This window comes from Haliotis cracherodii, unplaced genomic scaffold, assembly GCF_022045235.1.
Source record: "Haliotis cracherodii isolate W230 unplaced genomic scaffold, xgHalCrac1.p SCAF_1, whole genome shotgun sequence".
Taxonomy (NCBI): domain Eukaryota; kingdom Metazoa; phylum Mollusca; class Gastropoda; order Lepetellida; family Haliotidae; genus Haliotis; species Haliotis cracherodii.
Genome location: NW_027266264.1, coordinates 29,047,704 through 29,153,272, shown reverse-complemented (window position 1 = coordinate 29,153,272; position 105,569 = coordinate 29,047,704). Strand labels below are relative to the sequence as shown.

Genomic DNA, 105,569 nt, shown 5'->3' with positions numbered 1-105,569 from the left:
TCGCAGATTATTTCCATTAAACGAAGTACTCTTGTATTATACGCGGAAGATAAAGGTGCATATTGAGCAGACAACGCGCACAAAGTAACGTCAGTCTATACTCTTTATGCGAAGTATGACGCGATGTTCCCCTTCCGCCCAGCCATGATACGTAGCACTGTAATACTGGTCATCCTGTTCCAGTCATCCACAGGTAATTATTATTATGATGATGATGATGATGATGATGATGATGTATCCAGACTTTTGCTGGAGACAAGAAAAAGATAATTCTGTCTATACCTGCCTGGATATGGTTTTTAGGGTCCACTGACACACATGATATTTATCTGACATGATCGAAATGTTGTCCAAAACGGCGTTAAACTCAACTCACCTACTAATGTATCACCCATTCCTGTTCCTGTGCTATCCTTGAGCATGAATCATATGTGTTTGTGTGTGAGGGGGGTGGGGGGGGGGGGGGGGGGGGGTGTTTAACGCCGCTCTCATCAATCTTCCACTTATATAACGGAAGTCTTTAGATGGCCGATTTTGGACCAGACAATCCTGTGGTTGACATTATGAGCAACGATCCATGTCGTCGGGGTTACCAAATCAACCCAGTCACTGAGCCTGACCACCCGATTTATTAAGTCGTACGAGCAGCATACATGTACGTTCTTGGTGACCTACTCAAACCAGAATCCCCACGGGGAGGCAGTGTAACTAATTTACTTGTAATATACTATATTACATAAATGGTCTACGTCTCATCATAAACAATGTCTACATACTAGCAACGTAATACCATCTTAGTACAATGTCGCCACTTGAATACAAAGTTTGCACTGTCAGACACTGCATCATCTCATAGGCTTCATCTGGATCTGACGAATCAATAGACAAGGAAGTGAATACAAATAAGACCGACATACACAAAATATACATGTACACATGTACGTCCATGTTCAGTCACAAACTGCATTAACAGCATCAAGGTGACGTAGTATTGTAACTGGGGCGGTCGGGTAGCCTACTGGTTACAGCGTTCGCTCGTCATGCCGAAGACCCGGGTGCAATGTGTGAAGCCCATTTCTGGTGTCCTCCGCCGTGATATTGCTGAAATATTGCTAAAGCGGCCTAACACCATACTCACTCACTTGTATTGTAACTGTAAATAAACACGATAAAGATTGTGGCGTATAAAGAAGGTATTTGTCTGGATTTACAAATACAAACCCTTGCCTTAAGTTAATGCTTGGTTATACTGATGATGGTCAGAAGTAAATGGCCTGTTCTGGGCGTTTCACTACTTAGTCGTTGCCTATGTAAAATGTGACTCTTCTCGAATGAATATTCTTACTTTGACACCATGGAGTTGTGCTGACTAACCCGCCATAAAATTTGAAAGCATATCAAGTCTAAACCGATTAATATGATTTATAGATTATAAAAGTTTTCTTAACACGAAGTACACCTTAGAACGATGAGGTCTGCCTCAGAAGATTTAAGAATTATACACATACAAAACATTACCTCATTTGGCGCAATAGGTAAAATAGCGATGAAACCACATGAAGGACCACTGAACATCAATGATGGTACCAGGGGCCCGCGAAAAAGGTGAGCATGTCCTGCGTCAACGACAGCACCCGCCATTCCCAAACTTATAATAATGAACCAGACAATCAAGTGATGAACCAGGAATCCTGCCACAAAAACTAAATGACGAACCCCGTTTTTTATGTATTAGTGTAAATAAACCCACATTTAGGATAACATTAATCAACTGTGCCTTACATTCATATTAATAAAACATACAATTTATTTCTGTTCGGCTTCACTGATCCAATGTTAACATCAACATTTAACAACTGAGCAGTTATACAAGTATACTGTAACATACATACTTGATCATTATACTTATATGAACTGAAAGGGACTACTAATTGTAGTTCGTTTTAACCGTAGTTCGTTATAAGTACATATACAGCATGACTACAGCAAGTAGTCGGAACCAAAAAGTCAGTTCGTTATAAGCGTGTTCGTTATAACCGTAGTTTACTGTATTTTTCTTCACGCTTGTCTGAGCGGAAGGCAAAATGCGGACTCAATGTTGGCATATGAGAGATAATAGGACCTTCATCCTTCGCATGAACTGTAAATAATAGAGTGAAAGAAAGAGCAGAATGCTTTAAATGTATAAGGAAATAAATACATATTTGAGAAAAAAATAAGTTTTTACTAATTTGGAAATGATAGTTCCTGATTTTGAAATATACTGGTCGATTGGATGACTATTTGGATGTTTTGTTTTGGATATGTTGTTAATTCAGTTTTAAGCCATCACTCATACATTACACTTGGACACCACGTTCTAATCCTGAGAACGTCCTAATCCCAAACAAACACATGCAAACTTTAAGAACATGAAAGGTTTGCTTACTGAGTATAGTTAAAATCCAACAGGTCTACTTCGTGTGCAGACACCTTATGAAAGTTAATAATGAAAAATGATACCCCGTGCCCTAGGAGTCTTTCATAAGAAATAAAAATAGACATAACAACGTTTGATTGACATATATGGAATTCGTTTTTGTGGATACTATTTCATCAGCAATTATGACGAAAATTGTAATAACGCGGTAAACTGTAATAAACTGCAGTAAATTGTAGCATTTTATTAACATTAGAACACGGATTATGTGCATGATCGATAAACTATTCATGAGGCGTGTCGAATTTTCGAACGAATAAGTCGAATACTTATTTATATTTGTTTGCCCTTCATGTTTGAGATAACTGTGATGGATTGCAGTGTGGAACTTACTCTATTTACAGGAGCACCTACCAGTCCTTCATGCATCACAGGGGTCCACTGCGACTTTGACAACATCATGGTGAAACCATTTTGTGGGTTTAACCCTGGTCACACTCATGATTGGCAGCGTACCAAATCTTTGCCACTTACACATAACGACAGTCTGAGAGATGCTTCAAACACAGGTGCGTAGTTTTCCTCGAAACAGTCAGATATGTCATAGATATCTTTGTGTAAATATCAAAGCCATTCCCTATCATTTCGAGGACACGATTACACCATTGACGTGTTCAGTGAAGATTGTGTATACCTGTACCAGTCGGGTCTTACAAATACAGCCTATCAGAACAGCGCAATTGATGCAGACAACTACATATATTTAAGAAATAAACGACGAGTGGGAGTTGTTTATCGTACAACAAAACTCTGCTGAGAAAATAAACCATGAGGGGCGCAGCAGCGAGTGGTTTGTTCATCCTGCAATGTTTTATTGTACGAGAAACTAAGATCACGAGTCGCTTATTTCTTATATGAGATGTCAATATTTTGTATAGCCCTTTTGAGGATGTCAATAAATTGTACACGCTTTAAATCTATTTACACATATTTAAATAATGAGGCTCCCCGAATACAATCCGACCTCGGCAATGTCGGACAACTCCATATTACAGGGGGATTAAGTTTGGTATTCTCACAATTTTCACATCGATAATCTGCACCTATTTTCCCAATACCGATTGTCTTATCTCTCCAACTTTTGGATGAGACCGTGCGGGCATTGCGTTAATCTGCGTTGCCGAGCTACATCAATGGGGAACAACTCACGGAAAACCTCCCTCTAGAAAATAATGTCGTCCAATATACGACGTCATCACGAATCTCGAATCTCCAGACATGACGTCATGATAGAACAATATTTTACGGTGAAATAAACCAGGCTTCGTTCCTCATTGTTCTTTGCGATTTATCGTGCAGCTATATATATGTTATAGTTGTTATATATATTTACAGCAATAAACACCATATGAAGTAAAATAGATGCATCATGCTTATTACAATGTTGTATGGCTATTTAACAGGTCATTTTCTACACGTGGCTGGACATCAACAGGACCAAATGGTCACACTGACTTCTCCACAATTCTGCACAAACCAGACCGTGTGTGTGTCGATAATGTACTGGCAGAAAGGGAATAGTCAGAATTCCCTATCCATACACGTAAATAATGCCACGGTGATGAATGTACCAACAACAACCCAAAACGCTTGGACAGGAATTAACATGACATTCCATGTTAAACGCCATGAAAAGGTACGAGGCGCCATCGCGAACAACTGCTATCCAATGCCACGTTTCAAAATTATCAAGTTTAATTGCTACTTTTTAAACAATTCTCCCTTGCGATGTGCGTTTTTCAAGTTAGCTATAAGTTTTGTGTTATATATTTACGGGTTTCTCAAGTGACGGTTTTATCCCCTCTTCAGATATCATTTCACGCCAAGATTGTATCCAGCGATGTCATACTTGCGTTAGATGACATCAACATCACGAACGGAAGTTGTGAGTACATTTATATCTCTCTCTCTCTTGTGAGACCCTTTAATGTCATTCTGCAATTGACGCATCAGTGACGTGAACAACGTCAGATGCAACAGTTACTCCTTATTATGACGTGTAGTATATGTTCCCGTGTCTTTTTGCAGGTGGCAAACTTGCCTTTGCATGTATTTGTGACCGGTGCCAACGGTTGGGCAGGATACGCTCTTCTTATCGCGAAAACCTGGTTAACACATGTTTATGATATAGTCAGAATCGTGAAATCGACTATGATTATTGAAAGCATGTGGTCGCTTGTATTTGTCATTATTGTGTTTTTTAATCAAATATCAATATAATAATCAAGTATATCTTAAAATCAATACCGCGCATCACTGCGCAAGAAAAAAACCGACATGCAGTTTTAAATTTGACTCCGGCCTTACCTATACCTATACCTATGTATGGAAGAAGGAAACTTTAATGAAGATATACAGTAAACTACGGTTATAGCGTTCTCAAAGTGACCCCAAATTCTCGTTCGATATAACCGTAATTCGTTATAAGCATATATACAGCATATATACTGCAAAAGGCAGGGACCTAAAAGACAGTTCGTTATATCCACCAGTTCGTTATAAGCGTGTTCTTTATAACCGTAGTTTACTGTAACCGTAATGTTGCACTGTGCGAGGTGCACTCAGAACACCAAGCTGAACGACATGGGTTTCTCTTGTACAAGATGTTAATTGGTCGAGAATTACACTCGTCCAAAATACTCGTCAGCGTGTAGAAGTGTAGAAGTTGCGAGTTTCCTTCATGACAGCACGTATATGAAACTTTTACAAGTCTATACTGATTATTCTCTTGCATTGACAGTTTATGTCACAAACCCACATTCCCCAGAGCAAAAAGGTCATACAAAACCTGTTTTGACCAACTATTCAACACACGTTACACTTTGTTATGTCAAATATATGAATATCCCATCAGAACAAAACGTCCGGTTTTTGTTTGAGACAGAAAATGCTTTAGTCATCTCTCCAGCGAGACAGTTTGTTTTGGACCCACAACATACTAACTTTTAGAACATTCAACGTGTCCAGTGAAGAATCCTTTTACTTTGTTGAGCAAATAAATGAAACAAAAATCTTAAGTTTCCAAAGCCATATTAAATTTCTACTAAGAGCATCCTACAATTCCGACGATATCATGAGCATGTGTTTATCTATCACTATGAAATAGTAATGATAGCTGGTGTTCGCGGAAAGGTGAGTGTATCCTGCCCCTCCGGTGGCACCGGTCACAAACACATGCAAAGGCTAGTCAATTGTACAAGTACAAAATAAGGATTTGCATCGGGCATCATTATTGTCAGAGATGCGTCAAATTTGGAAATGACTTACACATGTCAACTACAAATCGTAGAGCCGCGTGACGCTCTTTGAAATCTTCGTAGAAAGAGCTTGTTCGATTGTATCAAATTGTGAAAAGTAGGCACCAAAGTTCCTTTGTCCCTCTTAGTAATTATGCATAGATTTTAATATGAAACACAAAGGGCGGTTTCATTTGTCTCTTTATTTCTAGCTCACGTTGGTAAATGAGTAGAAGAGAATTGGCTAATTGTTCTTTATGGAACGATATCTATTCGGTGTTAGTTCCACTTGTATCAAATACTTTCTGTGAATATAAAAGAAAGTTATTCCTTGATTCCATTAATCAATACGGTTAATCTTTGAGGCAATGATTTGGTGGTACCGTTACTGGAACCAGCAATATATATGTATCTCTCTTTGTGCGAATATTTATGGAGCTTTGTAGTCCAGCAAAAGAGAAGAATAGAGTCCAGCCAAACGTTAAAGATAAGTTATTTGATGCCAGCATTATCGGGGAGGGATTATTTTTGTCACATCCCTAGCTGGTGCCGCCCCCCCGTCCACACCTCCATATTAAGAAACGGTAGACTCTTAATTTTACATGTATAAGCTCGAGTTTTATGTATAACGCAATCTGTGGTAAACAGCAAATGTCTAGACATTATAACTGACCCCCACTGTGTTGCAAAAGCAAAATGTTTCTAAAACGTTTTTCTCTACCTATAAGCAGCAGAATTTCAGCACTTGTACATATAGCAGGCGTAATTATAAATTAACATTATCGTTTTTATTAGTTTCAACAAAATCTGTAAGTGCACTGGCGTGCCACTTGATTGTCTGGTTTGTTTAAAGGTCGCTGTCGCATGGCAAAAGTAGTGCGGTGCGGCGTAAGACTTTTCTGATGCAAATTGTGTGAATGGCGGGTGCTATCGGTAGGGCAGGACATGCTTACCCTTTTTGCGAACACCTGATGTCATCACTGATTTTAATGGTCCATTCATATAGGTTACACAGCTTTTGAATCTGTTTCGGTGGATAAACAAGTGGTTCTTTCTTTGACAATATATATTTAAGGGTCATTTCAACAATAATTATCCATTATCTCACAAGACAAAGTAGACATGAAGGCATTTCCCAAAATAAAGCTTATTCAAGCAGAGGCTATTAATTTACACAAATGGGTATGATCAATTTTACCCATGTCACGCTTTATTTCCGTCACCGCTCGGTAATCTCCGGCGGTCGCTCTCTGACGGAGTCAGATCATTTTGGTGTCAGGGAATTAGTGGCTCAACTCTTTTTCTCACTTGTTATCTAATGACACTCTCAAACGATGCCCTCATATAATCACTACTTTATACTTGTATTGAAAATGTTTTCGTATTTATGATTTGCAAACATTAGGGGAATTTATAAATTATCTACATTCAGATATTTCTCTTGTATTTAGGGTCATTTTTGCCTCTTCAAAATTGTACATAGCTTGTTGTGTATCTCTAATGATACCGTCGGATTGCTTATGTTCAGCGCTTTATTTTGATACTTACATCCCCAGTGTAGATATAGTAGTTAGTTTGCTATCCGTGTCTTCCATGTGTTCTACAAAAATAGTACCTTGTCGCCTCCGTCAGTTGTATTCCTCGGCGGTCCAGGATGTCTCCTCCGACGTCCGCGTGCGCTGTATATAGACTTTCTAGATCTCGTATCTTCACCCTCCAGAGGGGCGGTCGGGTAGCCTAGTGGTTAAAGCGTTCGCTCGTCACGCCGAAGACCCGGGTTCGAGTCCCGACATGGGTACAATGTGTGAAGCCCATTTCTGATGACCCCCGCCGTGATATTGCTGGAATATTGCTAAAAGCGGCGTAAAACCATACTCACTCACTCACCCTCCAGACTTCGTTAAATCGTTCACGATTGTTTCGCTACTGGAGAGGTCACGTTCGAAACTCAAGCTTTGTGAGTATGTGGGTGCGGGGCTTTATCTATCTAGATTCTGATTTAGTCTGGTTGTACTGAACTAAACGTAGTTACTAGGGTTTGTAATACTGAGGTTTGTTAGTAATCCGTGGATAACCAACTTTCCCGTGATTTCTAAACTCTTAGTGACTAATGTTTCTTATACTCAGTTTTTCTAGCAATACGTTGATAACCAACCTTCCCGTGTTTAACCAAGCGCTTAGTGACTTGAGTTTCCAATACTCTGTTTTTATCAGAAATCCGTGGATAATCAACCTTCCCGTGATTAACTATTTATGAACTTTAGTATTTCCTTGTTCGGACAAAGTGACAGAACACTTGTCAAAGTGTTGTTTCAGCAATGTAAGACTTTAAATAAACAAATATCTCTAAATGACTTAATCAGTAAGTTCCAATATATAGAAGTTGAAATGTTTCAGGCTCAACGTCGTCAACGGCAACAACGAAACACAAACCAACTACACCTAAACCAACTACGCACAAACCCACTACACCTAAACCATCTACACACAAACCAACTACACCTAAACCAACTACACACAAACCCACTACACCTAAACCAAATACGCACAAACCCACTACACCTAAACCAACTACGCAAAAACCCATTACACCTAAACCAACTACGCACAAACCCACTACACCTAAACCAAATACGCACAAACCCACTACACCTAAACCATCTACACACAAACCCACTACACCTAAACCAACTACGCACAAACCCACTACACCTAAACCAACTACGCACAAACCCACTACACCTAAACCAAATACGCACAAACCCACTACACCTAAACCATCTACACACAAACCAACTACACCTAAAACAACTACACACAAACCCACTACACCTAAACAAACTACGCACAAACCCACTACACCTAAACCAAATACGCACAAACCCACTACACCTAAACAAACTACACACAAACCCACTACACCCAAACCAAATACGCACAAACCCACTACACCTAAACCAACTACGCAAAAACCCACTACACCTAAACCAACAACACACAAACCCACTACACCTAAACCAAATACGCACAAACCCACTACACCTAAACCAACTACGCAAAAACCCACTACACCTAAACCAAATACGCACAAACCCACTACACCTAAACCATCTACACACAAACCCACTACACCTAAAACAACTACACACAAACCCACTACACCTAAACAAACTACACACAAACCCACTACACCCAAACCAAATACGCACAAACCCACTACACCTAAACCAACTACGCAAAAACCCACTACACCTAAACAAACTACACACAAACTCACTACACCTAAACCAAATACGCACAAACCCACTACACCTAAACCAACTACGCAAAAACCCACTACACCTAAACCAACTACACACAAACCCACTACACCTAAACAAACTACGCAAAAACCCATTACACCTAAACAAACTACACACAAACTCACTACACCTAAACAAACTACGCACAAACCCACTACACCTAAACAAACTAAAAACAAACTCACTACACCTAAACCATCTACACACAAACCCACTACACCTAAACCAACTACACACAAACCCACTACACCTAAACCAACTACACACAAACCCACTACACCTAAACCAAATACGCACAAACCCACTACACCTAAACAAACTACGCACAAACCCACTACACCTAAACCAACTACACACAAACCATCTACACACAAACCCATTACACCTAAACAAACTACACACAAACTCACTACACCTAAACAAACTACGCAAAAACCCACTACACCTAAACAAACTAAAAACAAACTCACTACACCTAAACCAACTACACACAAACCCACTACACCTAAACAAACTAAAAACAAACTCACTACACCTAAACCAACTACACACAAACCAACTACGCACAAACCCACTACACCTAAACCATCTACACACAAACCCACTACACCTAAAACAACTACGCACAAACCCACTACACGTAAACTAACTACACATAAACCCACTACACCTAAATCAACTACACACAAACCCACAACACCTCAACTAACTACACACAAACCCACTACACCTAAACAAACTAAAAACAAACTCACTACACCTAAACCAACGACACATAAACCAACTACACCCAAACCAACTACACACAAACCCACTACACCTAAACTAACTACGCACAAACCCACTACACACAAACCAACTACGCGCAAACCCACTACACCTAAACCAACTACGCACAAACCCACTACACCTAAACCAACTACACACAAATCCACTACACCTAAACCAACTACACACAAACCCACAACACTTAAACCAACTACACACAAACCAACTACACCTAAACCAACTACGCACAAAATAACTACACCCAAACCAACTACTCACAAAACAACTACACCTAAACCAACTACTCACAAAACGACGACACCCAAACCAACCACTCACAAAGCAACTACATCTAAACCAACTACTCACAAACTAACTACACCCAAACCAACTACTCACAAAGCAACCACATCTAAACCAACTACTCAAAAACTAACTACACCTAAATCAACTACTCACAAAACAACGACACCCAAACCAACTACTCACAAAACAACTACATCTAAACCAACTACTCACAAACCAACTACACCCAAACCAACTACTCACAAAACAGCTACACCTAAACCAACTACTCACAAAACAACTACATCTAAACCAACTACTCACAAACCAACTACACCCAAACCAACTACTCACAAAACAGCTACACCTAAACCAACTACTCACAAAACAACGACACCAAAACCAACTACTCACAAAACAACTACACCTAAACCAACTACTCACAAACTCACTACACCTAAACCAAATACGCACAAACCCACTACACCTAAACCAACTACACACAAACCCACAACACCTAAAACAACTATACACAAACCCACTACACCCAAACCAAATACACACAAACCCACTACACCTAAACCAACTATACACAAACCCACTACACCCAAACCAAATACACACAAACCCACTACACCTAAACCAAATACGCACAAACCCACTACACCTAAACCATCTACACACAAACCCACTACACCTAAACCAACTACGCACAAACTCACTACACCTAAACCAACTATACACAAACCCACTACACCTAAACCAACTACACACAAACCCACAACACCTAAACCAACTATACACAAACCCACAACACCTAAACCAACTATACACAAACCCACTACACCTAAACCAACTACACACAAACCCACAACACCTAAACCAACTACACACAAACCCACAACACCTAAACCAACTATACACAAACCCACTACACCTAAACCAACTACGCACAAACCAACTGAAATTCAAAATGCTTCTCGATCCACGATTGAAGTGAGCACAATCGATCAAGGAGGAACCAGTAACGAAATCCATGCAACACCTACCAGATCCTCAGTCAACAGGCCGCAAACATCTGAGAATGGAAGTGGCCTAACCCCAACACACACTTCAGATCGCGGGGGCGGCATTAGCAGTACCTCTGCAACCTCCACCACCACAGCCCATACCACACAGTCGTCGGGTCTAGGTAACAACGAATTCTTTTCTAAGAAAAGGAAAGTGATTATTCTTGCTACTATAATACCTGCAGCTGCTGTTGTGATCCTGATCTTGAATTTATTCTTATGGAAGAGGAGAAAGTCAACGAAGAACACACCGGCCGATCTGGAGGATAACATCCATAACGACGCGACGACCATGGGTGGTTCTGTCCCGTTTAAAGACATTTCTTTAAACAGCAGGGAGGAGGATAACACTAGATTGTAAACCAGTGCCGATGAATATTCTAATGGAATAATTATGCCATTGAGTGCAATTGTATATGCTCATAGTGAAATAATGCGAGGGAATTATTCAGATGTATTTCGTGCGTTACTGACACACAGAATGTTATGAACGAATTTGATTGTTGATAGTGACATAACATGTTTGTTTTGAACCGTTGTATTGTAGTTTTACTTACTTAAGCCTGTTGGCGCGATACCGTAGACATGGCCATCAGCATGGTTCACCGTACAAGGTCTCAGTAACTTTCAAACACTTTGTGGTAGACATGTCGAGGACATTTCCAAATTTGACGCATTAGTGATAAAAATTATGTCCGACGCAATTCCCCATTTTGACATGTACCATATATGTTCCCGTGTGTTATTCAGATAAACATTTGACCTGCTTTTGCATGTGTTTGTGACGGGTGCTATCCGTACGGCAGCATACGTTCACCTTTTGCGAACACCTGGTGTCATCACTATTTGATAGTGATTCATAAGCACATGCCCAAGATACAGTCTGAATCGTACATCTGAGATTTCTTATGTATGTGGAAAGGATTCTGCACTCATATTTCAACATATTACCTTTGTACCATTGACATTACAACGCTCTGCCGTGTTGACATAGTAGCATAGCATCTGTGACATCACATTACACAGTTCATATTCATTTCGGGGGCACGGGTGGCCCAGTCGTCTAAGGCGCCGCAATTCGCTGTGCACAGTTGCGTCCCTTGGACACGCCAGAAACCTATGATTGTGGGTTCGAATCCCAGTTCGCCCCGATCAAGTTTCTAGGTTTGTCAGCACCACACCCGTGCTCGAGGGTTTCACCGAAGTGGTAAACGTCTTAGACCTGCATCACTTCGGGCTTTCCTCCCGCATTAAGCTGACACGCCGCGATATAACTGGAATATTGTTAAAAGCGGCGTTAAACCCAACTCACTCACTCACTCATATACATTTCTATTTCAATACCAACCAACATGCAATTCAACTATATTAATATATGAATTGTATTTAACAGGCATGTAAATATACAAATCGTGCGTTTAATAGTAATTACACCCTCTTTTCGTTTATACAAAATATAATCGAAAACCACGATACAAGCTAAAAACATTGTACCGCATTTCAATACATCTAATAAAACATTCCCAAGAGTTGAAAGAAGAAATCTATATAACTAAACCTATCCGTTGCATCAATTTGCATCAATAATCATTTTATTTTCAAGGGGCATGTGAATGTTTAAAATACATTTCAGATTTCCCCCGTAAAATCTTGGAATATTCACTTGCAAGATTATCCCTTGTCGGCGTGTTAGAAAGCGGGAATGACGTTGGTGGTCACTAAACCACTGTCCTGACGTTACAAATGCCATGAAATTGACCATAATCCATTCAACTTCCCATCTGAAAGTCACTCATGTGTGTTAGTATTCCATATCAATGAGATGCCAGTGTGTCGGATTTCTGTAATACATAGTTGATCATAGTTGACTTTGTGTCAGATAGAAACAACATACTTTGTTCATGGAATCATATCACCATTTATCGCTGTACATGTACATGACCCATCGAATTATCATTATGACTAATAAAATGAATCGTGCTCTATTGTGTACGTCACACGGATTTAACGAACTTCATATATGATTGATTTTACCATGCATACCCCTGGAGTAAAGTATGTGATCATTAATATGTGTTACATTACAAAGTTACATCAGTTTATATTGTGATCTGTTGTATGTTGATTGTATGTCGCTATGCATTAAAACTTGCTCTTCCCAAAGCGTTAAAATGTTATTGAACTATATATAACATAAGCATTAAGCATAGACTTAAAACTGGATTGTTGTTTCTGGTGTCAACGAATTCCAGCATATCTGATCTATTGAGTATCCATTTAGCTTTAACTAGTGTGTTTAATGCTTTGTATATTGTGTTCTTTGAGAAACACTGGAATGGAATTTTGTACTGATGTATTGATCCACAATCAGAATCACAATCACCAAATGGATACATTGTAAGGACGATTACTTACGGCTCAGTATGTTCCCCTTTCAGGCAAGGAATTCACGAGCATTCATGAGATGTCCACAGTCAGAGGTGTGCCTGATCAAACATCGGTACTCACAACTACACATGATACAGCAACACCTCTAAACACGACATACACAACAACACTCCAACGAAAGACGTATACAACATCTTCATCTTATCCTCAATCAACAACTGGGACATTAAAATTATTAGTAGAACAAATCTTAGACTCCACGATTAAACTTACAGATCAAAACGAAGCATGCATTCACTTCAACAAACATGAAGGTGAGTCACTTCTTATGGAAAACGATATAGTTCTCAACATCAGACGTATAGTCCATATTTACCCTTCAGATCTTCAAACCAAACAATTAAATTTACACGCCATACAGACCCTCACAAACACCGACCAGGCCTTGCTGCTGAATGAACAGAACATGATGGTAGCCACAGCAAAGCAGCTGATCACGAATACCGGGGATACAAGACTCAATTTACTCCAACGCCAACTGGACTTCATTGAAGACCAGATGATTCTCCTGCAGGACCTCCAGAATCAACTGGTGAAGAACAACGCCGAGAGTTCACTTCGACTTCAAGAGAGGACCCTCCTCCACAGAGAACCGGAACTGTTCAGGGTGGACGACACCTCCTTGAGCCCGGGGGAGCAGCTCCAGCACCAGGCAGCCGTGCTACAGCTCCAGGCCACACTGCTGCACAATGATGCTATACTCACACAGATCAACCACAACATGACAACATGCCTGGACCAAGAGATGATCATTGTCTTGTCTCTCAGGGAATCCGTGTTGCGCTACAAACTTAATCTTTCATTATTTCCTTGAAATACAAGCACACGTGATAAGGAAACAGTGAATTGTTAAATAGAAATTTTATTCATAAATGAAAAATTACATTTGAAATAACAACTTTTGTTCGAGGTAGCGAATAATTACAAATTTTTAATATCATACATACAATAATATCTTTGGATATTGAACGGATGTAGATAGTGTTTGTCAATAGTGATACAAATAAATGTACCTTGTGTTTACATGAGCGCTCAGTGTTATCGATTGCACATACACATATCTGCTGGTGCGGCATTTAACTAAATGAGTCAAACAAATCTAAGTATATCATGGAAATCAGACACTGGAAACTGTCTTGACGTTCCAGTAAAACGAAGTGTTATCGTGAATAGTGAGAGAGTATGATTGACGCCGTATTTAGCAATATTCCAGCAATAGCACGTCGGGTACGTGAGAAATGGGCTTCACACATTGTACCCATAAAGACACGCATACACTTTAACCACAAGGTTTCCCCACCTCCTTTCTTGTAAAGAAGCGACACACAAATGTATGTGTAATTGTAATTCTATGAAATATGCATAGGGGGGTCTAGTTTTGTCAAAGTCCATGGGGGGAGGGGGGGGGGGGGGGGGGGGGGGGGGAGGCACGGGTGGCCCAGTCATCTAAGGCGCCACGATTCGCTGTGCAGAGTTGCGTCCCTTGGGCACGCCAGAAACCTATGATTGTGGGTTCGAATCCCGGTTCGCCCCGATTATGTTTCCAGGTTTGTCAGCACCACACCCGTGCTCGTGGGTTTCAGCGAAGTGGTAAACGTCTGAGACCTGCTTCACTTCGGGCTTTCCTCCCACATTAAGCTGACACGCCGCTATATAACAGTAATACTGTTAAAAGCGGCGTTAAACCCAACTCACTCACTCACTCACTCACACAGTCCATGGATTTAGGAGATCAATTTATGACCATCACTTCACTGAAGTTTGAGGTTACATGTTAGTATGTATAATATAATGACGGAAAGTAAAGAAGTTAATATTGCAACATTACAACTATTACAATATTTCATATTAACGTAAAATGTTATATTTGGGATAACTCTTTCTTTAAGTTATTTAAGTACAGATTCTAGTACTTTCTTGGGTTGAGTCCCATTCGGGATTCGAATCAACACTGCCAGAGTGAGGCACCTCATTGCCAGCACACAAAGTCAGCGATCTATTTCACTCATCCATCGAGGGTTCCACAAAATGAAAGTCTACTAAAGACAAAAGACAACTGGTAGTCTACACCACATACTGTGTGTACCCCTTTGACAAGTGTAAATTGGTACGGCTCCTATAACAATAACAGGTATATAAATGTACATCTATTCTAAGGCATGGGACATTTATAAGTCTTAGGAAGAGAATTTCGCACTCACGATTGAGAGACATCATATGTATACTGTTTTTGCCACTTTTATCAAATGTTTTTGGACAATACGTAAAGAAAAAGGCCCTTCGTTTTGAAAGAGACAACATATGTTTCCTTTGGCATTAACTTTGACTTAACGAGATAACTTCTTGTCACGTATATAGAACTACAATGGAGTATTCTCTTCTTTGTTATAAAGCAGATACATATACTCACGTGATGTGCTTTTGACCAAATAATGACATGGAGGAAAGCGATATTGTTGTATGATAGGTTCCGACGTCCCCATAAGGAATATTGAATATTCTACCATGAATTTGGAATTTACTCGATTCTAATTGGTCAATGAGAGGCTATTAAATCACAATAAACCCCCTCTGATTGAAACAGACGCTAAACTTAACATTTGAAACCTCACGCTGCGCGTTCGGTTCCAAATTCAATTTAGTCGGGGTTAAATCTACCGGTAACCTAGCTCTACATTGAAAACACAGTATGTTTATCTCCTAATTCAACATCATCTCATCATATAAATTGTTTTTAGTTCTTTGTATTTTACAAAATTCAGATCAGTAGCGTTCAGAAAACACATGTTAAAACGCTTTATGTGTGTTATTAGGAAACAAACACGAGTTCAATGAAATGTGTGCGAGTGGCGGGTGCTACGTGGACAGCGGGACATGCTGACCCATTTTAGCGAACACCTGGTGTCATCATTGACTTGCAGTGATTCATTCATATAAATTGCATTACCGTGTTGCCTGCCACGCCCTCTTGAATATTTTCAGACTGATGTTTTTTTGGCGATGACGTCTTGGACGTATACATTGTCCTTAATTTGGACTGTTACATTCCACACAAGGTTTGCCACAATCTGTAATCAGCCAACATAACAAGTAGATTAATGTAGCACAATGGTCTGAGGCCCTGCTCAGCTGATCGTGGGTTCGAATCCCAGCACCCACCTGATTATGATCCTTGGTTTGTCACCGTATCCGTGCTCTTGAGGAAACGTGCCCGCAATCACTCCACAACCTGTTATCTCAACGAGGGGTGGAGACTGTACGTAGCTTAGGCATGCGTAGAGTGATAATCATTGCAGTCCTTCCTGATAGCCACCGAGATAACGTGCTTCAAATCTGATACATGACAACCTAGATATTGATATACAAATGGCTGTCTACAAGCATAATGTCCTTGTGACGATGTCCATTCTTGCGTGCGGTGAGTGTACTTTGTCTTACATCACGAGTTTTGTTAGTATATTTTCATAGATGAAATTATATAAAAACCGGACTTACCTAAGGAGATATATCACCGATATAGCAAATATTTTAATAATACATGAGGTGATATGGTTGTGTTTCAGCTGACCTATTTAAACAAAACAGTAATTATATACACATAAGTTTGTTCAGCTCTTAAACAAATGCCTGTTAATTAGTAACCCGACCAGCTTTTAAGTGTATGTCAAATGTACAACCTCTGCCAAAGCGGACATTTCTGCATTCGCATTTCAAGCTCAAACTACCGGGTACCCATTGGTGGTTGGATGAACAGAGACAAATTTATTTCTTGCTTGCAGAGAAATTGCGTTATTGAGATTGAAATTATGTCTCTCGTTGGTCATTACTTGACTTTCCTGGTGTAAATCGATATCATGAATTATCACGTATCGTCTTCTTCAGTGCCAACGTTTGTTACAAGCTTTTTGATGCCATCTACCTCAGTGTCTGTCGAGAATGAAACAATGTTCCAAGAAATATCCACAAAAATTCAGACGACACGAATCACTTCACCGATCTCATCTAAGCATCCAGGGACAAACCATGCCAAAAGAGAGACGACACCGACTTCAGTACAGTACATTAACATGACTAATGTACAGACACCCTCTTCAAGTCCGTTACCACAAACATATACAGATACAGATGGGTTACACAGTACAGAGGAAACAACCAGGTCACTTGAGACCAGTGATACAGAAAATCCAAGCCTGCATACAGAGAATCCAAGCCTGCATACAGAGAATCCAAGCCTGCATACAGAAAATCCAAGCCTGCATACAGAGGATGCCCAATTGCATACAGAAGATTCACAATCGCATTCAGAAGGTCTACAGAATCAGACACAGGATCCACACCTATCTACAGGTATATGTGTGTATTCATCTTAAGCGTTTAAATTTACATGTGAAAATTAATCAGAAACGCATGAAACATCATTGGAAGCATCTTAGATAGCATGAAAAGAACCGGTAGTATGAATTAAATAATAACACAATGTGATAATGTTTCACTTAATTATGCCATTATGTCAAGATAACCTGTAAAACTAATTTCCTCATAAATACATGTGTGTTGTGCAGTGTGTCGATGAACGCTGTTCAAACGGGACTCGCTTGTTGTCTGTAACCGGATCCGCCCTTATTCATCTTCCCGAGGCAAGAGAGTTAACTGACTATGAAACTTCAGTTTCCACTGGACTATTGAAGTGTCAGTTAACTCTCTTGCCTCGGGAGGATGACCCTTTTTATGCTTCTTAAGTTGGTTAAACAACGCCATACATGTTCTGGTGGATACACCAAACAGTTAACATGCCTTCATATATCTAAAGGTACATTAACCAATGCAATAAACCCCGCTCAATCATATATTATTTAGAAAAACAATGTCCACATGTATATGATTGCCTTTCAATTCCACTTTGAACTGCATTTCTAGATATCGAAATATCAAATACAGAACAGCCGGAAGTGACATCAAGAACACATCCGGGCCTGGACAAAATGACCATCAAGTACATTGCTCTCGGTGCATCATGGGGCTTTATTGCGGTGGTGTTTGTTATTATTTCCATCGTGGTGCGCCGTCGGCGGACAACCAAGCGGAGGAGGATGGTCGTGTATCACGATGACTCAGAGACTCTTGCCGCCGACTCTGCAATGATCAACGCTGAATCATTCGTCATACCAACGGCTTATAGAAGTACAGATATAGATAGTGTCATACAAAATCGCGCGTTTTCGGAATATGAACATACTGTGAATGACTCATGATTTTACTGGTTTGAATTACAATGCTTAAGTTTTACTGTTTTATCTGATATTTTATTAATTCGAGAAAAACAATATTATTGTATTGCAAGGTTGCATATCATCATGGCATTTATTAGAAACAAAATGATATGATAAAATATCTTCAGTTGAAAAAACAAATAAGTCTCTTCTCGATTTTAAAAACTACCCTGGGTGGATGGTTCGAATATGTCATCTGTACCAATGTTTGTCTTAGGATCGGACTGAGATTAAGTGATCATGGTATGTGAAAACTCCATCCATTTGATTTTCGCAATAAAATATGTTTAAATCAAATGGTATGTGACTTGTGTGTCATCGTGTCCCGATGGCGTCGATCATTGTTCATGGTAAATCTATTTCTAACACGTTTTTCTTCACTTATTATCAGCACTTGTGCACACCAGGCGTAATTCAAACTTAACCTTTCGGGTTTTTTTTCAGTTTCAAGAAAATCAGTATCGTGCCACTGGATTTTCTGGGTCATCGATCACTTGATTGTCTGGTTTGTTAAAAGGCAGCTGTCGCATGGCAGAAGTACTGTTGTGCGGCATCAGGCAATGAGTGCTTAGTTTTTTTATGAAATTGTGTGAATGACGGGTGCTACCGGTAGGGCCGGGCAGGCTTACCCTTTTCGCGAACACCTATCGTCATCAATGGTGTCATCACTGATCACTGGTCTATTCCTATACTTTTCACATGCAGGAATATGGTGTGTTTTTCGGATTATCTAAGCTGGTTATTCTCTTGCATTGACAATTTATATTCAGTCACTGATTTGTCTCCATCATATTCAAGCAGACGTGTTTTAGCTGACTATCATTAACTGCATCGATCATGGACATGTTGGTCATAATTTAAATCGAAAGTTTTTGTTTCTTTATGTTGCAAATGAGTTATTACATTGCCTATATGTTGTTTGTTTTTTGCTGTACGCCGCACTCGGCAATTTCTAATCAATATGACGGCGGTCTGTAAACAATCGTGTCAGGGCGAGACATTCAATTCTTGGTATCATGAGCATCGATCTACGTAATTAGGATACAATGACATTCATCAACCAAATCTAACATTCCGATCTCGTTAGTTGCCTCTTACAAACACAGGTTGCTGTATATTTAGTGTCAACTATGTATCTCACGACACGGTCAGATAACGCACAGTGAAACTTCGCATGATCAAAGGAAGACAACTCTGGCTGGTTTATGGCCAATGCGCGAGGAGAATGTTTTTTCATGAACACATTATTTTAGCCTCAATTGGACATAGTTGCCCTTAATGTCAACAGTAACTGCTAATATTACTACTATACACTATAATGGCATTGGAACAACATCATTCAACCATATAAATGATTTCATTGTATACGGGCCTATTCCAAATAATTTTGTATTTATCATTTTACATGACGCCCTCAACATATTCCGGGTCGTACCATGGGTAGACCTCTGTGTCAAAACCACAGACTTAGTGCATAGAGCGTTTGCCCGTAAAGCGGAAGGTCGGTGGTTCAATCCCCGGCCGCGTCTTTCTAAAAGACGTTAAAAGATGGCGCTTAGCATTGGCATTATAGGGATAAAACAATGAAAAGTGGGTTCGAATTCAGTACACTGTGTCTATCTGAGTGGTGTTGAATGTTAAACTGTGGCATTGTATATCAGCATTACAAGCAGCCACACACACACACACACACACACACACACACACACACACACACACGCGCAACGTTAAATCCCGTTTCACCTCACCTCATCTCACCTCACCTCACCTCACCTCACCCCATTTCACCACATTTCACCACAATCACCATAAGTTGAGAATCACGTCGTTCCACGTTTTACAGGATGTACCTTACAGATCACCGCGTTAGTTGTCTCCCTTTATACAATCAGCGACTACATGCACGTACCGATGTAGATTGCCGTTGATCGTAAAGCATTGCATGGTTTGTATGGCTGAAGGCGGAATGTACAGACACATGCGTAGCAAAACTTTAATTCTAACAACATTCCACAGCTTTGTTTCGGAAACAGCATCATTTTCGGCACGCGATAAGGTTTCATATGCAGAGAGACATGATGTATTAAACCTGAGATCAGAAACAGACCCCTCCATTCGCCAACAGTGTCTCAACGTATGGCCGTGAGCTCAGAGCAATGTGTAATACACAACCGATGACCTACGTGGAGTACAGGCCCCGTAAGGACAGTGAATGTTTCGTTATGCCGCAATCATCGTATTCAAGTTTTAACACGATGATCAATCAGTATTTTATAGCATGAGTCAAAGATCCAGGACACACGTGAAGCTAGATGACCATCCAAACCTCATTTATGTCGACTCGAACTCAGACATGGGTGCTTGATCATGAGATATGACCTACAGTACACGAGGAGTGCTACTGTAAAGATCCTATCGGGTGTCACGTCAGATTGTTTTGTTGTGAGCGTTCCATGTTACATCTCAGTATGAATGGTTTTGGTTTTTTGCAGTCGGCAAAGTTATGCTGTGCCATATGTAACTATGATCTACAAATAATGCAGTCTGGACCACACAAACATGTGGTTGATAGCAAGAACACCATTCCATGCCGTCAAGGTAAAATGGCACACAGTCAGACAGGTTGGACATTGTGACCACGTAATACCCTTTAGGGTACATTGAATCCCGAGGGTTTCTTTCTTCCTCACAATACCCAAATAAATCCTTACAAGAAGTATGTGCATTTTCCCGAACACCTGGTGTCATCACTATTGGATATTGCTTCATACACATGTGCTCACGATGTAATCGGAAGCGCTCAGTTGACTCTGCTTTTGCAGATATTTCTTGTAATGAAGAGGGCTTTGTTGATTCCATCTATGGATTTGTTATTATCGATACCTTATACTATTGCTCCCAAAATTCCGACATGAGCATGTGTTTATGAATTACAGTCAAAATGATGACGTCATGTATTGGCGAAAAGGTGTGCGTATCCTGCACCACCGGTTGCATCCGTCACAAACACATGCAAAGGCAAGTCATTTGTTCAAATAAATGTTGTGAAGATCAAACGACCTGTAAGCAAGAGATGTATGACGCTCTTTGAAATTTTGGTAGACAGAGCATGATCGATTGTACATCCAAAGTTGTGAAATGTATACACTGAGGGCTGGAGCTGCAGGAATATTGCTGGACATAAAGGGAAAACTGACTGTTGAAAAATTGACAGTTGTCGTTGGATAATGTCCAAAGGGATAACGACGTTCCACTAAAACCCGATGCTTTGACATTCAAGGATCAAAAGTGACACCCAGTGAATATTTTACTGTGTTTAACTTCTCAGTAATCTCGCAAATGTCTCCGAACTAAATGCTTCAACAGTATGACCCTATCCTATCGCTAAAGCTAACAAAACGTTGACCAGCTGAACAAAGCAACTTGTTATCGTTGACACTGTGATTTATTTCAGAACAATACCTCGCGGAGAAACCAGGGTGGGGAAACGTACGTGTACGTCTAACAGGCATTCACGGGGGTTTATGTGTATATAATAGTACAGTTATATGCCTGACATCGACACCTGTTGTGGAATACAAGAGGCAATACAGGTTAGTGTAACTATATTAACTATGATACAGAATATGATCAACAATTATTAAATGAGTCCAGTTGATCTGACTGTAGTTAATTTTTTCGAATAGTTTCAAATATCATTATTGTACAATAAATGTGCTTGTATCATGTAATCCAATAATCTATTCATAAATCCCAAATGTATTTAAATTTTTACTTAAATATTTATTATGATTAAAATATTTTTAAATGTAGTTTTTACAATGGCAATAAGGTAAACTTCCAAACTATCCTTATGAAAGAAATGTGTCCTTTTTTCATATATTCGTACATGTACATTGAATTAAATATAAAACAGCATCAAAACGAAAGGATACATAATATACTCCTGTGCTAAGGTTAACTGGTATGCCAGGCCAAGTGAGATGTGATCTGACAAGTAACCCTGCATGATTATGTATTAGGTCCGGTGTACCATTGTGAAGAAAGGGGTAACTGGTGGTCCGCGACAAGTAGTACGATAGACATGTGTCCTGTCTCAGCTAACAGCGCGTTCAAGTGGCGAGTTCAATAGCACATAATAGTATCTGTTGATGTGTGTCCTAGGGGAGCGTAGTCAATTTCATCGTCATGACCTGCACGTGCATAACAGGCAGAGGACAACTGCCACTAGGACAATTGCCACCCAGACAATTCCCATCGGTCAATTACCACCCGGACAATTACCACCTGGGACAACTGCCACCCAGACAATTCCCATCGGTCAATTACCACCCGGACAATTGCCACCTTGGACAATTACCAACTGGGACAACTGCCACCCAGTGCATATACTTCTACCACTAGTAGACTATTCCCAACCCATTTTTTTATATAAAACGAAAGGTGTCTTACTATTGTTCACAGTGACACAAACAAACACGTATTCTTGAAAGTAAGATGTAAGCAGTTTTCATGGTTCTGTAAAACCCTTTTGAAGTGAGAGGAGAGGATGACTTTTGGGAGCAGAGTTACTTAAAATAACATTTGTCAGGAACTAACTATTGTTTGATGACATGATGGCATATATGTTGTGGTAGTGTTACTGAGAGGATACTGAATGTACATATATCGGAAACTGTTTGATCCTTTGATAGTAGATTGAAGCCAAACTGGAGGAGAATTGTTCAATTCGTCCCAGCGAAAGGAAGATACGTAAATATTAGGTGTGTGTGTGCATGATGAACGTATATAAACAGAGCAGCCAAAGATATGAAATCCTATCAATATACGAATACAGTAAACTACGGTTATAACAAACAAAAAGGGACCACTGCTTTTAGTTCGTTATAACCTTAGTTCTTTATATGCACATATACAGCCTATAAGCAGAAATGGACGGAACCCCAAAACAGTTCGTTTTATCCGTCAGTTCGGTATAAGCGTGTTCATTATAAACATAGTTTACTGTATATAGAAGTCTTATCAATTCAAGAACAGAACTTACATGTATATCAATACCAAAAGTAACAAAAATATTTGTACCCTACTCACACACTAGTCCCAAAGAGGGGTAGGTCAGCCGAAATTGCTAAGGCAGAAGGCGACCACTTAAACACTCTAAGCAGGAACAACATGATGGACATGCATTGTTCACATGCTTGGATAACCACGTAGAGTTTGTAAAGTCAGACAAGGGTGTAATCAAAGCCCACTTTCAGGGATATCGCTGTGTAAAACACAAATGATGTTTGAAGTTATCACTGTGAAGTTTCAGAACTTGTGTGTGTGTGTTATATGTATGTGCTTGTGACAGTTGAAGGTTTACTTGAACTTTTGACAGTGACTTTTTTGTGTACTTAACTGAACAGATGGTTGGTAATTGACCCAGGATGCAATTGTCCGGGTGGCAATTGTCCCGGGTGGCAATTGTCTGGGTGGCAATTGTCCCGGGTGGGAATTGTCTGGATGGCAATTGTCCTAGGTGGCAACTGTCTTTGGTGGCAATTGTCCCGGGTGGGAATTGTCCCTGAGTGGCAATTGTCCTAGGTGGCAATTGTCCCTGGTGGCAATTGGCCTAGGTGGCAATTGTCCCGGGTGGCAACTATCTTAGGTGGCAAATATCCGGGTGGCAAATGTCCGGGTGGTAATTCTCCGGGTGGAAATTGTCTGGGGGACAATTGTCCTGGTGGCAAGTAACCTATAACAACCCAAATATGTTTGCCAAAATTCTGTGCACCGCCTCCTTATCTCAAACGTTTTTTTGTGACTTGGTTCAACTTATACCGGGTTACCAGCAGTTCTTAATATACACGGGCACCACACAGCCTTTGTCACTACTCACCATACAGAAGCTGCCATTGAGAGTCATGATGTGATACGACTTTCTGACCAAGCATTATGCATCCCTAAACTTGACTTTCACGAATGAAACATAATGTCACTATCCCATGTTACAGAATACCTCATGGGATTGATAATACAGGGTTGGATGTCCACGGAAACTCAGCGCGATAGGACGACCATGATATAGTCTAGAGTGACAATGGGGTGTGGTGCATCAAGTAACGAGGTAATGATATTGTTGAATATACGCCCAATATATAAATAACATGTCCTCGCGGAATGGCGTCATTGTCATTATTATTATTATTATTATTATTATTATTATTATTATTTTTATTTTTTTTATTATTATTTTTTTTTATTTTTTTTTTTTTATATTATTATCAATAGCATAAGTGAAAGGAGAGAACTAAATTTAAGTCCTTCGTCATAGCAATGGCGTTAGCATACCAATTTATTGGTGAATTGGCGAATTCATTTTTTCAAACGCTTTGAAAAAACATTTGAAATCATTAGTTATCAAACATGGTCAAGATCATGGTCCATACGATAACATTCAAAAAGATATCTCATTTTGCAGAAAGTTAAAACTTAGTCTGGACACCGAACGTCTCACGCCGCGATTCGCTGTGCAGAGTTGCGTCCCTTGGGCACGCCAGAAACCTATGATTGTGGGTTCGAGTCCCGGTTGGCCCCGATTATGTTTCTAGGTTTGTCAACACCATACCCGTGCTCGTGGGTTAACCCGAAATGGTAAACATCTGAAACCTGCATCACTTCGGGCTTTCCTCCCACATTAAACTGACACGCCGTGATATAACTTGAATACTGTTAAAATCGGCGTTAAACCCAAATCACTCACTCCAAACGTCACAGATTAATACAGTTCAACACTCTTGTTCAGAAGGAGTTTTCGAACAACTCGTATACACTCTTTTCCAGGATTTCATCCTGGTGGATGGCATCCCATCTTCTCGTAGCACATGGAGCTACCAGTACTACCGGCCGGGGCGCTCCCACTTTGACAACAAGAGGGGACTCGGGGTAAGATACAAGACTATGCCAACTAAACAAACGAACCATTAAACAGCTCAATAATTGCTGGGGTAATACTGTGGTTCTTATAGCTATGTTGATGAAGTTTGTAAAACAATGTGAATTATGGAATTATGAACTTATTTCCTTTGTCCACAGTGGCATGAGGAAACTGTCACACATAATCGAAACTTTCCCAACGGAGAAATAAACCAAAATGGACTACAGGTAAAACGTGTGATTATTTATTCAACACCACTTAATCAGAAACCTTGGGGTAATGAAAAACAATATACAAAGGAGGCCGTGTTGTTAGTTTGCATAAAACGATATTGATTGTCAATTAAAGTAATGTAAAATAATATTATTACATTTTATGCAAAATCAACCTCTCTCTCTCTCTCTCTCTCTCTCTCTCTCTCTCTCTCTCTCTCTCTCTCTCTCTCTCTCTCTCTCTCTCTCTCTCTCTCTCTCTCTCTCTCTCTCTCTCTTCAATGCTCCGGTGCACTGAAAATTGATTGCACTGCTTTGTTTAACCGTCTGTGACGTTCATATTGCAAGATTCGCCTTAGACGCCACCTGTCTGCCTGTTGCCAAGGTAAAAATGTGGGGAAACTGGAAGAAGCACTTGGGTTATATCAGAAGTTTATCAAGACTCCCGATGATACGTATTATACAGCCGTTCGAAAACTCGAGTTCCTTAAACTAAGAGAAGGTTTGTACGTCTTATAATTAAGTTATGAACAAAAGCCATTTTTGCGCGTATTTTTTCGCCACAGTATTTCTATATGATATCCTGACAAGAATGGATTTTTATCTGAAGTGTCACATTCACTGCCTGGCAAAATAAAGTACATACTTTAAAATTTGATTTGGCCAAATTATTAAACACGTCATTAAGTCGTTACAAGGCTGAAAACAGTCGCTGAACCCCTGTAACATAAGGTTCACAGTACAACCATGATAACCATATCAAATACATCCCCATCGAATAACCATGACTTCATGTTTGTTTTATTTTCAGACATCATTAAACATTGGAGCGTACTTTCTTTTCCCGGTAGTTTATATTGTTTCCGTAAAAATATTATTGCAATAAATGTCGGCGAAATAAATCAATGAGGTGGTTGTATTGATCTGATTATCGATAACAGGCATCATTGCTGATGCTTTGACGTGCATATGATGAGGTAGCACTTACAGTATTCAGAATAGGATGGTGGTTGGCAGATACCATGATCGACATCATCCGCCTTAAGGTGAACTTCAGGAAATAGATACTTTTAGAATTCATTAACTTACACGTGTGTTGCAACTCATTCTGCAAAACAAATTGAGCAAAGAAAAGGATATGGGTAACTTTAAAGATTAAATGATTCACAGAAAATGCGAACCGTTAGATTGTTGAATAATAAAGTGACATGGTATTACAGACTGGGTCACATGTGTTGCAGGATTAAGAGAAGGGCTACGCAGACGCCATGCAGGCGTGTTGGACAAAGCTATTAAAGACGCTTTGAAATCTCCACATGCTGAACGTCTCCGGAGCCAAGTCAAAGTCGCCGAGAAATTACGAGATCATCTGCGAGAACTTACATTAGTGAAACATGAAGTGAGAATGGAGATTGATCTGAAAACTATTTCGGAGGTGCGGAGCTATCAGAGACCCCCGAACAGTGTTTCCAAGGTGACGGCAGCTGCTTGTATGTTGCTAGGCTACTCAGACAGATTGACCAGGGTAAGACATGCAGCAGACAATATGCCCTTGACCTTCTTCGGGGAATAATAATTATTATCTAGCGTTAATATGTTGTATTGTTGGGCCAGCGTATATACACTGTTCTGGAGCAGTCATTGCAGAATACTATCGACGTTACTAGACATTGACAAAGTCAAAACAAGCTAATTTAGCCAAGAAGCTTCAGCCATATCGATGATCTCATTCCGTTAAAAAAACAATCAAATAGCCAATCCCCGTCCACTGATTTACCCGCCTGAATTAGAAATAAAGGAGACCAGTGAGACCCCTTCATCACATTCATATTTAGATCTATGCATAAGTTCAGAGTGGCAAAACAGTTTCCACAATAGTGTCTGACAAGAGGGATGACTTCAACTTTCCATTAGTCAACTTTTCCTTCATGTCGAGCAATATTCCAGCAGCTCCAGCCCTTTGTGTCCACATTTCACAACTTTTGAGATACAATGGAGCATGCCCTCTCTACCAAGAATATAAAAGAGCGTCTTACTCTTGCTCAGAAATTGTTTGATCAAGGCATCAGTAAAGCTATCGTAAAGTTTTAGGGTAGAATGTTGGAGGACATTTCCAAATTTGACTCATCAATGACCAAAATTATTCGATGCAATTCCCTATTTTGACTTGTACAATATGTTCCCGTGTTGTTTTCAAGTGAACAATTGACTCGCCTTTGCATGTGTTTGTGACGGATGCCACCGATTGGACGGGATACGTTCACCGTTTTGCGATCACCTTGTATCATTACTATTTGATAGTGATTCATAAACACATGCTCATGATATAGTCGGAATCGTAGAATCGACTCTGCTCTATGCAGATACTTCTGTTGGATATGGAAAGGGTTTTGTCGCTTTATTTGATTTATAAATTATCATTCAACTGTACTAATGCGAAATATTTTCTTCGTTGGAAAGCGAAGGGTTATCAGGCTTTGGTTTCCTTTACCGAATACCTTTCAGATGTAAAACATATATTCAAAATCATTAGGCACATTCTATTATTCCAGAGCAATGCATTTTCAAGGTCAAGGAAGTAGGGTTCCTGGTTAGAATTGCGTCCACAGCAACGAATGCTTGAATGACGTAACGAAATGGTGACTGTGGCCGACGGCGTTGTATGTTGCTCAAAATATCACTTATTGGTTTGTCTGGTCCCGATTGGATCTAACGCTAAATAAAGGACGTTAACGTATAATCCTTTCGCTTACTTTCTGTCCGTGGTATGACAAATGAGATCGTTGCCTTAATAAATATACGATTTACAATGACGAAGCGTCCTTAATCAAATGCTTCATGTACTATTACAAAAGGCAAGGGGTATGCAAGAACACACCTGGCCTCACGTGCACAAAGCCATCTTCGTCTGACGACGATCACATCTCCCATACGTTAACATGGGCTTATGATAGTCATAGTGCTAAGATCGATTTGTGCAAGTGGGCCCTGGGCCATATGCTGATTTATTTAAAGTAGGTAATGGGAAGATCGTATCTGTGAAAGATTTGACAAATCATGATTATCTCATGTCCTCGAGAGAAACTGAGGATAATCTATTCATCAAAGTACACAGCGAGCACTGAAATGCACGTTATGTTTCCATTATTAATGGGAAACCGCCTACTATTCAACAGACATGGACTGCACCTGTTTAACTCGCAATGATTCTTTTGTCCTGTACCACGCTCTGGATGCTTAAGGCACCGTTCATAGGTTCATCCACACCTGCTCAATGGGGGAAGATAGAGACTCAATGGGGGAAGATAGAGACTCAATGGGGGAAGATAGAGGCTCAATGGGGGAAGATAGAGGCTCAATGGGGAGATAGAGGCTCAATGGGGAAGATAGAGGCTCAATGGGGGAATATAGAGGTTCAATGGGGGAATATAGAGGTTCAATGGGGAAGATAGAGGCTCAATGGGGAAGATAGAGGCTCAATGGGGGAAGATAGAGCCTCAACTGGGCGATAAAGGCTCAATGGGGAAAATAGAGACTCAATGGGGGAAGATAGAGGCTCAATGGGGAGATAGAGGCTCAATGGGGGAGATATAGGCTCAATGGGGGAGATAGAAGCTCAATGGGGGAGATATAGGCTCAATGGGGAGATAGAGGCTCAATGGGGGAGATATAGGCTCAATGGGCGAGATATAGGCTCAATGGGGAGATATAGGCTCAATGGTGGAGATAGAGGCTCAATGGGGAGATAGAGGCTCAATGGGGAAGATAGAGGCTCAATGGGGGAATATAGAGGTTCAATGGGGGAATATAGAGGTTCAATGGGGAAGATAGAGGCTCAATGGGGAAGATAGAGGCTCAATGGGGGAAGATAGAGCCTCAACTGGGCGATAAAGGCTCAATGGGGAAAATAGAGACTCAATGGGGGAAGATAGAGGCTCAATGGGGAGATAGAGGCTCAATGGGGGAGATATAGGCTCAATGGGGGAGATAGAAGCTCAATGGTGGAGATATAGGCTCAATGGGGAGATAGAGGCTCAATGGGGGAGATATAGGCTCAATGGGCGAGATATAGGCTCAATGGGGAGATATAGGCTCAATGGTGGAGATAGAGGCTCAATGGGGAGATAGAGGCTCAATGGGGGAGATAGAGGCTCAATGGGGGAGAAAGAGGCTCAATGGGGAAGATAGCGGCTCAATGGGGGAATATAGAGGTTCAATGGGGGAGATAGAGGCTCAATGGGGAAGATAGAGGCTTAATGGGGGAGATAGAGGTTCAATGGGGAAGATAGAGGCTCAATGGGTGAAGATAGAGGCTCAATGGGTGAAGATAGAGGCTCACTGGGGGGAGACAGATGCTCAATGGGAATCTATACATGCTCTGGTGGTGCACGTACGCACTGAAATTCCGACTACGGATTCGTGGTCGTGGAAGAATAAACGTCGACCAGCGGTGCATGAACAGCATAGCACAATAGGCGTCAGTAGGTTGTCAAGGTGACGAGTAAAGGATGACTTGTGGCGGCCTCCGGTCAGTAATGGTGACCCCATTCCATACCACCACTGAGTTTCCCACGAACATGCTGTGCTTGCGGACACTGACGTCGATGTTACGTTCAGCAGCACGTATCCAGATACGACCACGCCTATCGAGGATGAAGACTGATTCGTCTGAAATCATATCACATGACAATATTTGTTTTTCCCCTGGTGCCTAAATACAATGTTTGTTGTATGGCTTCCCGCTATGGCTATCGGTCAAGCGTGGGATTATACTTGGACCTTAAGCTCGAAAATGATCTGCATGAAGTCGTTTTCTAATGGTCCGGAACTCTAACATCCAGAAGCCATGTGTAGGTGGTTGTTATTTGATTGTCTGTTTCTCCTCGACTCCGTACAATCTGGTCCTCATGAGACCCAAGCAGCGCTTTCTGGTCAGGGTCGATCGTCAACGTCATGTGTTTGGTGGAACCGTTTACTCAATTTGCTGGTCACAGGCTGTGACACAGTAAGTGTATTGGCTACGATACGCTGACTGGTACCAATCTGAAGCACGTTGCATACGCTAACATGTAGAATTGTTACCTGGACACCAAGCCCTGATCAGATCGCACACTTTTAAACAGGTGTCTGATTCACTAAAGGCGACTATTCAGGACAATGAAATTGTAAAATTCCAAAAGGCACCCCTACTCGCGCAGTGGTCCATGATTGAAAATCTGTGGGAGTTTTGTTGTCACCAAATGACCATAAATGCAATCAGTCGTATTGTTTCCAGACCGCAATGTCGGTCGTTTCTGTAGAAAGTGACTAAGTTGGCTTTGACACCGATTTGAACTGTTACACATTTTACAGTATTTCAGTTTAATCTTGGTGCGTCTACTAAGTATGAAATAAAACCAAACGTGGGGCAGATTGAAGACGTTTTACATTTGGTGAACATGGTTCCATCAAACCAAGTGTCATCATAAGAGTGAATCCGGGATTCGAACTTCCGATATTGGCACAGGTCGCACGGTTTCGACTCCACGATGTCATACCGTTGTCCTTGTTGGACATGAAGAACATACATTGTAATATAACTGCAATGAATTGAAGTATGTCATAAATTGTGATATCCGTGGAAAGTCAAACATCTATTGTTGTTTAGGCTTATGGTGAAAGCAGTTTTATTAGTGACACATGATCCATATTGGAAAAACACACTCGCTTCTTTATGCATTACCATTAATGTTTAATGACTAAATCAATGTTGCTTTTATTGGGTCGGTTGCAAGAATATGGGAACTAATTACTAGTGTTCAGAGACAAACAGAAAATGATTGCAGTTTGACACGTTTCGCCTTCTCTATTGTGACAAGGATATAGTTGATAGTGACATCCGTTTCCTATCACTATCGATTTCTCGCAGCTTGCAGAGTTACAGCATGTTTTATTTACTGACGATGTCAAAATTAGAGACCTCCTTTGAACATCAACAGCCAAATCAATATGACAGCATTATCTAGACTTGATTGAATGAGCCCTTGTTTTTCATCAAAATAACCATCGATTTCCTATAAATGATTCTCCATGTTTCTCACCAAGATACAGGTTGTCCTGGTAAAGCTTCCGCAAATTATATAAAAGATTTTAGTATTACTATTTCCTGTGTTTATGAAGACTATTTTGTGTGTTTCATATGACTATTTGGTGAGTGTAATGACTATTTGTGTGTTTGACATGACTATTTTGCTGTGAATTTCTCATAATAACGAGCATGTTTGCAGGAGACAAAATAGTATGTATAAAATTCATTTTCGGTGTATTCCAGATTGAAACATCTTCGAAATGTCCGTAAAACTTTAAGGCTGGTCTGAATCTGAATGTCTGAACTGGCTAATCTGAACTACCAAAGTAAACTGACTTAAAGAATGGAACGAATGTGCCTGGTACTTCTAGTGTCCATAGTTTCAACTTAATTGGTTATAATTATTCAGCTTCCACGACATGCAACCCTTTATGACGGTATGATCTGGATCTTGTGTGAATGAGAGTTTATTAATACTGAGATTACCATCAAGCAAAATAATCGTATATGTAGTCAGACGGTTGCATGTTATTGAACCATGGTTATTTATTATTCATCTTGCATTTTCATTTTCCATAGACAAGGCAGCATACTATACTAATAAAAGCGACATATACAATTCAACAATCTTAAAACTATCTACAATTCGGATACTATCTCAAGTGTTTATGAATCACTATCGAATGGTGTTGATACCAGTGTTCGTGAATCGTTAAGCGTATGCTGTGATGATTCAACAGAAAGGCCACACTCAGAAATGTCTTACAATTCTAGGCGGGTTGAGGAACGACGTTGTTTGTTGAGAGATGAATAAAATCTCCTGTTGATAGACGGACGTTGTCGTTTCAGTGTTGGGCAGATGTGCAGACAGTGCTTAGCCGGACAGGTCGGGACAATCCACTTCAGCTCATGCACGAGTTTGATCCCAGTGTGGTACCACAGCACATTGCCGACAGAGTGGACAGTATACTGTGTCGTTACAGACTTGATGAAGTGCGGATAGCCAGTCATGGGGCTGCAAGTCTCTATGTGTGGGTCAGTTGAACATTGGTTTTCTGGAAGAGCTTACGTAATACATACCCTTGTGGGAATACGTGGAATACGCCAGAGGGAATGAATGAGAATTCCCAAATGGGAAAAATAGGGAATACCCGGGTTGGAATTGCAACTGGTTCCCAACCATCTGTGCATTTCTCACGAAGCGACTTAGTATATTGGTGATCAGGTGGTTGATTGCGTGTCATTCACTGGTTTGTCTTGTCCAGTCATTTAGTTACAGACAGCCATAAAATAAAGGGTGCCTGAGCAAGCAAGGTTTTTTTGTTTAGGTAACGATGGTAATCGTGTTATTGTTGAATTATAAAAAGGCGTCATATTTCTTGGGGTAAATTAATTATATCGACCTCATATGTCATAGCATTTCCCTCCGACTGGAGAGGTCAAAATTGTTGCAATTTTGCAGACATAACTTGGCAGATATTATTAGCAGGTTATAGTTGTACGTTCGTCATCAGAATGCTACATCCCTAATAACTATAACATATGTTTTTTCAAACGATGAAGTTTCATTAGATGTCACCTAATTGTGTTACTTCTTTTTTCAGGCAGATGAAAAGTTGGATCAGGTGTATGCCTTAAATGGCTGGAGAAGAAGACAAAAATAATGACAATACATGTTGAAAAAAACATGTCCAAATAGTGCTTTGGGTTATTATCACAATACATGTACATGTCTCCGTACCACAGACTGGTGATGGACATGGGATGGGAGAGCAACAAATGAAGACATGGTTGAGGCTACCAACTGCTTATTGGCATGCCACTAAAAACATCTTTATACCAGCAAAGTGTCGGCAGTGTTAATGACAATACACTGATATGTTATTCAGTGCCATGAACTTCAAGGCATGCGTCTAAGTATGAGGGTCTTATATTTATCAAAAGAGTGATATGAGGTTAGCATTACCAGATTGCCAAGGTCATATCTTGCAAAGTATTGGACAACATTTATGAGAAGTGTAGTTATCCCCTATACACAAATGAAGCCAGTTATGGAGAGTCGGTGTGTTTCTACGAGGAAATAAGGATGAACAACAGAAACCTGTGCCCATGAGTGAGTGAGTGAGTGTGGGAGTTATTTAACGCCACTTTGAACAGTATATCGCTTATATCACAGCATTTTAGCTTGTTGGGGGTAAAGCCTGAAGTAATGAAGGTCTTTCGTTTCACTATAGAGCACCAAGACACATAATGGTGAGGTGAGGTGAAATGGGGTTAAACGTCGCGTCCAAGAATATTGCACTTATATAGCGACGTGCATGTACGTGTGTTTGTGGCTGCTTGTACTAGTCCGGACTGGTGCCGATTTATTGTGCTAGCTCACTGAGATACCATGCCGCAGTTTAACATGAATACCCCACTCAGACACAGTATACTGACTCCGAGCCGACCAGTCCTTCTGTTAGCCCCTTAATGCCGTGCGCCAGAAAGGGTAATAACAAATACCATCTTTTAACGTATTTTGGTATGACACGGCCGGGGATCGAATCCCGGACCTTCCGCGGACCCGGCCGGCCGTTCTACCACAAAACCACAGAGGCAGTCAAGACACATAATGACGACGATTGGATGATAGGTTCATGATACGCCTCAGGGTCTCAACGCAGAATTGCAACCCCAAAACCCAAAAGAGTTATTTAGTACCAATGGTAGGTAGTTTCAAAAACACGAATATCCGGTCTACTCCTCTGGTATATGTGGTCATACTACTGTCCCGTAAACAAGGCTTACATTGGTTTTGTTCTTGTCTTAAGATTTAAACCTGAACCTGGGCATATCGGATGTGATCCGTTGGAAATTAAGCGACAAAACCCTATCCATGTCCAATAGAAATCTCTTCATAAAGCAGTCTTTTGTACGATTCCGACTTTATCATGAGCATATGTTTATGAATCACTATCAAATAGTAATGATACCAGGTGTTCGCGAAAAGGTGAGCGTATCCTGTACAACTGGTGGCACCCGCCAAAAACACATGCAAAGGCAAGTCAACTGTTCACAGAAAAAAAACACCAGAACATATGGCACAAGGAATATGTTAATAGTATACGTGTGCTTTAAGGACGACATTAATTAGTTGTTAGGAATAAAGTGGAGCAACTAATCATTAAGTATTTATCATGCATCCAATTATGTTTTTAGAAAATGATTATTTTGCTCTTCAGCCCTCAAGAGCTGATTGACTGTCAATAATGTATTGGATTCCCCCAGTCATTACTGAGTATATGCCTGCCCTCGCCTAGGTGATAGTGTCACTAGAATACAAGTTTCGCTTGAAAATATCCAATGTTTGTGGATCTATACGCCCTGTGATACAGTCGTCTATTGTTGTTTGAACGTCCATTTGAAACAATGGAACAGTGCTCAATACACGGACGTCAATCCTGTATACAGCATTATCGACGGGAACATTATTTTTTGTAATAAATATTGACACGAAGTTGGGTTTTCTAAAATAAAAATATTTGTGTACGTGACTGAATCACAAAATAATAATCACACATTGATTTCATGAAACGTTATTGTTCACATTCTTTTGATAAAAAATGACTCAGAGAAGTGTTTATTTTTTTCATGACAGATATTCATTACGGAACAAAAAAACATTGGCTGTATTATCATCAATAATTTATATTATTCTGATTTACATATAATAAAGCTTCCTTTATGGGACCAACTTGGAGCATCGGGTTTCTGTCCACGCGTACGTAATTTCAACACATCTATTTTGCAGACGTGCGTAATCGACACGGGGTGTCAGGATTGTAAAAGATCCCATGAGAATATATTCTTACGTTCAACTTCCCTTTTATGAAGAGAGATTATTATTATATTATGAGGTTAATGATTGAGATAGGGAGACACAATAATACACTAAGAAATAAGAGATGGTGTACGCATTGTAAATCAAATTCAGTGGAAGATGAATATCACTTTTTATTGGTATGTACTAGATATATTAACTTGAGACAGATATACCTAAACGGTTCTATTTGGGTCATCCAAATGTAAATAAATTTATTTCTTTGATGAAATCAGTAAACTACGTTTATAACGAACACGCTTATAACGAAATGGCGGATAAAACGATTAGTTTTAGCCCCGCTCATATGTTGTGTATATGCAGTATATGTGCTTGTAACGAAATACGGTTAAAACGAACTGAAACTAGTGGTCCCTTTCAGTTATAACCGTAATTTATTGAACAAATATTGTTCGTAACTTATCAATGTATATATAATTATCATGCCATGCCAATTAGAAAGTAATGTGTTTAAACAGCCCCTCTGACGGTGTCCTCCCAAAACTTCTACATGCCAAAACTTCTACATGCCAAAACTTCTACATGCCAAAACTTCTACATACCAAAACTTCTACATGCCAAAACTTCTACAGCTTAAAAGTTAAAAGTTTATGGTCCACTGCACCACTAATCTTCTGGCTATTACCTGTTGGGCATTGATTGGAACAGTCCAATTAATTAAGTGTACAACATACAACAAAACAAAACAATTTGAAGACAATTTACTCATATAGCACTGGTACAAATAAATAGTACACACACTTTTTGCACTAGACTACTTACTAATTTAATGTAAGCACTGGTATAAATAAATAGTGCACACACTAATTTATTGTCACAACTGGCCTCACTCTGACACATACAGCACTAAAATTACTATATTTCAAGTCTCTTTACCAAGTTTGAGAAGATGACCAACAGCATCAAGGAACTCGATAGCGGTTTTCTGTCCTTGAGTCAACATGTCCTGCTGGGTGGGGCGGCACCAAAGTCTAACTTTGCGATTTGTGTCCTGTCTGCACACTCAATCTTACATTGTAATACATGTACCATGGACCTGTGGTCTTTCAGCATTGGACCCGTGAAGATCCGGGGTAGAATAGGTCTTCAGCAACCCATGCTTGCCATAAAAAGCGACTATACTTGTCGTAAAAGGCGACTAACGGGATCGGGTGGTCAGGCTCGCTGACTTGGTTGATGCAGGTCATCGATCCCAGTTGCGTGGATCGATGCTCATGATATCAATCACTGGATTGTCTGGTCCAGGCTCAATTATTTACAGACCGCCGTCATATAGCTGGAATGTTGCTGAGTGCGGCGTAAAACAAGAAACCAACCAACCAACCTTTCAGTATTGAAAATAAAAATGATTGAATGATAGTCAGTTACCTCCCTTGCCTCGGGAAGATAAAGATATGTTATCTGTTATAATTCATGGCCCTAAATTTGGAACGGAACGCGGATCATGAGGGACGTCTAGGGCAGTTACGTATACAAGTAACATAGCTCTACTTGAAAACGCAACATGTATACCACTATTCCAGAATGAAGAAAGGAAACACGAACTATTCTGTGGTGGCGAATATAACGAGAGTCATGGTATGGCGTCCAGTGTTGTGGTTTCCGATTCGAAACTAAGCAACCGCCACTCATCGCTGTGATGCCCTTGTTTGCACTCAAACATTGTTTTGTTACATCAATAGACTCAGGGTCACTTCTCCGTTATCCCTTAAACAATACAATCTCGGTGTTCATTTTTCTTGTTTTCTGCCCGATATGTTTTTCATTTGTTTTGCCATCGACAATAGTTGACATTCCTAATGGACCATGCCATTTTGTTTCTTTTTGTCACATTTGATGACATTGCACTTATAAATGCGTCATCGATAGCAGCAGGTCGGTGCATAGACCATTATTTCTGTTTTATTCCCTGCATGTCAGCTTTATAGGGGAAAACAGCCTGCAGTGATGCAGGTCTCTGATGTTTTCCCATTTGGTGACACCATTGAGCACCGGTATGGTGCGGACAAACGCTGAAAAACAGTCAGGACGAATCTGAGATTCGAGTGAGTGAGTTGGGTTTAACGCCGCTTTTAACAGTATCCAAGTTATATCGCGGCGTGTCAGCTTATTGTGGGAGGAAAGCCCGAAGTGATGCAGGTCTCAGACGTTTACCACTTCGCTGAAACCCACGAGCACGGGTATGGTGCTGAGAAACCTAGAAACATGATCGGGGCGAACCGGGATTCGAACCCACAATCATAGGTTTCTGGCGTGCCCAAGGGACGCAACTCTGCACAGCAAATCGCGGCGCCCTAGACGAATGGGCCACCCGTGGCCCTATCATTGATAAAAAGGAATAAAGACCGTTATCACATTGCTGATTTCTTCTCATTAACAAGCAGAAGATTGGTAAAATATGTTCACGTGCGATTCATTTTCTGTAAATAATCATATTAAGAAATCCGCTAAAGATAAGTCCATTGTACTATTCTAACTATATCATGAGCATTTGTTTATGAATCTTTATCAATTAGTGATGATACCAGGTGTTCGTGAAAAGGTGAACGTATCCTGACCCACTGGTGGCACCGGTCACAAACACATGCAAAGGCAAGTCACTTCACATCATTCTTTGTCACTGATGCGTCAAATATGGAAATGGTCTCCCTATATCTACTATAAAAGAGTTTGAAAGCTTTACTGAGGTCATGAATGGTGTAACTTTGATAAAAACAACCTTTGAGCAAGAGATGTATGATGCTCTTTGAAATCGTGCTATTGGTACGCATGTATGTCAAGTAAGCGAAGTCATCTGCAGGCTTTGTTATCTGGTTTGTTTACAGGCCGCCGTCGCATGGCAGGAGTACTGCCTCGCAGAGTCAAGATGTAAATAGTTACATTCTTTATGTAAATTGTGTGAATGGCGGATACTACCGGTAGGGCAGGACAGGCTGACCCTTATCGCGAACACCTGGGTCCACTTGCACAAAGCGATCTTAGCGCTAAGACTATTGTAAGCCTATGTTAAAGTATGGGAGTTACGATCATCTTAGCGCTAAGATCGCTTTGTGCAAGTGTGCCCTGGTGTCATCAATGAATTTCAGAGGTCATTCATATAGCTTTCACCGCCATTTTGCCTTTAACGCCAAGCGTAATGTTTCGGCGGATAATCTATACTGTTAATTCTCTTGCACCACTGATAATTTGTATTTGTATGTTTCACACAAAGAAAAACATTATTTCAGGTAGTAGGTTTCAACTAACGAATGGGAAAATAGAACTTGTGTTTAAAATTTCGCATGTTGCGCGAGTACTCCTCTTTTAGAAAATGTCCGGCAATATCACACCAGATAGACTTCACCATGTACCTATTTGGGAAATCGAACCTAAGTCTCAAGCGCGTTAAACAATAAGCTACCTTCCTCTGCACGTAGACTTAATCCGGCCATATGAAAGCGCAAAGCATAATAAAATGACTTCAAAACACAAACTGGTTACTCATCATCACCAAGTTTATGCACAATATTGTTTAGTTTGTAGAGGGTCTGACCTCTTCCTACTGGTAATTTATTTCTTTGTTGTATTCCAGTTGTATCCCGGCTTATTTACGTGTAGCATATCATCCTGACCCAGTATGGTAATAGTTATCATTGTACACGTTGAACGACCACCACACGACACAGGGCCAACAGGAGTCCATAGCCAAACAATCCAAGTATCGCCCAACATTATATACCCACATCACAGGTGGGGTTTTAGCACTAAACAACATTGGGTGGCAAACGTGTTCTACACAATGCCATGCCCGGTCCACCGAATGAGATGTATGCGAACGCATGGAAATGGCTGAATTGACAAGGTAGAAACCACAATGTGTCTTTATTACCCTGCATACACCTAGAAGTTAATGCTCAGCCAGAGTGATTGTGAGGACCCTTTGCCTTTGGTAAACACTCTCAGTTAAAGGAAACGCGCCCACCGCCTGATAAGTAATGTTGCTTATCGTCGACGTTGCGAGGGACGCGACAGTATCCAAGGGCAGACCACGGGAAGAATGTGATCATATTGACCGAATCGGAATGAATAATGAAAAGTTTTAAGTCAGTGAGCTTTACGCTCTATGAAAACAACTGCACCGGCAGTTAGTGCACAGGCGTCTGGCCAACTGTTGTTTTTTTGTGCTTGTGGATAAATGTTCTTTTTCATTTAATATCTGGATTGTCTTTCGCCGGTAAGTGTTCTTTTACATTTAATATCTGGATTGTCGTTCGCCTGTAAGTGTTCTTTTACATTTAATACCTGGATTGTCTTTCGCCGGTAAGTGTTCTTTTACATTTAATATTTGGATTGTATTTCGCAGGTAAGTGTTCTTTTACATAAGAAAATGTTTAATGTCGAGGTTGTATTTGGCAGGTAAGTGTTCTTTTACATTTACTATCTGGATTGTATTTCGCAGGTAAGTGTTCTTTTACATAAGAAAATGTTTAATGTCGGGGTTGTATTTGGCAGGTAAGTGGGTGTTGTTTACATTTAATACCTGGATTGTAATTGCGGGTATGTGTTCCAGTCCATTTCATCTCTGTATTTCTGTTTCGAATGTAAGTATTTTGTATACTTTGTTTTCGGTTTCGGATTTCTATTTTAGTGTAAGGATTCGTTTATGTGTTATACATTGCCATAAAAGGCAAATAAATTATTGTAGGTATCTTTGAATGAAATGTAACCATATTAATTAATTATAAGCGTTTACAAGTCTATTTGAATAACCCTTTCAAAATGGAATTGGTTGGATAGACATATATATCTCTCTATCATTTTAAGGCACTGACATCTCATAAACTCTCTCGTTCCACTCTGCCCCAGTATTAAATACAATTGGATAATAAAAATGAAGGATGGGCTATAACAATATTTTTTGTCGTGTACAACATGAATAGACAATAAACCTAAAAATATTGAGTCAATGTAGAACATTCACTCTTGTAATAGTCAAATGAAATGTGAACGAAGAGGACTGTAGCCCTATATAACAAGTATGCGTTTATGATCTCCTGTTCAATACGCCTGGTTTCGGTCCGTCTATGAAGGTGCGAGGCTTATGTTACTCCTATAGTGTTGTCCTACAACCTGACATACATAAGACTCGGAAGGCCAGTCGGTCAGGTTGTGGCTTCCATGCCAGGTGGCCTCCTTGTCGGCCTCCTACCTGTACCAGACAAGCTGATGAAAAGCAATCACATCTTTGCAATATCGGCCTGGACTGACGAGGTTACTTCATAGAGGAATGTGCCGCTTCCGTGATCTTGTGGAAGGAGCGTTTGCCCGGAGAGTGGGAGGTTGGTGGTTCGATCCCCGGCCGCATCATACATAAATACGGTAAAAGATGATGCTTGTTGCTTCCCTGGCTGGTGCTCGGCATTAAGGGGCTAAAACAAGGACTTGTCGACTGGGAGTCAGTATACTGGGTTTGAGTAGGGTGTCCTTGCTAAACTGCGGTATGGTATCTCAGTGGGCTTAAAAAACCGGCATTTGTCTGTCCGGACTTGTACAACCACACACAGACACACACCACACACACACACGCAGAGAGACACACACACACACACACACACACACACACACACACACACACACACACACACACACACACACATGTATGTACGTCGCCATATAAGTGCAATAATCTTGAACGCGAACCTCATTGGGGATATATGTGTAACTGTATGCGTGTGCAGGGGATGATCTAAGTGTGAGAAACAAGTACAGATGACGTAATGATTTTGATAGGCACGTGAGAAGATTAGGGCTGGACTACGAACCTTCTATGTGCCCGAACGTCATATTGGAGCATTAAGAATATCCTCCTTAAGTCAAATTGACAGGCATTTAGACTATTATGCACACAAAAAAGTGTTGTGTCAACTTCTCTTTGTTGCCAGACACACGACGTTGCACAACATGTTCTTACCCCTTTGGAAAAAGTACACGTGAGGACCCGGGGTAGAACAGGTCTTCAGCAACCCATGTTTGCTGTAAAAGGCGACTAACGGGATCGGGTGGTCAGGCTCGCTGACTTGGTTGATGCATGTCACCGTATCCCAATTGCTCATGGTGTCAATCACTGGATTGTCTGGTCAAGACTCGATTATTTACAGACCGCCGTCATATAACTGGAATATTTTTGAGTGCGGCGTTAAACAACAAACAAACAAACAAACCTTAGAAAAAAGAACGAATTCTCATACAATTACCCGTTTCTACGAATTGGGGACTGGATACGAGAAAGGTTTCCGTGATAACACGTATTCGTTCCGTGAAATAGGATCACGATAACACCATCTTGAAATATCCAGCTGTAATACATAAGTAAGTCTATATCAAAAATGTCTACATGTAACTGCTACCTGATACAATATTTCACATACCATGTCTTGTGACAAAACCTAGGACGGGAGGAATGGTTACGACCTTCTTGTCTCGTAGGTGAATTGTAAAGTAACGCTCTGTTGACACAAGAATCAATATTGATCTTAGTGCATTTTGCCTGTTTAAGAAAAGAAACTGCTTCCTATACAAATAGCATAATGATTACAAAGTGTGTTCATAGTCACCCCCGGCTTTCTTGCGTACACTTATAGAATCAAACCAAACCTTTATCAAATAGGAGCGCTTATTCAATCGTATGTGACTGGTGTGCTGCTTAACGCTGACATATCACGAAAGAGAGCGGTTAAATGCCCTACGGATGCATATATTAAAGGCAGCTAGTTGCATGTAATAGAATTATGGCATATATCTGGTTATGGCATTATCAAGAAAGATTAATTAAAGTTCATTTCGAAATGATATTGTAATATATATTGTAGATACGATTCTGGAAAGAAATGCAATATAAATTCTGAAAATATTGCCAAGTTGAGTCAAATTTGCATTTTTGTATTATGATTATGGTTATTCAAGAACGACATTTTAGATAGCTTAAAACCTTTACATTGATAAATATAATATTATGTTTTTTGAAAAAAGATTACAATATCTTAGTCATATTTTGGCATATAAAGAGGAAACCTCAGGCAATCGCCAATCTCCGTTTTGACCTGCCTGGTGTGCGGAAACATTCCAACCATATGTTTTCTCATTTTACTTTAACACACGATGATAACTACCCTAACTCATTAGGTTACAAGTTTCTTCAAATGGAGATTGTACTATTGTTAAGGTCACAATGACCACGCCACACTTGACCCTCCCCATGCACCCATTCCCTCCACTGAATCCTCATCTTGAATTATAGATTCCCGTGACTGATAGTGCAGCTCCCCATGCCCCAAGCTGTCATAACACAGCGTGACTTCACCCCTCCAAGTAATTACGTACTTAATTATGCAGATGACGGGATCACCAACTCAAGCGTAGTAACCACACCAACAGCTCCGATACACAATAATAAACTCCTGTCTTTGAATATGAAGGGACGATGATGTCTAGTCTCCTAAGAAGCAGCAATTCGCTGTGCGCAGTTGCTTCCCTTGGTCATGCCAGGACCCTATTGCCGTTGGTTCGAATCCCGGATTCGCCCTGACTATGATCCTTGGTTTGTCGGCACCATACCCGTGCTCGTGGATTTCACTAAGACGAAAGCATCTACATCACACCGGGCTTTCGCGAACAGCTGGTGTCCTCACTATTTGGTAGTTATGTCTAGTGGATAGATATGTGGATAGATATGTGTGAAATGGGGTTTAACGTCGCGTCCAAGATCATTGCACTTATATAGCGACGTGCATGTGTATGTGTCTGCTTGTACTAGTCCGGACTGATGCCGATTTATAGTGCTAGCACACTGAGATACCATGCCACAGTGTAACATGAATACCCCACTCAGACACAGTATACTGACTCCGAGCCGACCAGTCCTTGTTTTAGCCCCTTAATGCCGAGCGCCAGACAGGGTTACAACAAGTACCATCTTTTAACGTATTTTGGTATTACGCGGCTGGGGATCGAACCTCGGACCTTCCGCTCTCCAGGCGGACGCTCTACCACTAGACCACGGAGGTGGTCCCACGGTTTGGGAGCTTGATTTCGTCGGAAATGTTCTTGCCACGTACATCACTTCCCGATATCGATGTCTTTTCCCGTGTTTCAACTCAAAACAAAATATCTCCTACTTTTGTTTTTGCGTAGTATATTTTGGATGCTTAAATAGAAATAAAGTATTATACAATTTCCGAACATATACTATTAAAAGCTGACTGCGCACACGTATGAAGGATACATAATTTTATGCACATTCAACTGTAGTTATAGGTTTCCTATGCGTTACCTGACGTAGCTACTATACACGGCGTTTTCAATAATTTATTTTACTATATTGCAATAGTGGTTTGTAACATTAATTTGTGCTGTGTCAATATGTTTTGTTATATCGTAAACTTGTTTTGAAAGTATATCATATTCAGTTTTGGGTTCGACAACTGATCTGAGCATATGAACACACTGTACTGTGAATCTTTCGTTATTGCCCATTTCAAGAGATCAATACTTTTATATTGGTCAATAAGTAATTGACTCCTACGTGCTATACATAAAGGACCCCGAAGGACTTATGCGCTGCGATCACTGCAAACAGAGCCCATATGTAATAGTCAAGTTTACTCCGAAAAAGCTACAAGCGCCGTCTTGGTACAGTTTATATCATTTCTATTTAATTTCAAGACAATTAAGTACGAAATGAGGTTGTACGACCTCATTCTCACCTTCCCTGATAAATATGATCACGGGAGACACAGAAACACACCTAGAGACTTAGTGACTTACTCACCCAATGAGGGTGAATGCCATTTCCTCTCAGTTGGTCATGAATTTAGTGCGTTTGTTTAACAAACAGTATTCCAGTTATATCACGGCATGTCAGCTCAATGTTGGAGGAAAGCCCGAGGTGATGCATGTCTTACACCTTTACCAGTTTGGTGAAACCCACGAGCACGGGTATGGTGCTGACAAACCTAGAAACATAATTGGGCGAACCGGGATTCGAACCAACAATCATAGGTTTATGGCATTCCTAAGGGACGCAAATCTGCACAGAGAATTGCGGCGCCTTGGACTACTGGGCAACCCGTGACCCCGATTATTAAAGAAGAAAATAATTATTTCATGTACATATCGGCAGTTCCATTCAAATGACACGTTATAAAGATTTACACATGCATTCAGTCTGCCAATGCTATATTGCTTCAAATCTATTTTGTAACTTTAAAATCATTTTGTACTCCGTGGCGTTGCAGTATTGGAAAAAATTAATTATTCAGAAACAAAATATGATGACAAAGCAAAATTCTATACATGTATTTCAGGTACTACTATACTGTACTAAAACCGGACATAGGAGCTGAAATATGTCTCGTACCTGTGTCTGTAGGTTTACGAATGACTATAACGAACCACTCACGACATTATACGGCGAGTTAGCCTCTGATAGTGATGTTTGTACATGACGCATACGTTAACACTTTATCATAGTGAAGGGATTTATAAGCATAATATACACACGCTTTAAATCAAAAGTGTTTCCCCTTAACTTTATCTGTACCCCTGACCTACAGATCATACAATCGGGATCAATGTCAATATAAGACCATCACCCTTGACAACGCAGCACTGTGGTCCCAGGTGATCACTCACGTCGCTGTCGTCAGCAACTGACGAGGAATAGACTACCACAGAGTAGCTTTTCAAATATGGGTCTCACACCTACATGGATGACTTATGAATATACCGTTGACATACTGAGCCAGTGTACTTATTCACAAGTTATTGACTCTGAAATTGGTACTTGAATTGGTATTATAGACGGAGGGTGCATACCTTTAACGTTACGCCCTATAAGGCTGAATTTTTAAAATCTTGACATTAACGGGACGCATGTGACACACACTTAACTCCCTTAGTCGTGTCAGGATCCGGTGGTCTTGACAAGCAGTGATTGACAGAAATACTACCACTCTAAACATGTATCTATATGTATGGGCTCAGTGATAGTGCTGGAGTATTGTTTCAAGCGTGGAGTATTGTGTAAAACCACACTTACTCACTCGTTTCGTTGAGTCATCATTATGGGTACTACAGTACATAACAAACTGAAACTGCCCTCCCCCCAGAAACCCTAGACGCAGTAATCTGACCCACTCATTTGTTTGCAGAATGTTTTATGATGATACTGAATGAGTAAGTGAATTGTGTTATAAGCCACAGTCTTCAGTTTTCCAGCTTTGTTACGGAAGCTCGACAAAATCGAACCTTGGCCAAATAATCCAGTCGTGTTTGTGGTGTGAGCAACTTTTCCGCTTTCCTTGCACGATGACATACAGTGTAACCACCAGCTCCTATGAAAGGCATAGGGTACGGGGATCTATTCTGGAATTACCAAGTTTGGTCTGGTAGAATTATCGAGCACGTTGGTGTAGATGTAGGACTACTTCCTATAGCGGGTGTCTAATCTGGCGCAGGTCATGTCGGCCTCAAAAATTGACCCCTAACTCGTGGAGAAAAGGGTGCCTAAGGTCAAGTCGAGTGCCAAGGTGGTCGGAGGGTCAAGGTCGACCCGCCTGCCGTGTTTCAAGCCTTTGTGACAATTTTCCGTACCTGAAGTGACGTTTTTCATGTATCCTCAAGACGTCATTCCCGCAATTGGCATTATGTCATGGAGCGAGTGTTTTTTCGCCGCTTGTAGTATCATTCATGTCATGAGGCGGTTGGGTCACCATGAATGGGCTGTGTACCCATTAAGAGAATCAAAACCCGGACCGTCAGCGTGGGGTTAACGGTTAAACAAATATGCTGCCCCTCCACATGCGATGTCGTCATGGGGATATGATGCTGATATTTCATTCTTGTGGTTCTCTCTTGTTTCCCCGTACTACTATAGCCCTTGGTTATCAATTGCAACGTCACGCCGAAGACCCGGGTTCGATTTCCGACATGGGTACAATGTGTGAAGCCCATTTCTGGTGACCCCCGCCGCGATACTGCTGGAATATTGCTAAAAGCGGCGTAAAACCATACTCACTCACGATCAATTGCAATGCTTAGGGGTTTTATCGTTAAAGGTTGGCATGGTGATATTAATACAAAATCTTCATTGTTTATTTTAATTGATGCAATAGAAAGACTGCTGCGCCGAGAATCCGATTCTCTCTATTGTAAGGAAGAGCTCTTAATGATGGAATACAAGCACATATATGACTGACATAATTCACAGCGTTAATCACACTGAAGGAATTGTTCGCAGTAGTGTGTGAAAATAGCCAATAAAATCATGATTAACGCTTTGTTTGAAAATCAGTTGAAAAAGACCACATTATGTCAACGACTTAAACAAATGTAAAGCAAAGAGGTTTATGTCAGTGCACGGCATTAGTTTCCCAAGCTACCAACACTATCGATATCCTGTCATTAACTGTACTGTGTGTACTCACAATGTGAACGAGCTATCTGTGTGTTTACCTTACACTTGAAACTATACGATCAAACCATAGCTGCAAACCACGAACATGCCGTGTAGGGTCTACTTGCATTGAGAGTGAGTGAGTGAGTTGGGTTTAACGCCGCTTTTAACAGTATTCAAGGTATATCGCGTCGTGTCAGCTTAATGTGGGAGGAAAGCTCGAAGGGACGAGGTCTGAGACGTTTACCACTTCGGTGAAACTCACGACCACGGGTATGGTACTGACAAAGCTAGAAACATAACGGGGGCGAACCGGGATTCGAACCCACAATCATAGGTTTCCTGCGTGCCCATGGGACGCAACTCTGCACAGCGAATCGCGACGCCTCAGACGACTGGGCCACCCGTGCCCCCTACTTGCATAGAGAGTGTCGTATAATGCTACTGATAGAAGTGATAGAAATGAAAGAGACCAGCGAAACCGCATCTTCTGTTTCATATTTAGATCCATGCATAACAAAGTTGCAGTGAGAAAAACACATCCACAAGAAGAAGAACAAAATGGTAAAGGGATGATCAATTTTCCAAAAGTCAACTTTCCCTTGAAGTCGAGCTATATTTTACAACTTTTGAGGCACAATTGAGCATGCGATTTCTTAGAAAATTATAAAGTGCGTTTGCCCAGTTTTACAATATTTATGGACATAGTAAACCTTTCAAGCTTTATGGTAGACATGTGGATGACATTCCAAATTTGACGCATCAGTGACAAAATGATGTCTGCTGCAAGTACCTATTTTGACTTGTACCATTCTCCTGTGTTTTAAGGCAAACATTCGACTTGCCTTTGCATGTGTTTGTCACAGGAGCCACCTGTGGGGCAGGATACAATCACGAACACCTGGTATCAGGACTGTTTGATAGTGATTCATAAACACATGCTTTTGATAAAGTCAAAACCGTACAATGGATTCTGCATTGACTAGAAATGTCTTATGATTATGGACAAAACAATTCTCGCTTTTACCTGAATGACATGTATATTGTAAACCATCTGTACGTAAATGAACGTCAACGCCAGAGAATACTCAGCCTCGATTGGGCGTAAAAGGCAGACTGGCGGTGAACATGAAATGAATGGCGGTTACTTGTATCACGTGTGTTAATACTTAATATTGTTAATATTGGGGTATAACCACATGTGAGTGTGAGCTGGGTTTAAGGCCGCTTTTAACACTCAGTATTCCAGTTATATCGCGGCGTGTCAGCTTCATGTGGGAGGAACGCCCATTAAGCTGACACGCCGTGATATAACTGGAATACTGTTAAAAGCGGCCTTAAACACAACTCACTCACTCACTGTTCAGAAACCAGTGGTGCAATATATTGGAAAGCAACCATCCTCCATCCACTCTTGGATCGCGATCAGAGGAAATAATCAATAGAAGTTTTCAAAAACCATTTCAATTTGGACGACAATGCAGTTGTTTTTGTAAGTATGCAGAAGTTGTGGAGGAGGATATCAACATCCATGGGAATGGATGCGTAGGATAATTGCCTAGGTCTCCGCGGACACAGAACAATCACTTTGGAACGAATTCTTGGCAACATGAATTAATAAATGTGTAAACTATCCGTCACGTACTTGTGACTACATTGTTCCTAGGTACGCATTAAATATTATCTGTTGTCTTGTTTAAAAATAATGTGTTACTGGTGGAAGCCATTGTGTATCTGTATTGGTGATACCTTATTCCTTCTATACCTATGTAATATGAGGCCTGAACGGACAAAGGACGTTAACCATTGTGATACATATGATTCAGTTGTAATACAGTATTATTAAATTCTTCAGTGCTTAGTTCTGTTTGTAATTGAGTTGAGGTCAATGCCTCTTTAAGCAGTATTTCAGTTATATTACTGCATGTACATGTATGTCCGCTTATTGTATTAGAATAGTACGTTAAAGGTGTCCCTTCACGCCATAAACAGCCGGATCACCAGTGTCCTTATCCTTTGAGTGAGTGAGTATGGTTTTACGCCGCTTTTAGCAATATTCCAGCAATATCACGGCGGGGGACACCTGAAATGGGCTTCACACATTGTACCCATGTCGGGAATCGAACCCGGGTCTTCGGCGTGACGAGCGAACGCTTTAACCACTAGGCTACCCGACCGCACCCTTATCCTTTGATGTATTATCAACCCAAGTAGGCAGTCACAGTATCGCAGGAAGTATTGAGTTCTATAAGGAATATAATATTATACACTGGAGGAAATAGCTGAGCCTCTCTTTCCAAATATAGCAATAAGTGATTTCCCAAAGAAAAGATGTATGAAAACTTGGGAATGTTTTTAGACAGTTTTGGAGAAGTTAGGATATTATTGGAAATATCGCCAAAGAATGTTCACAGAACGTACCGCTAATGTTCTGTCCAAGTACGGAAATATATTCCAGATATAATTTGATGAATGTTCTGACATCTAAACTTGGCCTCTCATGACACAATATTCAATATGACATCCTGAAACGTTTACCACGCACAAATATCTGTGAACCAGTCTTTGACATGACTGGCACAGTCACAGGGTATAATCAAGGATAGTTTCGATTATTGATACAATGACTTTATACCACGGTCAACCATCTCTGCCATTATGTATTTGCTTTGTTACAGCATAATCAATAGGCACCAAAAGAATGTATTATTTCTATGTTTGGAAGTTAGTCCGTTATTTTTGAAGTATCGTTTTGTATTTTGTTTTTGATTTGAACCGAGCAGGGAGAACCTTTGTCTTGCGTCACTGAAAGAAGTAGCGGTTATGTCATATCGATATCGACTTCAACATGCGGACGTCCGTTTGGTGCTAATCATGTAGCATGTGGCCAGAAATGATTACTGATCGATCTGTGAAGGGAGCATTTCAAGTGAATGTGAGAGGTGTCATTATAGCCTTTGAATCGACTTTCAGATGCCGTTTCCATTTCTGGTGTTCCCCGACGTCATATTGCTGGAATATTGCTAAAAGCTGCATTAAACTATATACACTCACTCAGATGCAGTTTACCGTTTGCCTCGGCGACAATTGTATCAACATAATATTCACCAATAATAACCTTCTTTATTCCTGACACACAAGTCTGACAGCCGATGCCACGAGTCGAGAGAATGACATGTATACGGTGGTATAATATATGGTGGAAATAATGGCAGCACCAAATGGAGATGCAATACCAATAATCAATATTTACAACACCGAGATGCTGTAAAATCATTTCAATTTCTCCTTCTTAGCTCTTCATGTGAGAACAATGTGTGACGACCTCACATAAATATTGACACCAGTTATGTACAAACCGGCGTCCTTTTATTCCATTATCAATTATAGTTTACCACTGTGGCCGTCTTAGATACCCGGTATTATTCCACTCTCATAGAACGCCACACATGACAAAGCAATGTCACCATTGAGAATAACCAATACAAAAGCTATGACGTATATATTGTTTTCCATCCTCCATAGCAACCAATTGTTTTCTCTTTGAAGGGAAGCGAAGAAGGGCGTATTGTTTGTGTGTCTACCGGGACCATTAAATGTGTAGGAAATGTTAGGTGCAACCCATCACAACTACATAGAACCAGAGCCAAAATAAATATTGTCAACATGAATCGATGTTGGTCGTTACATTTCTTTAGTAGGGCTCAGGTGCAAATCGTCATGTAATATTATTTGCCTGTCTGGGTGTTGTAGATTGTTCAATGTTGATTTGCACCTTAAAGTATACGCAAAAACATTATTGTGGCGAGATGACTACGCAGTTGCTAGGATGGCATGTAAGACTTTGTTTTGACTGTGTATCATGATGGAGAGAACATGTGTTTATATATTCTAATACATCTGTATCCTGTCCTTACGATCTCACGTCACGACAAATAGGTAGACTATCTATGTGATGCTTAGTTCAGGGTAGCCAGTGACAACATTTTAGACTGCAGTGCTTGTGGCACTGTGGCGTTTTGGGGGTCCTGTCACCACTTGAACGATAACGTGATATTGGTTTAGAGATTTATTATAATAAGAAAGGTAAGAGTTTACATTGTGGTTCATATAATGTTTTTGCTGAAGTCTTTTTTATTTTATTATATTCATATAATATCATTATGCGGGTGTTTGTGCGGTTCCCAATATATGCATTTTGGGATCTTTCTGCCTGAAATCGATATGCTGCAATGAGTTTTTTGGTTGCTGTCTTTTGTGATTTTTCTATCATTGGTTCAATTATGAAAGTTTTATTTTGTCTCACGTTTACTGATGGACATGTTTCCCACAGATGTGCATTTTACTTATTGCTACTTATCAGTTATCAAAAGAACATTTCAATAATGGGTATTATTTCATTTTTCCAGACACATTTCTGATTCCGGGCGCCTACAGCGTCTTATCCTGGAACAAGGTTCACACAGTATATTTGCTGTTCTTTCTCTGATGCCATAAGTGGCACCAAGATCGTCCACGGCCAATGGTGTGAGTAGGTTCTGCTACCATCATGGGTTGTGGATCCTCAAAGGATGGAACAGCTGATAGTCCAAAGAAGACGGCGGGTAAAAGGAAGAGTAACGCTAAGACTGAACAGGTAAGAGACAAAGAAATATTGATCGCATCACTCGATAGAAGTGTCAGAGACCACTGCCATCAAATAAAGAGATCACTCAGAGTAAAGCTGCATTGGTACACATGCGACTATTTTCTGAATGCAAGGAAATGCAAATTCAGATGGGCATTTTTCACCGGTTTATTCTCAAATACGTGTAGAAACACTGTCCACCCAAAATCTCGATTATATCAATAATGTCTACTCACAATGATCATGATAAACATGATAAACATGTCGTCAGCGTGAACGATCAAAACGATCAATTAAACGTTCATAATTGCTCCAAACCAAAGACACAATGCAGCTTTAGTCGCATCTGACATCACCAGTTCTTTCCACCAATTTACAGCAAAAATGCATACTTTCTGATTTTGTCGACTCTTGGATCCACGTCTCAGGTGGAAGTAGACGTAAGTGACAGCAAGACAAACTCAAACAGGAACTCTCCGGAACGGCAGAGGGCGACCCCGTCACCGACTAAGTCCTCTCCACGCAAGGAGCAACAGTCCCCGGACTATGATCCTTCATACGCTGGAACACAGAGTTCCGCTCTAGAGTCTCCCTATGACAAACACGGGGATGTGGTGAGTCAGGCATGACTCGCCTGAGTCATAGCTTGCTTCCTCGTGACGCAGTCTCACTCACCATTTCGTTACTAACAGTGCATCTCTCTTCTAGATATATATGATATGATCAGATGCAATATATATTGAAGGTGTCGAAGCAGAAAGGTTTATGGAAATTGACGGCGTCGTATTATTGACTGATATTGTGATGCTCACACTTATTGCAAACCAGAAAAAATCTGATGGATATTTGAATTTCCGATAACTGTCAAAAGAACGTGTATGTTATGTGTCTTAAGAAGGTACACCAAGGAGCTACTCCAACTTACTCTCTCTTGATAGTTTACGCATGACATAGGATAGTGGACAGTCAGATTTTGCGCCGCAAAATAGCACACCTGATGTCTATTTGCATTTGACCATGACACGTGTTTATCGTTTCACATGTTTGTGGTATATTTTTGTTTATCAAAGTAATATATTGCTGCATTTTACTGTTGATTTTTTCACTTTTATTTGTTTGTATCTGCTCTACTTATATTTTTTTCAGTGTCATTGGCTTTGCCTAGAAATTTAGAAATAATGCTATTGGACAGATTAGGTAGATATTTCTTTACATCGCATTCAGGCTTCGTGTGATAGATTTCATCTTACATTTTAGATTTTTGAATTAGATAGAAATAGAAATATAGATTTAGTTTTTGGGCGTTTGAAAACTCTGCAATATATTTGATACCTCCCAAATATATGGAAATCAGTAAGATGAATATATGATTAAAATAATAAATATTGTTTTTGTTTACATTACTTATGGTTATGTATGTTCACGTATTAAGCATATATTCCACTATACTTTGCATATCTATTATCACTTTTATATATCATTTATATATGCATGTTGTCATGAGACTTCTTTTCTTTTACACTGTCACATCAGGAGCTACATTGTAATGCTACTATACACAAAGGATTGTTACCTGTTTGTAATTGCCTTGATTGCAATCTGTTTCAATATAGTTACTAAATGTATACCTATATGCAATAACGATTGTCTACACAAGTATCTTCATGGACTGAAGGGTAGCCCAGTGATGAGGGCGCTGACACCCTAAGCCGAAGACAAAGATATACAAACTTTAGATTTTCATGTCGGAAATAAATGTGATACGGATTGAAGATTGCGGCAAGTTGGCAAATAAGTGTATCTCAATCTGAATTCACGCAAAGAAATTGGGAATTTTAAAAAAAGGTTTGATGAATATGAATCAGAATATGACGATCATTTACTAGTGTTTAAAACAGATCTGTACTTATAAGCGTTATCACTGACCGTGCCTGATGCATGGTGTGTGTATATTGTACTGATAACGTGTACATGTATAAGGTTTACCTGTATGTCTCTGCACCTACAGAACGGGAGGGCCGGAAAGTCGAAATACGAGGACAAAGATGAGTCGTCTTTTCAAGAAGCCAATGACAAAGGTTATAAGGTAAGAAAATACCGGTACATATTAACTGAAGGATGGTCGGTTTCTCAGAAATGTTCCCAATCAATATCAGATAATGCGTTACAATTTGCCCTTTTATTATTATAATATTCGCACACCTGCATGTCTGTGAGATATATGTGATTGACACAAAGCATTCAATTCCTCGATATTATACGGTCAGTTCCTGTCAGACAGAGTTACTCTAAAGGATGCAGTTTGAGAGAGGTTAGGTATTACGTAACTGAAAAGGGATGCTGTGACCTTCAGGTATTGGGGATTTCCATCTCAATACATCATCAATATCTGCAGAATGGCTGTGTAGTTGAGGTAATAGCATACAAGAAACATGTTTTCCGCTTACGGTACAAAATCAACGCGAACAATCGATATTGTATTGTGTGTCTGGAAACCTGCTATTACTATGGTCCATCGAACAAAGAAAGGACTCCGTGAACCTTTTGATATCAAGCTAATGCAAACCTATTTTGTTACTCCCTGTAATGCATGTATTGTGAGATCGGTTTGTCTCATTACAGTAACAACTAGATGCCAGATATGCTAGACCTGCTTCGCTCATGTGTTATACGTTTTTATGTGAATAACACAATGCAATTTAAATACATATTCTACTTCATTGAAAACAGCCTAAGTGAACATACTTGTACATGTAAGAAGTCAAGATCAGTACCGATTTGCGTTAATGATACGAAAGTCATTCTAATATTTTCAAAGACAAGGTTCCTCACTGTAATTCTGATTGGGGTTCCATTGGCCATCACACTTTTCTTTCTCCTTCACACATTGAGAACAGGGATAGTCCACACTCAACTACATCGTGATAGCTTATTCTGATGTATGTATGGTGATAGCTTATTCCGATGTACATGTATGTATAATGATAGCTTATTCCGATGTGTGTAGAATGATAACTTATTCCGTTGTATGTAGAATGAGAGCTCATTCTGGTGTATATCTGATAGCTTATTCCGATGTATGTATAATGATAGCTTATTCCGATGTATGTATAATGATAGCTTATTCCGATGTATGTATAATGAGAGCTTATTCCGATGTATGTATAATGAGAGCTTATTCCGATGTATGTAGAATGATAGCTTATTCCGATGTATGTATAATGATAGCTTATTCCGATGTATGTAGAATGAGAGCTCATTCCGATGTATGTATAATGAGAGCTCATTCCGATGTATGTATAATGAGAGCTTATTCCGATGTATGTATAATGATAGCTTATTCCGATGTATGTATAATGAGAGCTTATTCCGATGTATGTAGAATGATAGCTTATTCCGATGTATGTATAATGAGAGCTTATTCCGTTGTATGTATAATGATAGCATATTCCGATGTAAGTATAATGATAGCTTAATCCGATGTATGTAGAATGAGAGCATATTCTGATGTATGTATAATGAGAGCTTATTCCGATGTATGTAGAATGAGAGCTTATTCCGTTGTATGTATAATGATAGCCTATTCCGATGTATGTATAATGATAGCTTATTCTGATGTATGTATAATGATAGCTTATTCCATTGTATGTATAATGATAGCATATTCCGATGTAAGTATAATGATAGCTTAATCCGATGTAAGTATAATGAGAACATATTCCGATGTATGTATAATGATAGCTTATTCCGATGTATGAATAATGATAGCTTATTCCGATGTATGTGTAATGATAGCTTATTCCGTTGTATGTATAATGATAGCATATTCCGTTGTATGTATAATGATAGCATATTCCGATGTAAGTATAATGATAGCTTAATCCGATGTATGTATAATGAGAGCTTATTTCTATGTATTTACTATGACAGCTATTACTGTTACCATGATTGCTTATGCGGATGTATTTACGATGGTAGCCTTAAAAGTATGGCGATGTATGTGCTGTATTCGCATTCTATGTTTGATCAGAGAAGAGTCCGAGAGAAACTGAAGACATCGACAGGAGGAGGAGACATAGAGGACCTGGAGAAGATGATAGCTTTATTTGAGAGATCCAGACTGGAGGATTGTGGAGACCTGACGCGTGCCAAAGAGAGGCTCAGATATCTCAAACTGAAGAGAGGTTGGTCACATTCCCGCCTACATCTCATATATGATCGGTAGAGAAGGGGCATATCGGGCAATAAATCATTCTGTCGCCAATCTCTGGACCTTTCGAAAGATCAAGAAATGATATGAATAGATTAGCGCTTATCAAGAAAGTACTTCTCATATACGATCGAAAGCCGAAAGCACTCCAGATAAAACATTGGTTTGGGTGTCCTTAAATTACCGAGAGTGTTGGCTGATGAGTCTCGCCAAATAGTAGGATTTATGACTGACCGATGTCCTGAATGGGATACACACATGTTTGACGATGGCTAAAAGTGAAACAAACAAGAAATGCGATAGTGGTGTATGTGGTATAGGCGATATTACATGCTTCATGTCTGTGAGTACTTCACAACAGGTGACATGCACATGGCGTATCAAGGAATAGGGGGCTCGCAACTGTACAGTACACACTAATGAGCAAAGTAAAGTGTGAACTATCTAGTGTTTACTTTCTTTTGACCGGTAGTTTCTATGCACAAATAAAGAATGCCACACTGATTAATAGTATGTTAACGGCGAATAATGATGTCAATGAGATTACCAATGTCACTAAATATTCTGAATCAAATAGCGGCAGAATAATTCTCATTCAATGTTTTTGAATATACTGACAAAGAGAAACTGTGTCTAAAATAGTAAGATTTAACAAATATTTTCATCAAAGTTAAACATCAGAAACCAAGACTGACAAAGAAAAACTGTGTCTAAAATAGTAAGATTTAACAAATATTTTCATCAAAGTTAAACATCAGAAACCAAGACTGACAAAGAAAAACTGTGTCTAAAATAGTAAGATTTAACAAATATTTTCATCAAAGTTAAACATCAGAAACCAAGACTGACAAAGAAAAACTGTGTCTAAAATAGTAAGATTTAACAAATATTTTCATCAAAGTTAAACATCAGAAACCAAGACTGACAAAGAAAAACTGTGTCTAAAATAGTAAGATTTAACAAATATTTTCATCAAAGTTAAACATCAGAAACCAAGACTGACAAAGAAAAACTGTGTCTAAAATAGTAAGATTTCAACAAATATTTTCATCAAAGTTAAACATCAGAAAACAAGTTCCCGTGACACTCAACTTGCGTTATTAATGACCAATTTGATTCCAGATTTACGTGACTCAATGCGACGTCGTCACGTCGGCGTGCTAAACCGGACAATAGCTGACGTGCAAGCTTCTCCTTACGCCTACCAGCTCCACAATCAGCTGGAGAAGGCCGAGAAGCTGCGCGACCACCTGAAGGAACTGAACACGTACAACCACGACATCCTCCAGATGGAACAGACAACCATATCGGAGTTACGGAGCTATCAACGACCTCCCACCAGTGTCCATGACGTCATGGCGGCAACATACATGCTACTAGGCCACGACGAGGATCGACTGACGGTAAGATGCAACCACACGCATAGTCCTGCACCATGACCGTGGAATACATTTATTGTATGACAAAACAATAATCTAGAAATGCATACAAAAGCAAGTCTAGCCAGCTCAAGCTAGTCCTGCACCATGACCGTGGAATATAATTATTTTATGAAAAAGAAATAATCTAGAAATGCATACAAAAGCAAGTCTAGACAGCTCAAGCTTGCTCTATTCCACTGAATAGGGATTTTTTTATATTTTTAGAGTCAAGAAGGATATTGTGTAATATAAGATTTCAGCGACTAAATGCACCAGACGCACTGAAGATGTTGTGTTTGTTTGTAAAGGAAATAACTATGCATAAAATGTTGATGGTGATAACGTCATATTTCAAATCTGATTTTAGAAATATGTGAGTGTATATGCTTATCTTCTTTACCTTTGATACGGGAGCTGTAGCGTTTATGTCAAAATGTCCTCTCGTGACGCAGAAGACACGGTTCAATGGTCAAGGGTCACAATTGGTACAAGTTGGTTCTTTGAGTCCTTTGGCGTGATATCTTTTGAATAGTGCTAAAACCATTACTCACTAAGACTTGCATCATATTCTACGATCAATAGAATGTGATAAATGATGTCATCAAGCAGAGGATGTGAATGTGTAATGTAAATGCAAAACCCAGGTTGTTCAGGGTGTAATCTTGACACACTGATCCGATTACAGTGGTAACAACGGCTCGCGCTTTGAGCACTCCGCTCTTAATAAGTCGTCTTGTATCATCATCATCATCATCCGTTAGTGGTAATGATGGTGTTTTCTTCCATTAAAAGGGGCCAATGGGTGGTGGTGTAAGATTGGATATACCAAAAAGGTTTCCCGTAACAACCAGGAACGCCTTACTGTCCTCGATGTGTTTATTTCCTATTCCTGTGCTATCGATAAGGTTAAAATTGCATAAACAAAACTGATCGCCGATATATGCCAACTGTTAACATAATTTTCATTTACCCAAAGAAGTTCGAGATCACGTCACTGATTCTAGTTTTCATCACCTTGGATACTTTGTTTCCCTTGTGCCAGGAATGGTCCGACATACAGTGCCAGATGGGCAGGCTTGGTAAAGACAGTCTGGTGAGACAGGTGGAGACATTTGACACCAACGACGTCGACGACCAGACAGCCGGCAGAGTGAAGGAAATCCTTGGATACCACGACCTCGACCAAGTGAGGGCGGCAAGCAATGGCGCGGCCAGTTTCCATGTCTGGGTGAGTTGACATGCAGTAAACTCATAGAACACACCATTCGTCCTGTGTGTATAATAAACCTATAGGTGAGGGGCAATGGAGTTTAACGTCGCGTTCACGAATATTGAACTAATCCCCACAATCCCGAGCGCCAGGGAGGGTAACAACAAAGACAATCTTTTACAGGCGCTCTATCCACTAGACCACGGAGGTAGTCTGTACCTGTTTAATCTCATAGAGATCTATGTAAATGTACTCGATGCTCCTCGTGAAGATTCGGAGTCAGACATAAGGTAAGACACAATGTAGGGGATCGGATGGCACGCTCTCTGACAAGACATGTTGACAAGTTGAGCGATTGTCAACCTACCTAAACGGCCTTTATCGTTGACAGTGTTCATTTTTTTAGTCACTGGAACGCCTGATCCTGTACTGCATACATTTGTTCACTGGACATCTCAGCTTGTGTTTTGTGTTTTGTCTGGATGAATAGTTTTGATGGTTCTTCTTGTAAGTATGGTTGACGGATACCTTGGTGTAGATACCCTGTTTTGAAAAACCTACTGGTGAGGCCGTTGTGAGAGGTGAACTTAACACTCACTTGTTTTACTATTGTAGAATGTTAGCTCCAGTCTGTCCGTGTCCCTTTGAGCGGAAATATACACACATCAAATCATCTGACCAGATTACAATTATTTTAAATCCTGAAACCGATTTGAAACCGAGGTTCGTACAGGAACGAGTAAATGTTGTTGATCGCCAGTCGACGGATCTACAGCTGGATTACGCCGAACTGTAAATAAGCGAGTCTTACAACTAAACCATATGACAAACGCTGCACCCCTGTCAGAGCAACAAAGCAATCGGAGAGCTACCTGTGAGACTTACGACAATCGTACCGCCAAATATGGAACTCATGCCAATCGTACCGCTATACTGGGGACGTACGTATTGGAAATATGCCAATCGTAGCGCGACATATGGAACTTACGACAATCCTAATACTTTAAATGGGACTTGCGCCAATCGTAGTGCCATGTTAACTTTGTGGAACTGGCCCAGGAATCACTGGTCATGGTTACGTAACCTAGATTCACATGGATTATGATCCTAGGTCTATGGACAACACACCCATGTTTGTCACCTTGGACTCGCCTCTCGCTTAAACGGACTGATCGATGCTACCTGTCCTACCTCCCCTTGCTGTACGAGAAGTAATATCCTACAATGATAAATATTTAATCTTGACGTCCTGTGGTATTACCTACTGGACACCAAGTTCAACATAGATACCTCGTCTCGGTACGCAGATCACCGCAGATTGCGTTATCAGGCATCTCGGTACGAAGGCTACGAACATCAAAATTAATGTTTCACACAATCACGGGAGTAATCTAAAAAAGCGGAAGCAACAAAAAATTTCAAGGGCGATCAATACTTTGTGACTTTTACCGGTAAGAAGTGTTTGGTTTTTTAAATATTAGTGTTAGTGTTATATAAGAGGGCGTGAAACTGGAATTGAGGCGGCCGGTCCCAATACTAGTGTTTTTGAAAATATACTTCTCATGTGAAGGGACCGCGTCCGTGATCTAGTCGATAGAGCGTCTTCACGGAGAGCGGAAGGTCGGTGACTTCATGTCCGCCTAATACCAAAAGACGTTAAAAGGTGGTACTTGTTGTGACCCTGCCTAGCCCCTGACTGGGTGGCTCGGAGTCAATATATTGTGCCTGAGTGGTGTTATTCATGTTAAACTCCATGAAATCACAGTTGGCTAGCACTATAAAAGCGGCATAAATCCGGACTAATACACGCAGCCATACACGCATATGCATGTACTTCGCTATAGAAGCGTAATGATCATGAACGCGACCTTAAAGCCCATTTCACCTCACCTGATTCCTAATGTGAAAGTTCTCTTCGTGGTCTCATGCACATCTCTTCCTCCTGTTGCAGTCTAGCCAGATGGTGGAGAAGATCGACAAGGACCAGCAGACAGAGGATGACAGGAGGAGACAGGAGGAAGAGAAACAGTCTGTAGCTAGCAGTAAAGGCAGAAAAAAGAAAGGATAATACATTGGGGCATGTATAGTGCACTAGCTTCCATATCAGCCAAAGACTCTACTTTCCAGTCCGACCGCCTTGGTCAGACTTTCTACTTGTGTTCCTCAATCAAAAAGATAGAACGAAGTCGTCATTGCTGTAGTGGGCGGACTGTTATGACACAAATACCACTGCAATAACCAGTTGTAAAACACAAACGATTATGTAGTTCTGCCTCTATTGAAAGACGCCGTGATATAAAGTCAATGACGGATATGAAAAATATTATATTTAACTGTTTCGATACACATGTCACGTTTAACGAATACATTAGTTAGACAAATAATATAATATGGTTAACGTCGGTTTTATTGACAATACCAGTCAAATAGTGCTCTAAAATCCTCCTTACCTAAGATAGGGGCACGGTTGTTACTGAGGGAATTTGTTTGCTAATAAGGGTAATATTTTATAAATTCAATATTTTAAATAAGTCAGTGCGACTTGATACTGAACAATAATATTGCATATAAATACATTTTTTTAAATATTGTGACGCTGACGAGCGATGCCAAATCTTTCTGAGTTGTGTGCATCAGTGCTACATGAATTATCTCCCCTACTTCACATGGACGACGCATGACAATGAACCGGACTTTGATGCGTGCACATGATGACTGCAGCCTGGTTCCCTGGGTATGCTGCGCAGCATACCCAGGAACCAGTCTGATGATGACTGTTGAAATATGGACGTATTGAAATGCAATGAACAAACTGGCATAAATGTACACACGACTATAAGCCTATCATCTACTTTTAGTTAGGCACTCTCATGGCATAGTTTGGAATTACGTGAAGTGTGATATCACTATTGCCCCAAAATGGGATGTGGACGAATTTGTTTCTTTTTGTTATTGTACAGTATGTGATTTTTATGTGCCAATATATCTGTGATATTGTATACTACTCAAAAGAAGTTAAAGAATACCTTATTCTTTGACCTTAGTATAGTTGATCTGACATGTCATGACAGAGTAACTATAGTAACATAAAAGAATCGCGTGTTCTTTAACTTCGTTGTGCAGTATATATCAATCTTTACATATTCTCATATAACCACGTGTGTTTTAGAAATACACAACACACATGTTAATGTAGAGCATTCCTTCAGCAAATGACCCTACTACACATACGTTGCGTAACCTGATGCCATGTTAAAGTCTCTATGATCATGTATGAAACAAGAAATGTTGATATTTATTTTTCTGCTGCTGTAGATATCGTTAAATAAAGGTCATTTATATATTGTGGTTTTGAGTTGTAGGAATTACTCAGATTGTTTTCTTCTACACAAGACCGCCTCCGTGGTCTAATGGTAGAGAGTCCGCCAGGAGTGCGGAAGGTCGGGGGTTCCATCCCCGGCCGCGTCATACCAGAAGACGTTAAAAGATGGTACGTGTTGTTACCCTGTCTGGCGCTAGGCATTAAGGGGCTAAAACAAGGACTGGTCGGCTCGGAGTCAGTATACTGTGTCTGAGTGGGGTATTCATGTTAAACTGCGGCATGGTATCTCCGTGTGCTAGTACTATAAATCGGCATCAGTCCGGACTAGTTCAAGCAGCCACACACACACACACACACACACACACACACACACACAAGTGCAACAATCTTGGACGCGACGTTAAACCCCATTTCACCTCACCTTCTTCTACACAATCATCACACTGCAAGGGTTGTGATTTCACAACGATGATCCTACATGCGTTTCCACAGTTATACATTTTCGCTTAAATTTAGTTGATAAAGAGAAATGAAAATCAAGCCCGGTTTTCAGAGAACCGACTCGAGGCTTCTCGCCCAACCTGTTGTCAGTGGAAACCATGTGTGACCAGACGCTGTAACACATACTATGAAATGGTGACGTTTTGTAACTGATGAAATCACCGGCGTCATCGTTTCTCGTCTTTTACTGCTGTCATATTGATACATTTGCTCTGAATTCTTAAACCCAAGACCGTTAATGTCATCCACATCAGACAAACAGATATTATGCTCATTCATCAGTGACACCTTTACCATAGTTGCAGGAAAGTTTAAAAATAGTGTGGCTTTTAAAGTCTGTAATGTAGAAAGAGACAACGTCTTCCCTTTTAGTAAACGCGTGGTGTCGTAAACACAAGGAAATATTTCCATGTATACCTACTGAGACGGTATAGTAGTAGTAGTAGTAGTAGTAGTAGTAGTAGTAGTAGTAGTAGTAGTAGTAGTAGTAGTAGCAGTAGTAGTAGTAGTGAGTTAGTATGATTTTACGCCGCTTTTAGCAATATTCCAGCAATATCACGGCGGGGGGACACCAGAAATTGGCTTCACACATTGTACACACGTCGGGAATCAAACCCGGGTCTGCGACGTGACGAGCGAACACTTTAACCACTAGGCTACCCGACCGCCCCAGTAGTAGTAGTAGTAGTAGTAGTAGTAGTAGTAGTAGTAGTAGTAGAAGTAACCGTTGTCTACTAGGGGGCACGGGTGCGATTCGCTGTGCAGAGTTGCGTACCTTGGGCACACCAGAAACCTATAATTGTGGGTTCGAATCCCGGTTCGCCCTGATTATGTTTCTAGGTTTGTCAGCACCATACCCGTGCTCGTGGGTTTCACCGAAGTGGTAAACGTCTGAGACCTGCATCACTCGGGCTTTCCTCCCACAGTAAACTGACACGCCGCGATATAACTGGAATACTGTTTAAAGCGGCGTTAAACCTAACTCACTCACTCACTTTGTCTACTAAACTAGTTGTCTATCCATCTACTCTCCGCGATTAGCTTTGCCTAACTTGTGATTTCATGTGTTTATTATTATATTATGAATACTTCCTACACGAAGTTCGTGTCCTTTAGACATCTACTAACAAAGTACAAAAAAAAGTCACTCAACACGAATACGTGTAATCTTGTAGATGGTGATCCCAGCTGATCCATGACAAAGTATTTAGTTATGTGGTATATATCACCTAGAGTCCAATATTGTCCCCAAGTGTATTAAGTGTATTATTATTTTAACACCCAGGTTCGGGTCACTACAATATAAACTGGTCACTGTCTACGAGGCTGATCCAGGGCCTGCGAAAAGCGATGAATCACGTCACAGGAACAATGACGGCTGTTCTGCTGTTGTGTTTCTGTTTGCTTGTTTCTAATCTGATGACAGGCTAAGTCAGGGTTGTGTTCGAGGTTTAGGAGCGGCCATCGTGCCTCACTAGTCACGACAGGTGCATTATACGTTGTTGTCAGTAGACAGTATCGTCTTTCCTGAGACACAGTAGGTAGTCAGCAATGGCGGATCCAGAAATTTTAAAAGGGAGGGGCCCACAATATCAAAACCCTGTCTCAGATAATTTTACTGCCCCCCCCCCCCCCCCCCCTTTTTTTCGAAAAAAATCTTTTGAATAAATTACCACTAAAGACAATAAATAGATCTTAATTGTGCACCCCAACCCCTTTTCTAAAAAGCTGTATCCGCCCATGGAGGGGATTCCGACCGGATACCCCCCTCCTCCCCCTCCTCGAACAATGTCCTGGGCATGACGATCAAACAATTCAATTACCAGGCCTCCTAATAACCCCTAACTAAAGGAAATCTTTCTTGAAAGTATCTGATTCCGTTTATTGTAGAAGGTGTGGTGAAGTGAAATCGGGTTACAAGAGTATTGTTCTTACATAGCTACGCGCGTATTTAGTCTGTGTGTGAGGCTGCTTGTACGTGTCCTGATACCACTTTCGTAGTGCTATCCCACTGAGATACCATACGCAGTTTAAAATGAATACCCAACTCAGACACAGTATACTGACTCCGTGCCGACAATCCTTGTTTTATCCCCTTAATGGCGAGCGTCCGGCAGGGCAACAACAAGTACCGCCTTTTGACGCCTTTTGTATGACGCATGGGGATCGAACCACCGAACTCCGCTCTCCGGACAGGCACTTTATCTGCTAGCCCACGCAGGCGGTCTGTTTAGAGTCCGAATTAACACTTGATATCCCACTGTACATATATTATTTGGCATCAACATGTGTACCAAAGTGTAGACTTCACACACTGTTGCAGGTCCCCCTGTGACGGTATTAGAGGATTCCCAAAGGCATTTTATCTCTCAAGGCCAAGAGTTGATTCTGGAAATAAATGGTATCACCTCATCAACCAGCTCTGCCAATAGGTTCCATCAGATTCATAAACACGCTATAAACACATGACAATATTGGACCGACTGTGTCGCTAAAATTGACGTCATGATTTTAAGATGGGATAAGAGAGACAATAATTTATTTAAAACAAAAATTCGAAACCTACATGAATGACGTAAATCGTTCTATATTCTATCTGCCAGTCTAACACACGATTTTGATCATAAATGGATAATTCAAAATGATCAAAGTAAGTCTTCAATCAAGTCTAATATAGTATTATGACCAGCATATCATGTTAAATAGCGTGTGCTTCTTCTTAGCGTGGGTCATTTCCCAAAGCGAGATTTAAGATAAGTTACTTGTTACTGTATACTGCTATCCTGTTTATTAAACGGTGTTATTCAACCCTCGTAGAGATAAGTTTGACGCTAAATCTTTTACAATAAAGAATATTAGGAAATCAATATTGTTTCACGTCAGGTGATTCTCAGTATGTTTTGTGAAATGGCTTATGGCAACGTGTGAGAGATGTTATCAGTATGTATCCAACCACGTGTCTACAGCACACTGGGGAACGCATGACCTGTGAAACAAAAACTGGGGACTACCTTTGCTCGGCAAACTAAAAAACACATTTGTTTGACTTTCACTGTGTTACAGCCAAAGAGAGCTGTATATGAATAAGTTTTGATGACTGTAACGGTAAGAGTTTTGGTTATTTTGTTTGTGGAATTGTCATTACAAATTAGAACATTCACAGCAGGACTATAGCTTGATGTCATGGTGTTTCTAGTTATTTTCATCTTTCTTTCGGTATCATGAATACAAAGCGCATGACAATATCCGTGTTCATTTGTATACAATCGATGTTATATATTGTGAATTATAGCGTTGTCTACACTGTCGTGACTTCTTACTTGTGTAGCAACACAACGCATGTACATATTAGCCTGAATGAGTTTACGAATTTATCACCAAATCCATCTCATGAATGAACACACGTATTCTTTTCACATGAACTTAGTACATATCAATAAAAAGTTATTTACATCTTCTACTGAATTTGAAATTACTTTGCGTACACAATCTTTATTTCTTGGAGTGTTGTTGTGTCTCCATATTTCAATTATTAATATATGTGAACTACATATAAATTGTGATAGAGATGTTTTAAAACTTTCTCAGGTTCTCATACATTAAATAGCTTTTGGTAGATAAATTAATAAATAGATAAATGATTTGTATAACTTATAGTAGCAACATTTACTCGATGAAACAACAACAGAAGTCCTCTGTTGGGTGTATATACCAACAATAGTTTGTCTTTGTGACATTAAAAACAATTCTTGATTGTTTGGTACTTCTTGATTTTTTTGGTTCTTCACATTATAAGCTGAGTTTTCAGATCCATGAGTTTCGTACAACAACATTCTATTGCAACATTTTCGTGGTAATCGGTAACATGACATCCAATACTCTATAACTGTAATGTATTGTGAAACGTAGAACTGTGAACGTCCACACTCCCTATACACAATTACATTTGAAGTGCATTTTTATATTGCTTCGTTCCTTGAAACCTTTCACACGCTGAGAGATGAAATCGGTTTAGATTCACATAGCCCCAATACTTCAGAGTCAAATAAAAAGACTTTGTGAAAGATTTTTAAGAACGTCTTATATGAAAGGCCACGTCCATTTTGCACATCAATTTTTTTGTAAATTTATTTGGGAGACCACACAGTGCCTTTTCCCCTTGAATCGCTTCATTAATAGTATGTTGTTTCCAAGATAACTTATTTTAAAATGTAACACAAAAGTAACTGTTTCTAATGGGTTTTCTTTGGAGTACCATATTTCTATATTCTTTATCTTTATTTCCGCATGTAATAGCAGCAGCCTAATTTGGATTCATAATGACTTCCTGAACTACATAAAGAACACATGGACATACATAATCTATCATAAATTCAATCTCCTATTAACGGCAGAATACACAAAATATGAAGTAAGACCATTATTTAAAGTGCTTTTGAATAAAATAATGCGGTAATGCAGTCTGACCAATACCGCTGGCTGACCAATCAGAATGTTGAATTTTATAACTTCATGCTGGAATGATATTTACAAGTCGCCATGTATACAGCCTAACCCGTGGGTCAAATGTCATTGCACATGTGCAGTGGAAGGTGACCATAGTAACTGCGGGGGACAAGGTCATTTCGTGAGGGAAAGAAGCACTTGATTTATCTCTGCTATACCCAGGAGAAGCTTATTATGTGCAGTAATTATGATATTACCTGTGTGCTCGTCTACCTATCGCCGTATTGTATGACGGTCAGATTGCACGATAGGAGCTCAGCGATCAGCATGTAAACCAGAAGGTATATGCCTTGAAATGCTTAACGTTAACTTGGATGTCCAACTTGGATGTTAATTAAAACAAGTAAAATGTAGAATTCAAATAATATTTTTGAAACTCATGCCTGACAATGTTTTTTTTGTTCCACAACTGCATTTTAAAACGTGTGTGCGTCGATTCATGTGTGACATTTCATCAAAACACTTCACGTGAGGCTCATGCTACTATATCTATACACAGTCGAATACAGCCTGACTTGAATGATTTTTGACCGAACATTGTGTAGTTGCCATCGATGCTATTCAGATTGTAGCCACTGTCCATCTTTCCGGTGAAGATTTCGGGTTAGAATTGATCCCCAGCAATCTATGCTGGTCATAAGAGGCGACTTAGCTGATTGGTTGTTGGGCACGGTGGCTTGGTTGATCGTGTCATCGTACCCGTTGGCGTGGTTCGTTGCTCACAATATCAATCACTGGATTGTGTAGTCCGCCGTAATATAGTTGGAATATATCTGAATGCGGCATTAAACAACACACACACACACACACACACACACACACACACACACACACACACACACACACACACACACACACACACACACACACACACACACACTGCCGACGTATGCTTGAGGACGTATCTTATAAGAAATGAACTGCAGTGTGATGAAAAGTCGCCAAATATATAAGCCAAATGAGTAAAGTAGGCATGTCTTCACTGTTGAGGATGTCGTGTGTAGGTCTTTTGGCCTGCCGTTTACCCAAGTACACGTTCGTGCATATGAATAGCACAGTCTGAACAATCTGAACAGGATCTTCAACATGTATGAAGCGATGTTTAGTTGTAACCGTAGCTCTGCGCTCCCCCCTTGCAGCAATGTGTCCGTGCGTAGCTGTACGCGATAAAATCACAGCAGAATGAAAAACATTCTTTCACTAAGTCATTAGGGTATTCATATAAAATGGGTTTTTCACTTGGCGCTGGTTAGAAGTAACCTCAAAATTATAACTGCAAGGACTAAGGATATCTGTGTGAATAATTTCAAAGGAAGGAAAACAGTTTGATCATACATTTTGGAACAGTTTGACTTTTACCACTTTAATATGTCAGGATAATGAAGATTCTCTAACGCCTTAAAGAATCAAGATGGATTGTGTGGGATACAATTTGGCGTTGTACGAGGAGACGTCTTGATTTTCTTCTATTCTGCTGACTTCCTGTCAGATTAATGCATTGCTTCGTTAATTGTGTACATAAATACAATATAATTCGTATATAACATATATACGTAGAGATGGATCGATAAGTGTATTTTCTTTGGTTATAGCGATTGATTCATGTGATTTCTGGAACAAACCAGCTATGGCCGCCGCAGCTATTTAATTAATACAATCTATAACTGTTCTACAGAGTGAAAAAGGTTATAAAGCATTTTATATAACATGTGTTTGTTATGATGCAGTGAAATGTGCTTTTCTTATGACCCTTAATAAAAGTATTCTTTTTTACAGCTTGTATAATGCCTCTATATGTGTCTGTCTGTTCATGTATGTTTGTCATATCAGACCCAATAGGAAGCCTCAGGGATCCACATCAGCGTTCATCTCGAAGCCAGAATGGGATGCAGCGTCTCTGTTGTACCACAGGAGGAGGCAAAGGATCTCGAACCAGAAATTGAGGCAGTCTGTAGATTGTATCTATTAAGAAAATGTGCCATCAGATGAAACGCTAAACCTGTTGCTGGCCCGATACTTTTTATATTGTGATATTCCCTTTTTAAACGAGTTTTATATGTTAATTATTATTTTAAATTTCAACTACTTGCTGAATTCAAATCACAAGATGTTTAATTGAAACACACACAGCGACACAGATTAGTGACAATTGAGAGACCAAACATGTCATTTTCTTACCGATAATATGAATTGACTTTTCATGAGTTGCGTAATATCGTACTCGAATTTGGCCCCGGTGAGATTCCAGGGGAGAAAAGGTTCCTATTAAAGAGCATCGGGTTGTCAGATTCGTTAACTTGGCTGGTTGCGTGTCATATGAAACCGATGGCCTGTGTTGCTGACCATGCTTTTAGTCACTGGTTTGCCTAGTCCAGACTCGATCATGGACGTAAAACGGTGTAAAACGATATTCGCTCTTGTCACTAGAATTTTGAATCTATACAACCCATGGTGTCGTGTCAGGATAAAAAATGTTATTATAAGTGAATCATTTTTTTTTTTTTAATTCTTTGTATAGCTGGAGGTTCCATGGATTGAGCCAAACTATCCTCCGCCTAACCCACCCAAAACAAGATCATCGGAGGTGTTTGCCATAGAAGACTTCGCTGATATAGATGAACGTGCAACACATGTAAGTATGTCCTGGACGTTTACAAACATAATGTCTATTGGATGTAAAAGTATAATACACTTATTTAATACCAACAAGCATTTTGAAGGGGTCAATATAATACACTTATTTAATACCAACAAGCATTTTGAAAGGGTCAATATAATACACCTGTTTAAAACCAACAAGCATTTTGAAAGGGTCAATATAATACATCCATTTAATACCAACAAACATTTTGAAAGGGACAATATAATACATCTGTTTAAAACCAACAAGCATTTTGAAAGGGTCAATATAATACACATATTTAATACCAACAAGCATTTTGAAAGGGGCAATATAATACATCTGTTTAAAAACAAAAAGCATTTTGAAAGGGTGTATATAATACATCTGTTTAAAACCAAAAAGTATTTTGAAAGGGGCAATATAATACACATATTTAATACCAACAAGCATTTTGAAAGGGTCAATATAATACATCTGTTTAAAAACAAAAAGCATTTTGAAAGGGTCAATATAATACATCCATTTAATACCAACAAGCATTTTGAAAAAGGGCCAATATAATACATCTGTTTTAAACCAACAAGCATTTTGAAAGGGTGTTTATAATACATCTGTATAAAACCAACAAGCATTTTGAAAGGGTCAATATAATACATATGTTTAAAACCAACAAGCATTTTGAAAGGGTCAATATAATACATCTATTTAAAACCAAAAAGTATTTTGAAAGGGTCAATATAATACATCTGATTAAAACCAACAAGCATTTAAAGGGTCAGTATAATATACCTATTTAATACCAACAAGCATTTCGAAAGGGTCAATATAATTAAAGTCAGCAAAGTATAAACGTATTTGTGCTATGTTGACAATCCACTTTGCACCGTTTGGTATGATTGACAGAGATGACAAGTAACAATTAGATGGTTATTATGAGTGAGAGACTGGGTAGGGTTTTACAGCGCTTTTAGGAATATTCCAGGGGACACTGGAGGTGTACTTCACACATTGTACTGATTTTGAGAAGCGAACCCAGGCCTTGACAAGAGAACACTTTAACCACAAGGCTACTCCACAGCTCTAGCTGGTTACAATGTATGAATTGAATGATTATATATCAGCATGCCCCGACTGCATGGCTCTTTGCTCCATGATAAAGCTGGGATATTGTTGACACATCGCTCCCCCTGATACAACCAAGGATGCCATGGTCTTTTACAGATTACATTTGTGCATATAAACATTGCGTCTATGTTTTCAGTGTCCAGCAGCTAAGACGGAGTCGTATGACGCATTGCTCACCTACCTGACACGCGGCTTGATAACTGATATGGAGAAAGTACGTTCCATCTTTACATGGCTAGGGTCTCAGAATATAGCAGAAGGGCATTTCAAATCACAAGATGTGAACACCCCAGCTGGCTATATGAAATTGATGAAAGAGAAGAGAGGAAGCTATTCCACCTTCCTAGCTCTCCTGCTCAGGTATGGTATTTTAGGACAGTTTTATCAAAATGCTTTGGTGCTTTTTCTCAGGGTGAGGTGAAATGGGGTTTAAAGTCGCGTTCAAGATTATTGCCCTGATATAGCGACGTGCATGCACGTGGGTGTGTATGGCTGCGTGTACTAGTCAGGACTGATGCCGATTTATAGCGCTAGCCCACTGAGATACCATGCCGCAGTTTACCCACACAGTATACCGACTCCGAGCCGACCAACCCTCGTTTTAGCCCCTTAATGCCCAGCGCCAGGTAGGGTAACAACAAGTACCATCTTTTAACGTATTTTGGGGATCGAACCCCGGACCTTCCGCGCGCCGGGTGGAGGCTCTACCACAAGACAACGGAGGCGGTCTGGGCCCACTTGCACAAAGCGATCTTAGAGCTAAGATGATCGTAACTCCCATACTTTCACAAAGACGTAGCGTTAAGATCGTTTTGTGCAAGTGGGCTCTGGTGCTTATACTTAGAGAGAACTCGGTTACAACTTCTGTTTTCTGCAAAACAGATGATACAATAATTAATCTCCATAAGTTTAGAAATAACCAAGTTCATAAAAATCGTATGTGCGATAGTGCAAATATCACTTCACGCGCACCCGTGTATATTTTACGTCATGTAGAAGGCATTGTTGACGTCATTCAAATCTCATTGTGACGTACGGTCGGAATGATGTCACACTAAAAACTGTGTCACAGCTAAAGACTGTTGACGTCATTGGACAAGTGTGGTGAAGTCGTGATCAGTGCATTTTGCTAAATGGGAGTTAAAAAAAAATGAAGAAATAATGGGTAATATAGAAATTATTATACTCGCATGTGTGTTACACTGATTTCTGACTCGAGTAAGAATTCATGTATTAGCCTCGCTCTCGTTCTGGAAATCAGGATGTCACACATGCTGATATAACAATCTCTACATATGATCATTGATCGACATCATCTTCAAATGAACCCACATATCAACAGACTTTTTATGGATTTACTTGCATGAGAATGTTTGTGACATCAATATTTGTAATCCTCATCCTTCCAGGAAAGTCAACATACCTTGTGTGATTGTGTACGGCATCTCGAAGAGCTTCGACTATGATGTCGGCGACCGTGATATCTATCACTTGAGAAACTGTTGGAACACTGTCTATGTAGACGGGCACTGGCGCCTCATCCATCCTCTATGGTCCTTCAGAAAAGTGACCGGTTTCAACAAGGGGCGATGGCAAACCATCCGGAAAGATATAGCCAGCAGTAAGAAGAACGACGAAGAGAAAGAGGAAGAAGGAACAAACATCTTTTCCCAGGACGAGTTCTTCTTCCTCGTTGAACCAAGCGTTTTCATACACATGTGTCGACCAGCAGCAGATATGGCTGCATGGCAGTTGTTGAAACAGCCGTGGTCTTTTGAGGAATTTATTCGTGCACCTGTGCTCAGACAAAAATTCTTCCAGTACAATTTAGCCTTGACCAGCAAACCCTCGTGCATTCTCCAGGCAGACGAGCATGGAATAGTGCAGATTACTTTCGAAGATTTGGAGGAACCGGAGATGTCGTTCGTTCATCAACTCTACTTCGATGACCGTGCATCATTTAATAAACTGCCTGCAAATGTCAAGCTTGAGCGATATGCTTATGTGAGTAGAAAACAGTCAAAAGTTACCGTCAAAGCTCGACTGCCAGTCGGAGGTATCTACAAACTAAGGATATATGGTGGTGTCGGTGACTTGTATCATCTTTGTGACTTTCGGTTGGAATCTGAAACGCCAAATCAGCCATCAAAACCATTTCCGTTTTCAAAGCGCCTTATGTATGGGTTCACAAAAACATCGCGGGTTCGTGGTTTGGATTACCCATCGGAGTTCGGAGGCGTGATTAGGCTTCAGGCAGGCCAAGGCAAAATCTTTACTTTTGCATACTTGGAAGAGCTGGACATTCAGGCAATATTTGAGCACCACATGCTTACGAGAGATGACCTGAAGAAGTGCATTGCTGTAAAGAGGAAAGAAGGGTACTTCAACATTTACGTAAATGTTCCAGCCAGTGAAGAGATAGAGGAATATTCCCTGCAGATCTACACTAGGCCAAGAGGGTCAAATGGACAGTATGTGAATGCAGTCAACTACCTACTCATCATGGCCAGAAAGCCTGAAGAACCAAAGGTCAACATCAGAAAAGTTGAAGTAAGTAAAAAAATCGCATACCTGATTGATGTCTTGGAATGGTTTTCAAGTACAAGTATTGTTTGGGTTCATATGATAATTTCCCTCATATAACGGTTCTGTTACAGAAATATTATGAGATGGAAGCCCGACGGAATCTCAAAACGGCCATCGAGAGGTCCAATATTGGCGAGTTGGACATAGCTATTCAGAGGGTCCAACGCCTGAGGATGGAAAGCGAGGATGATTTGATTGAGGCCAAGCGAAAGCGGGAACTGCTCATTCTTGAGAGAGGTGCGTCTGACAAAAAAGAGTTGAATATGAAACAATTTCCGTCAGTCATATCAATTCCGCTATTATCTAATGCCATACAGTTACCGAACTTCTGCCCCGTGAAGATCCAGGTTCGAATGGGCCTTCTGCCATCCATGCGTGTTGGCGACTAATGGCAACTGGTGGTCAGGCTCTCTGACTTGATTTGTGTAAGTCATCGTGGTCCAATTGCGAAAATGTATGCACATGTTGTCATTTACTGGATTGTTAGGTCCAGAATTAATTATTGACAAATCGCCTTTCTGTAAAACTGCTAAGTGCGGCGCTAAGCAACAAACAAACCCAAATTGTGATCATTCAAACATTATATTTCCCTTCAGATCTAAGACTTGCCATTGCCCGTCGACGGCCTGACTTCCTGGACCGTGTGCTTGACCGTGCCGCGCGGTTGACAGAGGACCACCACCTGGACTACCTTGTGAAGGAGGCATGCGACATTAGGGAGCAGCTTCGACGCCTCATCACCTTCCTGCACGACGTGTTGGAGATCCACCAGCCAACCATCTCCGAGATGCACAACTACAAGAGACCCAAGGAGGTGATACACAACATCATGCTGGCCACATATCTCTTGCTCGGGGAAGATGAGGAAGACTTGATGGTAAGGAAGAACCCAGCTTCTAGATGCCGAAATGGCATGCATGCACCCCCTGCTACTTACATAACGGTCATATGAAGAACGAAGCGTGGTTTATTTCACGATAAAACATTGTTCTAATATAATATGACGTCGTTTCTGGTGATTCGAATATGCGCTCGAAATTTGATAACGTTGTCAATTGGTCGACGTTATTTTTTAGAGAGAAGCGTCGAGTTCTTCCTCGTAGATGTAGCTGGGCAACGTAGATTAACGCAATGGCCGAGATATGACAATCGGCATTGAGAACAAATGTGCAGATAATCGACGTTCAAATTGTGAGCATTTGCGGGGAAGGCCAAAATTTAAATGTTTTTAAAGCTGGAATGTACATTTTATTAACACCCTTAAAGAGGCTTTACATGATAGCGATATCTCATGTAAAACGTTCAAGTTATCCGTGGTTCAAGCAGCCAACAAAGTGTTGGTTGGTTGTTGGTTGGTTTGTGGTTTAACGCCGCACTCCAGCTATATGACGGCGGTCTGAAAATAATCGAGTCTGGACCAGACAATCCAGTGATTATCATGAGCATCGATCAACACCATTGATATTGATGACATACATCAATCAAGTCAGCGAGTCTGACTACCCGATCCCGTTACTCGCCTAGCCAACAAAGTTAAATTTCGACAACCGAACATCATATCCTCGTATCCCATTGCACAGATCTTTTCTCCTGATGTAAATCACTTCATTGTCTGGTCCTGACTCGATTATTTACTGTCCTTCGTCATATAGCTGGAATATTGCTGAGTGCTGCGTTACAAAACGATCAAACATATGTTTAAGCATGTACTTACAATACTGGATTTGTTTATGTTTAATCTACACCTGCAGATATCCCACCCCAGCTCTGTTTTCATGTTTTAGAGATGGGACTACATACAACATCTGATGAGGAAGGTTGGACGGAACAGTCTTATCAGTCGTCTCCGTAAGTTTGATGTTGTCAGCGTCCAGCTGGACATTTTGGACAGAGTGCAGTCTATTATAGACATGTATGACGAGGACGCCGTGAGGCAAGCCAGCTCTGGGGCAGGGACCTTCTACGTGTGGGTGAGTGTCTACTGAGATATTTTCTAGTGAGTGAGTGAGTTGGGTTTAACGCCGCTTTTAACAGTATTCCAGTCATATCGCGGCGTGTCAGCTTAATGCGGGAGGAAAGACCGAAGTGATGCAGGTCTCAGACGTTTACCACTTCGGTGAAACCCACGAGCCCGGGTATGGTGCTGACAAACCTAGAAACATAATCGGGGCGAACCGGGATTCGAACCCGGATTCGAACCCACAATCATAGGTTTCTGGTGTGCCCAAGGGACGCAACTCTGCACAGCGAATCGCGACGCCTTAGACGACTGGGCCCTCATTCATTATAATGTCAGTGTAGTAGATCTGAGTTCACTTTTTATTTTGTTTGAAGCTTCTTCGGAACTGCTTGAGAGATTGCGATGTATTGGTGTTTCTGTCTCTAGTTTATGTATGATTAAAGACAAATATTCGTCTAAAAAATGGAAATGTCATGATTCGATAAATATTCGGTCCTTGTGACGATGATCCAAAAAATACTATTATCGAGTTACCATGTTTCCTAATGTCTAGTTTCAACGTGAACCTCTACCATATTGTCTAGTTTCAACCTGAACCTCTACCATATTGTGTAGTTTCAACATGAACCACTCCCACATTGTCTAGTTTCAACCTGAACCACTACCATTGTGTCTAGTTTCAACGTGAACCACTCCCACATTGTCTAGTTTCAATTTGAACCACTACCATTGTGTCTAGTTTCAACGTGAACCACTCCCATATTGTCTAGTTTCAACCTGAACCTCTTCAATATTGTCTAGTTTCAACGTGAACCACGACCATATTGTCTAGTTTCAACATGAACCTCTTCAATATTGTCTAGTTTCAAACGTGAACCACGACCATATTGTCTAGTTTCAACATGAACCTCTTCAATATTGTCTAGTTTCAACTTGCACCACTACCATATTGTCTAGTTTCAACTTGAACCTCTTCAATATTGTCTAGTTTCAACTTGCACCTCTACTTTTTTGTCTAGTTTCAACATGAACCTCTACCTTATTGTCTGGTTTCAATATGAACCTCTACCTTATTGTCTAGTTTCAACATGAACCTCTACCTTATTTTCTGGTTTCAACATGAACCTCTACCACATTGTCTGGTTTCAACATGAACCTCTACCTTATTGTCTAGTTTCAGCATGAACCTCTACCTTATTGTCTAGTTTCAACCTGAACCTCTTCAATATTGTCTAGTTTCAACGTGAACCACGACCATATTGTCTAGTTTCAACATGAACCTCTTCAATATTGTCTAGTTTCAACTTGCACCTCTACTTTTTTGTCTAGTTTCAACATGAACCTCTACCTTATTGTCTGGTTTCAACCTGAACCTCTTCAATAGTGTCTAGTTTCAACTCGAACCTCTACCACATTGTCTAGTTTCAACGTGAACCACTACCATATTGTCTAGTTTCAACATGAACCTCTTCAATATTGTCTAGTTTCAACGTGAACCACGACCATATTGTCTAGTTTCAACATGAACCTCTTCAATATTGTCTAGTTTCAATTTGCACCTCTACATTTTTGTCTAGTTTCAACATGAACCTCTACCTTATTGTCTGGTTTCAACATGAACCTCTACCTGATTGTCTAGTTTCAACATGAACCTCTACCTTATTTTCTGGTTTCAACATGAACCTCTACCACATTGTATGGGTTCAACATGAACCTCTACCTTATTGTCTAGTTTCAGCATGAACCTCTACCTTATTGTCTAGTGTCAACCTGAACCACTACCACTGTGTCTAGTTTCAAAGTGAGCCACTCCAACATTGTCTAGTTTCAACGTGAACCTCTACCATTGTGTCTAGTTTCAACTTGAACCTCTACCTTATTGTCTAGTTTCAACCTGAACCACTTCAATAGTGTCTAGTTTCAACGTGAACCTCTACCATGTTGTCTAGTTTCAACCTGAACCTCTACCATTCTGTCTAGTTTCAACCTGAACCTCTACCTTATTGTCTAGTTTCAACCTGAACCACTCCCACATTGTCTAGTTTCAACGTGAACCACTCCCACATTGTCTAGTTTCAACGTGAACCACTACCATATTGTCTAGTTTCAATGTGAACCTCTACCATATTTTCTAGTTTCAACATGAACCTCTACCATATTGTCTAGTTTCAACGTGCACCTCTACCAAATTGTCTAGTTTCAACCTAAACCTCTTCAATAGTGTCTAGTTTCAACGTGCACCTCTACCATATTGTGTAGTTCCAACTTGCACCTCTACCATATTGTCTAGTTTTAACCTGAACCGCTACCTTATTGTCTAGTTTCAACTTGCACCTCTACCATATTGTCTAGTTTCAACGTGCACCTCTACCAAATTGTCTAGTTTCAACCTAAACCTCTTCAATAGTGTCTAGTTTCAACGTGAACCTCTACCATATTGTCTAGTTTCAACGTGCACCTCTACCATATTGTGTAGTTCCAACTTGCACCTCTACCATATTGTCTAGTTTTAACCTGAACCGCTACCTTATTGTCTAGTTTCAACGTGCACCTCTACCATATTGTCTAGTTTCAACATGAACCTCTACCTTATTGTCTAGTTTCAACGTGCACCTCTACCATATTGTCTAGTTTCAACATGAACCTCTACCATATTGTCTAGTTTCAACGTGAACCTCTACCATATTGTCTAGTTTTAACCTGAACCGCTACCACATTGTCTAGTTTCAACGTGCACCTCTACCATATTGTCTAGTTTCAACGTGCACCTCTACCATATTGTCTAGTTTCAACGTGCACCTCTACCATATTGTCTAGTTTCAGCCTGAGCCTCTACCATATTGTCTACTTTTAAAAGGAACCCATTTTCCCTTTACATGAACTGTTTTTCTTTTCCTTTTCCTAACGTCTTGTCGTTGTCCAAATCCTACGTTTCTACGTAACCCCTTCCTTCTTATGTTTAGTCTCTCTCTGCGTACGTCAAATTTCTGCCTCTCTTGTGTATCCAGTTGAAATCACCGAACCCCACTTAGTTTCATCATGGCTTGACGAATGTGCTATTTCTTTCATTTCAGTGCCAAAATATCGTGGTTGAGCTGACTGTATCCATACACAACGAGATACAGAAATACCGAGCCAGACGCGGATGACTTTGCTCAAGGGTGCCTGAGGCTTCAACAGGTGTGATTATTAAATGGACAAAACAGGATCCGAGCCAAGCGTAACCAGTCGTCATACAACCACATTGTCTTTGTTTGATGTCGTGATGAAGTCGGTTCTTTGAATTTGTCAATATCTTGCGGAATACAGATTGTTATATTGTTATGTACATGTAGTCACATGTTCTTGATTAAAACACATGGCCGAGAAATACTACACAAGAATGTTAATATATTAATAAAAACGACAAAACCCTGAGTCGATTGTACGATCCCGAGTATATTATGAGCATGTGTATATGAATCATTATCAAATTGTGATGACACCATATGTTCGCGAAACGGTGAGCGTATCCTGCCCCACCGTTGACATTTCACAAATACATGCAAAGGCAAGTCAATTGCTGACCTGAAAAACAACTTATGGTACAAATCAAAATATGGAAATGAATCGGGCATTATTTCTGTGGTATTCCAGAGTATTTACACTCTTCTGTCGTATTTCTAAGAATACCTTGTCAATGGTTTCAAAACATGTACTGTGTGCTTTCATGTTGAGATGGGTGATAATAAAAACTGTGGGATATACCCAGAAATTATTATGTGTGTGCTTGCAATTCTGATACTTGAAAATGTTTATACGTAAAGCATGAATAGATATAATACGAACTTCCACATTTTATGACTCTATATCCATAGTAGGTGTAATTGTAAGTCCAGTGTAATTACTGAAAGCACCTAATACATTTGTTTGGTCTGATCGACTGACCCACGTTCATGTGGTAATACCTTTGACAAAATGCCACTGGTTGAACCCTGTGTGATATAAGTGTGGATTAATAGACAACAGTAGTATGAGAACGACATTGGGATGGCCAAATGATAAATGTTCGTCCCGATTATGTTTCTACGTTTGTCATCTCCCTACCCATGCTCTCGTTGGTTTCGCCGAAGTGGTAAATGTCTGAGACATGCATCTCTTCGGGCTTTCCTCCAATATTAAGCTGACATGCCGTGATATAGCTGGAATGCTGTTAAAAGCGACATTATCCCCACCTCTCTCACTCACGAGAAATTATTTTTAACGTGTCAAGTATTTATTATGTCCTATCTCCAAATAAAATGTTTGAGAAAGATTCTAATATCACGACTGTACACAGTTCATTAAGAGGGATTGGTCGTGTATGTAGACCTTTGATTTTAAAATTGTCACTGAGACATACAGCAATATCTTGTTTCGATTGGAACTTCCGTTATTGTCTGCATGTGTCTTCATTTAGCGTACATTATTTTCACAGCTTAAGTTCAAATTCTAAACGTTCCATGTTATGTTAAATTCAGTAACGTTGCTATAAACGGTACATTGAACCCTTCCTGACCTATTGATGTCTTAGATTAAGCGACTCACTTAATCAGTCTACCGGTAAGCATGCCATGTAGGGTAGCCATAGCTAAAGGCAGCTATTATTCTTCATAATTTGACGTTAAGTCTCCTCAAACATAATCATTCAGCAGAACAAAATGATACGTTTATACTGGTATTAGTTGATCCAAATTCCTGTGCAAGAATACCAACTTAATATGGAGAAGTAACTAGCTGACGTTATCTCCACGCATCCTCTGTCTTGATCATATCACATATTTATTGAGTGTTGTTTTCAGTTGTATACCAAGACAATGTGATATGTTTCTCAAAATGCGAATTGTTGTGTTTGATTTTTAATAAATGCATTCTAAACATGATACAGTTGCTGGTGTATTACATGTGGCAATGCCCGCGGGGATTCCAGGTGAGCTTTAATCCCCATAATGTTTTGTTAGTCGCATTTATGGATCGGATGGTCAGGTTCGGTGACTTGGTTCATCGTACCCAGACATTGCTCATAATATCAATCACTGGATCATCTTGTCCAGATTCGATATTGACAGGTCGCCGCTGAATATCTGAAATATTGCTGTACGCGGCCTTAAAGAACATACATCAGAACAGAAGCATGTTAAAAGGGATTAACTTCTATTCACCATGTACCTGAAGCTACATGTATGTACCTTTTAACATATCGCCGTGGCAGTAACGTCCTAGGCTGCATGTACACGGAGCTCCATATATATGTTCATGACAAAACGCTTGTACCTCACCTTCATAATTCAAATGATCCAGGGACATTTCAAGTTCAGAAACATTATACCAGTAGTTGTGTAGACAGTAATCAAACTTCATCCTTCGGAAACCACAGTACACTATTAAAACATGGCAAGTAAATAACACACACACACACACACACACACACACACACACACACACACACACACACACACACACACACACACACATTTGTGGTGTAATTTCAATTACCGTTAGCTGTCTTGGATTATTTTATATCTTCATGTGCTTTTGTATGAACCGAGAGGTACAAGGAGGTAGCATGGAGTTACTTCCAAATCAGCATGGGTAGCTATCGCTTAAATCTCGTATTTGTAACAATATCATATAACGATGCATTGATATCCCTTTCTTTGACTGTACCTTTCGGAAAACTTCATATATTCTCTGTCGATAATATACAACGCCAACGCCAGAGAAACACCAGTCTCGATTATCCGACGATATAGATTGCATTGGGCGTAAATTGCATACTAACGGTGAAAATAATATAAATGGATTACTGAAAATCAATGATGACACCAGGTGTTCGCGAAAGGGGTATGGATACAGCCGGACGAAAATGATTTATCGATTCTGGGGTACATACATTTATATGTTTCATAATTCCGCTGATTTGTGGAAATTGTTTTCTAAGCTATGTATATATTTGAATCTTAACATGTTCCTTAATGATCCAATTAATCAACTGGTGGGGCGTTGTGCATTCTCTTTTGCTGAGTGAGTGAGTGAGTGAGTTGGGTTTAACGCCGCTTTTAACAGTATTCCAGTTATATCACGGCGTGTCAGCTTAATGTGGGAGGAAAGCCCGAAGTGATGCAGGTCTCAGACGTTTACCACTTCGGTGAAACCCACGAGCACGGGTATGGTGCTGACAAACCTAGAAACATTATCGGGGCGAACCGGGATTCGAACCCACAATCATAGATTTCTGGCGTGCCCAAGGGACGCAACTCTGCCCAGCGAATCGCGGTGCCTTAGACGACTGGGCCACCCCTGCCCCCTCTTTTGCTGAGGACATAGTTCTCACGAAGTGAAACGTACGTCAGATACACACGTATCATCATCCTCAAGTATCATATACTTGTCAACATCCTAGTATTTGTTGTGGCAATGGCGCTGATGATATAGTGAGGTCACACAGAAGAAGGTTATGCTATCACAAACATCACATACACGAGACCTGTTGATAATTGGAATCAATTGTTCGATATGAAACTCCCTCCTTAGCATATAGCTATGTTCTGTATCGTATGACCGGCTATATTATATATAGTTGATTATAGTTATATACAGTTTATTATATATATATCTGTTGCAATTGGTTCGATAGAAATGCACCAGAAGGATGATAAAGGTTACATCCTTTAACATAATATCATCAAAGTGAGAGAGAGAGAGAGAGAGAGAGAGAGAGAGAGAGAGAGAGAGAGAGAGATTGTAAGATTGAACACAGTTTTAATCAATAAGCCAATTAAAACTGTGTTCAATCTTACTCCACTTATTTAATTATATAATTATTACTATATTGTGCCTGAGTGTTAGAACTTTACTGTGCTCTCTCTCTCTCTCTTTTATTTCTATAGTTATTTTGTCATGGCATGACATTACAGATGGTCATATGAAAGAGTCGAGTGTTCTGTAATGTCTTAGTCGTGCAGATTCGAACGATAACATTAGTTGTTTTGTCGTTAAGGCATTACCCTGCAATTTAGCTATATATTTAACATAATATTATCAAAATGTATTGTAGACATTTGCTGTCATGCATCGTTTGAATCGCATTGTAACTCCATACACACTCGTTGCGAAACCACGTACCAGAAGGACACACGATGGATTGTAACCATAGAACTGAACCAAACAGATAACAAAGACATGAATGTTATCAGGTTTACCACAGCACGAAAGCGGAAACTCCAACAAGCACAAACAGCAGGATAGGCGAGCCTAGACAATGGTTCCTTTCAAAAAAATTCAAATTGTAAATTTTTTGAAGGTTTTTTTGCCTTCATTGAGGCAGTTGATATAAGGAAAATTATAATAATGCCTCTAGTTAACGCCAGCTAACATGGCAATAGACAGTGTAGAACTCTGTAATAGATACACATATATATCAGGCCGATAAGCTGTTGGTCAACGCACAACAGACTACTACACAGTCACCGATACCAGTAGACACACAGCATAGTAAGTTCGTTTTACCTTTATATAAATTGTGTCTTGGTCTGTTCGTATGTACGTGCACATTGTAAATGTAAGTTGAGTATATTATACGATCGAAATCATGATGTGGTGTATGATATGAGGAGAGGCTTGTTAGCTGTGACGTGGACAGTGTTAAATCATGTTCAACGTTGGAGACATTTTTCATGATCGCCGACAGACAACTGTTATCACAGTGACTTTGTAACAATCTCACTGCTTTATACATCGTTTATTTTTACTTCAAGGCATGTGGAGGAGGCGTTAACTGTTTGAAGTACGTCAAACATAATTTGCGGGGTACGAAACTAGTCCAGGGGAATTAAGTATCATTTTTTGTCTTAATAAACACAAAGAGGTTATGATGTTTGTTACATAGAAAAGAAGGCATAAGAACGAAGTATGAAATGACTCTGTTCCATTTGTTTAAAAACAAACACAGAAGTCTTATATTTGTGATTTGAGGTATACAAATTGATGGTATTGCCAAATTTGGGTATGTAAGAATAAAGCGACAAAACTATTATTTCCATTATCATTAGAATCTAAAAGTCCATTGCACGATTCAGACTGTATCATAAACATGCGTATATGAATCACTCTGAAATAGTGATGATACACAATGTTCACGAAAAGACGAGTGTATCTTGCTCAGCCGATGGCACCCGTCCCAAAAGCATGCAAAGGCAAGTCAATTGTTCAACTGAACAAACATGGGAACATGTGGTTCAAATACATCAAGTTGGTAACATCCACCACAAAACGTTACTGGGTCTTGAATGTTGTATGACGCTCTTTGAGGTCGTCGTAGCAAATGCATGCTCTATTGTACCTCAAAAGTTGTGAAATGTACACGCTAAAGGCTCGAGTTAATGGAACATTCCTCGGCACAAAAGGAAAATTGACTATTGGAAAGTGGAAGATATCCCTCTTGCAATAATGTCTTGTGAATGTTTAGTCATGTCTGAATATTTAGTCGTACCTTAATAAGACAAGTTATATTTTGCCAATTCCAAATTCCGATTCATATGCATAAAGAAACAATTTAGCCTTCTCTGTGCCAACAAATGTATCCCCACATTTCACAGATGAAGTCCTGCATTTTACCGTTTTCTGAGTGAACGTCTGATGACTATTGCTTACATTTCTGACAAATTGTCCTGAAGCTCTGAAGATAGAGACGTATATATCTATGGTCGTCACGCTTAGTAGCAAAAGATAATTCCACAATGAATTTGGAAAATACTCCATTCTGGTTGGTCAATCAGAGGTTTCAAATCACAATAACAATCTCTGATTAAAACAGCTGATTTAAATGTTGTAGCCATGACATCTAAAACCAAAAGTGTACGCTTATAGTCTACACCTACATGTGTTCCGTAATGTGTTTCTCCTGATATATCTGTTCCATAAAATGGTAATGCGCATTTTTCTATGATTCAACTATAGTGCGAATAATATTTTGGAATTCTAATAACTTCCAATTCTACATCACTAGGAACATGGAGGTTTCACTGGGAGCCCAAGACGAGTTTCCGGACACAGCTAAACAGGTACCGCTGGTTTATCTATTTAATATTTAATTCAGTGTGAAAGACGGAGTTTTACGAAGTCGAGTGATATTTTTCCAGAATAGTTTATGTTAAAGTTGATTTAGTATATATACTATTCACGTAAACGCATCATTGTGGTAGAACTATCATTAATGCTATGTGTTTGTGTCACAGCGATGCTTGGATTTTAACTGGAACAACCGTTACCCTCGACCTGAGCTGCCAAGGCAGAAGAAAGATGAAATATTCCTAATCGATCAGTACAGGGGGCAGGACAACAAGACAAAACAGGTATGAGAGAACAAAGTGCAGAATGAGTTAATAGAGCGGTGATTAGTGTTGAATTTGTGTATAGGAGAAAGTGTGTATGTGTGACACACAATGTTACATACCTATCGGTGCAATACAGTAACACACGTATATCGGTATGACTAAATGTAGAAAATAAACATCAGACAAGTCACACAAATACCTGGAATAGCCTGAACGGTCACAGATCCCTTACTGCTCCACGGATTGATAAGTCAGAGTGTATGAGATATATGGAGAAGCTATTTCCAATATGTTTTTCATTTCCTGTATGAATAATATGTGTTCATCATCCATTTCTTCTGCCAATAAGGTGTCAATAGATGATGTCTACAGTATGCGCGATTTGGTTGCCAAACTAACTGTTGGTTTGGTGACTGATCTGGACAAAGTAAGAGCAATTTTCACATGGCTGGGAGCACAGAAAGTCCTTACCATGGATTTCAGCAAGTCGAAAATTCATGATACAGTCAAGGGCTATTTGAAAATAGTCCAGCAAGACAGGAGCACATACACAGAGATCATGGCCATGTTATGTCGGTATGTACTCAGACAGGAACATAAAAGTAGGTAGACCATGTTACGTCGGTATGTGAGTGAGAGAGTGAGTGAGTGACTAGGGTTTTACGCCGCTTTTAGCAATATTCCAGCAATATCACGGCGGGAGACACCAGATATGGGCTTCACACATTGTACCCATGTCGGGAATCGAACCCGGGTCTTCGGCGTGACGAGCGAACGCTTTAACCACTAGGCTACCCGACCGCCCCACGTCGGTATGTACTTAGACAGGAACATAAAAGTAGGAAGACAATACATTGAGGGATGTATATGCACATCCTTAAACTATTGCTAAAAGAAAATGAAGACCAATAATAATAATTAAAAGCATGACCATAATCATTATGAATATTTCTGTCAGTAAATAATGAAGATGTTTCCAGCTTGACTATACATATACGTACCTCTGGCATCAACTCCATAGTATTATGATTATTAAGAAAACCTTTATCTGACTTTACCTTAGTCTTAACCTACTACTTTCAACTCTTCTACAAGTTGTATATTGAATCTGTTTATCTCATTTTGATATATCCTACACAACAGAGAAGCTCGTGTTCCGTGCGTTGTCCTCTCTGGTGCAGCTAAGGGGGCAGACTACATCGTTGGCGAGGCAGTCAATGGGCGAAGCTCGTGGAACGCTGTCTATGTGGCAGAAGGTTGGAGGTTCATACATGCCCAGTGGGCTTTCTCCAGAATCTCTGGACAGGAGAACTGTGACTGGGTGATGCTTGAGTCAGAGAACGGGAGGGTGTGTCAAGATGTACCGATTAAAGGAGGCAAAGAAGAATCAGTCATAAACGAATTCTTCTTCCTCACAGATCCTGAAATATTCATCCACTTTTGCTGTCCTGATGAACCCCATTGGCAGCTGCTCAAACTGAAGGTATCTGTGGAAAAGTTCACATTGATGCCGTTTGCTCAGCCTCATACTTTCAAATCAGGAATAACTTTTAAGCGATCCCAAAGTTGTAGTCAAAAGGCCGAACATGGCGAAAGTCGAATTAGCTTGTCGGCTCCGACAGATTCCAAACCAAAGCTGTGCTATGACCTGTTCCTAAAACGAAACGAGTTTACAGACACGTCTCTACTGAACGGTAAGGAGGGTTTGGTGATCCAAAGCAACATACAAACAAATGGCATTATTCCATTCTTCGTAAGATGTCTGGTAAAAGGAATATACAGGTTGAGAATCTACAAAGAATTTAAGGAAAGGAAGTACTGGCTATGTGACTTTAAGGTAGACTCCGAAGAAGCAAAGCCATTCTGCTCATCGTTTCCTTTCATCCCGGAAATAGGATGGGGTCCTGGACCACTAGCTAAACACTATGGACTGTATGGATTCTCCCACGAGGATGGTTTGGTCCTAACGCATGATGCCACGATGGTCGAGCTGTCTTTCAAAATGACTCGGACACTGATCTTTCAAATTCTGATGAAATCTGACAGTAAACCAGACAACGAACTGGTGCATTCTGCAAAATTAGCCATCAGATATGACCAGGTTAGAGTGACCGTGGTAGTGCCAGATGATGGAGAATATGTCATCAAGATCGACGCTAGGAAAGAGAGTGAGAAGGAGACTGATACAAGAAATATCCTTAACTACGTCATCGAGTCGGATCCTAAACAGAGGAAATACAAAGGCAGAGATGTAAGTACGAGGAGACCAATACAAAATGTTTCGCATGTGAAAAAGGTCATGTCTCTTGTCACTCAATCAGAATGATGATCAGACGTTATTATCTGTGTTACAATATATGTTTTCAACTATTGTCCACAAGGCAATGTCTGTGTTAACATGTTATTCAGAATGCAGCCCAGAAGAAGGCGAGACAGAACATGAGGGAGGCCACCCGTGCTGGTAACAGGACTGTCCTCTCCATAGCGATAGACAGATTCCGGAAGCAGGATTGTGAGGACAAGGGTGACCTGACCAAGGCCACTGAGGTTCTGGACGAGTTAGACACGAAAGAAGGTAACTGTTTATTTCAATATCGTATCTTCAGCCTCAAACATATTTTTCCAACCTCGATTGTTTGCAATGTCGTCGCCATATGGCAGGAGTATTGCCTTTGTGGGTGCTATCTGTAGAGCAGGCCAGTTTCGTGAACACCTGGTGTCATTAGTGAGATCATATAATTATCATAACCATTCTGCCTTTTGAGTCCTATGGATAAGATATTCGAGATAGATTATGTAGATGGAAGATATTTTTTTGTAAACCAAAATAATTTCATAATGATTATTATTATCTTTATTTGTTGTAGATTTAAGGTTTGCAATGTTAAAAAACCGATTCGACAAGCTGGATGATGCAATCGGAAAAGCGAAGAACTCACCAAGAAGTGAACGGTTCAAGACGCTCGTGATGGTAGCTATTGAACAGAAGGAGAAGCTTCAGGTCCCGATTCCCGCAGACAAAGGACGACCTGAAGTTACCAAAAGAACTGTAGCTGACCTCAAGTCCTACAAGACACCGCCAGCTATTGTCCATCAGATTGTAAAGGCTGCATACCTGGTATTAGGAGAGAAGATGGACATGCTGGATGTAAGAAGCATTTATAACGTTTTAGATTCGTTTTAACTTAGAGTGAATCGGCATGAAAGGAATGATTATATCATTATAAGACAGATGCTTATGGGATGTATTTAACTTGAGAAACGAGTGTGAATGACATGGTGAATTGGTTCTTTACCTAGCACATACTTCACTACATACTTGGTTCAGTGTGACAGAGATGCGGACTAGTAAGTGTCTGCTATTGTAGTTTTGTACACCCTTGCACCAATACAGCCAGGACAGGTTTAATCACAGACACACATAAGACCATTATATCATAAGGCGTTTAGAAGTGATACACATAAGGAAGAGATTTTATTGATGTCAACTTCCTTATTATGAGGGACACAACGTTTCGGAGTATATGCTTACTCCTTCATCAGGTGATGACTGATATCATTCATTCATCCATAAATTCTCTTCCTTAGATGCACATAAATATAATATTTAATTGCTGTACTGTTTAAGTTGTCACAAAGATGTTCTACGTATATTAATGCTGCGACAATGCTTTTTAGTTTCCCTATCTCCTTTGTATGACATATTCTTTTATCAGACCTGGTCCAACATCCGAACCATGCTGCACAAGGTGGGCCGCAACTCCCTGGACTTTAGACTACAGAATGATCCTGGTTTCGACGAGAATAACGATGATATTCTCATTGCTGAAGCCAAGGCTATGGATATTTTGAACCAATATAATGCCCAGACTGTAGGCAAGATGTCGCCGGCCGGTGAAGCCGTATTTATACAGGTAATCAAAAACACTATTTACGACACCTGCCCCGTGGGGAGTCCGGGTTCCATTCTGGTCCCAAGCAACCTCTGTATGTCGACAGGCTCGGTTATTTGGTTGTATTGCGTGTACCCTAGAGTTGTGCATATAATACCAGTCAGTAGTTTCTCTGGTCAGGACTCGATTATTTACAGACAAGAGTCATGTAGTTGGAATATTGCTAAATGGGGAGTTAAACAACAAACAAACGCATTGGCAATACGTACTGCAGAGAAACATAGAACAAAAGCAATGTGTTGTCATATAACAAAGCATACGTCCATGGCATTACATTTGTCCTCACCTTCCAGACCCAGCTGCTGTTGGAGAGGCGACAAGAGGCTCGGACGAAGGATGCGGAGGACAATGAGGACACTGAAAAGGATAAGCCGCAGCTTTAGTGGTTCAAGTGTGCTGAAGTAGCATTTAAGTTGTCATGCATTCGCGTATCGAAAGAAAATATTGATTACTGAAAATAAGCATCAGTGTCGCCCGATTAGCTCTTTCGATATGATATACTGATCAAAAGCAACAATACCCCTGTGTGATAATGAAATATCAAGAAGAATTATTAAATACATGACAACAGAATCGTAGATCTGTATATGAAGCAGTTTCAGTTTGTACAAACATATGTACCAATTGTTCCAATACTGCATGTTCCAGAAATGATGTGTAATGTATATGCATGAATGGATACTGCAACTGGCCATCTTCCAAATTGTTCAGTGACGACGGATGTCCTCATTCCATTAATAATGTGTGCAAAATCTAATACTTCAGTGACTTCAATTTGGTTTGAATGTGTGAAAGAATAAATTAACACAGAGAGGGATAAATGCCTACGTTAGCTATTATGTCTCATGATATCTGGTTTGTTCCCTTTGTGGAAAATACAAATAAATGTCATAACAAATTCATGGGAGACATGAAATAAAACATAGAATTTTAACGCAGGACAACCCCAGTTACACATGCTCCGTGAAATTGACATAGAGTTACAAATTTAATTACCTATTCTTGGATTAAGGAATTTCATGAACCTTAGATGGCGTCATAGGTTTCCATATTTGGAGTAAAACTAACATAATTGAATGTTTAGATAGACTAAATATTTACAAGTAACACAGTTTCGTGTCAACAAAGTATGATGTTTCTGTGTACAATGGAACGTTCAGATGAGAATAAAAACTATGACCTCCAGTACTATTTGATAAAACAATGCTTGTTTGACTCGTTTGTAACAATATTGCCTGTCGTTAGTGTCACATTGTCGGGATGCATTTTCTGTATGGCGTTATCTTCCAGCGTTCCTCTGATAAAGCAACAATAAATATGCCTTGTCATATATAGCGCACTTATGTTTTGACACTGTCCCATGACATCTTCCTTTGACATGACGCCACAATAATATTTTACAGCTATTTCACCCTCTTTGGATTGCTACCATCTTGGGGCAGTTTACGCAAAATTGTCATCTGTTCTCTACCAAGAGCGCCTGCCTTGGTTGGTAAATTGCAATACTATACTGTATTAGCAACCGGACTACGACCACAAGCACTGTGGGCCACAACAACAAATTCCGATTTAATCTATGGCTTTGAATTTCATGATAGTAACGTACACCTTGAGGTGAGGTGAAATGGGGGTTAACGTCGCGTTCAAGATTATTGCATTTCTATAGAGACGTGCATGCATGTGGGTGTGGGTGTGGGTGTGGGTGTGTGCGCGCGCGCGCGTGTGTGGGTGTGGATGTGGGTGTGGGTGTGGGTGTGTGTGTGTACCTGGAAAACAAGTATGAATATTAAAAATAAAAGAAACTTATTATATCAACAAATATGTCATTCAGAATTAAAAGTGAATCTGGATATGATTTGATCCAATATCTTTGAACCGATTTGTCATTAATACAGTAACTAAAATGGCAATTTGACAGAAATGAAAGTGATTTTACATAAACGACAAAGTCTATATTCCGTCTCTAGTGTTCATTCGTTGTGTTTACTTTACGTTTCAATATACATTTCAAACAGTTAATACACACACTTTGATTTATGTAAGCATCACAGACAACATCTAAAACATTTTAAAGTCTTTTAAAACGAATAGCTGTTCGTAGTGTGTTTCGTGAAGCATTTATTCTTGTAAATCTTACGAATTCACATAACCCCTCATGTCGTCACGATTGGGAAAGTTAAAACAAGTTCTACTTCAAACGTGGGTATTACAGTTGACTAAAGTGAACCAACCCTAGCTATTAAGGCAAGTCAATATCATTATGTGTACAAGTCTTATACAATTAAATTAGCTCTTCGCAGTCGTTTTGTTTTGTGAATACAAGGTAATCTAATTTCACGCTGGTACCTCAAACATACAGTCAACGTATTCAATTTCCTAAGTAATCACCTACATTTAGTATCCCCTAGCAACTTACGTAGATATACATTGGGGATTGTGTGAGACATCAAGATAACATGGATAGTTCTTAGCACACGCAAACTGTCTGTGTATGAGAGAACAACTATTATACCTTCCACCCGATTTTCATCTCTTATACACCAGCTAGCTTCTCCGTCTTGGTCCTGTGTGAGTATTAAGCTTTATCACTGAGCTCAATCGCTTGTCCTTGCGCTGCTTTTGATGTTGGCCCTCGTGACACACGATCATGACTCTCCTGGCATAAGCTATAGGTCGCATATATCAAAAATATATAAAGCTATTGTCTGAGTGCGGCAAGAGTGTACAATGTCCTTCAACTCAGACTTCGCAGACATAAGGTAAGAATGATGTCATACATCTATTTTATTTTCAATGATTTTCAAATATATACTTTCTGAAATGTTTAAGGTAGGTCAATTCTTATACATACATTTGACGGGAATCACCGATGGGGATGGATACGCTTACCTTTTCGGGAACACCTAGTGAGTATGGTTTTACGCCGCTTTTAGCAATATTCCAGCAATATCACGGCGGGGGACATCAGAACCCGGGTCTTCGGCGTGACGAGTGAACGCTTTAACCACTAGGCTACCCGACCGCCCGGGAACACCTAGTATCATCAATATTTGATAACGATTAATAAACACAGGCTTATGACATTGTCGGAATCGTAAAATGGAATCTGCTTTAAGCAAATAATTATTATGATTATATAAAGGGATTTGTCACCTTTATCACTATCGATATTGTTCTTGAACCGATAATTTAATTGTTGCAATTGATGTTATTATCTAATTACGTAAATACCATCATAAGATTTACATATTTTTCATGTCCATACAAAGAATGCATATCGTTTTAAGTTATTAGTTCCTTGCAATCTCCCAAAGTACAGCCATCATCCAAATAAACGAATTCCTATAGAATCGTTAAATGTTGCAATTTATACTCATTGTATTACGTTAAAATTGAACTAAACGACTGAAGAGCCATTAAGAGAAATGGAAGAACTATGTGTGTGTATTTTTTATTTTTTTCTAAAGTTATGATTTTATACTCTTAACAAATTAGTCACAATACCAGCCGTCTCGTAGTTCGATAACACATTTTTGGTAGCGTGGAGACAACAAGGAGGAAACAACGTCACGATATGTTTCTTTAATATTCCTTAATATTCAAAGTGTGCTCTTCATTAATATTGTCGTCATTTCAATTTTTCCTATGTTTTATATAAAGAGCTTGATGAATATGTCATAGTTTCATGACACGATTAACCAATACATTAATTACAATTAAAGGCACACATTATTGTAATATATATTGAACGAAAAAATGCTGTTCCACTATGTTCCACGAGCCGCACGGAAGGTAAATTCAGAACATCATCTTGGTGATCTTTAATAACAAATACTTTCAAGAAATATATGCCAAACTTTCCCCGTCAAACAAAAAAGAGCTTTCTGGAATGGCATTAAAGCTATTGTAAAAATACCTGATTAATTTCATACTCTGTACGAGTTTCAAATCTACAGTAATCTTTTTTACCAGTCCTGCTTGACCAATTTATATCTCATGTATCATTTTGACTTTCAACTGTCCAATAGCTAATACCGAAAGATAATTGATTTTACACCATCCAAAATGGTCCTGATCATTTCAATATACAAATTTAATGTTTTCCTGCTAATAATGGTAGCCTTAGTATACAAGAACATAACGATTATGAACTGTTCAACATAGATAAAGAACAACATGGTATTCACAATTGCGTCTTTGCTCAGATACATAGTGCTTCTCTCGTACTCTGACCATCTCTGTATCAGTACACGTATATCAGTGTCAGGTGACACCCGAATCCTGAGTCACGCTGGTAAAAATACTCGACGTCACTGATTCAGTGATACTGTCACCGTACACAAAGGAACACACACTCATACACAACGGAACACAAACACACACACGCACATACACATTTGGCACTACAAATCCTTGCTATCCTATGCTATAACGATGCACTTAGCCTTGTTCCAAGGCTGTATTGAATGTAAAAGCCACGAGTGTATAATTATTCTATCCTTATAATTGGCAAGTTTAGATAAGTGGACAATAAGGATTTAAACTAATGGCTTTTGCCTTGGATACTTGAGTCTAAGTCCTCTCTATGTCCTACATTTGTTTTGCTCCAGATAAGGGGATGACGTGTTGACTGTATTCTACCCATCCATAAATCATCATGGGATGCAGTCTCAGCACTGGGAAAGTAGCGGATGCTGAGGACTTGGAGCCCGAATATGAACCGGTGAGTTATATTTTGCACCAGTAACCAACGTTTCATGTAGGTGTTTGGGCCCAGCAGTTGATGATGAAGTAACAGATCATTGAATTTCCCCACGAAAGGAGTTCAACAGCAGTTATAACTAAATAAACAGATTGATGATAATAAAAGACTTAACATTGTTTTAACATTTTATGTCTCTTATTATGTAACATTTGATTTACAGCTGAACGTCCCTTGGATAGAAGATGGATATCCTGCTCCATGTCCACCAGAAAGCAAGAAATCAGATATATTTCACATTGATGACTTCAAGGAAATAGATGCAAAGGCTGCCGATGTATGTTGTTATGATCGTTGCACTATCACCCGTAACGTTGTTATTCCATCATTCATGCCATGCATGAGGGTCATACGACATGACATGTTCGATCAGGTTACAAAAGTCAAGGCCACAGTAAAACATTCAAATTGTGTTGTGGTAAACATGCGGAGGGAATTTCCAAATTAGACGCATCAATGACAAACATGATGTCCGATGTAATCCCCACTCACAGATGTACCATAGGTTCCCGTGCTTTTTACAGGTGAACAGTTGACTTGCCTCTGTGGGTGTTTTTGACCCCACCGGTGTGGACGAATGCTCACCTGGTATCATCACTATTTGATAGTGATTCATAAACACATTGTCTATGCTTCAGTCGAAATCGTAAAATGGACTCTGCATTTAGCAGATACTTCCGATGATTGTAAACATAATTTTGTAGCTATAATTGACTTATCATGATGTTGAACATGGTTGTTAAATGGCGGCTTTTCTCATCCAAAAAAGGTGCAAAGAATATTATGGTTTCGTTAACTTTCTCAATGAATTCAGGTTCCATCCCTAGAACGGAAATTGTCAAAATTAACGATTTATTTCAATTTCAATGCAAATCCACTATCTATTCGTTTCTGCCATATTTATGACAATACGATATATTATCCATGTCCAAATGTTTTGTTTCACTTTTATTTGTGTTGGCAGTGTCCGGTCGTGCTTACCCAATCGTACGAAGCTTTAATAGAATACTTAACTGAAGACTGCATCAACGATATTCAGAAGCTGAGATCAGTGTTCACGTGGTTAGGGTCTCAGGACGTGTACAAGGGCGACTACAGCAAGACGACCTCCTATGACAGTCCTTTAGGGTACATGAAGCTTATGTGCCAAAACAGAGGAAGTTATGCAGCCCTCCTCGCGTTATTGTGCAGGTACGTGGTCGAGTTACTCTGTGTTATGCAAATTATGTGAGTGAGTGCAGGGCAGATCATGCTTAGAATTTTCGCAAACACCTGGTGTCCGTTCATATAATTTTCACCGCTATTTTGCCTTTTAACCCTGGTGGGCCCCTACCGCTGTTTTCCCCAATAGGGGTCGGGTTTACCCAGAAAGCTCGAGATGCTGGGTTAGATTTCCCTTCCGAGTACAGTTGGGTCGTGAGAGTGGAATCGGGAAATTGTACGATCTTCAACTTCACCACTGATCAGGCAGATGAAAATTATGACGACTGTCCTTCATTCTCTGATGGTTACGTTATATATATATATATATATATATATATATATATATATATATATATATATATATATATATATATATATATATATATATATAACCACGTACCACGTACGAGTCTCACCAGGCCATAACTGAATAACGGACATGAAGTAGTAACATATACTTACGTGACGTCATAACATTTAGGAAACTATGACGTCACAATACCAAGGTGACAATATATATATATATGTGTCAGATGTGTCAGAGTGAGTGAATGAGTGAGTTAGGATTTACTCAGCTTTTAGTAGTATGTCGGTTATATCACTGCGTTTGCCAATTGATCAAAGCCAGAATGGGTATAGCGACATTCCGGGGCTCAAAATTGAGGCGAACCAACGACCAGTGAGTGTATCCCGCCACAGCTTGTGGATACATAGCGCTGTGCGAAGCCTTAAACCACTGGGTCACAATTACTATAATCAATCTACTTGTGGTTGCGTTGTCTTTTTTAACTGTTATCGAGATTCAATGATTGTGGGTACGTTCACTTTGCCACAAACAGGCGTTTTGGCTGTGTTCATGTCGAATGTGGTTGTTTTTATTGTAATTTTATATCATGGTTGCATCTCTGATACTGTGTTTAGGTTTATATTTGTGGTTGCTTCAAATGTTGAGTAGTCAGTGGTTACTTATGTGGTTGATGTGCTTGTTATGGATAATGTGGTTTGAATACTGGTGGAGCGAATATAATCATTGTTGTTGTTTTAAGATTGATAGGCCTGTCATGTTTTACATGTCTAATCACACTCTTAAAACATTAATTTCAGGGCTGCTGGACTTCCATGTGTTATAGTTTACGGTGTGTCGAAAGGATTTGACTATGACGTAGGTGACCGCGATATCCACCATCTGCGGAACTGCTGGAACTGTGTGTATGTGGACGGCTCGTGGAGGATCATTCACCCTCTGTGGACTTTCAAAAAGGTACAGGGCTTTGATAAAGGCAGGTGGACCAAACACAAACAGAACTTTGTTGACAGTGACAAAGAAAAGATGACAGAAGGTACAGAAGTCAGTGCAACGGACGATTTTTACTTTTTGATAGACCCTGATGTATTTATTTACATGTGCCGACCTTCAGCTGACATGACTCCATGGCAACTGCTCAAAACGCCGTGGTCATGGGATTTCTTTGTCTGTGCACCCTACTTCCGTCAAAGATACTTTCTTTATGAACTTACACTGACCAGCATGCACCGCTGTATACTTCCGGCAAGGGAGGGAACTGTGGAAATTGTTTTTTCAGCACCTGAACATTCTCCCATGATCTTTGCCTGTGAACTCTTCTTTGACCAAAAAGCCTCATTTGAGAGAATACCAAAGGAAATCAAGCTAGACAGACATGTTCTTGTGAGCACGAAACAGGATAAGAAGATTTTCTTTGTAAGGATTCCAGTAGCCGGGATTTACAGATTACGTATATACGGAGGTATCACCCGCTTGTTCCATTTGTGTGACTTTCGCCTTGACTGTGATCGACCCCTCAAAAACTGTCGGCCCCTACCGCTGTTTTCCCCAATAGGGTTCGGTTTTACCCAGAAAGCTCGAGATGCTGGGTTGGATTTCCCCTCAGAGTACAGTGGAGTCGTGAGGGTGGAATCGGGAAATGGTAGGATCTTCAACTTCACCATGATCAGACAGATGGAAATTATGACGACTGTCCTTCACACAAAGTTTGCCTCCGAGTTCCTGAAGGTAAAATTAAACACTTTGTGTGAGCATTCACTGCATTTGTGCCTTTGTCTGCTGTATCACGAAGAGTCTTTGCAATAACGGTGTTACATAACAACTATAAGCAATTTTTTTCAACCTATTTTGTAACGTTAAGTAACAGATTCAGAGAGGGAAAGTGTGTATTTAGTTGATCTGAATTTTTGGTTCATTTATATAATTTTATATATTTAGTAAAAATACCAATATTTGTGTACCACGTTGTACAGATGTTAGGAAGGACAACGTTTACGACTACTGTTGGAGTATCATAAGATTTATAAATAGATATGGATGTTTAAGTGAGCTTGTATTCAGAACTGGTACTTGTTGTCCAGGAATATGTGACTTGCAAGATGAAGGAGCTTACAGTGTCTGTGTACGTTTACATTCCCGAGACCAAAACAGAGGAAGAGTACGTGCTCCAGATCTTCACCAGGGATGCTGGAACCGCTGACAAGTACAGGAATGCCCTCAACTACCTCATCATCATCGACAAGAAACAGAACCCGACGGGGGTAGGTTTTCCAGATGGAGCGCGCCTTCAAAGACACTTTCAAAGAAATGATATAAGAAGACATTTTAGACCAATGTCAAATTGAAAAAAGGGAAAAGTTGTGGATTTCACCTTCTATGTTCTTTCATTGTGACTCCTCGGTGAGTAATAGCATATGTACCCAAACGTCATATATGTCTTCTAAATCCAGTTTAATATTGTAACTAACTTCTACTTCTGTGTTACAGAACCCAATGGAATGGAGAAACCGCCTCAACGTCCGAGAAATTAACGGTCGGGAGCACATCGCAGATTTTGAGCACATCATTTCGATATGTGACACTCCCGAACCAGAGACAATGGGGAACGGTAGTCTCGGCTCCTTTGGCGTCAGTGACAGGAGAGAAGTACTTGTTCTGGAGAGAGGTTTGGTTTCATGTTATAATGAGTGAATGAATGAGTGAGTAATTTATGTATGTTCAACGCCGCTTTGAACGGTATTCCACGGCATATCAGCTTAATGTTGGTGGTAAGCCCTAAGTGATGCATGTCCCAGAGATTTACCACTTTGGTGGAACTAACGAGAGCACGGGTATGGAGATGACAAACGTAGAAACATAATCTGGGCGAGCATTTATCATTTGGCCATCCCAGTGTCGTTCTCATACTACTGTTGTCTATTAATCCACACTTATATCACACAGGGTTCAACCAGTTGCATTTTGTCAAAGGTATTACCACATAAACGTAGGTCAGTCGATCAGTCCACACAAGTGAACGGGGATGGTGCTGACAAACTAGAAACGTAAAAGGGGCGAACTGGGATTCGAACCCACGATCATAGGTTTTTGCTGTGCACAATTCTACTCAAACGTTGACTGGTTATTCTCTGGCGTTGACGTTTTACATTTAAAAGTAGACTTAGATTTTCCTCAGGAAATCCTTCTTCTCTATTTTGCACGTCTCTAACAAGACATTTTTCAATCACCACTGAAACAGTGTATGGACAAAGGAAGCATATATTGTGTGGTATGTCTGCAACCCACTTTTTCAAAAGAAAGTACCCGGTATTTTGCCTCCAGATCTTAAAGCTGCACTTTTCCGACGCAACATCGAGGCCCTGGACCGTGCGCTTACTGCCGCTCATCAGTCTCGACACACGACTCATCTCGACTATCTGATCAAGCAAGCGGATGAGGTGCGCGAACAACTGGGAAGACTCCGGAAGTATCTTCACTACGTGCTTCAGATCAAACAGCCAACCCTCTCAGAACTACACAACTACAAGAGACCAATTGCGCCCATCCATGCGACAATGAGAGCGACCTACATCCTTCTCGGAGAGAATGTGAGAGACCTAGAGGTGAGTAGACGGTGTTTTACTCCAGCAATATTACAGCAGCCCCAGCCTGTCTTGCTCAAAAGTTCTTTCAGAGATACAGCATTCTTGGCCTCAGTGCCTTAGCCACATTAGCTCATCACTGACAAAACTATTTATTTATGCTTCAGGGGGCGGTCGGTTAGTCTAGTGGTTAAAGCGTTTGCTCGTCACGCCGAAGAACCGGGTTCGATTCCCCTCATGGGTACAATGTGTGAAGCCCATTTCTGGTGTCCCCCGCCGTGATATACATTGCTGGTATATTGCTAAAAGCGGCGTAAAACCTAACTCACTCACTCAATTCTATCTTTCAGTCCTGGGAGTTTGTTCAGAATCTGATGAGAAAGGTTGGCAAGGACAGCCTCATCTACCGACTGATGGAGTTTGACGTCATGCAAGTATCCAAACAGCAGATTGAGGCAGTCCAGGCTCTCCTGGATCAGTTTAGTGACCACAACGTCACACAGGCCAGCATCGTTGCTGGTCACTTCTATGTCTGGGTATGTCAATTTTCATTCAGACCGAAAGGGCGAGGGGTTATTTTAGTAAGCTATTTAGCTGTACAACACTGTTGAGTTTCCATTCGAAAATGAAGCGCAAGGCCCATCTGAATAAAGCGTTCACTATCTGTGGATTGAATTTAAAAGCTGTTGTTTCATGGAAGACGCATATTCCCGAGGCAAGGGAGTTTACTGACTGTAAAAGTATAGTTTCCACCCTTGCCGAACAAGGCTGGAATTTCTGGGCTCGATCGTAGCGCCACCAGTGGCTATTACGTGTTATGTCCCTGCCATGTCCCTCCTAATGGCCAATCAGATTCCACCTCTCATATCACTTGCATTTGCTTTAAATAAAAAGGCAGCACCCAGTCAAGACGATCTGATCAAGATCTGTATTGTAATAACACGGGTCTTACCTCACGAAGTGCATCCGATCACTTGCGCACCTTGATTAAAAACATGAAAAGATTTGCAAAATATTAATCGATGACCAGTTGGCGGAAAACATTCTTTGCAAACCCTGCAGTCGACCGAAATCCTCACGTTGAAGTCCGTGATGTTTGCGAACCGGATGTTTAGTTCGTCACGCGATTTTGATTGGACTGCATTGCCTCGTTAGTCCAGCCAAAATGTTATTCCGGAATTCCAGCCTAGTTCGACAAGGGTGAAAACTGGACTTTTATAGTCAGTGAACTCCCTTTCATTGGGAAGATAGGAAGACGTGACTGATTGCTTGTAAAATGGTCTTGGAAATATACCGAAACGACGAGGTGAGACCCTAGTCGTCATTGAAAGAAGCGCTTATAAAATCTGTTATGAATACTCCTACGTTGTTGAACTTTCTTGTCAGTAGTAGTTTAGTAGTTACACAATTAACCACACATGTGTTTACACAAGGAGATCATTTAGCCTTCCGGTATCATTTTATAAGCGCAATATTCTATTCTAGAAGATGTGGAATACTATTCTAATGCCATGATGAACAGTTTGCTGATAATGACGGGCATGGTTGATCCAGTGGAGTTCTCCATGCAGATTTGTATCTCTTATCTGTCCGGATCACAAGCAATCTCATTAAAATCAGACCTTATTTTTCGCTACCGCTGAAAAAAGATCTGAAGACATCCCATTCGGGGTCACGTCAGAACGACCTTTCATCCGACCAATCAGTGCGTCGCTTACCAGATTATGAAAGTGAGATTCGGAATGTGATTTCTAATCATGCAATCTCGAAAACTGTAACATGGGCTATTCCGAACGATAGTTACGGGTTTAACGACTGAATCCTTACAATCTAGACCATCTATTAGCCATTCCAGAATTTGTGTTTGTTCAGGTTTCAAATTTGTAATCGAGAATTTGTCAAAATATGTTTCGAAACGTAGTCGCCAATTTGAAATTTGTGCCGTAAAGCACGAGAAACCTGCCTTCTGATTGGTCATTCCATTGGTCGTTCAAAGTTCGCGAAAGGTCGGTCCTCAGATCTTTGTTTAGCAGTAGCGAGAACTAAGATCTGATGCTAATGAGATTGGATCACAAGGTGTCGGTTCGAATCCAAGATAGGGCTTCTACATGTAGTCCCAAATTGAATGCATTACCGTAAACGCCAGCTCCCTCGTTCCAAGAGGAAACTAAACACAGCCTTCCGCTATCAGGGCAGAATCTCTATCCACTACCCAAAGACGTAAATGTACCAGTTGAACATAGTAATTCGTACACTTTATATTTTCAGTGCCGAGATATTGTCATAGAATCCGAGATCTCGACAACCAGGAACGCTTTCAAGCGGAAGGAGGAAAACTGATGACGGCCACACAGAATGTGATGCCATTCTTCCTCTGTGAAATTTATTCGCAAGAGGCAGATATATGTCTGTATATACCTAAACAGTCTAGACTTTAGATAGGCTGTTGCAATGTGAAGCCCTGTCCATGTTGTTATTGATGGATGCGCATATAGTGATAAGTGTTTTACGTCTATTGAAACACCACCAGTATCTATCTTACTTTACATGTAAAATACAATTTTATTGGTCAGTGACGTTTCTATGTACCTGGCTACAGTGATGCACAACTGAAAAACAAATATGGTAACGGACATTTGCAGATCTGTGTTCGATCATCGTAATTTCGGAAAGTCAAGCTCTAAACAGCGAAAAGGCATCGAGCAATCTTTATTTTACATTGACTTTAGATGTACGTGATGCACAGAGCCTAAACATAAAACATATATGGCAATAGGCGTTTTGTTTTCAAATTGTGCTAAATGATAAACTTTGCGGTTAGAAATTCGCTGTAGGCTTATACGTCAGTACAAAGTTCTTGTGTACGCCCTGTCTGTCGACTGGGGTACGCGTCACACAGAGGGTACACGAAACGCTATTCCCAACGTTAAAAGCCAACAACTACCGGTATGCAATGCTCTGTATTGTATACCGGTAGCTGGTGTGGACAAAACGAGGCGGGGATAGTCAATATAACCTATTCCTTGTAACCTCCTTGACCCTAGGGGCGGTCGGGTAGCCTGGTGGTTAAAGCGTTCGCTCGTTAAGCCGAGACCCGGGTTCGATTCCCGACATGAGTACAATGTGTGAAGCCCATTTCTGGTGTCCCCCGCCGTTAAATTGCTGGAATATTGCGTTAAACCATACTCACTCACTCACTCCTTGTCCCTATGTCGTTGCCAACACTGCCATGATACCAGGGACACGTTTAATGTAAGATGACATGGTAGTTTTATTTATCGAGTGTACATTGTGTATGACGTTCGCCATAACGATCGATAAAATGAAACCTTTAGCAGGCATAAACTAAAAATATTTAGCTCTTGGTTATTTGTGCTGTTAGTTAACCGCCATTGTGCAAATGGACTATTTATATCATATGCTGAGTTGTATATTGTATAAAATAATAATGTATATAAGAAAAAAACAAATAGATATTAGTTTAAACATAGGTGAAGTAAAATATAAGTACGACTGGTGTTACCAAACAAAGAGCCCAAGTGACATTACAGGTAAAATAGCCCTGGGTTCCGAGGATGGATGACGACAGGCGATCTTTGGGTCGTCTCGATGCATTGACGTTTCTCTCTTTGAGTATGCCGAGAAGCTGGAAAGTAGTTGAATGTATTGTGCCGTGAAATATGTATGCAGTGTGTGCTGTTATAAGGGTGACAGGCGTTGTGTGGTGACGTATACCTGCATGTACATGTATTAAACCGTTACACGACCGCATACACAGCAGTGGTAGAGGTTACAATTGTTGAACATGATGGTGATTGTGAAGCGAAGACGGCTGCTGGCATTGTGTCGGATTGCCAAGCTGACTAAGAGATTTAATGTGACTTTTTCGCTGGTATTGTTAATTAATCATTCCAAATCAGCACAAGGCACAGACCATTATATATTCGAGGTGTGTGAGCTGGGATTTTGTGTGGAGATTAGGAATTTTTCAGGTACAGCTGCAAAATCAGATACTTCTATTAATTGCAAATATGAGCCGGAATTTGTTTCGGGACTGCATTGTTCATCATCGTCTGTACAGGTTGGGGCCGTACAATTCATCTTCGTCTGTACAGGTCAGGCCCGTATTGTTCCTTAATTGTCTGTACAGGTCGGGGCCATATTGTTCATTAATTGTCTGTACAGGTCGGGGTCGTGTTGTTCATCATTGTCTATACAGGTCGGGACTGTATTGTTCATTAATTGTCTGTACAGGTCGGGGCAGTATTGTTCATTAATTGTCTGTACAGGTCGGGTCCGTGTTGTTGATCATCGTCTATGCAGGTCGGGACCGTATTGTTCATTAATTGTCTGTACAGGTCGGGGTCGTGTTGTTCATTAATTGTCTGTACAGGTCGGGGCCGTATTGTCCATCATCGTCTACACAGGTCGGGGTCGTATTGTTCATTAATTGTCTGTACAGGTCAGGGCCGTATTGTTCATTAATTGTCTGTACTGATCGGGGCCGTATTGTCCATCATCGTCTATACAGATCGGGGTCGTATTGTTCATTTGTGTCTGTACAGGTCAGGGCCGTATTGTTCATTAATTGGCTGTACAGGTCGGGGCCATATTGTTCATTAATTGTCTATACAGGTCAGGGCCGTATTGTTCATTAATTGTCTGTACAGGTCACGGCCGTATTGTTCATTAATTGTCTGTACAGGTCGGGGTCGTGTTGTTGATCATCGTCTATGCAGGTCAGGGCCGTATTGTTCATTAATTGTCTGTACAGGTCGGGGCCATATTGTTCATTAATTGTCTGTACAGGTCGGGGCCATATTGTTCATTAATTGTCTGTACAGGTCGGGGCCATATTGTTCATTAATTGTCTGTACAGGTCGGGGCCGTGTTGTTCATTAATTGTCTGTACAGGTCGGGGCCGTGTTGATGATCATTGTCTATACAGGTCGGGGTCGTATTGTTCATTAATTGTCTGTACAGGTCGGGGCCGTATTGTTCATTAATTGTCTGTACAGGTCGGGGCCGTGTTGTTGATCATCGTCTATACAGGTCGGGGCCGTATTGTTCATAAATTGTCTGTACAGGTCGGGGCGGTATTGTTCATTAATTGTCTGTACAGGTCGGGGCCGTGTTGTTGATCATCGTCTAAACAGGGCCGTATTGTTCATCATCGGATAGGGATAGCCCAGTAGTCCAAGGCATTGCAACTAGTTAACAGGGTTGCGTCCCTGTGTCTGTCAGCGACACACATCACCACACGGTTTACAGCATGGTCATGGTCTTCACGAACATGACAAATATCTACAATCTGCATCGCGATAGGCGTTCTGCAGACGTCATGCTGACACGTCGGGATCCACTGTTTAAGGCGGAGCTAAATTCAATTGACACACTCACCAACCCACAGAACCAATCAAAGTTTAAGACACGTAGGTGCATCTAAGATCTGCGATATTTGTATTTGTTTGTGTTGTTTTTTAATTAATGCCAATATATGTGTTTATTTGTTTATATGACAATACTCATCTACATATTGAGCGTGTAAGTATTTCCCTATGCCAGTTCTATATTTTTATATATTGATATATACATGCATGTTCACACATCTGATATAAAATCAGTATGAAACAAAGAACCAGTGTGTATCTGTATTTTTGAATGGTGAATACAGTGTATTTACATATGTAAAGTTGTGTTGGCGTTTATATATGAACAAAATAGGATCACGCATATCGTATCTTGGTGAATGAATACTTAAATATACAGAATATTAAGAGAAATATTTGTATGACACTTCTTTTAATGTCATCTTAAGGTTGCCAACATAAAACACAGGCACATACATAATGGAACCTAGTTCCTCTTAGGGTCACCATTCCGGACAAATGCTTGACATATATCGTTTATAATGTGTTGTATCTTCATTGTCCAGGGTTTAAGTAAACTCCATTTACAGCTGGGGGCACGAGTGCAAAGAATATAGAATTTGCTATCCATACAAGGAATATTGAAGTTGCTAAAAAAAGTTGCTACCCATGAAAAGAACATGGAAGTTGCTTTCTACACAAAGAGTATATAATTTGTTTGCCATACGAAGAATATAGAAGTTGTTATCCACACAAAGAATAAGGAAGTTGCTATCCATAAAAAGAACATAGAAGTTGCTTTCTACACAAAGAGTATATAATTTGTTTTCCATACGAAGAATATAGAAGTTGTTTTCCACACAAAGAATAAGGAAGTTGCTACCCATAAAAAGAACATAGAAGTTGCTTTCTATACAAAGAGTTTTATAATTTGTTTTCCATACGGAGAATAAAGAAGTTGTTATCCATACGAAGGTTCATGTGTTCAAATTCCACCCACATCTAAATGCCTGTCAAGGACCATGTGATATTACAGTTTTACCGTTACATTGCCCCACTAAGCGAAAACGTGAATACATTTTATTCAAGTAGTTCGTGCCTGACTATATGTCTGTCGCTGGTTGCGTTGTTGAGCGCCGGGTCAGGGTGGCATACCAACAAACGTTACTCGAGCAGATTATACCGAGTGACATGCATTTATCATGCCCCCAAGTAACCCTTGTATCAAGATCCTATAAACACAGTGTGGGTATTTGCAGGGTTTTCTTATCTTAGATTTTGACTACAGAAATTCGCTATCTCTCGACACAGTAAGTAACACAACGTTTTCTTTTGTTTATAACGTAAATGCTTTATCTGTCACAACTGTGCGTTTACCTGAGCAGGTTTAGTCACCTCTGTTTATTAACAGAACAAAATGTTCTGATATAACAGTAAACCTACATAACTATGTTCAGTCATTGTATATCGATACGTCTCTGAATTTAATGGGCATTGTAAGCGGGGGTTGGCGGTGGGGGACGGGGTAGGCGGGGTGTCTTTTGTCGAAAAGGTACCAATTTCTTCTGCGGACGGTGTTATTT

At 40.1% G+C, this 105,569-nt stretch overlaps 7 protein-coding genes across 7 annotated transcripts in view; all 7 read left to right on the top strand.

The window, feature by feature from the left end:
- Positions 1–14,552, top strand: part of LOC139455142 (uncharacterized) — an 18,042-nt gene extending 3,490 nt beyond the window's left edge. The window contains exons 2-6 of the mRNA XM_071236700.1: positions 71–193; positions 2,824–2,988; positions 3,883–4,115; positions 4,289–4,364; positions 13,579–14,552. Of these exons, the coding sequence (XP_071092801.1) occupies positions 71–193; positions 2,824–2,988; positions 3,883–4,115; positions 4,289–4,364; positions 13,579–14,402 (1,421 nt within the window). The 3' untranslated portion in view covers positions 14,403–14,552. The remainder of the gene's footprint in view (positions 1–70; positions 194–2,823; positions 2,989–3,882; positions 4,116–4,288; positions 4,365–13,578) is intronic.
- Positions 14,553–16,934: 2,382 nt separating this feature from the next.
- On the top strand, positions 16,935–20,143 carry LOC139463026 (putative uncharacterized protein DDB_G0290521). The gene is made up of 3 exons (XM_071244556.1): positions 16,935–17,006; positions 17,471–17,935; positions 18,506–20,143. Exons 1-3 carry the CDS (start codon positions 16,955–16,957, stop codon positions 18,838–18,840), a joined length of 852 nt encoding a protein of 283 aa, XP_071100657.1. The 5' UTR covers positions 16,935–16,954; the 3' UTR covers positions 18,841–20,143.
- A 4,797-nt stretch (positions 20,144–24,940) lies between these two features.
- Positions 24,941–33,720, top strand: LOC139463010 (uncharacterized). Its single transcript, XM_071244554.1, has 7 exons — positions 24,941–24,967; positions 25,684–25,785; positions 25,936–26,004; positions 26,338–26,491; positions 27,231–27,514; positions 32,906–33,091; positions 33,661–33,720. The coding sequence occupies exons 1-7, from the start codon at positions 24,941–24,943 to the stop codon at positions 33,718–33,720; spliced, it is 882 nt and encodes a 293-aa protein (XP_071100655.1).
- Positions 33,721–40,047: 6,327 nt separating this feature from the next.
- On the top strand, positions 40,048–61,235 carry LOC139462994 (uncharacterized). The gene is made up of 8 exons (XM_071244553.1): positions 40,048–40,152; positions 51,780–52,006; positions 52,426–52,611; positions 54,006–54,083; positions 56,028–56,181; positions 57,330–57,610; positions 58,671–58,856; positions 60,790–61,235. The coding sequence occupies exons 2-8, from the start codon at positions 51,920–51,922 to the stop codon at positions 60,904–60,906; spliced, it is 1,089 nt and encodes a 362-aa protein (XP_071100654.1). The 5' UTR covers positions 40,048–40,152; positions 51,780–51,919; the 3' UTR covers positions 60,907–61,235.
- Positions 61,236–69,048: 7,813 nt separating this feature from the next.
- LOC139462978 (lim and transglutaminase domain protein ltd-1-like) lies at positions 69,049–78,610 on the top strand. Its single transcript, XM_071244552.1, has 8 exons — positions 69,049–69,114; positions 69,686–69,799; positions 71,052–71,275; positions 72,325–73,465; positions 73,573–73,738; positions 74,098–74,378; positions 75,286–75,471; positions 78,536–78,610. Exons 1-8 carry the CDS (start codon positions 69,049–69,051, stop codon positions 78,608–78,610), a joined length of 2,253 nt encoding a protein of 750 aa, XP_071100653.1.
- Positions 78,611–84,490: 5,880 nt separating this feature from the next.
- On the top strand, positions 84,491–89,150 carry LOC139462962 (hillarin-like). The gene is made up of 8 exons (XM_071244551.1): positions 84,491–84,541; positions 84,716–84,832; positions 85,164–85,390; positions 85,958–87,065; positions 87,224–87,389; positions 87,682–87,962; positions 88,531–88,728; positions 89,061–89,150. Exons 1-8 carry the CDS (start codon positions 84,491–84,493, stop codon positions 89,148–89,150), a joined length of 2,238 nt encoding a protein of 745 aa, XP_071100652.1.
- A 4,274-nt stretch (positions 89,151–93,424) lies between these two features.
- LOC139462946 (lim and transglutaminase domain protein ltd-1-like) lies at positions 93,425–100,957 on the top strand. The gene is made up of 9 exons (XM_071244550.1): positions 93,425–93,490; positions 93,693–93,806; positions 94,494–94,720; positions 95,837–96,764; positions 97,118–97,297; positions 97,524–97,701; positions 98,358–98,638; positions 98,968–99,153; positions 100,886–100,957. Exons 1-9 carry the CDS (start codon positions 93,425–93,427, stop codon positions 100,955–100,957), a joined length of 2,232 nt encoding a protein of 743 aa, XP_071100651.1.
- Positions 100,958–105,569: the final 4,612 nt, after the last annotated feature.

Bases quoted from the DNA above. Each gene is read 5' to 3' on its own strand.
- LOC139462978 (XM_071244552.1), top strand. From the start codon at position 69,049: ATGGGATGCAGCGTCTCTGTTGTACCACAGGAGGAGGCAAAGGATCTC. The intron at 69,800-71,051 runs GTAAGTATGTCC...CTATGTTTTCAG, and splicing joins TAGATGAACGTGCAACACAT to TGTCCAGCAGCTAAGACGGA. The intron at 74,379-75,285 runs GTAAGGAAGAAC...TTCATGTTTTAG, and splicing joins AAGATGAGGAAGACTTGATG to AGATGGGACTACATACAACA.
- LOC139462962 (XM_071244551.1), top strand. From the start codon at position 84,491: ATGGAGGTTTCACTGGGAGCCCAAGACGAGTTTCCGGACACAGCTAAA. The intron at 84,833-85,163 runs GTATGAGAGAAC...TCTGCCAATAAG, and splicing joins AGGACAACAAGACAAAACAG to GTGTCAATAGATGATGTCTA. The intron at 85,391-85,957 runs GTATGTACTCAG...CCTACACAACAG, and splicing joins ATCATGGCCATGTTATGTCG to AGAAGCTCGTGTTCCGTGCG.
- LOC139462994 (XM_071244553.1), top strand. From the start codon at position 51,920: ATGGGTTGTGGATCCTCAAAGGATGGAACAGCTGATAGTCCAAAGAAG. The intron at 54,084-56,027 runs GTAAGAAAATAC...ATGTTTGATCAG, and splicing joins CCAATGACAAAGGTTATAAG to AGAAGAGTCCGAGAGAAACT. The intron at 57,611-58,670 runs GTAAGATGCAAC...CCCTTGTGCCAG, and splicing joins ACGACGAGGATCGACTGACG to GAATGGTCCGACATACAGTG.
- LOC139462946 (XM_071244550.1), top strand. From the start codon at position 93,425: ATGGGATGCAGTCTCAGCACTGGGAAAGTAGCGGATGCTGAGGACTTG. The intron at 93,807-94,493 runs GTATGTTGTTAT...TTGTGTTGGCAG, and splicing joins TAGATGCAAAGGCTGCCGAT to TGTCCGGTCGTGCTTACCCA. The intron at 99,154-100,885 runs GTATGTCAATTT...TTATATTTTCAG, and splicing joins CTGGTCACTTCTATGTCTGG to TGCCGAGATATTGTCATAGA.
- LOC139463010 (XM_071244554.1), top strand. From the start codon at position 24,941: ATGGGGTGTGGTGCATCAAGTAACGAG. The intron at 24,968-25,683 runs GTAATGATATTG...ACTCTTTTCCAG, and splicing joins GTGGTGCATCAAGTAACGAG to GATTTCATCCTGGTGGATGG. The intron at 33,092-33,660 runs GTCAGTTGAACA...TTCTTTTTTCAG, and splicing joins CTGCAAGTCTCTATGTGTGG to GCAGATGAAAAGTTGGATCA.
- LOC139463026 (XM_071244556.1), top strand. From the start codon at position 16,955: ATGGCTGTCTACAAGCATAATGTCCTTGTGACGATGTCCATTCTTGCG. The intron at 17,007-17,470 runs GTGAGTGTACTT...CGTCTTCTTCAG, and splicing joins GATGTCCATTCTTGCGTGCG to TGCCAACGTTTGTTACAAGC. The intron at 17,936-18,505 runs GTATATGTGTGT...CTGCATTTCTAG, and splicing joins GGATCCACACCTATCTACAG to ATATCGAAATATCAAATACA.